We start from the raw sequence: 101,837 nt of genomic DNA, 5'->3' as shown, positions 1-101,837 counted from the left end.
ACTATATCTCTCGTTGACTCGGGGTTGGGTCACTCAATGATATATCTACATTTATCTAGATGTGGCAATAATAGTTGAGTAGGAGGCATTCATGCGTCCTAACGATAGAACCTTCTTCGGTTCCGCTAACGACACCTACATAACAAGGCTGGATCAGACTTGCACACACATTAGAGTCCGGACTTTACTACTTCTGTCTTCAGGACGTCTTCTGCCGCACTTGAGCGATTTCGGGACATAATATACCCTGTTCTGCTCCTCAATAAAGCTAAATTCTCAGAGTGTTCAGAGGTAGAAAGGTGGACGGATATAAATTCAACTGGCTTCGCTTATTGCATGGGCTGCACTGCCCAGGAAGAAGACAGAATCCGTCTCCTCCTTTTCACCATACTATATCTCCTACAGAGTTTTCTGCCTTAGCCGCTACCAAAAGAGGGGATTGACGCCGTCAAGGATAGCTATCGTTTTAGCGCCTTCCATGCTAACCATATCCATCTTTACCATAATTTTCTCGGTCAATCTTGTCGTCCACCTATTCTCCGATAACTCACTACCAAGCAGCCTCCCTCGGGTGGGACGGAAGGGACAAACCGACGTATTAGCACGAGCAAAGGCTAACGTTACCAGTATTTTTCATCTAAGAACTCTACTCGATAAGGGATATAGAAAGATCAGTCTACCAAGACACCAATATTATTCAATCTCGGGACCAACATACTATACTACACTATATTGGTGCTCTAAAAGCAACCAAGCGTATGTGCTGGCGTACTACCTCAACAGACCGCAGGTCGTCTTGCCGAATTCACAGGTTCGATGGCTTATCGAATAGCCGGACTCGGTGCTAAGCTAGGAGATGGTTAACCGCCAGTTCCTCGAAGCGGATTACACATTCTTGCATGCCAGCCTAGTCGAAGACCCCGTCCACCCCGAAGTCACCCGGCACCAGCTTACCAGGGAGATACACACGTTCATTCGAGGAGACGATCCTATGTCTAGATGAGATATGGGGTCAGGACAGCCAAGAGTGGCGCGAGGTCAAGGTCTACGACACGATGTTTCTCCTCGTCACTCGGCTCACGACCCGGATGCTCGTAGGCGTGCCCCTGTGCCGCAATCTCGCTTTCATGAGAGCTTGCGGGGAATTCCTTCGCAACGTTGTCTTGATCGCGGCGGCCATAAGTCTCTTCGCGGCCTTTCTCAAGCCGTACGTGTCGAGACGGCGTGCTAGCCCCGACCCCGCGAATAACGGAGCGCCGATATGCTAATTCACAACTGGGATGGTCGCGCCTATCTCCATACTGTATGACAACCTCCAAACGCCGCCGATGCAGCCGCTTCATCATGCCGCTGATCCGCGAGCGGCTTGCTGAGCAGTCAGCCATGCCCCGCCGTCCAACCCTGAACGCCGCGTATCCCGCTCACCCCCAGATGCGACGGTATCGACGTAGCTAACCCGGAGCACGCCAGAGGAACGACTTCGTGCAGTGGGCCATCGACCACGCCCGCGCCAAGCCGCACGCGGCCGACCGCTTCTTCGCCGCGAACCAGCTCAAGATCGCGCTCGCGCACATCGCGCTGCTTTGCGAGATCGAGCCGATCCCTGCGCGCCCTGCCAACAGGCGGTTCTTCGGCCACATCGGCCCGCCCACGTCTGCGACGCTGCGCGTGCGGCGGAGGAGGCCCCCAGGCGCGCAGGCCTGAGGATGAGGATGCGGAGAGAGGGAGAAGAGGGGTTTGGGGGCCTTTCCTGGGACCGGGGTTGGATGCGGGTGCGGGGGTCGATCACAGGACCAGAGCCAGGGTTCTGAGAACGGGCTGTGCTTTGGGCGCCATCGGGGGGTTTGCGCGATTGTTGGTAATTCTACCTTCTTGTCCTGTGCGAGTGCTGCGGGCAGTGTTGAAGTGCTTGGTTAGTATCGTATCTTGTCATTTATCATAAGAAGGCAGCAAAACTATGAACTAGATTTGCATTCAGGATTGTCATAATGATACCTACCTGGGTATTAGGTAGGTAGGTAGGTATGTATCATTTCCAAGGTGCATCCGTCGATAGCGGGTAGCAGGGGTTACATGTCACAGCCAAGGGTGTTACTCGAAGGGTCTTCAGCGGTGTCCCATGTCAGGGTCCAACCCCACTCGCACTGCCACAAACCTCGAGTTCAGGGTTGCCTGCATCTAACCAGTATTTACATTTAAACGCCGCCTCAGCGGCAACGTCGTTCCACTGAACTCAATGCATTGTATTCGAAGTGCGACGTTAGCAGAAATTTGTAGCCTTTCGAACAAGCCGGCGAAGAAGCTGAATGAAGCTTGTCTTCAGGCACTCCACTTTCTCCACTTTGCCCAAGTGTTTATAACAGGCAACCAACTAGCGAATCTCCTACCTGGCCCTGGCACTGATCCTCGAGTAGGTAGGTCGATTTCTGACGAGGAAGTAAATCCCGTTCGTTCCTACGCCTGTAGTGTCGTAATAGAGTTGGCGACCCGCAAATTTCATCTACTTTGGCCCCGGGTTCTTGAGCAGGGCATGACACCTACCTGGCTGCATTATCGGGTGCGCTTGGTGGCAACGAGAAGGAATATCGGGCTTAAGTCGATGGTTACGACTTTGGCATCTCCTTAACTAATGTTACCTTCCTTCCGAGCAGATGGTACGTTTACGGCGACTTCTTTCGAATGCGTGTGTGGGCTCCCAACTGTAAATACTAGGGTTGTCTGAATACAGACTACGGGGCTATGGAACAGGGGAGTCTGCGCTTGACGGGCCGCAAGATGAACCACCTGTTCGAAAGGAAGATGACCTTGCCACAGAGTCGAACCTGGAAACTCGCGCCCAGGGATGTTTAGTGGATATCATTCAGATGTCCGAGACTTATCGGACAGTATCTCTCGCGGAGCTTCCGTAGATCACGAGTCCACTGGGGCGCCACCGCATCCGTAAACGTACCCCGTATAGCGAAGGGCTGTAGGGGCTCATTCATATTTTTAGCCGAATATAGGTCTGCAGTTGTGACCATATCGGGGCGGGCGTGGGATCTCTTTTTCCTGGAGACGCTCTCTACGCATAGTTAATATGCAGATGTGCTGCCTTCGGACAGCAGTGGCGATTTCGTTTGCCTGGCTACCCAAGCAAGAACTCTGGTAGGATGAGCATCTCGCCCGTGAACCGACTGATAATCTTCTCGAAGCGGATGGTTATTTGGAGCGCCGCGGTGCGGAATTGGAGTATTTGGCGGCGAAAAGGTGTCAGGGCTTCTGACAGGACGACGACATATATTGCCGAATTCGACCATGCCACCAGCGTAATAGCTGTCATAGAGGCAGGCTATTTGCCGGCAGAGGCGGACGGTGACGACTTACACCAACCTGCCCCATAACGGCTGGCCCCGTGGCATCCCGTGGCCTCCCGCACGCTCCACAGCGAATAGAGCCGTGCCAACAGATTCCACATCAAACATGGAATGCTTCATAGGTGATCGCCGGGGCCAACGACGGCCCTGCGGCCGACAGCAAAAAAGGATGACTCAAATTGTCGAGACGCTGCTGAGAAATACCTATCGATACGTACCTACACCTGCCTCGTATGTACCTAATGTACGTAGCCTACGCGGGTGCCTAGGAGGTACCTAACCTGAGAGGTGGAGGTAAGTACCAAGATATGTACCTATATTAAGAGGAGGTAGATTCCTCAGCTGAGTACCAGTATCGTAGGGTGCCCTATCGTCGTCGCTGTCGTCAGTTCGACCTGGCGCTTGATAAGGCAGTATGGAAGGTGACCGCGCTCGCTCAGCCGGGGGTGGGGGGTGAGGGGTACGATGCCGGGGGCTGGTACAGATACATAAGGTAGAGGCAGATTTGAGAGGTACCTCCCTCTAGGTAATCTAAGGTTAGGTTAGGTACCTGGGCCTGCGTTGCTGGGATGCATTTGGCCTGGCATTCCCCTGTGGGAGTACCTGAGTCCTAAGGTAGGTAGGTTATAGGTTATGTATTACCTACCTTTCCATAACCTACCTCCTATGAACCCAGGCTGTAGCGAATATTACCTATACCTGCCTACACCCAGGAGACATACAGACATAGCAATACATAAAACGTACCTACACAAACGTAAGCCGTGACGCGACGGCCCAAGCGTCAAATCACCCAATTATATGCGCAAGCAGCAAGCAGCTCTATCGAGGCGCGGACGCAAGCCTCGATCTCTCTCTATGTACCCTCAACGTCGTGGTTTATCGGGCACACACCCTACTGGCGCCCGCGTTGGGCCTCGTCTTCGTCCACCTCCCATCTCCATAGTCCTACCGACTTACCTACCTGTCACCTACCTACTTACCTGCCTACCTACCTACCTACCTACCGTGGCTCCCGCCCTTCCTTGTCGGCGTGGCCCCCTGTCGTCTCCTGTCGTTTCGTTGTTTTTGTTTTTATTTTTCGATGTGTATTAACCCCCCGGTTTGTGGCCTCCCTCTGTCCCGCTCCCGCTCGTCATCTGGCGCTCAGCTCTCGAAGGGGAAATGCAAACGAATCGACTCGACCTCAGCCGATCCGTCAACATCCTCTCCCCCCCTCTCCCCCCCGGTTACCTGGTTCCCGCGCCTGAGTCGACTTTCGTTGGCCGGTCCTTCTGCTTCCCAATCCTCTCTGCACGCTGCACGCCACCTCGCGGTCAATGCATCCGCGCATACAATAAGCCCCTCTGTATGCTATCATCTTTCCCACACTTCTCCCTCCGCACCATTTTCACCCGTGCGCGTCTGGTCTCATTCCGCGGACCCGTCCATATAGTCTCCAGGACCGCCTCGAGGTTCTCCTCCATCGTTATATCCCTTTGTCCTTGCTCCTCCCCGTGGGCTATCTCCTAGGGTTCATCATAAGGTCGAGTCATCATAGCAAGGTGGTCCGCCGTTCTGCTGTCGGGCCTATCTTTTCCGTGCTGGTTCCTCCTGCCTAAGCAATATTCGTTACTATCCTCCCTCTCGGCCGGGCCCGGTCCTATGGAACGCCCCTCCCCGTGATAAGTTGATTTATGTGCATCGATGGATCGTGGAAATTACGACGTCCCTCGAAATGGGCCCTTAAAGGGCCTATTCTATCATATCGTGCTTCCGACCAAGTTGCCTCACGGTTCCGACTCGAATGTAGCTGAGATCGAGCGTGCGTTGGTAGATCGGTTAATCTCCGCTGCCAACACCATAAGGGACATCCAAGATGACACCTGCTGGCGCGCGTGGGATTCTATCAGACGGTCTCTCGTGCTGTGCAGGACCCTGAACATCGGCGGGAGGGTAGAGCGAAGCCAGCTAGCTTCTCATCTCAAGCTGGTCGTCAATTCCGACCTCGTCATCCTCCGTATAGCCACCCAGAACGCTGGTATCACCATCCACAGATCTGACCGGTATGTCTGCTCACATCATCCTGCGGCGCGAGAGCTAGGGCTTACGAGATACCTGCAGGCCCGAATACAAAGACGGCGTTCTGTTCGAGTTCTTTGAAGCCTCGCCTCTACGTGATGCCGTTCTAGCGTCCCAGACGTTGTCGTGGTCATTCCCCGGGACCGCTGTGTTGGTACCTTCTTCCGTATTTTATGATGATGCCTTCCTAGAAAGCCTTACCGGCTTTCTTGAGCAAGCCTCCGTGGAATCGACCCAAAAGTTCTCCGAATATGTCACCAAAGCCGGGCACGCACTGGTGGAGGATCGAGAAACCCCGGATCCGTCTCTAATCACGTCACTTTTAGCCGCCATTCTCGAAGGCAACGGCAGGCGGGTTTCCCCCGAACTCCTGCAGAAGAGGGTCAGGGATGATGTTTGTTGGTTCGATACCGGCTCGCCCTGGCGGAGGCTGCCGTATTGGCTCGTTCTTCGCGTTGCCATCTCCCGCTACCTAGCGGCAACGCTAGGCGTGTCCCACGGAAGAATCCAATACAAATTCTTCATGTGTATAGTCCATGCTGTCCTGCTCCAGGACATTGGATCTCGCGTCGATATCGAGGAGCAGGATTTCCTGAAAAGGAAATTATGCCGTCGGCTGTACAAGCTTGACCGAGAACACTTGGAACTGCCTCTGTCCGTCCAGGATTCATTTTCCAAGTTGAGCCGCGCCTTGACGCCTCAGTTTAACAAAATCATCCAAGCTATTACCAATAAAATCAGCACAACTTGGAGTAACGAGATGGCAACAGCCACAAAGCTGATACCTATGCTGCCTCGAAAGGCGAGGCAGGAAGACTTGAGACTGCGCTTACTGCTGAGCCGCGAGTACCTACAAAGGGCTCGGGATCGGTTTAAGAGGGCAGAGCTCCGCCGCGTACCGCAAACGCGCACAAACCCCCAGCAACCCAAGGCTCTCGTGGAATCGTTCGGAAACAAGCTTCTTAAAGTTTTCGAGAAGGAAAATCGCATCTACAGTTCCGTAGGTTACCAAAAGACTATAGATCCCACAGCCCAATGTCGGCAGTTACATGATACAATTTTCGATTACATCAACCAGGTCAACGATTGTTACGATGAAAACCCGGAGCAGAAATCTATTATGGCTCTTACGCTGATGGAGATCTGGATGGCTCTCGACAGCGCCGCGTGCACTTTGTTCCCTCTCCTGCGTGAATTTCACCCAGTGTTTACTCCGCGCCTGATGGAAATACTCCGTTTCCCTCAATTCTTCCATGTGTTGCGCGCGAGGAAAGTTCAATCATATATCCAAGAGCGAATCGATAGGTGTCGCGGCACCCGAGCTACGATCTTCGACGATCCGGTCCGAGGCTGCTTTGCAGAAAGATACTTCGACGAGTCTCCCGAGGCGGGTGTTCTCGCACAGCTGCTTGCTAGAATACAAGCCACCGCCATGCAGCAACGAGAGAGAAAAGAAGAGGAATGGAAGGAATTAAGCGCCGAGTACGAACGTCTTACTATGGAGTTCAACTCGGCAACTTGCATGTTCGTCCAAACGGCGGACGGGTTATATCCGATTCACGACAACCGGTCTTGTCGAAAATGCCAGCTTGACAAGAGGAGGTCTAGCATGGTGATCAGAGCCTTTGAGTGGCCATTGCCCGAGTCCCCCTTGATGGCTAAAGCTGTAGTATTTGAGCTGAGGTGCCCTGAGGCCTTCTCCGCATATCGCGATGCTACGTGGGCGATATTGTCGCGCGTTGCGAGAGAAAATCGAGAGTCGGGAATCGAACCTAGGCTATGTCTTCGAGACTACTCGGAGCTCCGCCTGTATTGCGATATTCACGGGACCGTTTCTCTCGCGTCGACGACCAAGTCTTGTAAGAGCTTGAGAGGTTGCAGCCCCCGAGGAGGGGTATTATTGCTGACATGGGTACAGTCCTGATGACGCATTATAAAGAAAGAAAAAGGTTTCCAGTTGATCTTGACCAAGTATGCCTCCCCAATGGGTTGAAACTCGCATACTTCGACCAGTCGACCAGTTCTTGGCCAGGGCGGAAGGAGATACGACCTACCTTTGAGCACTACTGTAAATTAGTGCTCCCGACCGACTCCCCGTTCTCGTCCCTGTTAGAATCGCGGAGTTTTCACGTATACGGAGACGGCCCGTCTTCTTACGAGATCGCTGCATCTTATTCGTCGTGTCCGACGGGCGTCAATCCGCACGAGTATATGGCATTCCAATTTCTCTTGTCCGGGAAGCGTCGCCGGTGGATCTCGGTCCTGACCGAGCTTGGGTCGTCAAATCTCAACCTCTCGACGGAGACAACGGTGTTGTTATTTGACCATATTTCCCACCAGATTGGTCCGTCAGAGGCCCACGAGTATCCTCTAGGATCTATACATTACACTTTTCGGGACATATCATTTTGCAAGTCGTTGTCAGAACAGCTTATAGCGAAGCTGGATGTCATTGCCTCCAACTGGCGCGAAACTCACCTAATGGAAGTCATCCTTATTGTAGCATTGCGGCTCGTCTCGTTTACTTGGCTGTATACGGAAATGAAGGAAGTGACGGCCGGGGCCTTGAATATCCTCTCCCGAGTGAGGCAGATAACCCTGGAATGGGTGCGAATGCTTCGTAAAGAAATGTTCCACGCAAAAGGCCTCAACAATGCTCAGAATTGCCAGGCATATCTGAGATGGGCGGCTCTTCTTTGCAAGAGAACGTATGCACACCAGATGACAACAAATCGAGACCTTACCAGAGCCGAGCTCTCTACATTTATAGAATGTAGCGCCGCTGTGTACGACAACCTACCCGACAATATAGCAGCGCTGGGACGGATAGTGAGGAATTCGTTCGTTCGAGATTTGAGGATGATGTTCGATTTGAAAGATTACATCCGTCAGAAGATTAATCGTGACAGGGGAGACGCCATCCTCGACGCCCTTCGCGAAGTGTGGCCCGCCTCGGAATCCAAGTCTATCGCTTCCATCACTTTCACAGACGAAAGCTGGGTGGAAATCTCTTTAGAGGACTCTGTCGGCGATGTCGAGATCGTAAATTACAACTTTGTCTTCGGGACTTTGCTGATAAACGGTGAACCATTAGATGTAAGTATCTCTAGACCATATAGACGCACTTTATGCGCTCTCTACTAACTCGGCACAGAGACTTCCCACAGATCCTAAGAGCACCATTGTTCTCGAGGAGCTTTTTGGCAGTCAGACAAGCCTCATGAAATATCCGTCGAAGAGTCCAGGAATGACTCATGGTAAGTACCTTTTCTCCGTTCCGCCTCGTCGGTTAGTCGGTCGAGCCGCTCATCTATTCGTGCACCCGTCTCCTGACACAAACTCGCCAATAGTACTGCCATTCCAAAAGGAAGGGTTTCATATTCATATCGGATACGATGCTGAAACAACCATTATTCGAGCTATTAGAGGATCAGTCACTCTAGAGTTCGTCCCGAGAGACATCTTCCGTCGTAATAACTCCTTTGATCTCCCGACAGAGCTAATTGACAACTGCATACATTGGCTGTGAGTAGCTACATGAAAAGACGATGATTTTTCCGTTTTTTTAATAGCTAACCCGGGCTAGTGACTTGAGAACGGGTATCCTTGAAATCCGACCTAAGTCTAAAAATCACTGGCGCTCGCATCCGCACAACTGGAAACTAGATCTTGCGAGGTCAACATGTTGGCGATCTACACCCAGGCACCAAATGGAAACACTGGTGGATCCTTACTGCCCTCTATTCGGGCGGGTATCAAAGATCTTCGACTGGTTCGAGCCTCGACAGCATCTAACTGTTTACCAACCACCCGGGAAGTTCTCACTCACTATCGATCTGCCACGCATGCAGTTGAGGTGGTTTGTAAATCCGAACCAATTTCTGCAGTCATCTCACCTACAGGCTGAGATTGACCCCGACCAACAAATCGGTACATGGTACGGGTTCGATAGCAAGCTAGTGTGCCGAAGCTTGAGAAACCCTCAAGAACGATTTGTCCTCGTTCCAGTAGGTAATATCAAGGCTAGAACACGGGGGTCCCATGTCCAGGTCTGCGTTCATCCGGAAGACTCGCCCTCAGCCATTTACGTGCGCTTTACGGTTAATCAGACACTTGGCCGAATCGACTGTGCCGCCGAACCCGCGCTCGTCTACAGGAAAGCAGAGATCCATGCTTTTACATCTTTTGTCTTACCAGATCCCCTGACCGGTCTCACTGGATTTGAAAGCTCATTGGCCATCTTGACATCCGGGATGGCCCAACCGTGGTCCCCTTTGGGAATGATTCCAATCGGAACCCTAATGTCTATCGCGACACTTGCACCCAGGCGAGAATACTATCCCGAAGACCGCAAAACCATGAAAAAGGAGTTCTGGGAACACGTATACCCGGCCAATATCCAACGGGAAGAGTTGCGTATTCTGGTTGACCAGATCATCTCACGATCTACCAAGTTAGCCAGCTTTCATCCTCAAGTCAACAAGCCGCCTCAGTTTCCTTCGCCTGGCGACGCACACCTCAATCTGCGCGCCATTCGCCGACGTCAGCTTTATCAAAGGTCTAGCGGCTATGAACTGCAGCTCGAAACCCCTAGTGACATGGTATATCAAGCTCGGCACTGCCCCCCTAACAGCAGCCTACGATATTTAAATGTCCTCGAGACAGTTAGTATTATCCGGGATAAGCCAGCCTTCATGTCTACAACCGACAACCTCGCGTCAAGCCTCTCACAGTCACTTGCCATTAAAGGGTACGTGCAGCAACTAGAGAAAACAGCTCTAGGTGATCGCCTAGGAGTGGACGTTCGTCGCGAATGGGGCCCTCTTGTTAAGGAAATCAAGGAGATACGCGGGAAATATAAGCTCATGTTCTTCATGGGCGTAGTTTCGTTCCGATCTGATGCTAATACGCCTCTAATCCGGACCCTGATTGCATTCGCGCAATGGGACCGCCTCCAGTCTCTAGACCTTCCTAGCTTCCCGGAGTACTCCAACTTCCAACCGCGCCAAACACCACAACTCAACGTCCTGATCAAGTTGATACAAGCATTCAAAGCGCCTCCGCCCGAGGATCCACCTCTCTCAGAGTTCTCAAGCGGGAGGGATCAGCGGAAATATATGCAGGCACGATTGACCCACGCGAAGAAGGCCGACGAGGACTGTAGAGACTTTGCACAAGCGTTGCTGCAGGAATGGCCCTGTCCATACCCTATGGCGAAGTATGTAAGCGACTCCTGTATGATGGATGTGCTTGGGGCTCTAGAGATATTACGGCCTGAGTGGGAAAGACTATATCGCAACCACGAATTCTACGTGCACCTTCAGGAAGTTCAAAAGATTCTGAACGAAAGGCATTCCGATGTCAAATATCAAAGACCAGAGTTTGTGCCCTCCGAATCAACATTCCCGGTTCTGAAACCCGAGTGCAGAATCCCCGAACTTGGGAACGACTTGATGAGAATACCTTGTCGTAAAGTCTCAGCAAGCATTGCTAAGGAGAATGCCGACTTGAGACAATGGAAGACACGGCCAAAGGCGCCGTCTCCAAATGTTGCCGCAGAAAGGACTTCGAGAGAATTGGAACATATTATCGGCAGCTTTGTCAGATCTAAGTCAACTGTGAAGCAAAAGTACGCGAACGATCTGAAAGAGAGCCTGGCTGCTTTCAATGCTCGTGGTTCGCAAGATGTACCAGACTCTCCGCCCACCGAGCGGCAAATAGCTCACCTTGAAGAGGATGTCCAGAGATGCTTCAGAGAAATCAAAACTGCCTTGGAGCGGCCAAGCGACTGGTTATCCAAGCACCAGATCGATTGGCTGCAGAAAGGTCAGTTGTGGCCGGCTGTGACCCGAGTGACTGTTCTCGAGCAACTCCGGTCTACCGCAAACCGAGATTTCGGGAGTGGGATGAAAGATGCGATCCTTTCCCTCGCCTTGTCAATTACGAGCCTCCAAAAACAGATTCGAATGGACTCTTATCAGCGCCTGAACGAGATTACTCGCTACGAAGAGGAGCGACTGAACATCGGTCACCGCAATTGGCGCGTGGAGGATTACCCTGAATGGCTCCTGCTGGAGGTTGAGTCGAACCTGCTCATCCGCGAAACCCAAGTTGAAGTTGCGTTAGCAATAGTTTCACCGGAATCCGGGGCATCCAGCGTTCTTCAACTGAATATGGGCCAGGGCAAGACGTCGTGCATCATCCCTATGGTCGCGGTATTGCTTGCGGACGGCAAGAGCCTAGTTAGAGTCTCTGTGCCTAAAGCGCTGCTACAACAAACTGCCCAGTTACTTCACGGACGCCTGGGCGGGCTTGTTGGCCGGGAAATCGGTCACGTACCTTTCTCTCGGAGGACGCCGACACACGAAGACCACATCAAGCTCTTCCAGAGGCTTCATCGGGATATCCAGAAGAAACGCGGGATCATGCTGTGTCTTCCGGAGCACCAAATGTCGTTCATGCTCAGCGGCCTTCAGCGTGTTCTAGATAAGCGAATCCCCGAAGCTAGCATGATGGTGCGGGTTCAGAGGTGGCTTCAATCGTGCGCGCGAGATGTGCTGGACGAGTGTGACCATACTCTGGCCGTGAAAACACAACTCATATATCCTTCTGGGTCGCAAATGGCGGTTGACGGCCACCCGAATCGCTGGCTAATAGCTGAGCAGATTCTAGGCTTAGTGGATATGCATTTGCACAACCTAGCTATTGGCTTTCCGCAGTCCATAGAGGTCGTGAGACGTTTCCACGGAAGATATCCCTTTGTTTTCTTCCTGCGGCCAGATGTCGAAGAGGAGCTGATAAAGCGCCTCAGAATTGACGTTTGTCGAGGTGTTAGAGGTATCCTCCCCGTAGATACCCTCGAGCCGGCAGATCGTATCGCCATTAAAGAGTTCCTCTCTAGTGGCAAGGTTCGCCAGTCCAGCATCGATCGAATCACTCGTCTGTGTCCCGACCGACCGCATATCCGCCAGTCCGTCTATATACTTCGAGGACTACTTGTCCATCGGATTTTGCTCATGGTCTTGAAGAAGCGGTACGGGGTCCAGTACGGGCTCCACCCCCACAGACATCCCGTGGCCGTTCCTTTCCATGCGAAAGGGGTTCCGAGCGAGCAGTCGGAGTTTGGACATGTCGATGTGAGTCATATACACACGGGAAAAGGGACTAGGGACTAATTTTGGATAGGTTGCCATATTATTAACTGCGTTGGCCTTCTATTATCGTGGAATTAGCGTGCCCCAAGCTCGCCAGGCTCTCGAAGCGGTCTTGAAATCCGATGACCCAGCATCAGAATATGATAAGTGGACGGAGGACGAAAATTTCCCCGATTACTTACGTGATTGGCACTCTATTAACGTGGACGATACTCATCAGATGAATCAGATCTGGCATTTCGTACACTTCAAGGTCCCAGTCATCGACTACTACATGAACAACTTCGTCTTCCCAATCCACGCGAAGCAGTTCAAGGTTCGCCTGCAGTCTAACGGCTGGGACATTCCCCTATTCTCCGGGTCACAACCTAATCAGCCAACTAAGTGGTTGAATAAGACCAGGGGAGTTACAACTGGGTTCTCAGGTCAGTTCCTACCTATTATTACTCTCTCCTTTGGGTATTGTCTTCGGAAACACGAGGCGTTATTAGTCTTATGCCCCGGTACTGACGCCCTGTCTACTATAGGTACAAATGATATCAAGCCACTCCTACCATTGACTATAACGCAGGATGACTTGCCGTCACTATCGCATACAAACGCGGAGGTGCTCACCTACCTCCTGCAGCCTCGATCCCGGAAATATGTTGTTATGGCCGACCAATATCGAAAACGTCTCACAGAAAACGAATTCCTATACATGTTGAGGAAGCATAATATCCGCATTTTAATAGATTCTGGGGCCCAGATTTTAGAGCACTCTAACCTTGAGTTAGCCCGAAGTTGGCTCAAAGTCGACCCAAAAGCGAATGCAGCGTTGTTTTTCGACGGAGACAAGCCATACATCATCTCCAAGGTGAACACGAAGACTCCTCTCCTTGCTTCACCTTACGCAGACAATCTCGAAGGAGTCCTAGTGTATCTAGACGAGGTACGTTACTGGATCGGTCCACTATCTGTTCGGGGATCGTAATAACCTCTTTTAGGCTCATACGCGCGGGACAGACCTCAAATTTGGCCCCAACGCTTGTGCTGCCCTCACGCTGGGTCTCGGTCAGACCAAAGACCACACTGTTCAAGGTACATGATTCAACCTATCGAGCAGTCGGATTGACATCACAACTAACGAAGAACTAGCCGCGATGAGGTTACGGCAACTCGGAACGACGCAGTCCGTCGTATTTTTCGCCCCTCCCGAGGTAAACCAAAGTATTCGAGACTTGTGTGCGAAGAAGGATAACGAGTGGATAAGCTCCCGTGATGTGTAAGTCTCTATTAGCCGGGTAGCCGACAAACGAACTGTCGATACCCCCTGATAATATCACACGCATTCATAGGCCAACAAGTCAGACTAACGCGGCGACAGAATCCACTGGCTTATAAACAACACTTGCGACGGGATTGAGCAGTTGCAGCCTCTTTACTACTCGCAGGGCGTGGACTTCTGCAATCGAATGCAGGCGATAGACGAATTTCCCGACTTTCTTACTGACGACGACCAAAGGGCGGGATTTATCGATGCCATCAAGCACACGGAACGGCAAACCCTCCAAAAGCTTTACGGGCCCCAGACGAAAGCAAAGGCAAGCAGTGTCACGAGATGGAACCCCAAGATCGCAGAATTCGTCGAGAAGCTCGAGATGCGGAGGAAAAACTTCCAGGACACCGGCCAAGCGGTACATCCCTCGGCTCTCCAGGAAGTTGAACAGGAGCGGGAGACCGAGTTTGAGGTTGAGACCGTGCGCCAAGTGAAGAAGCCGATGCCGTACACACCGTACAGCTTTCCCGGGCTCCATAGGGATCTCGAGACCTTCGCCAGGACAGGTAGAATCCCCGCTGGGTCGGATATTTTCGTCCACGCCCTCAAGGCCCTCTCAAGGACCTTCCTGGGGAAGAAATACAAGGTCAACCCCGAAGTTGCTTCCTCGCAGCTATTCATCTCGAGAGAGTTTGAACGGACGGTTAAGCTGGTTATCGAATCAGCAAATGACAACTTTCTGGTAACGCTTCTAGACCCTCTCCTTTTGAAGAAACGCGTCTTGCTAACCATCCTAAAGCGCCCTGTACAGTGGATTCTCCACACAGAGTCTCCAGAAACAGCCGTTATTGTAACTCCCGAGGAAGCAGAAGGCTTGATCCGAATTATCCGAGACGAGAATAAGCACAAAGGCGAGAGTCCAACCCGCCTCCTGACCTATGCAGCACCGGTTACCCGCCGTATGATGCATTTTAACAAGCTGGACTTCTATACAATACCCCCCATCTCTTCGGACTGGCGTCCCGCTGGGTGGCTCACCACCGAACTCGGCTTCTTCGCAGGGAGATTGTATTTCGAATGGGCCGAGTATGAGGGGATCTGTAGTCTGCTTGGCATCGACGTATCAGCGCCCAGCAATATGGTGGATGAACTTGACAGTTCGGAAACCGAGACAACGACAGGACAAGAAGAGGCATCTGACTCTCGAGGTCTCGTTATACACCCCGACACCCAGGGGACGCGACAATGCGAGGAGCCCAAGAATACATCGGGCTCGGCTGTCCCAATGCCTGGCACGAAGGCGAAAGGCCTTACTCTTAAGCCGTACACGTTCACGCAAGAGTACCTGGCGGTCCGCCGACGCGGGCAAGACTTTGCTCACACTCCCATGGGATTCATATGCACTGGCAAGCCGCTGACGGCGGACAGCCCGCTATTCCGCCGGGCAGATGAGGCTCGACGGACCCAGGGCTTCGCCCCTGTGATGACGGCCGACGAGGATAACGACGACCGGGTCGTAATAGAGGAGACGATGGACGTGGGGGAATACGATCCATCGGCCGAGGTGAAGGACGACGAGGAGCATGTGGAGATCGAGTACGACGAGTCGGATAAATTTCGTGAAGACGACGACTACTCGGATGACTCGGGCATCGCGACCAAACCGGAAGGGAGGACTCGCAAGGTGCGAACTGCGAAATTCCGGGGTTAGGTGGATTTGGATTCATTTTCTTTCTCTTTAATTTGACGTGCGTTGTGCGGGTTATTATAGCATTCCTCTGGCTTGTGAGCATGTTGGCAGTCATTAGCTAGCGACTTGTATCACGAATGTGGCGTAAATTCATCGGTCTGGATTGTAGAGTAGAGATCTCTGAAATTGAATCTCCGCCCCCATTGTACCCGACACGAGTCTCCTGCCACTATACGAAGCGTGAGTTTTCCTTGGGTTCTATTTTGGATTCTAGGTACATACCTGTGCGGACTAGAAGGAGCTGGGTTTTATGTTCTAGGACCTAGCAAGAAAAGAAAAGGGGGAGTAGGAGAGAATCCTAGCTACTCGGGAGACAACCATAGGTGTTAGAACGAGCATCTTGCTAACTTCTTGTGCCGGACGACTTAAGAAGAGCGGCTAAACTGGAATGTCTCGATTGTGCATGTAATCTACTATTGAGATGATCATACACCCGTGCCCCGCCGTCCGGAGGAGGAGGCTCACAGCTCGTATACCTGCCAGTGCCAGCCCACCCTGTAATGCTTTCCCTCGTTTTTCCTTCCATTCTTCAGGACGCGGCACGTTCCCGGTGACTAGGAGAGAACACGCACTACTTAGGGACGGCCTGGATGATGGAGTCCTGGCGGCGCGGCATGTAGGTGTGGATGTGGAGGATGCGGAGGCCGGCGGCGTCGAGGAGGGCGCGCCACTGGGCGCGGGTGCGCTCGCGGGCGCCGAGGGAGGTCATCATGAGGAGGTCGAGGGTGGCGGCCTCGCGGGAGACGCCGGCGTCGGGGAGGACGGCCTCGTCGAGCAGGACGTGGGAGCGGGGTCCGAGGGCGGGGCGGAGCTGGCGCAGGATGTCGAGGCAGCGCGCGTCGGGCCAGTCGTGCAGCACGTGGCGCAGGTAGTAGAAGCGCGCGCCGGCGACGGGCTGCGGCGCGAAGAAGTCGTGCGGCACGGCGCGCACGCCGTCCAGCGCCGGCGCGGCCGCCAGCGCCTCCGGCAGGTCCTCCAGCACGAGCCGCCCGCGCAGCGCCGGGAACGCGGCCGCGAGCGCCGCGCACTGGTGCCCGAAGCCGCCGCCCACGTCGACCAGGAAGGGCGCGTCGGCGGCGCCGGCGTCGGCGTCGACCTCGGCGGCCAGCGGGAACGCGCGGAACCACGGCGCCGCGGCCGCGGCCGCGCCCTGCACCGTCATCGCGTGCTGGAACGGCGCGAAGCGCTCGGGCCGCGCGGCGAGCCACTTGAAGGGCGGCAGGTCGGTCGCGAAGGCGCGGTTGAAGGCGGTGCCGCCGCCGCCGCCGCCGCCGTCGACGTCGCGGTACCCCCCGCCGGCCAGGAAGTCCGGCAGCGCCTGGATGCTGGGCCCCAGGTTGTCGAAGAAGTGGTACACGGCGCCGCGGTACCCGGGCAGCGCGAGGGTCCGCGTCACGGCCGACGCGGCGAAGAGGTCCGCGCCGGTCTCGCGGACCATGCCCGTCGCCGCGAGGTAGCGGAGGATGCGGCCTGCGCGGGTTAGCAGCGGCGGGGGAGGCGGGGGTAGGAAGAAGGGGTGGGGGAGGGGGGGGGGGGAAGAGAGAAACGGAGGGGGGGAGGCGACGCACCTAGAAACGCGGGCTCGGCCTTGGTCTGGGCCGCCAGGTCGGCGACACTCAGGGGCTCCTCGCTCTTGTCGAGGATCTGGAAGAGGTTGAGATCCTCGCCGATGCGGGCGGCGGCGATCTCGAGGTGCTAGTCCTGCGCGTGAGCGGCGGCGCCTGGAGGGATGAGAGAGAGAGAGACAGCGCTTAGGAGTGAGAAGAGGGGAGGGGGGAGGGGGTAGGGGCCAAATGGGCGTACCATGCCCGACAGCCGCGTCAGCGTGTCGTGCGGCGTCTCGAGCCGCAGTTGGAGGTCGTGCAGGAAGTCGAGCACCTTGTAGCGCCCGGCGCTGTCGGCCTGCGCGGCCAGCGTGCGCAGCTGCTCGAACACGGCGTCCATTGCTGTCTTGCTGCTGGGCGAGCGGAGCTTTCTTTGCGTTTTTTTTTTCCTGCTCGTGGACGGACGAGTCTCTGCTCGGGTCGAGCGCTTCAGCGGCAAGCCGATCCTCCGCGAGGTGCGTCCTCTTTTTTTCAAGTTTTCAGGACGAGAAAGGATGTCTGGCGGCTGTGAGGGGTTTGTAGGTGTGCTCGGTCCTCGGCGGGGTGTGGTGAGTGACGTTCGTCGTATGACGAGGGCGCGGAAGGCGACGGGCGAGAGGGAATGGTTGGGATGGTGTCCGACTCGGTGCGCAGAGCGGGTGGGGACGATAGATATGCCATCGTCCTGGCCTCGTGGCTGGAGCCGGTGCGTAGAAATCTCGATGCCATCTATTGTCCTGCCAGCTCCCAAATTAAGCGTCTCGCGAGGGATGCGTCGTCGCGGTAGCCAGAAGTTTCTTGTGGCAGAGGTCATTCGGTAGGGGGCCCCGCTCCATCGCATGGCTGTGGATGAGGGCCAGAACAACAACTCCGGGACCGAGCGAGTCCCTCTCCCAGCCGCAGTAGCACCGTACAGGTAACATCCCGTCGGTCCCGTGGACTTCTCAGGCAGATATGTGCCTCGCGGCGGATCTGATTGACCGACTGGCATAAATAGAATAGGGGACCGTCACTCCTTCGCATGCTGCACCGTGGTTGCATACGAGGGAGCGCAGTGTTGCTCTCCCCCTTTCTACTCCCCCCCCTCTCCCCCAACGGACGTCGTAAGACGCCAGAAAGCGATGAACCTCGCGCTCCCCTCTCGCCAGTAAGCGGCCTGACAAAGGTCGGATGGCGCCGCCCAACCGGGATCTCGGGGCCATCGTAGGCCGCGGGTCGGTCTCCGTTGGCCGTGATGGATGGCAGGAGGGGTAATTGCGCGCAAGGGGGCCGACGCCTCTTGAGACATATACGAGCTACTGCCTAGGCACTGTTATTGCTTTCCAATATACGGGACGATAAAAAGCCCGGCAGGACGCGCGAGAGCAGGGGAAGCCGAGCGTCCCTCGGCCGACCGGCGTATTGCAGACACGTAAGTGGTGCAGCGTGGCGTGCGGCTTGCAGACAGCGAGAGGGAGGAGAGAGGATCAATCGAGATGCAGTGTTCGGTCGCGCGACCGCTCTCCGCCGGAAGGCGGGTAAGCAGCAACGCCCCGACGGCTGACAATCCCAGATGCATGTTGTGCAGCGCGCTTCGCACACGACGCACGCAGCCGTCGCAGGTTTGACCCATCTACCTACCTACGTTGCGGCTTTAGGCACGGTGACTCGCGAGAGCGGGCGTACGTGTGGGAGCGCATTGCCTGCCGTCCTGCCGCCAGTGCCAGTCAGGTTGGTTCCCGCGCACGACGCCACAGTTAACCAACCCCTGCCCGTATCGATCGTATCGTGGAAAGCCCGCGTGCTCGTGGGTATCAGCCGGAGGAAAAGTCGGCCGGAATGAAGACGATTGGTCTGATACCTATCTACAGGCACGAAGCTAGGGTGGCCTCCATGTTGCAGATGCATTTTAATACCTACGTGCCATACCGTAGCAGGTCTGAAGCCCACCCACGTTACCGCGTAAGCGCCCGCCTACTAATAATTGCCCGGTTGATGTTAATTCTTGCCGAGATTACCTGGCGTTAGTGTGGGTGTACCGGCGTAGGGCTAGCCGTGAGGGTGGAAGTTCTCTACTGACCATCAACCTCTACGGCCTACTACTATTATAGTAGGTAAGATTGAAGTCGTTCGTAACGAAGGCCCAGTCCTGTGTTCAAAACCAGATATCTGCCCGTGTAGTAGGTAGTCATGTTCGTTAGTAAATGGACAGGTAGCTGACGCAAACGCTGGCATCTCGTTTCTTCCTCACACCTGGGACGGATAGGAGGAACCCTTCAATAAACATGTATGAGCCTCACAGCTTCAGTGTTGACGAATACATGTGCCTTGGCAAACAGGAATTCGTTCTTGGGATTATTCAGCGAGGAGACGAGAATTTTCGCATAGGTGTCTGATTGTCCTCTCCGCCCCCCAGTTTTCGTACGGTGCTTAATTTTGGTTCTTTGTTACCGAAGCCCCTGGACGGGAAGTTCGACGCAACACCGCCTCCAGATAACCGCCAGGGATTCCCGCTGCCTAATCACTAATCACCTATTGGTAGGTATATCCAGGCCGATTTCTTCAACCGGGACATTCGTCGCGTTTGTTTGCGATGATCTGCAACCTGGTGGGAGCCCGCCTGGGATATTAGGTAGTGTGTTTATTAGGTAGGTGACAGCTACTTTTATCACAGCACCCTACATCCGCTAAGTGGACGATAACTAACTCCGCCATCGTAGGGGCGACGGCGAGAAAACAGAATCCGTTAGCACGACAAGCGACGCTCTCAGATAGGGATATGTACAGCATCCCAGTCTTGTTTCGCGAGTATATCCCTTCCCGTAATATAGAACCAGCCACCTGGATCCGACAATCCGCCGTCCGGTCTGGTCTTCGTCTGGGATCCGCGCTCCTTCGAGAAGCACACGATTTCGCTTCGTGATAGGGCATCCATCTCCGTCCGAGCGATCCCACGCATCGTGGCGTATCCTCCCCAAGGCCAATCAATTGCTTGTCAAATTCCCCCGTGGACCGAGAGAGCATGTATCTTGGGCAGCCGTACCGAACCACAAATATTGGTGTGCCACCGACGCCTCGACCTGGCGACAATTCTTGGTTTCTACAGGTCCGACACTCCTTGGAGTCGCCGCCCTGGCATAGCACCGACCCTTCGTTTCGCCGCCCCAAGCCCAGGGCTTGACGTCTTATTGATTCTTTCCCCTCCCTCTCCCCCCGCAGATGTCCCTCTTTTAAGAATACCTGCATACTGATTGGCCTATCGCAACCCCAAGTTAAGCATGCCCCCCCTCTAGGATTCTCATTCACAGGCTCCGGCTGTGGTGTTGTAAGGGCCTCATTTAGTTGCTGTATGGGACTCGACTTCAATCATCGTCTAGGATGGTTATGCGTTGTCGCAGTCGTGTGGCTAATAGAATGCGGTACGTTACCTGAAGCTAAAGGACACTTAACTCCTACCGGGAACAGACGGAGGTCGGAGCTCACCCGAGAGGGTTGAGCCACACATAGGGGCAAAGGGTCCGGTGTGTAAATTTGGGCAGATATATGTAGGTATGTCTCGCAATGCTAAATCGGCATCCGATCCGTCGAACCCAAGTTGTGTTGGACGACTACACGGGCAATATACATCCATGCCGATACCCGTCCGACGTAAATACCTGCGTTGCTTGAGCAAGGGGGCGGAGAGCGCAATACTGGCTCGTACGGCGCAACTCTCCCCTCTCCCCACTCGGCCCTTCGCGCACACGTTAGGATAATGGAAGTGTGCCATGAGAATAAAGATGACCTCCTTTACGACGTATCCTAGAGTCTCGTAATCATAACCTTGTGGGACCTACCACCCATCAGGACAAACACGTACACAACAATACCGTTGATGAAGCCGGAGAGGATGGCCACCGACATGACAGAGCTTCACTTCATTGATCAGGATGCTCAGGGAAAACAATCCAGCGACGAGAAAGACGCTGGCGAGGAAGATGGTAAGATAAAAGCGTATCTAAGCGTTGCAGAAGTACTTTAGCTACTTTCCGCCCTCGTGCGGCAACGGCTTGCCGAACCCGGTGACGACCGGCGGGGTGCAGTAGGAGACGGCCTAGTAAATCGACCAGGCCTTTCTCGTCGGGAACGTGCTGGTGTATTCGCGCCCTACGAGGTGCTGTGCAAACTCTGCCCGGGATTGTCCCTTGGTCGGTAGCCGGAGCTGGCCGTTGTAGTATTGCGCGCCGACGAACATGTACTACATGAGCAGAGGAAAGCCGAGGATCAGCGCGGCATTTCCTAGGGAGCCGCCGAACTCGAGGCGATCAGCGGGCATGCCGTCATGGGCCACGGCGGGTTCGGTTACTGACGTTATTGTCACCTTTGCCAGGTAGCCTTCCGTATGATGGTGCTCCCGCTTGGCCACAGCAGCCCGGAGGGCGGTTGTGCTCGCCATCAACTAGTCCACATTTCGAGGTCTCGCTACCGAAGGAGACTAGACTCAAACAACCTAGGTTGGATGCTAATGCAAGTACAAGAACATTGGGAGAAGCAATGCAAATATATGTGTCCCATCGAAGACAGGCTAGAGTGCGAGGAAATCGGCAGACCCGCAGGTAAACCAGTCTTAATAATACATAAAGTTCTAGGCCTTCGGACGCGGCCTGGCGTTCGACTAGTCCTTCGGGCCTTCGGGGCTCCGGTATGCGAACACTAGAGGGCTTGGCCGCAGGAGCCGGAACAGAGGTTGAGCAGGACCGAATAAACCCCTTCCGATCGACGGCAACGAAGAGTTAGGTACACGGGAATGGCGGGAAAGGTGGGCCAGGCCTATGAGGAAATTTAACAACTTTGAACATAGTCGTGCGTGTATGTTGGTTGAACATGGTGAGAGCTGAAGAACGCAGCGGCTGATCACACCTAGTAGTATTAGCAAAAGACGATTTGCGTAACGAAGTTGTGAGTGCCTCTAGCCTAGCACGGCTAATACCAGACTTCATGTGTGCCCCTAGTTGAGTGCTGCTTCGCAGCAGCTCCCCGCTACTAAATACCATCGAATTTCCTACCGAGTCGACGAAATCTAAAGCCCATGGCTGGGACTGACTTAAAGCAGATATCTTCATCTCTCAGCCTGATCATTGCCTTTGCATCAGGGCCGGTGTTGGACGGTTTCTCCTTGGAATTTATCTTTGGGGCCCTCCGCTGTGAGCTTCCACTCAAAGCTTACGAGCAAATACACCAACACAACCGTGGCCTCATTGGCGGCGAAAACCCTTCCGGGGTATAAGTACTTGCCGTGGCCAAAAGAAAGATACCCCGGGGACGTTGTCACGAATTGCCACTTATTTTCTTGCCCGGACTGCTGGCGCATATCTGTAAACCGTCGTTGATGGAAGCCGACGGGATCTCGGAACAGAGAAAGGACCCTCATTTTTCAATTCCTACCATGACGATAGTGCCCTTTGGTATCATGGTGCCGTCAGAGAGTTTGACAGGTTGAGTAGCCGCCCGACGCATTGCTACTAAGTGAAGATGAACTCAGCACAGTAGACCACGAATCTGATGTCATGTGACTTGCTAATATCCCCAAAGTGGTGGCGCTGGGACTCTTTTATCATACTGCCGACTAACTTCCTCTCTTGCAATGCCTTCTCGGTCCAACTTGATGGCAGATATCATTGACTCTTACCGCGAGCGACAGGGCAAGCTGAGAGGTAGCAATGCCGTACTTCCTGCCTTCGGCTGCTTCGGCAACCTTGGAAGGCCTTTTTTTTTTTCAGACTGGGCAGGCCTAGGAATTTTCTTGCCAGCCTTTTCCAACCACGAGCGCGAGGATCTCCCAGGCTCGCGCCAGTTGACCTGACCTCGCAGCTTTTTGGGAGAAACCAATGTACGATATGAGGGCGAAGGGCAGGGTGCCATTACCGCAAAAAGCCAGCAGCGGCGAATGCATGGACAACGTAGTTGATGCTGATATCAACTCAATCCTGGTTCGCCGACAGCTCTGGTCAGATAAAAATGTGAGAGAGAACTCGCGCGACAAGCTGCAGGAGCGGATCTCCGTCTACGCTTTCACGACGCAGTTGGCCTTGTTCCCAAGTACTGTCTCTCGGATCGTCGTCGCCTACCTTGTGGTCGACCGCACGGATTCTTCAAAATAGTCGATGTCTCTCGCGCCAGCTCTTCGGTGATGAAGTCTGTGCCAACAGTTAGCGCGCTCGAGCGAGATCGAGGAGTAGATACCGACTCAGTGATTGAACGAGTCTTCCTCTGATAGTTTCCATAATCTGAATGGCGTTGCTCACGTCAAATGGATCAAAGCCAGGGATGTTGGCCAAAGAAGTCTTGAATTGAGGTCAGTGGCTTCCCACCTTGCAATTCCTCATTGGAGATGGGGATGGTTTCAAATCTCATCCGCAAACTGGGCGTGCAAAACAAGCTTGGGACCCGTCGTGGTGATAACCTGAAAACACTCTGATAACTAGGAATCGTCGGCTGTGAATTCCGAATGGGGCGTATAGAGTTAATTACCTTCCCCAAGCCTTCAATGATCTATTTTCCATTCTCAACCCAATTTTTCCGAGCTTTCTAGATATTCGCAGGGGATGCGGCTCCCTCTAGCCCAGCGACTAGAAACCCTTGGTCCACCTTTGACCATAAGGCTCGAGGCGCTTATTATATAGGTCGTAAATCTGGTCGACAAACTTAAGACCATAGAAGACTGCAGGGGGCCGAAGACGGTGTTGCGTATTGCGGGCATTCGGGTTCACAGAGAACCTTTGGGGACGGGGTGATGCGATGTCTCCGTCGTAGCATTGTATTTGGAGTACTATGTACTTAGCATGCCGATTCACTGAATAAAATCCTAGTATAGTGCTGTTGTTCTCACTTGTATATCGACTGCGGCTCTCTGCGGCTTGAGTCGGCAAGGGACGTAACGCGCAACAGGCGATGACGTTTGCGCAATCCATAATACATGCGACAACGGGCTCGGCATTGTCAGAGAATAAACACGTAAATACAGGCAGCGATTTCAATCAGCGGCGAATTGACTAGATTCGGCGTAGGAAGCTCGCAAGGAAGCGTACAAGCGAGATGGGGACGCCCGCAAAAAGGCCCGTCCGAAACACCGCTGTCGCTCGCACTTTCGGGGTTTCGGAAACGCTCTGCACCCGATCCTCTAAGATAAATATCGTCCCTCTCAACCTCGGACCCCGATCACTTGAACCGCTCACACACCCCGAATCCTCCGCCTAACCACCAGAAGCTGCCATGCAGGAGTCGACCTTCGAATCTCGGGCTTTAGAGACCCCTGCAAGCATGAACAAAGCGGTGCGATACCCACCCTGACACCTACCCTTTGCTTCCGGGCGCTATTAGGGGCTTGAAGCTAATCGACCGTAGTGTGATCGGTGTCGAGACCGAAAGGTTGGCCCCTGGCAATACCAGCCATCATCAAGAGAGGCTGACCGTCGCAGGTACGCTGTGATAAAAAGTCCCCCTGTTCGAATTGCGAACGGGTTGGGATGACATGCACGGTATCGCCTCGTGTACAGAGAACAAAACGGTCACATCCCCCACGAACCCCGGAATAGTATGTCCATACTTTAATCCGCCTACCCGAGTCCATGGCTGAGTAACGCGAATTCCAGCGATGGGAAGCTCGGCCGTATTGACCGACGCCTCGAGCAAATGAAACGTCTGGTCGATACGCTGATCACAGATCACGACAAGGCTTCCGGCTCGCCCTCGCCAGGCTTACCGGGTCGATCGACGCGCGAGTCATGTTCGTCGGAACCACTGCCAAATGGGACCCCCCTACCCCAGCTTCCCCAGCGCCGGCAGTTATCCGCTGCCGTCGATTCCGGCAGGGAGGATCATGACACGGTAGTTGAAGGCTCATCTTCGCTGGCAGCTCATTCTACATTTGCCGTCGAGCTCTGGCACAACGTCGCCTCCTCGGATAAGGAGATGGGCCAGTCCCTTGACATGCAGGAGCTCTCCAAGGCCCTCCACGAAATCGTCAACGCGCTCAAGAAGCAGCAAACGCCGGATTACTCATTCCCCCCAGCCGCCTTTTCAGCTTCCCGAGATTGGGAAAAGCCGCCTATTGAGTCAGCTGTGGCCGCTATTAGAAGAGCACAAGGTACGTCATATCCGGCATAACTAACCCCATCTCTGGATCACTGTGAGTTCCTAACTTCATCGGTTTAGATCAACAGAGCATGATCCTTGCTTTCTTCTGCCAACTCCTCAGCTCCAATAGCTTGTCCGACTTGTGTTTAAAGGTCTACTTCTCTGAAGACTATTCCGAGGCTGAGTTTATTATCTTGAATGTGGCATTGTACTGTAAGTCCTATCTCTGCTAAGCGTTGCCTATCCTATTCACCACCTTGTAGTCTTGTTTAGTGATCCACATCAAAAAACGCCACATCCACACTTGGAGACCAATTATCAGACCTGGTGCGCAGCAAACCTTCAAAAGGCACTTGGGGGACTATCTCTCCACGTAAGGTCGACCCATGACACGGTCCTGTCACTTACTCTTGGGGTATGTTAAGATCATACATGGAATGTATAACTTGACACTTACCTTTGCTCAGGCCCTGTATGCTGTGCACACCTCTCAGCCATCCCTAGCATGGACGCTAGTTGCAGCAGCGCACCAAGCTGCATATTTGCTCGGTTTCCACACACAACAGAAAGGCTCCAACAAAGCCTCGGACGTACCCAACAGATCTGGACTGCTGTTTTGGGTCATTTATTACATCGAAAAGACTCTAAGCCTGAGGATTGGCCGTCTGTCTACGATTCCAGACTTCGACATTACAGTCCCACAACCAGGGGGCAATCGTCCGTCCCTGCCCCCTGCAACACGCTATTGCCGTCTCCAGATCAAGTACGCAAGAGTAGCTTCGAAGACTTATGAACACCTCTATTGTGCGAGAGCTCTGTGCCTTCCCAATGACGTACGAAGACAACGAGTACTAGAATTATCACAAGAGCTGCGTGACATCAATGAGCAGTTTCTCGCAGTCTTTGTGGGTTTCCGTCGGCCACGCTTTGTTGAGATATGCTAACCCCCTGTTCAGGATCAGTGGCTTCAGTTAGAGGAAAATGAATACAGGAAAGAAGTACTCAACTTGATGAAAATCTCTGACAGAGTTGTGCAACTGTCATTGTTAACCCTCATCCACCGGGCCGTCCCGCCGTCCACCGACCCAAACGCCACATTCACAAGCGAGTGCCTTGCTTTTGCTAGAGAGGCTCTAGAACACCACCACTCGTACATACCTACAATCAGTTCAAGAGCGTTCTCCCTATCATCGTATATAAACTGGTAAAGAGTTATACACTACCGCAACCACTTGGATATGAGCTAAAAAAAATCATTCTAGGACTATACTCTTCTCTCCCTTCATACCCTTCATCGTTATATTTTGCCATGCTATCCAAACCGGCAATGAAGAAGACCTGCGGCTCATGGAGAGCTTCGTAAAGTCCATTGAGTCTGTTGGCCATTGCTCCACTACTATTACCAACCATTATCGACTTTTCCTGGTGTTCCACGACGTAGCGCTACGCTACACAGCCCTCAAGTCATCTCTCAGTCCTTCACAACAAGACCAGATGGGAATGAAAGCTCAGATGGATCAGTACCTAAGTTCCATTGGTGCTTTCCCTCTGACATGGAATATAACCGGGCAGAGCATTGGCGGAGAGACACAAGGTTCATCAGAAACTGCTTCGATGCAGCTTGATGAGGCTAGTGTCAACGGGGGCATAAACCAAGCTTCACAACTAGCCACTTGGTTCAATCCGGGTCAGCAGATGGCGGGATGGCTGGATACCGAGAAGTTCCCATTCTAGCATCTCTCTCGGATCTGTAGAATTCCCCGCAGCTCTCGAGAAATCTACCCTGGTTTGCAGCCCTCGTATTTCTATATTCCGCCTTGAACTTGATCGGTTATATATATTCGCGCAAAAACGTAGATGTCTACATCTCCCTCGTGGGTTATGTAGGCTTATAGCGTAAGACGACCAGGCATTTTTATAACTAAGGGGCTAGTTTATGTCTACTTCCTTATGCTAAGTTTAACCAAAGACATAAGTGTTTTAATAATGACCTTGGCTGCCAAGCTTATTCACTTACAATCTTACCATGCAACAAAAGAATAGAGGCAATCCGTCAACCACTTTCTTCATGTAGGCTACGTGTAGATTCATAGGTTGTTGGTCGGTGACACGATTGCGGTTCGCGTACAAAACGCAGGGGGAAATAAAAGATCATAGGCAACTTGCAGACTTCTACAGAGAATAGATCAGGGTAGCCAGCGGAACGACGACATCCGCTAAAAATAAACATGGCTAACCTCTCTCGGGGATATAGTTAGTTTAAGGCAGCCAAGACAGAAAATCCACCCTCATCTCCGCCACTATCCCCACGTCCCCAGTCGTGTATTAAAAGTCGACCGGGATTTCGGACCCCGAACCCCCAGAATCGGGTCTAGAGAAAAAAAGGCGTTTCGGACTCCGGCTCTCTCTACGTTCCGTAGGTGGCCAACCACTGTGCAATTGAATCAGGGAAACGCGGGGAGCTTGCTGAATCCGAGTCCGCAGGAGCTTATAGGTGCCCTCCCCCTTTCCTTTACGAATATTCGTCATCTTTTTTTTTTTCTTCTTCAACGCCGGTTCACGGGTGCGCGTATTAAACCTTCAAAGTTGGCCACAGATCGCAAGCACAGGATCACGCGTCCGGAGGCTATGGGAATTCGGGTCACAGCCACTTCTATCGCTGGAAACGCAGGTCTCACTCGACAGGCTAATCCATGAAGGAAACTAAGGAGCCAGTTGAATCCGGCGCGCCTGCGTCTGATGGCCAACCTGAGAATAAAATCGGAGCCGGCAGCGCGTACCTGGTAAGTGATTAGAGAAATAATCTTGGAGGGAACACAGAGCTAACCGCCTTTCGCTAACACAGAGGATATTTCGATATGGCGCACCCACCGAGTACACGATGCAGGTCGTGGCCGTGTTCTGCGCCGTGGCTTGCGGCGTTGGCATGGGCATGGTGAACTTGGTATTTGGCGAGTTTATCACCGTCATGACCGACTATGTGACGAGCCAATCCACCCCGGAACAGTTTACAAGTGATGCTGCTAAGCTCTCGTAGGCACATCTCAATGCTCGTATCCCCACACTGTGAAGATGGTATTAACTCTGAGGCAGCCTCTACTTCTTCATCATCGGGATCGGACGATTCTTCCTCAGCTACGGGTATGGTGTACTCTTCACCCTCGCGGCCCACCGGATTGCTCGAAACATCCGCCATGCGTACCTTAAGGCGGGCCTTCGTCAGGACATCGCCTACTTCGATTCTGGCGTCGGCGGCTCGATTTCCACGCAGGCGACCTCCAACGGCAAACTGATCCAGGCGTCCATTGCCGAAAAGTTAGGTCTCGTGTTCCAAGGAGTCGCGTGCTTCGTATCGGCGTTTATTTTGGCCTTCATCATACATTGGAAGCTTACTCTAATCTGTTGCTTCATGGCTCCAGCTCTGCTTTTGGTCTTGGGAGTCAGCTCTACCGTGGAGGCCTCGATCGAGACCAAAATCCTCAAAGCCTACGCGCAGGGCGGCGCGTTCGCAGAGAGCGTCTTATCGAGCGCCAGGAACGTCCAGGCCTTTGCCCTCCGAGCTAGGCTGGTGCGCGAGTTCGACAAGCACCTCCAGAAAGCCCATGTACTCGGAAACCGAAAGCATCTTATTTTCGGTTTGTTGTTTTCCACAGAGTTCTTCATTATCTACGCCGGCATTGGGCTATGCTTTTGGCAAGCCGTTCTTATGATTGCCAGGGGCGAGGTGGAGAAGCCTGGAGATATATTCATGTTAGTCCCTTTCCTCCTATGTTAGCCTCGTCGATTGCTAACAAGACACAGCGTTCTTATGTCGGTTATAGTCGGTTGTTCTAGTCTAACCTCAATCGCGCCTTATCTAATCGACTTTACCCGCGGTGCTTCGGCGGCTGCCGAGCTGTTTTTGTTGATAGACAAGCCCTCCTCCATCGATCCGTTCGACGAGTCAGGAGTCCAGCCACCAGAAGTCGAAGGCAGAATCGATATCGAAGACCTCACCTTCGCCTACCCGATGCGGCCTGGAGTTAATGTGCTACAGAACTTTACGCTACACATACCTGCGGGCAAGGTGACCGCCCTTGTCGGAGCCAGCGGATCGGGAAAAAGTACCATTATCGGCCTCATTGAGCGATGGTATAATCCTATCTCTGGCACTGTGAAGCTGGACGGCCGACCCATCGACGAGCTGAACCTCGGATGGCTGAGGAAACATGTGCGGCTTGTCCAACAGGAGCCCACCCTATTCTCTGGTACGGTTTTCGACAACGTCGCGAATGGCCTTATTGGCACGCCTTGGGAGAATGAGTCGCGAGAAGAGAAGCTGGCTAGGGTCCAAGAGGCTTGCAAGACCGCGTTCGCGCACGACTTTATTATTGGCCTCCCAGACGGCTACGATACAGCCATCGGAGAACGAGGTGGTCTCTTATCTGGGGGGCAGAAGCAGAGGGTAGCTATCGCTCGGAGCGTAATTTCTCGACCGCGTATCCTGCTACTCGACGAAGCCACGTCTGCTCTGGACCCGCATGCCGAGGGCATCGTACAGAAGGCCCTTGACAATGTATCCCAGGGTCGGACGACCATTACGATCGCGCATAAGCTGTCTACGATCCGAAATGCCGACAACATCATTGTCATGGAGAAAGGTCGCATTGTGGAACAGGGCACCCACGAATCGCTTCTGGAGCGCGGCGGCACATACGCGCGCTTGGTCAAAGCCCAGGATCTATCCATTTCAGCCAGCGCCGACTCGGATGACAATACATCTGTCGAAGACGACGAGTTTCGAAAGCCCGAGCAAGATGATCTCACACACACGCTGACACGATATTCTACGAGAACTAAAGAGCACCTAGAGTCTGACCAAGATCGAGACGACTATGACAAATGGAAGCGTATCGGGCTTCTTGCGTCCGTATGGCGAATCGTCAAGTCGACTCCTGAACTTCGACTAGTGTATTTCTTGATGGCGGTGGCCTGCATAGGCGCAGGTAAGACTAATTAATAAACGTTAACGCGATGAAGGAAAACCAAGCTAACGCGCTGAAAGCTGCCGGATTCCCTGGCCAGGCCATCCTCATGTCACAGTTCATCAGCGTTTTCGAATTACCCCCCGCGGCCATGGAGACGAGGGGAAGCTTTCTGGCGCTCATGTTCCTTGTGATGGCCTGTGGGTTCCTCGTCGTCTACTTCGTTCTCGGATGGACATCGAATATAGTCGCCCAGGTAAGCGAGCTCCTCCCGTATTCAGACATCGGGTGTTTGGCAACTAACTACGTACTGTGCGCTAGACGTTGAATCACAAGTATCGAAAACAGATCTTCAACGACATCCTCCGTCAAGACTTGCGCTTCTTCGACCGTCTCGAGAATACGACGGGTGCCTTATCGAGCCGCGTGGACTCGTACCCTCACGCTGTCTTCGAGCTTATGGGCTTCAACGTTGCCTTGATATTTGTCTCTGTCGTCAGTGTCGCAGCATGCTCCGTCGTGGCCTTGGTTTACGGATGGAGACTTGGCCTCGTCATCGTCCTGGCTGGGCTTCCGCCCCTCCTCGGCTCAGGCTACGCTCGCATCAGAATTGAGGCGATAATGGACGTCAAGATATCGAAGCGGTTCGCGGCGAGCGCGTCTATCGCATCGGAAGCAATCGCCGCTATTCGAACTGTATCCTCGCTCGCCATCGAAAACTCTGTCCTTACTTCTTACAACCAAGAGCTCCTGCGTGCTATTAACGACTCCTTCCGTCCAATTCTCGTTACTATGCTTCCCTTCGCCTTCACGCAAAGTGTCGAGTATTCTTTCCAGGCGTTGAGCTTTTGGTGCGCTCTCTCCTCGCTCCTTGCATATTTCCAAATCAAGGATAACTAACTAACCTCATCGAATAGGTACGGCTGCCGTCTGGTCGCGTCCGGCGAGTTGACCATGGCCAACTTCTTCGTCGCATTTCTGGGCGTGTTTCTCTCCGGCCAGCAGGCCTCGATTCTCTTTGGATTTTCAAGCAGTACGTGTATATATCAATCCAGCGAGCTCCCGTCGCAGTTCTAACTTGCTGGTAGGCATGACCAAGGCAACCAACGCGGCCAATTACTTGTTCTGGCTCGAGGAGCTTCAGCCGTCTATCCGAGACACCGACGAGAACCATGAAAACGGACCCGATGGATTCAAGTCTCTCGATATCGAGGGCGTTAAATTCTCTTACCCGATGCGGCCAGATACACACGTGCTACGAGGCATTGATCTTAAGGTACATTCCTAAAACCCAGTTCCTGGAGCCACTCGCGCACTTCAACGACTAACCACACCATATTTACAGATTCGGCAAGGCCAGTTCGTCGCATTTGTCGGGGCGTCTGGTTGCGGAAAGAGCACAATGATTGCGATGCTGGAGCGGTTCTACGACCCTGTCAAGGGTCATATTGTTATCGATGGTAAGAAGTTAGACGAGATGAGCCCTTGGCGGTTCCGGGAAGAGGTCGCTCTCGTCCAGCAAGAGCCCAAGCTGTACCCCGGGACCATCCGCGAGAACATCTCGATGGGCATCCCCAAGGACGACTCCGAGACCGTTTCCGAATCGGACATCATCACGGCCTGTCGCCAAGCCAACGCCTGGGACTTCGTCTCCTCGCTTCCCGAAGGTCTCGACACGCCCTGCGGATCGAACGGTCTTCAGCTTTCGGGGGGCCAGCGCCAACGCGTCGCCATCGCCAGGGCGCTCATCCGAAACCCGCGGTTGCTCCTCCTCGACGAGGCCACCAGCGCCCTGGATACCCAGTCGGAACGGGTGGTGCAGGATGCGCTGAACGAGGCGGCGAAGACGGGCGACAGGATCACCATCGCGGTAGCTCATCGCTTGTCCACCGTGCGCCACGCGGACATAATCTGCGTCTTTTACAGAGGCAAGATCCATGCCGCAGGGACTCACGACGTGCTCCTCGCCAAGAGCGAGATGTATAGGGCGATGTGTGAGGCTCAAAATCTCGAATGATCTCAATTATGAAGAATAGCGAATCCACACGGACGATTTTTTTTTTTCTTCGTTGATTAAAACGGCTCCACAACCTAAAACTCAACTGTTATTATTTAATACATAGACGGGACCGCAGTTCTACGGAATCCCACCCCCCCGGAACGAGTCCTTACCTCTTTCCATACGCGTCCAGAATAGACTTAGCCTACGTTGAACTAATAGACTTATCGAAAGTGATGTCTTTAGTAAACATTCGTTTTCGAAAGTACTCGGTGGCGTAATTATCCGCGTAGGTTAGAAAATGCATCACTGAGGAAGTTTAGCTTTAACATAGTCCTTTAAATGGGCTATGAGGTGTGCTCCATATCCTTTTACCTGCTAACCAGATGAGACAGCGCAAAAAAAGTTTTCAGTAAACTCACAGCCTCGGAATTCTTGGAATACTACCCCGCTAACGACCTCCAGATGCATTTTTACGATGGTGATATATTTATGAGTCATGAACGAGACGTGCGACGTAATCCCTAGGCAGTTTTAGAAGTTTCTTTTGAAACAGGTGTTTATGACTTGTAAGGGTAATCCAGCTTCCTCTGGTGCTATCATTATTATTAACAACTCGAAATTCGTTCTTGCCATTTTGTTCTTCTAAAACCACAGGCTTGAGAATAGTCAGAACGTTCCTTGACATGAGAAGGTACATATTAGTACACTCTTTCTGCGGAAGGAATCCTCCGGGTTATCACTGGAAGCCGAACATCCGGTTCTGTTAACACATGATGAAAGGCTTCGATTCTTTTGGGCTCTTCGGAAGCCGTGCGCTATGCGACTACGGGGGTTTTCCCGCGGTGAGTAGGCGATGATTGCGGCTCTGCTTTTCTCATCTGCTTTGGATGTTAGTGCACCTGGGCTTTCGATAGGTAATAATATTGAACAAGTGTAGGTTGGCCTCGAGCTCTCTGGGATGATCGCAGACCTTTTACCCCTTGAATGATGGGGAGGTGGAGTTGAGCTGTTCTGTCTGAGGAAGACCCAACTGTTACGTGACAAGATCCCTCTCTTAACTGGGCATGGGGAATTGCTTAACTGGAGTCTACCTTTTCCGGGCTCACAACAAATTATTTTCTCGTATACGGAAGATGGGTTCGGGGGTCTCAAGGGAAGGGAGAGAAGGAGGAGGATGCAGCTATCCTAAGCACGGCGGTTGAGAGAGTTTAAGGGTGTTTTGGATATTGCTTGGGAGACGGGGTTTTCTTCTTTGTTGGTTAGAATGGCTGTATAATCTGAAGCTTAACTGTGAGTAATTTACCTGATAATACAGCACTAGAGGTACGACGAGATCTATACCCCCTTTCCATACGCATCTGGAATAGGCTGAGCCCAAGTTGAACTACCTGGCCACTGCTAAGTTCACTTATAAACCGTAATAGGCACTGAAAGTTGAGGATGAATTGTATATTGTTAGCTAAGCAGCACTCTCTCCCCGTTCTCTCAAATGACCCTGTAGCCTGTGTCACGTCATTATATCCTTGTAAACAGCGCCATAAATGCGGTGGTCTTCTATATGTTACGGATCCTTACCATGGGGCCGCTCGAGCAGCTACCATTGCGATCTGCTCTCGCATTTAGAATTCAACGATTTGGATGTCCAGCCTCGGAGAGGTCAACGTCACACATCTCGGACTCCTTGTCGAGACTAGCCCGTCGATCTCTCGGTGCACCCTCTCCGAACCTAACTCCGGGGTTGACACTCTGGGCGGCGCGAGGGCCAGCCTGGCCAGTCTCGAGGTCACTGCTACAATCGCTCGGCAAGGAGGGGTGCTCGCGCTTCCGGCCACCCCGGGGGGCCTTGCCGAAGACAACGCCTCGCCGGTTCTTAGCCCGCGCTCGGTTGGCCCTCAACTTAAGATAGAGGAGCATGGCGACCAGGCTGCAGGCTGCCAGGCTGGCAATGACGACAAGTACAACCCCGAAGACGTCTAGTCCCCCTGACGAGGATTCGTGGTCTTCCATCTCCGACATCTTAGAGACGGGCTGCTTATCGTGGATCGTGACGTTTGCCAGCCCGTCAGAGAGAAGCCCTCGCAGCGTTATGAGCGTGATGTTGAAGGGGGGAGGTGTCGGAATGCGCGGCGCCATTTTGTTTCTTTATTCTTCTCGTAGATATTTTTGCCCAGTTAACCATAGACCTTCCATGACAGCTTGATCGGGCCCGGGAGAGGGGTCTATTATACCAGATACGGGACAGCATAGCGTATAGTGTTCTTTGTCCAACGCGTTTTTGTGCATTGACCCCCGAACAATGTCCTGTGTGCGGTCTTTCTTTGGCCTCGAAACAACCACACGGCGAACAAGCACTTGTCTCACAACATCACCCTTTACACTTCATAGTATCATATATGATCATATCAAGTAGCGGTCATGTGATAGCGTGACATTGCTTAGTTGCCAGCTAGCCAGCCCCAGGCCCCTACTGCGATCTACCTACGGGGGGTATGTGAGCGAGAGGGACGCCGAGCCCGAGGCCGATCGGAGATATGACCCTAAAGGGCGCTTTGCTAGGTACGGCCTAATACTGAGACCCGGTCAGCATCCTGGCCACAAAGGAAGCTTTAATAACGCGGTCGCGCAATGCGGCAGGCATCTGACGTCGAACCCCCTCAACTGATACCTACATACCCCCTCTACTACGTAGCTGTATGTACCTAACATAGCTTGGGTACAACGGACGACACCTATACACGCATGTACCCCCGCCGCATAGGCTGATAAAGAGGTTGGGTGTCAAAGGCGACTGAGGTGCTTAACGCGCCTAAGGACAGCCAGGTACCTTGAGGTCATGACCGTCATAGGGCCTCCCTCTAGTACAATTCAAGACTGGCTCACCTGTAGGCAGCGTTCCAGCAGGTACTTACTTGCTCGCCATGGGCTTATGTACACCTGCCTACAGGGGTACTTATACCTACCTCCTACCTACACCACCCACCCCTCCATCCATTTCCCCCATCACCACCACCATCCCTCCCGCTTCAGATACACGCATCCAAGCACCCGACCTGCCATGGACGGGTAGCTTGACTCGCCGTCTTTTCCAGCTGTCGGGATATCTTCTCCGTGTCTAACAGCCGTAGATCCTTCCGAGGGCCCGTCAACATCAATGCGGGTGTTCGTTCGATTTGTCATCCGAGATCCCTTACTTACATCCGTACCCACCGGGCCTTGCGACGACGACGTAGGCCCCAGCCTCCATTGCCTACGACCTCGGCGCAACCCACGATGACCAGTTTACCGTCCTTGTAGCCATGATGCTCAGACTGGTCCCTCGGGCTACCGCGCCCGGCTCGGCCTCTCTCTGCTGTTTGAACAGACCTCAGCTGGCCCCCTCACTCTCGCCGTCGTCGCGTAAGAGCGCCCGAGTCTTCCACACCTCCCAATGCCTCCCGCCGCGAAGGCCCCAGCTCGGCCTTTCGCCTGACCCCGGCCGGCCGCCGAAATGCGACCCGAATCTGGCCCAATTCAGCTCCCAAGCCTCGAAGAAGCCTCCCGGCGCCAGCGTTCCGAAGGACCCCCTGGCCGCGATCGACAAGAGCGCACACGAGCAGCGGAAAGCGGACTGGGCAATCATGAAAGAGATGGCCCACTACCTGTGGCCCAAGGACAGCTTGGGCACCAAGCTACGGGTGTCGTTGGCCGTCGCGCTCCTCGTCGGCGCGAAGGTGCTGAATGTGCAAGTGCCGTTCTACTTTAAGAGCATCGTGGATGCTATGAATATCGATGTGGGCGCGACCGGCGGTACTGCCGTCATGGTCGCCGGAAGTATGATCCTAGCGTACGGTGCGACGAGGATAGGGGCGACCCTCTTCCAGGAATTGCGGAATGCCGTGTTCGCTTCGGTCGCCCAGAAGGCGATCCGCAAGGTTGCCTGCAACGTCTTCGACCACCTCCTGCGCTTGGACCTGAACTTCCACCTCACCAAGCAGACCGGGGGCCTGACGAGGGCTATCGACCGCGGCACCAAGGGTATCAGCTTCCTGCTCACGAGCATGGTCTTCCACATATTCCCGACCGCGCTCGAGATCGGTATGGTCTGTGGCATACTGACCTGGCAGTACGGCGGGCAATATGCTGCCATCACTGCCGTCACCATGACGGGCTACACCGCATTCACCATCTGGACGACGGCCTGGAGAACTAGGTTTCGGAGGCAAGCCAACGCCGCCGATAACAAGGCTTCCACGGTAGCCGTCGATTCTCTGCTCAACTACGAGGCCGTCAAGTACTTCAACAACGAGAAGTTTGAAGTGTCTCGGTATGACAACGCCCTGCATGAGTATGAGAAAAGCTCTATTAAAGTTGCCACATCGTTGGCCTTCCTCAACAGCGGCCAGAACATAATATTCTCGAGCGCTCTCACCGCCATGATGTACCTCGCCGCCAATGGCGTCGCGAGCGGCTCTTTGACGGTCGGCGACCTAGTCATGGTGAACCAGCTGGTCTTTCAGCTTTCTGTCCCGCTCAACTTCCTAGGTTCGGTATATCGAGAGCTGAGGCAGTCCCTTCTTGACATGGAGACGCTCTTCAACTTGCAAAAGGTAAATGTCACGATTAAGGAGCTTCCGGATGCCAAGCAGCTCCTCCTTTCTAAGGGTGGCGAGATCAAGTTCGAGAACGTCAACTTCAGCTATCATGCCGAGCGGCCCATTCTGCGGGACCTCACGATGACCATTCCCGCCGGCAAGAAAGTGGCCGTCGTGGGACCTAGCGGCTGCGGAAAGTCGACGCTGTTAAGGCTTCTCTTCCGATATTACGACGTCGAGCATGGCCGAATTCTGATCGACGACCAAGATATCCGCCATGTCACCTTGGAATCTCTGCGAAAATCGATCGGTGTCGTCCCGCAGGACACCCCTCTGTTCAACGACACCGTCCAGCACAACATCAGATACGGAGACTTATCGGCGCCTGAATCACGAGTCATCGCAGCCACCAAACGTGCTCACATCCACGACACGATATCCAGCTGGCCTTCCGGGTATAATACCAGAGTCGGCGAGAGAGGCATGATGATCAGCGGAGGAGAGAAACAGCGGCTGGCGGTTTCGAGACTGCTCCTTAAAGACCCGCCGCTGCTATTCTTTGACGAAGCGACCAGCGCCTTGGACACGCACACGGAGCAGGCGCTCATGCAGAACATCAACAGCATCCTCCGAGAGAAGGCGAGGACCAGCGTCTTCGTTGCCCACCGGCTGCGGACCATATACGATGCCGATCTGATCATCGTACTGAAGGAGGGACGAGTGTCGGAACAGGGGACACATAAGGAGCTCATCGATCGCGGTGGCCTCTACTCGGAGCTCTGGAGTGGTAAGTCTGCCGATGCACGCACGACATAAATCCCCCTCCCCCCCTTTTCCCACCCTGCTAATAAACGTCCCGTACAGCCCAGGAAACCTTGTTTCATTCGAATGGAGACAAGAACGAAGAAGTTGGCGAAGATATAGACGAGGACGAAGCAGAAGTTGGTGGTCGTAAAACTCGTTCATAGCCGGCGGCGGTATTAGGGGTTGGACAGGGATTGTTGCCGAGGACGACACTGTAACTGGCTCTCGCCCCCCGAGTGACATCGAGAGTGCCTTGTAGGATACGGCGTAGCCTCTAAAAAAAGAAAGGAAGCAGGCGGCCGTGCCCTATCTTTGTGATTGCCTAACGCGAAAACGCTCGCCACAAGTTCTCCCCCGAAGACACAGTAGATTTCTAGCCATAGAACCGCCGTCCAGTTGCATGCCCCATCCTCATACCCCCATCGAGCCCTCGTAATGGCCGTCTGCAGGTATAAATCTGAGCCGGGTTAGTTCGAAACCCGTCGTTTAACCACCGCTCAACCCTACGAAGCTTCAGTCGATTGCCCGAGATAGTAAGCAAGCAGGTCGAAGGGGGAGAGAGATGCCTGCTACATGTCTACCTGCGCACAGCTCACCCCGCATGCAGGGGGCATCCAACAACTGGATACATTCTAGGACCTCGCGCCTCGTACTGAATACGATGAGCACCAGGTAAACAAGGTAGCCAGTGACCCAGACCGGCCGACAATAAAGCGGTCACGTGGCCGCACAACCGCGGCCTCCGGCGGCTTGGCGACTGGGAGTCCAGACGGAGAAGGCGTGACTTGATAGATCGCCTCTCTGGCCGGAACCTGAAATTCGACAACTTCATCCTCCACCTACAACTTTCCTCCCTGACCAAATCCGAACGTTCTAGTTATCTACCTGGAACCCCACCAGTTAAGCACGTCTGCCTACTACCTACCTACTTAGGTACGTGGAAGAAGTGTCCGGCCACGCTCATCGCCCAACCCGCATCCGACGATCCGCAACCTGCGGCTTCTCGCAACTACTCTACGCCGCTTTCCACCAGCTTAAGCCGCTGTCGCGGGCCGACGAGGTCTCGCCATGTCGGAGCTGGGATGGGCCGTGTGGGCCGCGTTGGCGCTTCTACTGCTCTACTTACTCCGCGTGAACCAGCTGCTGAGCCAGACGCCGGACGAGATCCGGAAGCTGTCGGGACCGCGCTGGACCCGGGCCCAGCTCGAGGCGACGTACAAGAGGCTGCAGGACAGTCCCCTCGACTACACGGACAAGATACCGCCGAAGCTGGACCGGCGGTACGTCGTTACGGGGGGCTCAGGTGAGTCTGGCTATGATTTCTCTTTGCCGCTTTCAAGAGGACCAGCCCCCTTTAGGTTGTTAAAAGGCAATTTGTGTGGGGGTAGGTAAGCAGTTCAAAAGCGCCCGTCTAAACAGCCGTCTCGATGCCAGGTCTCGTCGGCGGCTACATCGTGCTGCAGCTCCTCGCACGCGGCACGCCGCCCGAGTGCATCCGCATCGTCGACATCCGGCGCTCGGAGCGCAGCGACATAGGGGCGGGGACGGCGGCGGCGGCCGTCGACTTCGCGCAGGCAGACATCCGGTCCGCGTCGGCGGTGACGGCCGCGTTCGCGCGCCCCTGGCCCGCCGCCGCCGCCCGTCTGCCCCTGACCGTCTTCCACACGGCGGCCGTGATCGAGGCGTCGGAGCGGTCGCCCCGGCGGTACGCCTTCCCTGCGGCCGTCAACATCGACGGCACGCGCCACGTGCTCGCGGCGGCGCGCGCCGCTGGTGCTGACGTGTTCAGCGCGACGTCGTCCGGGTCGATCGGGCTGCGGCCCGTCGGCGCGTTCGCCGCGCCGTGGGCGCGCGCCCCGCGCGGCTTCTGGCAGGTCCTCGACGTCGCCGATTTCCAGGCCCCGCTGCGGCCCCGCGATGGCTACTTCGCCAACTACGCCGCCTCGAAGGCGGTCGCTGAGCGCCTCGTCTGCGGCGCGAGCGGGGAGGCGTTCCGCGCCGGCTGCATACGTCCCGCCAACGGCGTGTACGGGAACCCGACGGATAATACGGTCGGCGACCCGCTGAGCCGCGCTATCTTGCCGACGTGAGTGCCCCTCCCTCCCCCCCCCCCCCCCCCCGCCGCCGGGTCGGACGAGACGGATGGAGGGGCTCGCTGACGCTGCGGCGCCCGGAAACAGCTGGACACCGCACATCGTCCAGAGCTTCGTGCACGGGGCCAACGTGGCGATCGCGCACCTGCACCACGAGGCGGTGCTCGCGCGGCCGTGGGCGGAGAGCGCGCGGCAGGCAGGCCGGCCGTTCGTGGTGACGGACCCGAACCCGCCGATCGCGTACGCGGACGTGTACGCAGCGATCCGGACGCTGTCGGCGCACGCGTTCCGGACGGTGGAGGTGCCGCCGGTCGCGATCCTACTGCTAGCGCACGGGCTCGAGCTGTACGACGAGCTGGCGCTGGCGGCGGGCGGGGGCGTGCTGCCGGCGCTCGCGGGCGACCTGCGCCACCTGAAGCCGCCCATCATGTCCATCTGCACGCACCTCGTGGCGGCGGGCGACGAGGCGCGGCGGCCGCCGGCAGAGGGCGGGCTCGGGTACGCGGGCGTGCTGACGACGCTCGAGGGCGTCGCGCTCGAGGTGCTCGAGTGGAACCGCGAGCACGCGCACGCAAGCGCTAGCGCCGGCGCGAGGAAGAAGTACACGACGTCGGTCGTGCTCGCAGAGCAGATCCAGAGGCTGCCGGTGACGGCACCGCAGGCCGCCGCCCCGTCTCGGGGTGAGACGGATGGGTAGCGTGATCAGCGGATCTCGCAGGGCAGGCGAGATAGCGCATAAATACCCCCTCCTTTATCTTCCCATCTTCGCAATGCTGCTACTATGTACTGCTTATGACTGCCCACTTACCCAAGTTGCTACTACTACTATTACTGGCCACGCGTGCGGTGATGCTATTTTAAGCATGGTTCTGCCGCGTGGACATAGCCCTTGGCGCCGATGATACTCATGATGCGTGCTGATTCAAACACGGCTGCTTTATGCTGCAGACGCGGCGCCCTCCAATCAACAGGAGGAAGAGGGGAGGATGGCAATGATCTCGATCAAAGTTCCGCATCGGGCGTCGTTCCCACCCGTGCGACGGCTTCACACGTATCAGAGTCTCGGTTGCGGGCCGGTACCGCCACAATTTCCGCTGGGGAGGCGAGGGGGGAGGGGGAGATGGCAGTAGTGATTCATGCGTACTTTTGTGCCGGCAGCGATGCTCCAACACACGATAGTCGCGCGCAGCACCTTCGTCAAGGTATCGTGGTAGGGCTAATGTGGTGCGGTGAGATGGGATAGTGTGGTGTAGTGAAGAGTAGAATACACGACGGCAATACCATCGATCAGGGACATCTGGGTATGCTTCGCTCACTCGTTGTTTTCCCCATATCGGCTCTGTACGTAAGGTAGGTATGTAGGCATATTACCTACAGTATGTGGGCGCTATATTCGCGCCACCGACGGCGCAATGCACATGTGTCCCTGTGTGTCTCTCGTTGTGCGCGTGTGGGAGGGATGGTTGGACCGGGCTGGCTGCGTTCATGCTTTCTTCCGTGATTACCTGCCAGCTCATGCCGAGGTGGTGGAGAGAGGGCGGGCCAACAGGTAGGTCGAGAGGGCGGTTCGTCGTATGTTGCCTCCCCAGCGCTGCAATTCCGTGCGGACATTTGGTGGATGGATCCGTACTGACATGCACATGCAGCAGACCAGACGCCCGACGCCATCCTGGCCTGTATGAATTGCCTATTTATCCACTTCGTGCTTCACCTCTTATCTGTCGCCATCTCGAACCCCCCCTCGATCGGGTTGCGCCTCTGTATGTCTCTGTATGTCTCTGTGTGTAGGTGCGTAGGTCGCTGCCCACCTCGACCTAACCTCCTCTCGGATCCTTCTAGACTGCATCTGCTACTACTACGCAGGGTCAGACTACGTGGTAGTGCTACGTAGCATACGCTACTGACCTGCCCGCCCCTGCACGCGGGCATCCTACCAACTCGCCCATGCACGAAGTCCGTACGCGCAGGCCCTCAGCCCGTCTGGCGGTCGGCTTGACTTCGAGATAAGACAATCTGGTCGAGAGCTGAAGCGGGCGAGACAGGAGAGAGACAGAGAGAGCGCACGGATTGCATGACGAGATTCTCGTCCCAACTCGCACCGTCCCATCTCCGATCATGCATTCCCCCCCTCCTCTCCCTTTGATCGGAGGGTCTGGAGAGATGCAGCGTACCGCGTGGCGCCGGTTGTGGTGCTCCACGGTGCCTGTCTATCGCCCAAGGCGGGTAACCGTGGATAGATAAGGTGTGCAGATGGGAAGGGGGATGTCTGGATGAGGAGAAGGGTAGATGACGGATGGGTGGGTGGGAACCCGGGATGGATGCTAACCCCAGATTTCCGGATTGCCTTTTCCCACCTGTTGACCTCGTCACTTATCTTTTTTTTTTCTTGCTTCTCTCATCTCTCTAATTCCCGGTTTCTCCGTTCGCCAATGCCGAGCGGCTGCCACCCTCTTGTTCCAGCGAGTATGAGTAAGTACCTAATATCAGTCCTGCACGTACAGATAGATAGGCAGGTACCTCCTGGTGCGCATACCTGTATGAGTACATGAGATGTCGCACATGCGGCGAGTACCCAAAGTATGTGGGATGCATGCGTTTGTACACATCTCGGTATGTACATCAGTCGGTACGCAGTACGCATTTCTATGCCTGAAACCTGGTCTGCCCCTGCATTAGCTAGGTACTGCGGTCGCCGTCCTCCCAGCCGGTACAGGCCATAGGTAGGTACAATACCTACCACTGCTACACTACTACGCAGCACCTTTTCAGACGGGAACCCTCCTAGAGGCCCGCCCAAGGCCCCCCTGCCGGCCCTCGTGGCTCTTAGTGGTGTCTAGCGGCCAGCAGTGGGTACCAGCAGCGCCTCAGCGACCATCAGTGATCGCAACCGGCTAGGGCGGTTCGCTGGGAGGGCCCAGACGGGCTAAGACAGTGTGCACGGGGCCGCGTCGAGATGAGCCCGCCAAGCCGCTGGAGGCCAGAATCGCCGCCAGCCTGCTGCCAAAATGCTCGCTCCATTCGCTGTCAATTGCGAGCGGCTGCCGGTTCTCTCTTCTCAGCGATATTTGTGTCTAAGATGGAGAAGAAACCTGCGTATAGACGTCAATACATCAGGTGTCTAATGTTGCCGTGTATCTGCCCCGCGTAACTTGCGTGTGTATGTACAGAAATGCATGACGTTGATGTGCCTCCTACTACGTACCCCATGTACTTGGGTGCACAGTACACAGTCCCCCCGGGCGCGTGACCCCAGCCAGTTCCTAGCCGACCTGGCCGCTTTTCCATTTTCCATCCGCTGCCGATGCGCCTAAAGCACACCCAAGCATGCACTAGCCCATGCCTCTCTCTCTCCTCTTTCTTCCCCCTTCTGTCTTTCATCTCTTCCCTCTCCTCAACCACTCGGTACCAATTCGCTCTCTTCCAACCACAGCATACCCGCCTACCCTCCCAGGCTTCCTCTCGTTTTTACCTATCTATGTAAAACCCTCGTTCCCCTGTCACTGACCCCGATCCGCTCGTTCTATCTCTTCTCTTCTTTCCCTCGTTTCTCCCCATTCTAGTCCGCCCTCTCCCAACCTCCGACAGCAGGTTGCTTACCGACCACGCGAGAGTACATAAACCGGAGAACACAGGACTGTTCCCTTGCGTTCGTTTACCACGTGTGTCCTTGGCGTGGACTAGAAGGATTCATCTATCCCGTCGCTGCGGCATAAGGAAAGCGGCCTTTGTCGCTCGTTGTCCCCCTTTGCTGGAGAATACGAGACATCGGTCTTATCCCGTCCGAGACAGTAGAGACAAGTGATTGGCTCGCGCTACTCGACAGCTATTGGTTCCGCAGCGGGACAAGAAGAAAAGAGCACCGGCTGGGAAGCCTAGAGAGAAGGAAACGAGAACATATATCACGATCCACAACACATAATAGTAATTCAAGATGCCGACCCTGTTTGAGAAGATCCAAGCCAAGATCGAGCTGTTCCGGCTCGAGCAGCGGTACACGCGCAACCGCCACCGCCGCTCCGCCTTCATCAGCAACGCCATCTACGTTGACGGCGAGTACATCTACCAGACCCCCAACGCTACCGGCTCGTCGACCAACAGCTCGTCGACCGCCAACTCCTCAGCCGTCTCGTCGCCTGTCGAGGAAGAATCGCCCTACGGTAGCTCGCGGCGCCGCAGTGTCGAGGTCCGGAGCAACACCTACCCGGACCCTCAGACCCCCGCTCAGAAGAAGCGGCTGAACCGCTTCTCCTCCATGCCTGGCTTCGGCAGTGGCTCCTCCACCACGAAGAGACGCGAATGGCGGCCCACCACCTACGACGTCAGGGAGGTGCGGTGAGAGGCGGGCGCAAGAACGGCCTAGAGCCGGCGGTCGGTGGTGGGAGAGGATACAGGCGGGTACTGCGGCGGGCTCTGTACCGGCTACGAATGAGGGATCAAACGGTGAAGAGGCATGAGATGCGTCGACACCGATTGGCGAGGAAATGGGGGGTGGCTCCTGTGTGGATATACCCAAGTTTTGAGGTGGAGGGTGAGGGCGGGAGACGACGAGCAGGTTCAGGAGCTTGGTGAGCTCTGAGAAGCCACCGTGACTCTCTCACGAACGACTTACCATGTTTTAAGCACGTATGTAAATGTGCGTGCGTGTGTGCGTGTGTCAACACGACCACTGCCATCGCCCACCACTACGACGGCGTCATCGGCATCGTTTCCGTACTGGTCCCCGTGTCTGCGCATTTTGTCTCTTCTCTCTTTCCTCTTCCTTTCCTCACCTCTTCTAGACGCCTGTACGAGGAAGAACGAACCTGAGAGAGGAATACATTGAAAGGGAAAAGGGAGGAGAGATGTCTTCAATTGTACATATTGACAACGTATATCTACTATTGTGTCACGCACGACCACAGGAAAGAATCGGATTGCCAATTTTGTTCCTCAAACCCGAGGCCATCTCTTAATCTCCTCGGCCATCTGCTCCCGCTTCGCTTCGCCGTACCCGGTTTCCCGTGCAGGCGTGCTTTCCGGGTGCCACTACACTGGCGCCGATTTTGCGCAGACGTCACGAATGCCCATATACCGCGCTATCGTGCACCACGGCACCTTTTAACAGAGCCGTCGGGGATTTTCGCAAACCGAGGCCCAGACGTCTGTTCCTACGCGAACTGCCGAATATCCTTCAACCCCCTCCGCGCATGTCCTTACCAGGGGCACGTTCTTCTCTCTCCCCAGACGCGCTTCGTCGACTAGAGGGCAGGCGAGCAGCGACGTCCATAGGCGGAGAGGAGGTAGGTAGTCTTGGGACCCAACCCAACTCTCTTCGCGGCCGGACTCTTTCTTCTCCCTTTCTCTCATTGGCGGGGGGGAGGCGAGGAGGCGAGCTGGGCCGACGGCACTGGCGTCAGGGTAGGGCACGCGATAGCGCCTAATAGTCGGCGCTCTAGCGAGCGCGCCTCTGCAGCGGGCTCTCGCTCTGCTCGCCCGCGGCTAAGCCAGCCCCGTCCGAGCGAGACGGCAGCCAGGTCTCGCGATCACCGCCTCAGCGCGCGCGCGCCGTGGCCTGGCTGCCTCTGCCTCGAGTAAGCACCTAGCCGACGGAGCCGACGTACAACTGTACCCGCGCGCTCAGGTGCGCCCGCAGACCCAGGGCCCTGGGAGATAGGTAGATAGGTATGTAGGTGTGTAGGTATGTGGCTACCCGGCCAGCGCGCCGTGGCACACTTCAGGTGCCCACCTCCAACCACACGCTATCAAATGGCGATCTCCATGCTACGCACATAGTTCGTCCGTCCGCCGGGCGCTCGCTGGCTGGCGCGCCGGGTGGGCCTGCTATCTCTTCGTTCCACCCGTCGGCCGCCCCCCCGTTGGCTGGCGGGTCTGGCTGGGGTAGCCCGGGCTCGCGTTAGATTGCGGGCCCAGGGGTTCTGCCCGGGAACGAGAGCGAGAGAGAGATGAGTGGTGTGGTGGGAATCATGATAATAGAGGGACAAAAACGTGGAAGTGCGGTGGCAGTAGGAATAATTACCTTCGCGCGTCCAGCCCCCACACACATATGCCGGCTTTAGGCACGGTACAGTAACATCTTGTGTTATTTGCGTGCTCGGCAGGTAGTGTGCAAGCAAGGCGCCTGTCTAAATGGGGCCGGCGCATATGAGTACGAGCGAACGAATCACTCCGCGTGGAACCCCCCCCCCCCCCTAGGCGACCATGAGACCGTCACGTAGGGCTCAGATATACACGACGACATCGAAAGCGGCGGTCGTGAGTGGGAAAGCATCGTGATTATAACTGTATGCATGGTTAAGGCGCCTCTTAGCCATGCCAACTCCTCGAGAGGCCCCTGGGCATCTCTCTAAATCTATGTATCTAGGGCACGTATCCGTATCCACGGCCGCATCCTGCCGTGCGCACCCGGCCTTGGGGTCCCTCGCAGAGGGAAAAGGGTGAGCTGGCAAGTTGTTGGGCTAGGTAAGGTCAGCGGCACCAAAACAAGGAAAAAGTGATTAAAATCTCCTACGATCCCGAAGCCCAGCTCAAGTCGAAAAAGCCGCGAGCCCGGCGGCGATTCCTTGCTGGTGCTTCCGCCTGCGTCTTTCCGTCCGTTCGTTCATCCCCCTCGCCCGTCTTGAGTGAAGTATGGCAAGGGGGGACAGCTTTTATCTGCCGTCAGTCAGACTGTTTCCCCTGTCGACGCGTCCCCCACCACGTCGTCAGCAGCCGATTCAGGCGGCCTCGGTCTCGTCAAACGCTCCAGACCGCAGTTGCAGGTTGTTCCGCCTGATCCTCGGGACCGAGCGCCTCAGAGTCTCCGTCTCGTTCAGTGTTCCAGACACCACTATTTATATAGGCCTCGTCAGCCGCTGCTATCATTCGCGAATGCCTGCATATCCTGAGTACGAACACCCCGTAACACGTACCTAGCGAGTGTGTGACGTTCTCGAAGTCGGTCTCGGAGCTGTTAAAGACCCCAGGAATCGCTACACAGGTGTTCCGGTTAGCCATTGTTAATTCCGATCTCTCGGGCGTCGTGTATACATACCCGAAGAGAGAGTCTGGCTCTCAGTCTGGGTAGAATTCACTGTTCGCCGATCTATATTAGCGGGCTAGCTATCGGGTCACCCCCGTAGGTCACAGATCATGGAATCCTCGTACCCCGAGCTCGAGCTCGATTATCAGTTTCCGTCAAGTTCGCATTCCTCAGGTCTATTACAAAACATTTAGCTATCGGTCACTTCGCTTGAGCCAGCTAGCTAGTCGAAAGATGCACATACCCTGCGATTGAGACAGGTCCTCGGTCTCATTTGAAGCCCTGCCCCCTAGCCTAACTGGTGGAGCTATGGTATAGGTTAGCCATCGGAGAGACGGGGCGGTGCATAAGTGACCCGGTCGTTTCCATACCTAACGCGAGTGCTCGCGCTGTAATATCGATAGCTAAGGACCTCCAGGTTAGCAGGTTTATTTCGTACGTTTCTGTTATTTCTCCTCTCTAGCAAATCTCACGGCACCGGAAGTAGAAGCATACAATCGGCTAGCAGAGCGCGCTCCCTATCCTCGCGAGCGACCGGGGTCGCCATCGCAAAGGGGCTGGTTGAGACCAGGAGGAAGAAAAGTGCGAAGACCTTCATGGTTGCTAGTGTGGAAGCGATCGAGAAGCTTGGAATTTTAACCTGATATCTAATCAGGGCAGTGACCAAATATCGCCAAACGTCCAGAACACCTTCGAGAAGTGGCGACGTTATATAGGACTCACGTCGAGTTGTTCTATATGGTTGGCTAAGCGGCACGGTGAGGAATATGACTAAGAAAAAGCAGTGACCTGAGAAGTAAGGAGCTGGTTGTAAGAAGCTGAAGGCACAAACCAGATATACGTCCCAACAGCGAGGTTGGGGACTTTTCAGAGCAGATCAAGAACAGGTATTCTGATCACCCCGATTCAACATATGACGTACGACCACTGAAGGAAGGAGAGGTTTCTAGGTTCGCACGGATCAACTACTAAACATAGCATAACATATCAGGTCGCGTGGACTTGGCTTCAACGAGACGTTTCGAAGTCGTTTATCTTGGACCGAACCGAGGGCGGGGGGGCATCGGCCGCTCGTTCATATTACTACTTACATCCAACCTTGCGAATAAAGAGACCGATGGATAATTGTTTTACTGACGGACCTGCTTATCAGTGGGGCTGAGGTCTCGAAAAAAAAAAACCAAGACGGACGAAGAGTCCGCGGCACCCAGTAAACACCCACTCCGCTGGTTGCGGCCAGGGAGACCCGGCGGCGCGTCCGGTCCACTCGCGATAGGCACTCTCGTCCCAACAGGTCGACGGAAGAGATGACTGGTCCGCGATTAGCGAACATCAAACCGGACCGGTTCATAGCACGGTGTTACCAGACTCGCAAGCGCTAAGGATCAGCGGCGCACGGAGATCAAAAGGGGCCGGGGCTACAACGCGATTAGCTAGTCACCGCGGCCGATCGCCTTCACCGATGGGCTATTTTCAGCCTCTCGCTCAGATCCCTGCGGCGGTATTCCTGGTTGTTCTCACGTGCAAGCGGGATTCCTTCGAGAAATAGCTGAGGTTGGTGTTTGAATCAGGAGGGGGCTCCTGCGACGGGAACTGTCGGGCGAATGTTGACGATAAGCATTTACCACGCCGAGGATCGCCACCCAACTAGATGGGCGGCGCGCCATGGTTCGTGGTCGGGGAGCCGCAGCCCTGGTAGGTATATGGAGAGGGCCCAGCGCTTTACCAGCCAGGCCATTCCTGTCTCGCTCCTCGACAACCGGATAGAACGGGGGTCGCTCTGGCGTAGCGAGAATAGTTGAGACTAATTTAAAGAGAGCCGTCCGTCCCTCTTCGCAAATCGACAGCGCCGTTAACGTCGCAAGAATTGCCCTCTTGGGACAGTCTCAGCCCTACACGGTGACGGGCGGCGCTGATACGGCGATAGACGCAGATCGCCGTACTGAGACATCTCGTTTCGCATCGTTTCGACCGCTGAAACAATGTCTGCCCAAGCCCCTAGGCTAGCGGCTGTTCCAAAAGTTAAAAGGTGATAAGTAAGCCAATTCCTCGTATAATCCCGGCTTCTTTAGAAATTCCGCAAGTCTTGTCGCGAAGGGAATCTAGCTGACGAGGATCAGATAGAAGTTGTTGAAGTAGAGAAGGTTGATGGCTCAACACCCGGAAGACTAAACGAGGTGTATAAACAGATATTTCTTCCTTACTGCGTAATGCTACCTCCAATGGCATATCTATGCGGGGTTTTGCTGTGTCGACCACCCTAACGGGGAAATCGGTTTACAGGGTGATCAGAGGCCTCTTCATTCCTTATTGCATTGCACCATATCCTCCTGTCCCATAGATGCATTTCCGTGGGGAGGAATTCGGCCTAATTCCACTCGCATACTCATCACCCACTCGCCTTCATCCCGTCGACGCGACACTACGACGGAAATGCTAGAGCTATAAACTGCGCCGCTGCTTGGAGAAGAGAGCTCGACGAAGGTATTCACAGGCTTGGCTTTTTTATCTCCAAGGTCTAGAGATAACCACGTATTTGCCCTACAATACGGGTTTATACACCGTGATAAGTCAAGTCTCCAGCGCAGTAGACTTCTAAAGGAGAAGGCGGAGATCGTATATATGCCCCCAATAAAGAGAGGAAACAGATAGAGACGGACCAAACAAAACCAATGGCACCCCTCTACGAGAAAGCCCTGATCGTCGGTGCCACTTCAGGCATCGGCGAGGCCCTAGCTGCGAAGCTACTGGCTGAGGGGACCTCGGTAGTGGTGACGGGGCGGCGGCGCGAGCGCCTCGACGCCTTCCTTGCCGCACACCCTCCGCCCTTGTCGCCCTCCCCCTCGGCCGCCACGGCAGCAGCCATGCCCCTCGACGTCACGCAGCTGGGGGCGCTGCCCACGTTCGCCGCCGCCGTGGCGGCCGCGCACCCGGACCTGGACTGCGTGGTGTTCAACGCGGGGATCCAGCGGGCGTTCGACTTCGGGCGGGGGGGCGTCGACCTGGGGGCCTTCGGCGAGGAGCTGACGACGAACTACGTGGCGGTGGTGCACCTCGTGACGGCGCTGCTGCCGCACCTGCGGCGGGTCGCCGGCGCAGCGGGCAAGGCCCACCTCGTCCTCGTCGGCGCGTCGCTGGGCCTGGTGCCGACGCTCGTCCGCACGCCCGGCTACAACGCGAGCAAGGCGGCGCTGCACAGCTGGGCGACGGCGCTGCGGCAGCAGCTGCGCGACGCCGGCGCCCGCGTGCGCGTTGTCGAGGTGTTCCCGCCCGCCGTGCAGACCGAGCTGCACGACGAGCGCCACCAGCCCGACCTGGTCGGCGGCGCCGCCATCGGCATGCCGCTTGCCGCCTTCACCGAGCGCCTGTACGCCGGCCTCGCCGCCGGCGCCGACCAGTTCGCCGTCGGCCCCGCCGAGCCCTGGCTCGCCGACGGCGGCTTCGAGGCCGAGCGCGCCAGGCTCTTCGCCACCGGCCAGGAGGCGCTCAAGGTTGCGCTCGCTCCGTATATAAGGAAGGAAGACGTGAGGAATGGGGAATGGGGAGGCGGTAGCCAGGATGGGACGGAATAAGGGATGTCTAGGTAAATAGACAAGTGCGTGAGTGGGAATGAAGTAGTGGTTGCCTACGAGGGCAGTCCAAGTCGCGTAGCTACTAAGCGCCGCAACACGGCGGAGTAGGTCTGGATCCTCAAATCTATTTGCTCTAAATTTTGTATACGCGCGTTGTATATATGTACGGGAGAAAGAGAGCGAGGAAATGTCGAAAACGACCCCAACGACGACATCAAGGCGGGAAAACGCCACCCTCCTTTAGCTCTCTCCACCATCGTTTCGAGAGAGAGCCTCCCTCCCCGAGTAACGCCGATTCATATACTTAGTTGTAAGCACACGTCTATGTATACCGCCCAACGCCAGTCCTCAAACCCCGAAGGCCCCCTCGCCACACCAGTATACCACACGCATCCCATCCTACCCGGCTGCTCACCCCTCAAAAGCCAGGGGGATCTAGCTTATCAGCCGCGGCGCTGATCTTCCGCGATACGCCCGTGAGCTATGAGAGGGGTACGTTAGCGGACTAGGCACATGCCTCTCTGGTCGAGGAAAGGAGGGGGGCTGAGCGAGTGAGGGAGGAGAGCGAAAACGTACGTGTTCGTCCTTGAAGATGGAGAAGTGATGGCCCTCGACGTCGACGACCTCGCGGATGAAGCCGCCGTTGGCCGCGTTGTACTCGTCCCAGCCGAGGAGGCGGAAGTCGCGCACGTGGTCGACGAAGGCCTTGCTCGAGTCGGGGGCGACGAACTCCTTGGCACGCAGCAGGATGGTGGGCGGCGCGGGGGGGCGCGGCTCGGCGCCCTCCTCGTCGTCCTCCTTGCCGCCGTCGTCGTTGCCGTTGTCGCTGCCGGAGGAGGTCGAGGCGGCGCTGGAGGACGAGGGGGCCCAGCGCGGAATGGCCCACGACCCGACCATCATACGCGCGTGCGTCATGTTGACGTCGACCTTCTCCTTGAGCTTCATCGCCCGCGACGCCTCGGGCGACAGCAGGAGCGGCTGCGTCGGCAGCGGGCCCCGCAGCTCCGCCAGTCGGCGCGGGAAGATCGTGTCAATGAAGATCATGCCCAGCACCCGGAATTTGGGAACCGGAGTTCTCGCGCCGTTACCATCGCCATTGGCGCTGCTACCACCATTGGTGCTGCTACTACTGCTGGTGCTGTCGTCGCGCGCTGCTTTTGCGATCTGGTACGCCATCTCGAGGGAGAGGTGTCCGCCTAGCGACCAGCCTGCGAGGGGTTAGCGTATACGATGCTTATATATCTATATACGATACACTTATAGATTCGCCTACGGCGTGTAGGAAAGGCGGAGATAACTTGTGAGAGGAAACCTACCGCCGAGCAGGATGTCGCCGCCCTGGGGGAGGACCTTGGCGAGGAGACGGATGTAATGAGCGGCCATCTCGGAGATGCCGCCGTCCCACCACCCACCGCGGTGGAGGTTGGCGTTCTGGATGCCCCAAACCGGGCGGCCGATCGGGTCCAGCAGGCAGTAGCTGAACGTGGTGCCGCCGCCGTCGTGGACGAGGACGAGCGGAGCCCGCGGCTTCGCCAGGAGCGAGTTCGCACGCGTCGGCGGACCCTCGTGGACGAGGATTGGGTTCGAGAGCTCGTCGTACATGACGGACAGTCGCTTTCTCTTTTTCTACCCTCTGTAGGCAAGATGCGGGGTCAGCGCTATTTTGTTGGGAATCCCATCGGGGTTGGAATGGCGAAGACGATGGTGATGATAGTGGAAGGATGCTCACACTACGGTCGTAACTCGTGCTTCCCTGACGTAGCGAGCAGGTCAGCAAGAATGGAGGATCACGTGATGCCTCGACGTAGTTAGGCCTTAAATCTCTTCCTTCTTCCTCTCCCTCGGTCTGTGGTATTAGGTGATGAGATCGGTACTGGTGCAGGCAGGGTCCGTCGTCTAGCGAATTCGAGATGTGAGAGCGCGTGCCTCAGGGTGGGTGGTACACGCCCGTGCAACTTTCGAGCTGATCCGACAGGGTAAGCCGGAGCGCGAGGCGAACTAGGTCAGATTAGTTGGCTGTCCCAGACCCGGACACCGGATGGTGAAGGGGATTGTTGCGAGCCAGATCCGGAGGGGAGGGGACCAATGGGAAAATGATGAGACAGGGGGATCGATCCTACCAGTAGGCTGACAGGGCGCGCGACGCGAATACCAGTCGTCACGACGCCTCGGTGGTAGATCGAGGAGAGGAAGGCCTAAATCGATTAATTTGTAGGTATATTATCGCTGAGTTGGGCGAGGATTCGGTTCCGGTGACGGGGGTTCAATTACTATGCATCTCCCCCACCCAACAGACCGCATCCATAGCAACTCCGAACGCTCCCCCCCCCTCCTCCCCAAATACCTTCATTGGATGGATCATTCCTTGCCGCCTTTCCAGTCAAACCACATCACTCTATAGATAGATAGGTATGCCCAATTTTTATAGAGCACCCAACACTTGTCTCTTTTCGGTATTCTACAGCTGCCTACACATTGTGTAAATGTTCGGTCTAACGAGATCCCCTTCTTTCGTCGGGATTCTCAGGCTGGCCGGCAAACTCTGCGGGCAGTACACATTATATCCGAGACATTCTAGAGCCGGCTATGCGAGGATAACTTATACAGGCAAGTACTGGAGTGGGTGTTCGGCAAAAGAGGGAGATGCCTGCGTCTTGTGTAGCTGCGTAGTAACATTACACCTATAAGTTAGGTTACCACTCCAGGAGCCACCCCTTCGCGAGCCACCCTTATATATATGTATTTATATATAAACAATTTTTGCCCGGAAAAATTAGATAATAAAGCCTCCAATTTTTAGCGCCCTTAAACAAAGTTTTCCTCAACAACCTTTTTTCTCTCGCTTCTCAATCTCTACTCCCTCTACTTCGATGGCTTCATATGAAGAGGAGCCGCCGCCGACTATCCGGTTTACAAACATCAAAGAGCTCTGCCAGGCAATTAAGCAGGTTCCTGGAGATTTTCTGATTGTCCAAAGTAAGTATTTACCATTTACTTATACCTTTAGGATATTCTGTACTAATTATTAGGTGTTTCTCTTACCGATTTTGAAGAAATCAGTCGCCAAGAACCTCGTCGATTTCGTTTACGCCGGTACCATGCCGATAGGGAGATTCTGATTATCACAATCCCCAGTGATTTGCACGAAGCACTCCATATCGGGATCTACCGGAGATATGACTATCAGCTTGGGCCAGGAGGGATAGAGAGCTGGAGATCAATTGGCAGCACTACCTTTCGACCACAAGGTCATCCTGGAGGCGATGGCGGTGAAGGTGATTCATGTGGTGGCCCAAAGCCAGCACGTAAAAATAAAGGTGCCTGGCCAACCCTAGTCATCGAGGCTGGGGATTCTGAATCCTTAGGTGACCTACGAGATGATATGAGATGGTGGTTTTCCGCATCAGACCATCAGGTTAATATTGTCATTCTTGCCAAGTTTGATCACCGTAATCAACGGATTATAATCGAGAGATGGGAAGAAGAAATTCAGACTCGCCCTGGCGCTACAACGACTAGAAGGGCAGCTTCTGGCGTCGTTCGGCCTGTATTACGACAGAGTATCACCATCATACGGGATACAGCTACCGATTCATACCGTGTTACTAGAAGTGCATTGGTACTTTCGTTTCGGCTTCTCTTTCTACGAGATCCAGGTCCACATGAAGGAGATTTTATCATAAGCATTGCAGATTTGCAGGCTTACGCACGAGATGTCTGGGAGGTCATTTGAGGATAAATAGATGGGTTAATCGCTAATCAGAAAACGGAACCTCCAACATCGACACAAAGATTACAATACTTTAGACTGCTGAGGCTTATAAACCCGTGGCAAGGCGAGGAGGGACTCGCATACGCTGCGCATCCGGTCTGTACACCGTGCCCCTTTCTATCCAGAGGGAAGAAGTAGATGAAAGTAGCTCTTAAACTACGACTATATCAATAGAGTCGTGGTATGGCAACCCTCACTTCCCATCCACGAATGCTGCCTAATAGGTATAGGTATGTGTAATATCTGCTCCCTAGTCCTCATTGTCACACGGTCGAGCATGTATTCGGCCTTGTAGCTCAGTTCAGAGGTGCGTGTATATACCTACCTGCACCGTGTTCTCTCTAACGGTAACAGAGTAGGTATCCTCAACGCCATCAACGCTGTGTAATCGTGGGATCTTCCTAAAATATCCCGCGGCTGCGACTCGATCGCATCAATTCCGGTTCCTCATAGCGGTCCGTATTTAGGGAACTATGGGCCCAACAGTCGGTTCCATCATGACCATCTAGTGTGCTCGCCAGATCAGGCCCGCTTCCTCCATGAGTGAGCTCTAACTGGGGAGCTATCATTATATATCCTAAGGCGGCTTTTCTGATTAACGTCTGTGTATAAACCTACCTAGGCGGGTAGGTGTATGAGAATATACGTATTTTAGGGAGCGTAGTTACCTAAGCTATCGGAAAGGCCGTTTGATTGGCCAATGGGGATTCTGCACACAGTGTGTGGAGAGCACTGTATGCTACAAAGGTACGCTCTTGTCTTGGTCCCAATTCCGTTCCCGTTCCCATCCATCGTCCTGTCTTGCCCTCCCTTAGCATCTCGACTGTTTTCCCCACTTACGCCTACCGCGCGCCCTGCCACCATTGACGCGCCGACAACTGCCTCTGGTAATTGGTACGGTCATTCGTTCGGGTATCGTCAGCTCTCGATCGTTTTTTTTTCCCTAGTGTGCGGTTCCTGTTGAGACCCTCTGACATCTGGTGGCCTATCACGCATCTTTACCCCTGCCATTGTGTACCTGCCTAATTTGATGCGATGGCCCCATCCGCCGAGGATGTCGAGAGGGACCTCCGCGATGGAATCCGCGCTATCGTTGCTGAGCGCGGATGGGACGACGTCACTGTGAATAATGTTCGTCAGCATGTGGAAGAAAAGAGCGGGTTAGAGGATGGCTTCTTCAAGCAGTCGGAGTGGGAAGCGCGGAGCAAGAAGATCATCAAGGAGTTCGTTGTACGTACTTGCACCTTATCTGGCGGGTTGCCGCTGCGGCAAAGGAGGCCTGTTAACGCGCAACGTCTAGGCCAAGTTACTAGCCGAGGAGAGTGACGGTCCATCATCCCCCCCCAAACCCAAGGGCAAGGCGGGATCTAAGAACGGCGTCAAACGACAATCGAGCGACGAGCCTCCCCCCGCGCCGAAGCGCCAGAAGAAAGTCCCCCGTGCCGCGCCGACCAAGAAAGCGAAGCCAAAGAAGGACGACTCCGAATCGGAGCTAAGCGACCTCGATGACCTAAGCGACTTTGAGGAGACTACCAAAAAGGCCACTACAAATAAGGCTACGAAGAAGCAAGACTCCGATTCCGAGCTAAGCGATCTTGACCTCTCAGACGATGAACCCAAGAAGACCAAGCGTCAGAAGTCGGCACCACGTCAAAAGCCTACCAAAGAAGCGTCCGAGTCCGAGCTGAGCGACTTGGCCGATTCCGAGGAGGAGCCCCAGCAAAAGGGGAAGAAGAAGAAGACCTCGAAGCAACCCACCAAGAAGGCCGCACCTCGCCGCAAGTCTAAGAAGGGGGCTAGACGAGACGCGAGCGACTCGGAGGGCCCCCCCGCAGGCCCGAAGCGCAAACGTGCGACGCCAGCCAAAAAGCAGAATGCAAAGCGTGCCACTGTAGAATCCGACAACGAGGACGAAGTGGTCGAGAAGAAGGATACCGCGAAGGATAAACCCGAGTCGGGCATTGAAGTCGGGACCAAGGATGAAACTAACGAGGACACACAAGCTAAGAAGCCCGATACGACAAAGGCCGAGACAGAGGAGGAGCCAGCCAAGCTGAAGAAGGCGGCCGAGGCAGATGCAAAACCCGCAGAGCCCGACGACTCGGGGTCGGAGTTGTCATCGGTTATAGATGACCCGCCTCCCAAGAAACGCAAATCTAAAGAGCCGAAGGGAGCACCCAAGGCGAAACCTGCCAAGGAGATACCGGGAGACGAGGCGGAGATCAAGAAGCTGCAAGGGCAACTGGTTAAGTGCGGGGTCCGTAAGATATGGGGGTTTGAGCTAAAGAAGTACGGCGATGATGGCAGAGCCAAGATTCGTCATCTAAAGGGCATGCTTCGAGATGTCGGCATAGAGGGTCGATTCTCTGAAGCAAAAGCGCGGGAGATCAAGGAGCGGAGGGAGTTAATGGCCGACCTCGAGGCCGTCACCGAGATGAATCGTGCCTGGGGGAGCGAAGGCCGCGGCGGCCGTGCTTCCAGGAGCAAGACGATCAAGAAGTCTCCGAAGGCGGAGACTGATGAGGAGGCTAGAGAGGGTGAGGATGAAGAAGACACTACCAAGGCTAACCCGCGCGTGTCGAAGCGCATGGCTGACCTAGCCTTCCTCGGGACCGATAGCGAGTCCGATTAATTGGGGATTTAGGTGTTCTATGGACGAATTTGACGACGGAGCAGGGTCTACTTGCCGGCATTCATCCTCTGAGCTATGAGACTGAAGACGGCAACGGAGCCCATGAACAATACGGCGTTGTAAAACTAGGCACGCGTTAGCTAGGAATCGCCGTTGCGATACCTCTTAATAATTGGACTTACTGCCCTTCGCGAAACCTCTCTCTCCTCGTCGTCCGACCTTGCCTCTATGAAGAGCCGGCGCAGGTTCGGGAGGGTAGCCTGGAAGGCTGCATCAGCGTGCCATCTTCGTCTGGGGCTCGTACAGCCTCATATGGCGCCCACTTACCATGACGTCGATGTAGGGGGTTAACGTATGGAGTGAAAGGCCGGGGACGCCAATTGCGAGGTGTGAAGTCGGCGGTGCGAGCCCTTCAGAGACGGATCACCATCTGCGTAGAAGGATATACCTATACCTACGTATCTTTGCGTGGTCCTCTTAGATCCGTCCGCACCTCGCCAGCTTCAGTACATAACTACACAACACAGCCAAAAGTGGTAGGCAAGAGTGACGGAGGGAGGGAGGGAGGTACTTGTGGCTTCTCTTTATCCTAATGGGGATGGTTAGGTAATTACGTCTTATCGGTAATGATTAATCCGATAAGCCTGGTCCTGTGGCTTCAGGTAGATGCGTGCGGGCGGGCAGTGTGGCTGGTGTCTCTTTTAGTCCAGATTGCATTTGCGTGAGAAGCGCAGGTGAACTCTGACAGGGCTGGGCTTGTTTCGCTTGGCCAGAGCAGGGGATGGCTTGAATGGGCGACAACTTGTTTCCTTCATACTCACCTGTCTCCTATCATCAGCACACCTACCGCCTCCCCCCCCCCTCTATCTTAACGCACTAACGGGACAACGACGCGTGGCACGGATGCGCCTTCGCAGCTGCTATCCCGCAAAATAATCCCAGGTCGAATGCACCCGTGACGGCACCATCCAGACACGACACCGACATGTCGGCTGTGAGTCGCATCCGCGGCGCTTTCGCCGCGCCGAGGAAGGGCGAGACATTCGAGCTGCGGGCAGGCTTGGTGTCCCAGTATGCCTGGGAGCGTAAGGAATCCATTCAGAAGACCATCATGGCCATGACCCTGGGCAAAGATGTGTCGCAGCTGTTCCCCGACGTCTTGAAGAACATCGCCACCTCCGATCTCGACCAGAAGAAGCTGGTCTACCTCTACCTAATGTGAGTTGCCGCCGCCGACGGGCCCGACGGCGAGTTTAGGGGGAAGCCGGCTCACAGAATGACTGCCTAGGAATTACGCAAAGTCGCATCCCGATTTGTGCATTCTCGCCGTCAACACCTTCGTCCAAGACTCGGAAGACCCGAACCCCCTTATACGAGCGCTCGCCATCCGGACAATGGGCTGTATTAGGGTGGACAAGATGGTGGACTATATGGAGGAGCCCCTGCGGAAGACGTTACGAGACGAGTCACCCTACGTGCGGAAAACGGCGGCCATCTGCGTCGCGAAACTGTTCGACCTGAACCCGACCATGTGCATAGAGAACGGCTTCCTGGAGACACTCCAGGAGATGATCGGGGACCCCAACCCCATGGTCGTCGCCAACTCGGTGCAGGCACTGGCGGAAATATCCGAGACAGCACCGGAGACGAGAGCGTTGGTGATAACACCGGCAACGCTCAAGAAATTGCTGATGGCGCTTAACGAGTGCACGGAGTGGGGCAGGGTGACGATCCTTTCGACGTTGGCCGATTATCCGCCTCAGGATGTCAAGGAGTCGGAGCATATTTGCGAAAGAGTAACGCCGCAGTTCCAACACGTGAACCCTAGTGTCGTGCTTGCTGCCGTCAAGGTCGTGTTCATTCACATGAAGCTCGTCAATGCTGACCTCGTCCGGCAATATCTTAAGAAGATGGCTCCTCCACTTGGTTAGTTTGCGACTCTGTGCGTTTTCGTCTGGAATAGCCGCTGACTCGTACAGTCACCCTCATCGCATCCGCCCCCGAGGTCCAGTACGTCGCCTTGCGAAACATCGACCTCCTTTTACAAGCCAAGCCCGACATCCTGAGCAAAGAACTGAGGGTGTTCTTCTGCAAGTACAACGATCCGCCCTATGTCAAGCTTCAGAAACTTGAAATTATGGTGAGGATAGCAAACGAGAAGAACTACGAGCAGTTACTGGCCGAACTCAAGGAGTACGCGTTGGAAGTAGACATGGACTTTGTCCGAAGGGCCGTCAAGGCAATTGGCCAGGTCGCGATCAAAATTGAGAGCTCGAGCGAGAAGTGCGTCAACGCGCTGTTGGATCTGATCGCTACCAAGGTCAACTACGTGGTTCAGGAAGTCATCGTGGTGATCAAGGATATCCTCCGAAAATATCCCGGCTACGAGGGGGTAATCCCGACGCTCTGCAACCACATCGACGAGTTGGATGAGCCCAACGCAAGGGGCTCGCTGATATGGATCGTGGGCGAATACGCCGAGAAGATCAATAACGCGGACGAGATATTAGCAAGCTTTGTGGACGGGTTTATGGAGGAATTCACACAGACTCAGCTGCAAATTCTAACAGCCGTGGTCAAGTTATTCTTGAAAAAGCCGAGCAACAACCAAGGGCTCGTGCAGAAGGTTCTACAAGCGGCTACAGCGGAGAACGACAACCCGGATATCCGAGATCGAGCCTATGTCTACTGGCGGCTGTTGTCGGGAGATCTTGATATCGCAAAGGTACCGTATTTTGGGATACCCTTGTCCGCGTCCTAAGGCTGATCAACAACTACTAGAGCATCATCCTCTCGCAAAAGCCGGCGATTACAACCACAATGACGAGCTTGCCCGCAGTTCTGCTGGAGCAGCTGCTCGGGGAACTGTCTACTCTGGCGTCAGTCTATCACAAGCCACCGGAGTCCTTCGTAGGAAAAGGCCGTTTCGGTGCCGACGAGATCCAACGAGCCGCCATTCAAGAACAGAGACAGAACGCGGCCGAAAATCCCATTGCTGCTTCGGTTGCGGCTGCTGCCCAAAATGGCACATCGGCACAGAGCAACATCGAGAACCTCCTCGATATCGACTTCGACGGTGCCGCACCCGCATCACACGAACAGGGCTCGGCAGCAGGTACGCCCGACCGAGTAGGAAGTCCGGCCGCCGGGGCCGGGCCGTCGGGTGGATTGGCGGACATGATGGGTCTCTTCGATGCGCCGCCCGCCCAAAGCAGCTTTGCAGGCGCCAGCGGCGGCGGCGGCGTAAACGATATTATGAATGGATTTGGGGGGCTGGACTTGAGCGGGTCGAGTCAGCCTCCGCCCGCCTCGGTACAACTGGGCCACGGAAGCACAGAGCAGAAGAAGGGTGGGAGCGAAGATTTGCTGGGGCTCTTCTAGGCCTTTAGGCGAGGCCATACTAGCCTCAGACGAACGAACTTGAGGAAGAATCCCTCGGCGATCGACTCGGGGAGTAAAGGTGACTTTATCGAGTCTACGGCTATAGAGCATACTCACAAGCTGTACTCGTGTCTATACACGCGACGGGGAGAGGAAGGGGAGGGGAAATGGGAATCGAGAAACAATCAGACTCCTTACCCCTTACCCCCTTCCATTCAAAAGGGATTGTGTGGACGTGTGCTGAAGAGAGGCACATATCGACAGGGCGACGACGATGTACGGAGAGGAAGCCTTGCTAGCCTACGTAACCTAGTTCAGAAGAGCAGGGGAAATGGGGACGCAAAGATGTGCAATTCGCATTTCCCGGCCCCGCCCCCCTTCCTGACCGTCCGAAGTTCCGCGTCCTATATCCCCTCGCCTGAGCGTGCCCGCCCGCCCGCCTGCCGTAGACGCCCGTTTATACCGTTAAATTGCCTAGTTCCTTTGCTCTGCACCCTTCTCTTAAACGCGCAACCTGCCGCGCCGGCGAATGCGCTTATTCCTTTCCTTCCACCCCTCTTAGCATACTCGTAGGAGGCATCCGCGTCTATCCACGTGCTCGCCCACCCCTTCCCCGACCGTCGCAGGTCCTCGCGCGGCTCCCCTGATCCTGTCTCAGCTCTGGGCCGGGGCCGGGGCCGGGGCCGGGGCGCTCTGCTCGGCGGGCGCCGCGGCGCTGGAGGCGGCGGCGGCCCACTCGGCGGGGGTCTGGCAGCGGGCGCTCCAGGCGTGGATGGCGGCGATCTCGGCGCGCAGCGCGGCGTTGACGGCGCGGTGGCGCTTCAGCGACGGCTGGCCCGCGAACCGCGGCGACACCACGAGCGCGGCGAACGACTGGCCGCAGCCGCCTGGCGCGCGGGTTAGCGGGTGCGCGAGGGAAAAAGGGGGGAAGGGGGGAAGGGGGAGGGAGGGTGCGGCGCGCTTACCAGACGTGTCCGTCACTTCGACGTGCACCGCGTCCAGGCGCTCCGTCAGCGCTGCCGCTAGCGACGCCTCCGTGATGCCGTTCGCGGCCTGCGCCATCGTGGTCGTGTTTGGCTGGGCCGCTGGGTGGGTGGGTGCAGCGGGGAGGTGTGCGCTGCTTGCTGCGTAGGTAGGCAGGTAGGCAGGTAGGTAGGCAGACACTGCGCGAGGGCGGGTCGTGTGTCGGTGGTGGTTGCGGGTGTTCGTCAGGGGTGTTGAGGTGGGAGGGAGGGAGGACGAAAGGTGCTTGTGGTAGGTAGTAGACAAGTAGGCAGATTCACCCGAAGGCAAGACAGATGGGCTGCGAGGCGTACGGGGGAACTGGGATGGAATCAGTTGGTGTCGGAGGCCGTCGGCGATGGTGAGATCGCCTCTCTGGGTTCAGCACAGCGCCAGCGCCGGTCCCGGTGGACTACGTAACGTAGGTAGCTTATCGATAAACTGTGCTTCGTGGTGGGGTTGCGGGGTATTCAAGCTGGGGGTACCTGACTGATCTAGGCGATAATGTCGCTATATTTTGCTTCGGGTACATCACCGCCCTGGGATCTTGGCCTAGTGCGCCTGTGGCGGGCAATTCCTAGGGGCACGATAGCTGCCCGAGCGGCACATACTGGGTATATACAGTGAGGTAGGCATGCTGTACAGCATATGCAATAGGCCTGTCGATGGCGCCTAGATAAGATAAACGGCCAAGCTGCCTCGACTGGCGCCGACCTGCCGTCTCGCCGACCTAAGCGTAAAACGTTCGCGGATGCCACTACCTCAGGCTCTGATCTATCCCAATCCGCCGCGAGATAGCTGGGCTGGATTGGGGTTCGGCTCGCCAGCAGGAATTGCGGGCAGCTCGTATACAGTCGCGAGCTTGCCATGAGTTCCTTGTCCGTGTCAAGACAAACCTACAACCTACTAAAACCGAATCCTAGACTCTCGCTATTTTCTGCTCCGTCCCTCTACCTAACTAGGGGTGCAATTTCTGGCCTGCCTCCTGCCCTTGACCTCAATAGGAAGAGAGCAAGACAGCATAGCAGTTGCAGGAACCTCCTAATTCTACCACGCCAGTCCTACTATATACCGGATCTACGTCGACCACTACTACCGCCACAGCGCCGGCACCGCGCCTTCAGCTCCTCATCGTCTCGCGCCATGGCAGAGCCTCCAACCTCCCTTACCGACGCGGTCATTGCCGCGATGCGGACGCTGTTAGTACCTTACTAGGGCGGACTCGCTCATGGTGATCCTGTATCTTGTCTCCGCGAAATATACTGATGCAAACTCTTAGTTTCCCAGAAGAGCTCGCGGATCGCGCGTGGGACAACACCGGATGTAAGAAGCAAGCGCACGCGAGATATGCACAAGAATGAGTGCAGGAGCTGACGGAAGCCGACGTAGTATTGCTGGGACAAGCACCGCGGCCTTCTACGTCCGAAACTGATGACGATGAGGCCAGCGGCACCGTCCTTCTCACTAACGACTTGACGTCCGCGGTGGTCGACGAGGCACTGGCCGAAGGGGCCAAGATGATTATCTGCTACCGTACGAGCCTCGCCTCCCCCCATCCTATCTAAGCTAAGTAAGGACGATGCCTCTAACGCCCCATGACACAGACCCTGTCATCTTCAGACCGTTGAAATCTCTCACCACGCAAGACCCGATGCAGACCTCCCTCCTGCGCCTCGCGGCTGCGAGGGTCTCCGTATACTGCCCCCACACAGCCGTGGATGCGGCGAGCGGAGGCCTAAATGACTGGCTCTGCGACATACTGCTAGATGGGGAGCCCCAGGTGCAACGCACAGTCGTCCAACCTATTTCTCGACCTCTGCCGCAAGGATGCGAGGGTTGCGGCTATGGACGAGTGGTGGAGCTGGCTCGGCCCGTCTCCTTGCGGGCCCTTCTGAAGCGACTATCCGCCGGCCTGGGTGGCCAACGCTATATGATGATCGCCATTCCGTCTTCGTGTAGGGACGGCACCGGGATGCGCCAGATCTCGAAGGTAGCTGTCTGCGCGGGCTCAGGGTCCGACGTGTTGAAAGATACCGATGCCCAGGTCCTGGTGACGGGGGAGATGGCGCACCACTACGCCCTTCGGCACACGGAGCTGGGCCAGATCGTCGTCACCGTCTTCCACAGCAACTCAGAGCGGAAGTACCTAGAGACGAGGTTGAAGCCCATGCTAGAAGTTGAGCTAGAGACAACGAGGTATGGGAATACTCGCGTGGTTGTGAGCACGGAAGACTGTGACCCATACGAGGTAGTTGACGTCGAAGAGCTTTAGCATAGGGGCCCACATTGTGGTCCCTGGCTTCGTCGACGCTGTAATTGAAACGCGCAGCTTTTCCCTCTCCGGTCTGTGCTGAGTTTGTGTGTGGGCGGGTGTTGGCCATGAGTGAAATCTTGTCCCGATTTAGCCGACAGTTCGCAGAGGATCGGTGGACACATTCAGTCTTTCTTCCCGGCCGTCTCTCGCCAATTACCCTTGCTCGGCTCGCCCCTGAGAGCTGCGTCACCGTCTTCTATGCATGCATCCACGTCGATGCCGCCCTGGCCCTTTTCCTTCCAGATCGTCAGTAGCTTTCGCGGGGTCTTCCATGCCTCCCTTGCGTCTTCCAGGTGTCCGTCGGCAACGAGCGCCCGTACTTTATCGGGAGCATCTAGGGCTGCGATAGCTAGCTGCCTTGTCCGTGCTCTCACTTGGCGTGCGTCCGCTGTTTGGTCTCTCGTCGTGCTGGGATCGGGGATAGATTTTCGTACTGAGTCTCGTATCGCCGAGGCTTGCGAGTAGACCTGGGCGATGGCTGGGTCGAGCGTAGAGGCCATCGGGTTCAACGGGTCCATGCCCGTCCTCATCTGTCGGGCGATTAGCAGCTGGCGATCCCACAGACGGGAAGACAGAACAAACCTTCCGGATGGTCTCGGTGGCGGCGATCAGTTTGCTGAAGTTGTCGTAGACGAGGGCCTTCTTCTCAGCGTCGAGGGCCCGCGTCTCGCCGAGGACGCGCGTATACAGCCGCAACAGTTCCTCCATGCTGTTCTCGGCGAGGGCCTTCTTGACAAAGGCGTCGGCGTCGAAGTCTTCCTTGTCCATCTCGCTCGGGGGAACCTCGGAATACTGCTCGTGGATGCCGCCGGTTTCGCCGAAGGGGTCGGTGACCTCGACTTGTGGGGGGGGCGTGGCCGTGGAGGGCTTCTTGATGTTGTAGTACTCGCGCAGCGCGGCGCGGTTGCGTCTCGTCGTCGTAGCCGCTGTGGTATTGGGATGCGGGTGGGCATTGGGGTTGGGGCTGCCACTATTGGGGTTCGGGGAGCCCATAGGAGACCGCGACCGCGTGGTATCGAGGCTCGGACGCGCGGACGAGGTCGGCGTCGCGAATGGACCCTGTTGCTGTGAGGGCGTTCGTCGCACCAGAGGACCTTGCGGCTCTCGGGGCGAGGCGATAGTGGACATGTTTTTGGTTAATTGGTCTCGAATGCTATGATGAGGCACGCAATTGTTCTCTTAATACGCCGGAGGGGGTGGACTGGGAGATTCTTTGGGGTGAAGTGGATATTTCATGAGAATCGGCTCCTTGATGGCACGTGGAGACTGAGAATGCCAAAATCGGCGACGTACCTAGTTTCTAGTCGAAGGGATCTCGGCACTGGCTGGGTGTACTAATCCTACCTGTACTAATCCTGGGGTACTAATCCTACATGTAGGTATTGGTAGCTTAGGGGACCATTTAGGCCTATAAAAGCCACTGTGGCGCAAGCTCTACGGCAAGTTAGGAAAGTAATCTACTGACTAATTAGGACCTAAGAAAACGGGTCCGGGGCCGGTTTAGTTAGGGTATTTTGACGAGTTACGCCAAGATTACCTGCCCATAACTAGCCTTAATCGATATTTACTGCGTAGCTTCTTCAGTATTCCGGTATGTCGTCGACAACATCTCACCCGGTTCGTTTCCCGTAAGAAGAAAACTTATAATCGAGATGTAATTTCGCTGTAGATTTTTAGAAGCTTCCCCTTTCTGAACGGAAAACCCACTCTCGGGTATGTCTGCCAGCAATGTCCGACGCTACTTGTGATCAAAATCAAAATCGAAGCCGCAAACGATGAGAATTCCTATTCATCAATATCTCACCATCCCAGCTTTCACCATGAGTTTGGGCCTACCGACACAGATACGCTCCAGTCTCCAGGCACAGGCCTTCCCGATCCCGTCGTCGGCCTGGATAGAGAGCGCCCTGCCAAACCGAAACCCGCTTCCCCCCCTGCCAGCGCTAGTGGCTACGATCAAGACGCGTCTGTTGGCCGTCGACCTGACGACCCCGGGTCTGCTCGAGGCGCCCGCGCCCGCGTTTCCCGCGAACCTGGTCAACCCTGAGGTCACAGAGATCAAGCTGGCGGAAGACATCCCCGTCCAGGTCCTCGACGTCGAGAACCTATCCAGGAGCAAGTGGGAGCAGGTCGAGGAGCTCGAGGCCATCGCCCGCGGCGAGCAGACCAAGGGCCGCGAGATCGTCCGCCTACCAATCCGCAACGCCGCCGACGGCGACGACGACGAAGACGGTGCCGGCGAAGATACCGCTGCGGGTAGGAGTAGCGGGAGTGCTGCCGCCTCTGCTGCCGCAGCTGCGCGTGCCAACGCCAACGCGACGCACCGGCTGGTGCTGCAGGACTGCCAGGGTCAGAAGGTGCACGGGGTGGAGCTGAAGCGGATCGAGCGCGTGGGCGTGGGCGTGCTGAACATCGGCGAGAAGATGATGCTGCGGCGGGGCGCGACGGTCGCGCGCGGCGTCGTGCTGCTCGAGCCGGCGACGTGCGCCGTGCTCGGCGGCAAAGTCGAGGCGTGGCAGCGGGCGTGGCTCGACAGCCGGCTCGCGCGGCTCAAGGAGGCTGTGGGCGCGGACGCGGCGTGAAATTGAGCGGGTTTCCCGAGACAGCGGTGCCATAGGGACGCACATGTTTCACGCGCATGAGCGCGTAGGTCAAGGCGATGGGGTTACGAAGGCCTACGCTGGGACAAGAGTGTAGAGTGCTATAGGATGGGCTACGCGTGTCCTAGTCTCTGGCTCCGGATTCCTACACCATAATCGGACGAGAACAAATACATGTATTCGTCAAGACGCCGGAATTCCGACCTCCTACGTCGCCTCCTCCACGTTGGTCTTCTCTACATGGCCCGTTAGGATTTTGTGCAGATTTCCTCGCATTGCGGCCACCTGACCCGGGTATTTACTGAGCATATACAAACGGATACTCGCTTGAGTGGAGGGACCCCGGGGGGGCGGGAAGTAGTGGGTCCGATAGATCCGAAGTCCGACTGTCATCCCTTGTAGGTACCTAAAGCCGGCCCACTAAGTTACCTAGGTAACTCTGACTTACCTCAAGCCCTAAAGGCCCAGCAGGTACCTGGTCTCCCAGCAAGCCGGCGGATTACGTAACTACAGGCCATTTCCCTTCAGACAAGTCCGACGATCCGTCGGTTCCTATCATGAACTCGATCCATTTCAACTTGCTCTCTCTTTACTAACCCCAACACGCCGTCCATCGGAATCTCGTCTCCCTGTGTCGTTACTCTCACCTTAGGAAATATTTCAATGATTGCCCATCTGAAGCTCCTCGCATCTCCGCCACCTCAGTCATCGTCCAGCCACGCAGAGCACTCCTCGAATGGGCTACGCGTAGCTGGCCGCCGCGTTGCATGTGCCGGTACGACCGGGAGCGATAGTCCTTACGTGAGGCCGGATCCTGGGATATCATGTCTGAGGGTCAGTCTTTAAGGCCAGGCCGGCTACCGATCTTAGGCCTTTTCCTCCGATGGGGAGCCAGAAACCGCCCCGTACGCGATGATGGCGATGACGACCAAGCTTTGCTGGAAGATGATCCTCTCAGCATTCCCCTGGAGAGCCGTGGTGTCGCTTCCGGTTCTGCCCAGCTGCCCTCGATCCGTATAGACGGCCAGCCCCTGACGACAGCGAAGAATCGTCGCTTCGGCCGCCTGAGGGGCAATTCGCCTTGTCACTTCGCCATTTTCGTCACTATGTTAGTAGGGTTGCTGCTGGCCGTTATATTACCTCGTCAACGCCCGCGCCCCGCTCCCCTCGTCAGCGACGGCCTGCTACCTTGTGGTAGCTCTAGGTACTCCATCGACAATGTTAGTTTGCGTCGCATCACGCACTGGATCTGATTCGTTTCTAATGCCGAGATAAGCACACCTGTTACCGCGTGAAGTTCCTCTGCCCCGTTCTTGATAGAAAGCGCACCTTGCGATGCGGCGGTGATTGCTATCTACCCCAAAGATACTCGTGAAAGTCGCCGGTCTGTGCGTCTCAGATAGCTCTGCTGACGATCTCAAGGTGTGAGAATGGGCGATTGGTCCCATCCCAAAATCCCGACTCTCCCATCAAACCGCCCTCCGAGGGGGCTGATGGGGCGTCGTGTGCACCTACTTATCTTCACCTGAGTGACCCTCCGTACGAGAATTATTTTGTGTCAGATTGTGGCAGTGCGAGTCAAGTTGTGGTAACCAGTCCGCTCCACGATAGTAATCTGAAAATTACTGGCCCAAGACTTCTCGTAAGAATCAAAATCTCCCCAACCCCTGATAGTTGCGTCGTGGTAACGGAGCTAAGCCTCGTGAAAAGATTGCTTGGCCAGCTGGGAATAGTGGCCTTGTGGCTTACTTCTCGCCATCCAGTGGTGTTGATGGGTCACTCGGCATCTTTCTCGAGAACACCACCGGCACCAACCACACGATAACTCCGCTGGTCAGCGGCGTGACGGGTGTCTTGTCTCTCAATTCATCTGCAGTCTTGGACCTGGCCATTTTGGGGAGTATCAGAACGATACGAGATTTCGCCGAAGGGCCAAGTACTCTCCCGCCAAAAATTCAACGTGCTATCGAGACCCATCAGCTGCCCGATGGGGGAATCCAGCTTAACCGCGTGTGGCTTGATAGGACCACGGAGATGTTCCTAACAATGCACCGCGTCGACAAAACTTCGATACCCATCGAAAATGGCCGTCCGCGTCTGGCGCCGGGTTCTTATCTCTTTAACGCCTGGCACAGCTATCCGCACCTCGACCAACTCAGTGCGACGGATGTCCTCAACCCCACATCTCACTCCCTCATTTCGCAACACCAGGCTGAGGTAGACTCGCTCATTTTCCTTTCCTACAAATCGAAGATCCTGGCTGGTGCTTGGAGGTTCCTGACGTACTTTGGACGTGATAGCCTAATCTCGCTCCTTCTCCTGCGGCCTGTCCTCAGCGAAGGAGAGGGAGGAGCTGTCGAAGCTATCCTCGGTGCGGCTATCGAGCGAATTGACCCAAATGATGGAAGTGTATGTCACGAAGAAACAATTGGCGACTACGCATCCTACCTTAACGGCCAGCGGGGCATCGACAGCGCGGACCCTCTCTGCGATTACAAGATGATCGATACGGATTTCTTTCTGCTCATCGCCATTGACGAGTATCTGACCCGCTCTAGGATCGGACAAGTGCGCCGCGAGGCCTTCCTTGCCACCGCGGCATCTGTCCTCCCGTCGAGCCGCGGGATGAAATATGCGGATCTTTGCCTAGCTACTGCGGAAAAGATCATGAAACTGACAGCTAGTTTCGAAGACTCACCCGTGAAGCAAAACCTAATACACCTCCGCAAAGGCCAGACGGTAGGACAGTGGCGCGACAGTGGTAATGGCTTAGGCGGGGGCCGTGTTCCTTATGATGTTAATACAGCTCTAGTGCCGGCGGCACTCAAGGCGATTGCGTCGCTATCGAGTAGCGGACTCTTCCCCTCGCATCCAGATTGGAGCACTATAGCGAGCAGGCGCTCCACGTTCTGGGAAGACAATACGCTTTCGTTCTTTCAGGTGAATATCACAGCAGACAGGGCCCAAGACCTCGTCGATGGCTACATTAGCCAAACAGGGTTTCCTGGGAAGATTGACATTGGTAGCCTAGACTCGCCAGTCATGTTTCACGGCCTCGCACTCGACGGGGAAGGCGGCCAGCCACTTGTCAAAGTAATGAACACAGACGATTGCTTCCGGCTTTTCCTCCTAAACAGCACCGATCAAGTTCAATTGTCCGCCTTCCTTTCCCAAACGGCATACAACATCATCCGTCCATTCCCTCTAGGCCTTTCCACCCCCGTCGGGCTCGTTATCGCCAACCCCGCTTACGGCGAGGCGACCGTTAAGGTTGAGGAGTTTTCCCAAAGCGCGTACCACGGTGCCGTAGTCTGGAGTTGGCAGCTTGCCATGATGGCGGCAGGGTTGGAGAGACAGCTTGAACGATGCGAGTACGAGCAGCTTGCATTCTGTGCCGATGCCGCCTTGCGCGGGCGCGTTCTCGAAGCGTACAACCATCTATGGGACTTGATCGACGCGAATAGCGAGCATCTCAGCAGCGAAGTCTGGAGTTGGGCGTATAGCGACGGCGACTTCCGATACATGCCGCTGGGTGCCTTAGCACCTCCTGACGGACAGAGCCCAGTTGGTTTGTGAACACACCATCAGAGGTGACGGGGATCGTTAACTAACCAGTGTTGCGTCACAGAAAGCGATATCCGGCAGCTCTGGAGCCTAGCCTTTCTAGCAGTGAAGAGGAGTAAATCGTACGGACGGTCCTAGCCTGCTGGGCGGTTAGCACGGCTCCGGGTCGCGTGCCGCAGCGTTAGGGAGGGTGCGTAACTGGAGCTCTACGAGGTACAGCTTCTCTTCTTCCCCCCTGCCTTCCCCGTCTCGCCTCTCCTCCTCTCCTCCCTTTCTCTCGATGCCACGTCTAGTCTAGGCGAGAGAGATCTTCAGACAATGCCGCCTGTGTAGCCATATCGAGTAGGGTTGGTCTTGGTTTCAGTTCCACAAACGCACCGCGAGAGGCAGAGGCCTCCGCTGGGCGGCTGAGTCGTTGCCATGTAGTCAACGCAACACAGACCTGCCCGGCTGCCCAGCTTGCCCTGCAATTCGTCCTAGGAACAAACTGCGTGAGAAAGCCGAGAAAGACGCGTGCGAGTGAGACACACAGCGGTGACCTTGGCCGTCGGTACCTTCGGGTTGTAATGACGGCTACCTGGTTATCACCCTAGCATTGGGGTACGGACACCCTACAAGCAACTGTATTACCTCGCAAAACCCCCACCATTCCGCGTCAAGCGTCCGTTTCAGTTGAGGGACGGAAGAACGAATGGCATCGTCGGTAGAATAGGCCTTAGAAAGACCTCCCCGGCGCACCTGATGTGTATCTGTCCCGTGCGCGCGAACGATACCAGGCCACCTTTTGTGCTTCCATCTATTTTTACGGAAGCGAGCCCGCGCAATCCCCCAAGATCCTCAAAACTCTTTGCCTCTTGCCAGCGGCCGTTGCTTTTCCGTTCTTTTTCTATTCCTTTCTGTTTTTTTCGTTGGCGCCTTTTTATTTAAATAAAATAAAAAGGCAGAAAAAGAGAACATTCTCTTAGCCGATTCTGCACTCGAGGACCGGCCGCAGCATGGCAGGGCTACCACGAGTCGGTTGACCTAGGAAAACGAGGCAAACCCGTGGGAAATCTTTGGCCGCGGAGAACGTCGACGAGGCCTACAGTCCCAGCCACCCGGATGCGTATACCTGAGTACCCAAGTATTGAGCTCGCACCCCGGCGGGCCAAGAACAGGGGATAGGTAGGGAGTACGTTACGGTCTCAAAGCGAGCTGAATCTCATCTCATCCAAGAGACTGAATCTACATAACGTCCGTTTCTATCTCCAGCCTCTCAATGTACCCCCCTCCCCTCCCAAACCACGCTACACGGCCCTGGCTGTGGCTCTCTCTCGATCCTTGGTAGCCGAGCCTGGGATCAGTATCATTCTCTATGCACTCGATAGGACGATCGACTTGGTGACACCGAAGAGGTCGTGAAGTTATCCGCCTCTTCGGTTTGCGACGACGTTCCCCCCGCTGTATGTTCCCCGCCGGTCGAGTGGACTAGTGCTGCTTTTCTCTTCCTCTTCAACCTGATTTCCGAGGCTTGACCAGGCACGATGTCGCACAACGACTAGCCAGAGGACGTAGCAATGGACGGCCCATATGAGGCTACGTTGGAGAGATATTTCCCTGAACCCTCCCCTAGCTGGTCTACCCGTCTTTCTTCGCTTCCTAATTCGGATATGATAAATCCGCCGTCGGTTCCTTCCCGGTGACCCACTGATATCCAATATTTTATGTTGTCTTTGTATTAGCCAGTCTTCGTATCATCTCCATCTCCAGCTGCGAAGAATTTGGACCCCATAACCTAACGACGGTCCCCCCCCCCCCCCCCCCGGATTGTACCTCATCCGATAGCTACCTATTATAAGACGAGGCAGGCAATTCCAGCACGGCACACTTAGTCAACCTGCACGTCAATTACCCCCCCTGTCTGCCTTATTTTTTTTCCTTTCGTCGACGTAAAAGATCACCCCCAACTCCAGGTACCTTGGGACTTAGTTCGATTCTCTCACCATGTACAAGATGGCTCCTAGAAGATCGAAACATTGTGCCAGGTTGGGGGGGCCACGCCTAGTAATAAGACCGAACTGCTCCATATTAACACCATCCTAACTTTATCGTCCACTGAGGAATGGATGTTATCTCCTCTAGGTCATTGCGTACACCACACAGCAGACCTACGTCTCCCGCACGCACACACCTACACCCACACCCACGCACACTCTCTCCCTCTGTCTTCGTCTCTCTGTCTCTTTCCCAGACCCGTCCCATCATATAAGTATGGCTCGCTGCCGCCAGCGTCTTCCAGTCTTGATCACAGTCTTCACCCCAAACACGAGTCAATCCCAAAAGAACTCCATAAGAAGAACACGTCCGCTTTCCTCCTACACTGCTCCGACTTCTTCTCCCAAGTCTCGAGTTTATATCCTATACCACATCACTCCTCTCACATCTATCTTATTGTTCTTACAACAACCATCACCGCCGCTCCTACTATACTATACTCTCTATCTTATTCGCTCTCTTAGCCGTCTCCAAATGTCTCAGCCATCGTCTACTAATAACAACGCGGGCAGCTGCCCGTCGGGCCCGTCAGTTCCCTCAGCTCGTAGCTGGAAACTTAGCCGCCACTAACGTCTAGTTCCCACAGGTTCTGCCCGTCTCTCACTACTGCCGAAGAGCAGTCTCGGCTGCGAAACGACCGCCTAAACACAGCCAATTCGTCGATAAGCGCTCAGAATGTTACCGATCGCCTCTACGGAGACTTCACTGATTACGACCATATCGAGAACGCCAGGTCACAGCTCTTCACCTTCTCAAGCCGATTCGACGCTGGCACTCAGAATGCCCCCAAGAAGCACATGAACAACTAGCGGCATCCCTTATTCGTCTTTCCTCTGTCAAAGGGAGAGGTCTATTTTATGGCGTCAGCGGGCAGGTCTTTCGGACGGCCTCTTCACAGTACAGACCGACGGCGACAGTCTTTCCATGCGCGGGCTTGCATTCTAAATTTCACCGGATCTTACCACGGTGCGCTATGGCGAGGCGTTCTGTCACTAGTCGTTGGTAGTTGCTTTGGGGGAGAGGGAGTAAATCCTGGGGCGTTATTTCGCATTCGGAACCGTTCTCTGTAACCTCTGTTGTGTATGATTAGACAAATCTTTGAAATGCCTACATTATTTGGCTTGCTGAGTATCAAAGTTCCGAGCCATCTTCCAGGCGATCTCTTCCTAGCGATGTCATGATGAAACGTTGGACAAGGTCCTGTAAGGTAGGCCCAATATGCATGTGTCTCTAGGACCCATGCCTTACATAGTTACAACTCCGGAACGCGCCACAGCCACCGTAACCGCCGATACAATAACTACCCACGCCCCTCTGAAGCTGATAAGCCGGTAGCGAACCCGGATACCAGACCCCCCCCTTCCCACCACTCACACAAGCATGGAAGCCGAACAGAACGGAACAAATCTTGTCTACCACGCGACATAGGTATAAGCCCGTTTTGCCCACCCACCTAGTCTTACACCCTGTGCGTAGCGATATGGGCCGGAGGCGTGTTCAAATTGCAACTGTATTTATGCCGGCACCTAGAAGCCGTAGTTCCACCATCGCCACATTTACATCCAGGATTTCGAACCGACGAAATGCAAGTACAGAAACGGTCACATAGAGATAAATGATAGTTGGCAATACCGTGCTGAATGATCTCCAAAATACACAAGTGGCACGATACGGTGATCTTGTAGGGTTCGACGTACCTACCTGTCTAATTCGAAGCTAAGAAACCGTGCCGCAAATCTGCGCCAGGCAGAAGGCGGCGTGGGTGGAGATGCGCTGTACGTAAAGGCAGGGAAAAAAACATAACTACTACGTATGTTGGTTGGGTGTCGTTACTAGTCACGCCCACAGGGAGCCTGCGCGGTGCCTACAATGGCCTCCTACGTTGACATCTGCGTAGACACACCCAGGGAAGATTGCGATCTACCAACCTACCTCCTAGGAGGGAGATTCTCCGTACATAGTAGCACCTTTCACGTACCTACATACGTTCACCAACCCCTGTTCCCAACCAACCCCCCCCCCGCCTCCTCTACCCCTCCTGTGTATACCTATTATGCGGTGACAAGAGGGACTTGTCTAACGTGCTTCGGCTCGTGCCCGGCGAGCCAGTCAACTCGTCGGCCATGCCGAAAGAATCAGGGTAGATGACGAGGCTAAAAGCCCGTGGCGCCGCATAGCCCTATCGTGATAGGTAGGTAATTAAGACAGAGGCGCGAATAGAGCAACCCCATACCTATCTGGGTGCTGATGCCACTCGTTTATTATAGAAAACACGTGAAGTACGCCCCCAGATCCCTAAAACAGACAGTAACTCAAGTTTCAAATAAACGAGTTGACCTGCACCCCCCTGAGCCTCTCCCCCCCAACTCCTCTCTACCTACTACGTAGGTGTGTGTGTGTGCCTTTTTCTTCTTCAGCAGCAGGGTATATAGGCTGCCCGCCAGGGCAACCTGGCTACCGTTTCATTACGTAGGCGAGCTACTTTCGCCGGGTTAAATCCTGCCATCTCGTAGGTCTCGGTGCGAGGGACGGTCAACGCTCATCGAGCCGATGGGGGGGGGGGGGGGGGGGCTGGAGGGGGTTGGGAGTGCGAACTGCGACCGAGTTGATCTCAGGTGTCGCATGCTCGATGCTGCCCAAGGCCCTTTGACGTCGACCTGAAGGAGAAGAAGCATTAGCTGCTTGGCCTGCGTACCTCACGTAGACGGCCGACCATCCGTGTGGGAGTTTCCTGCTCTTTCCACGCCACTCATCTCCAATCTCGGCGAATACGCCGCAGGGTATAGACCAATATTGTCCGATAATCCCCCACGGTCCTTGTTCCGCACGTGGAAGCCATGTCGGCTCCCGGTAAATGGAATCCCATCAAACGATCCTTCACACCCCCCTCCATAAACCCCTCTGGGAAAACGTGCCTGCTGGCTTACCATGCAAACGGAGAGCGGCCAGGGGCGTCGATCGACTCTTATTACGACGTGGGGGACCTCTACCGATATGTCTGGACCTGGCCAAATCCTCTCCCTTCTTCCTCCTTCCGCTCGTATCCTACCTGCCTATCTACGACCTAGGTTGCGACTTGTAACATACCACTGAGCTGATCGGAAGAGAGAGAAAGAAAGGATCTGGGGCCCGGCCGGCGGATAGGTCTCGAGGCAAATCACTACCTATTGCCGGCTTACGTTACAGTAAGATGGCATTGTTAGGCACGCAATCCGATTTGCGTGGCCCATCCGGACCTTTGGTCGTCCCTGTCGGCGCTAAGAACACGAGCGTGATCGTGCATACGGGCTCTGAGGCGAAGTATTGGCAGACTCATTCCACGATCCTGCTGCCAAGGCCTTTCTGTAGGTATGTAGTCACTTGCACGCGTGCCTTGGAACATAACGTGTGCCTCGACACCTGTATGCGTACAGTGTGCTTCCCTCATCACGGGCTCAGTGTCGAGGAACAAGAAGTAGGGACTAGATGTAGCCACTTACCGCGCTTATGCCTGGAAACCGGACACTTCTCGTAGGACGTCGGTGGGTGGTCGCCTGCCATCCCAGCGTCCGCCACACCACCAGGGGGGGAACACCCCTGATCTGGCCGATCGCTAACCATCCCTACCACACACGTGGGAGGCCTTGCCTACTACTTGCTTAGCCACTCTCTATTCGCCCACGAGGGAACGCTCTTCACCGTGGTGGTCTCATTCGTCCGACGTCCTACGAGGCCTGAGATGTTGCCGGGTTCGAGAATCCCCTTGCTACGCGTGTTTCCCCTCCGTGTGGCAGACGCTGCGTGTGATGCTTGATGCTAAATACGGAAATTATCGTCCCGATAAAAAAGAGACGAGAGATAAATCCTTTTTCTCGACTCAGCCTCCCCCACTTCTCACATCTCACATCTCACATCTCACACCCACACCTACTCCCACTCCCGCTCCCACTCCTGCTCCCGCTTCTCCTGATGCTTCTTCTCCTCTTTCTCTACCGATCCCGTCCACCCCACCCCAACTCCCAGCCAAGACACTAATACGCGTAGCCCTCCTCCTCCTTCGTAACCGACAGCAAGACCCAAACAAGCTCAACACTGCCGCGCGCGCCGCACTTAAACCACGAGGTGGGCACCTATGTAGTCATGATCGGTCTAGGGCTAGGCACCCTTTCTCCGGCCACCATCGCTGTCGCCGCCACCCAGCCCCGTTCATTCCGTCCCACGCCCCGTCCTATGCCCCGTCGTCGGGACACCGCCTCGAGGGTTCTACGCTACTCCGCAGGCAGGATCGCGGAACGCTCACGGCCACCCCACCCCAATCCTGCGCGTCCCGCTCGCTGGTTTCCTCCTACCTGTGTAGGTAGAACCGCCGCTCACAGCGCCAGCGGAAGGATGTGGCGCGCACCGACCTGGTAGTGTCGTCGCTCGCGGGCTCTACTCGTATATTGTGCGCTGGCCTGCCAGATCCGGCCTACTTGGCCTACCGTGCATAGCGCATTGCGCGCGTGCGTGCGTGTGTGTGCGAGACCCTGCCCGAGCGAGGACGGCGGCCCGATCCCATCCCATCCCACCCAAGCCTGCGGCCTTGGCGTCACGTAGCGTAGTCCGGCGCGTCGGCCAAGGGTCCCTCGATGCTGGATCCCAGCCAGGTGAGACGGGAGGAGAGGGTTCTACGCGTCCCCAAGAGCTACTCGGTATCTGTTTCCAGCAGTCGCCAACACCGCCGTCGCATACACACGCACACGACAGAGCCGGCGTGGTTGGCACTCGCACACGTGCGCATATTCCCCTGACGGGGCGGCCCAACGCGACGGCCGCCCCGGTCCCCATCGTGTTCCTACCCTGGCGCGAGCCCTGCTTCCCACGTCGCTGTCCTGGCTGCGCTAACGCGCGAGGCAGTCACAGGAGATCGTGCAAACGGTAGTATAATAATGACTCAGATTCTGGACAGGGTGCGACGAGTGCGTAGGTAGGTATGTAGGCAGGGGCGGGACTTGACAAGGGCAGGACTCGACAGGGGCCAGTTAGGTTACCTATGCCGGCGCACCGGTAATGGAGCTTCCCCTCCCCCCCCCTCCCTCTCTCCTTACCCTTGCGCTCACCCGTCTCCCTGTCTGTCTTCCTCCCTAGCTTCGCTTCGCTAATGCCAGTTCCCGCTGTCTCCGCCTCCATCTCCGCCGTCCGCGTGCCGCGCTCTACCTACCTACTTCCACCCCCTACACAATCTAGCCCTGAGTCAGCTTGCCAAGGCTTGTCCATTTTTCCCTCATAGTTTCCTCGACATCTGCCCATCCCTTTCCTTGCGTCTCCTCGCTAGGCGATTCGCAACATTGTCGTGACACATTAGGTGGTATTCCCCTTGGCCGAAATCAGGTTCGATGGGGGAGCATCTCTCCTCCTGCTGCTTCTTACTCTCGGTTAGTGGGGGGCCATACGCGTGGATGCGCGACCGATGAACCGGTAGGCGGGGGGATTCAGTCGTGACAACTGCCTTGCCACTTACGTTCGCGGCCCACGCGAGCAGCAATGAGACGAGAGATTAAAGTAGTGACTATGAAAATCGACCTTGTACTCTTCTTCAGTCAGCTGCGGGAACCTCCTGGGGGCGCCGGGGAACGAGGCAAAAAGTCTTCGCGCCGGCTGACGACATCCCAGTGGGCCAAGCCCTCGTAGGCCCCGGGACACGGCAAGAAATGTCTGCTCGGAGATGCCCTCGTTCGAGGAACGCGGTGTTATTCTAACAAGCTCCACATATCAAAAGTCCCCCTTCTCTATCGGCGAGGTTCTCGCATCGAATCTTATACATGAAACCCCAGCTACTAAAAATTCAGCCGTAGCCTCTAGGCCTCGCCACCATCACCGCCCTTTTATACCTCCACGTGCGTATATGCTCGTTGCTATACCCGCAGACAGCTGCTCCGATGCAACCTCTGCGGCGTGGCCTCCATGGAGGCGGACCAAGGAAGACCGCCGTATAGGTCTGCTCGCCTGCGATGGTCGTGTAGGCCGAGCCGAACCGGCAGCTATAGTATCCCCCCAGAGGCTGACTCGGATACCACGAGCAGAGTGGCGTGTGGGGGTCAGCCTGGTCAATCTCCGTTCTCATCGTCTGTTTCGAGTAGAGCACGGCTCGGGCAGCCCGCGAAACGTCCGCGGGGAACCGGGACTGATCAAGAGGGGCCACTCGCGTAGCTGCCAGCACTCTGACGCGATCTGCTGTATAACCTCTCCAAGGACGATTTCTATAATTGTTACCGTTATCAAGCGTCCGCTGTCTCTGTCAGCAGAGATGGCCCCCTACCTATACGCCGTATCGGGCGCCATTGGTCTGCCGGAGCCCCGTTTCTGGCCACGGCGATCCAGCCGGCGGTCGTCCTGCCCGTTGAGGTGCGTCGCTCCGGTAGGAGCGGCCGACCACCGGAGACCGCAGTATTATATTAGATACCCAGAGATGCAGACTGACTATAGGCGAGAAGGACGGATGGCATCATACCCTGCGCTCGCCTCCAACCCCCAAAAGCTTGTGAGATCCTACCCATCAGGTCCAGGTTCAGCTCCGGCTGGCGTCAGTACTGCTGGAGAGGGTTTAATATACGTTCGTGCGTATCGCTCCCCGGCTGCGTACGCGTCCTCATATATCGGTGTCCGCCTACGTGTCCATCGAATTACACCAACGTCGGATATCTAGCCATCGCGTCACCCGCCCTGCCGCTCCTCGCGGTGGTGGAAGGCAGCAGTGCGACGTCCCCAATTACCCCCGATTACGTATACGCGGACCAGACTCGTCCATGCTAGCCCCCAAGGCCCCGTCGACTTAGGGATGCAGGCAGATTTGGGCCGGCTGGCACCCTCCTCTCGCGTAGATATAGGTAAGCAAGCCCTACAGATACGATGTGTACGTCGCCGTGCACATACACGACAGACGGCCACCTCCACGACGGCACGGAAACACGCATGCCACCTTCACCCCGCTGCCAGTAGCTGTCGTGTACGTGCCCTCGTCCTCAGTCGCCCAGCAGTACCTTGCATACGGCGCCCGTCGATACGTCCAGGGGGCGAAGCCATGCATGTGTATAAACACACGCACACACACTCCTTGCCCAGCTTATTTGCCCCTCGACGGCGCTCGTCTATATATACCCCCGGTGCACTACACCGTAATATGGTAGTAACATTACACCACATCGCACTCCAGGAAGCCTACGGGCGGATTTGGACACACGTCCGTGCAAGGAGCAGCTAGGATAGCTTCGATCTTCTATTCTTGAATTTTCCTCCTCGGCTCATGAACCCCCCTTTCCCCCTCTCCCTCTCTTCACCCCATCCCGCTCCTCATTCGGGGGCTCGGCTCCCGCAGTCTCGTAGGCAACCTCCAAGGCATACAGAGAATACCATGGTAGCATTGCTTCCTCCCCCCATCCTTCGCCGGTCGGCCGTCGCCCTCAGCACGTAATTACCTACACGATGTTTCCGTGGACGCAGGAGCCGGCCTTACCCAGCTTACCTACCCACGGGCATGCATATACACGTACAATTCATGTCGTGCCGTGCCTCGCCGTCCAATGCTTACTTACACACGCGTATGTACGACACACGTACGCTTACCTGCTTACCTGCGCGCACCCCCTCTTATTTGGCATTATATATATCTTCGAGAACACCTGCGCCCTCGCCCTACACGCCCCCTTACACGGCGTCGATCGACCGCACCGCGAGGCCACGCTGCCACTCGCCATCGTCGGACTGCGCTGCTGCTGCTGCTGCTGCCTCTTCTGGCAGACCCTCGCGTCCTGCCGTCGAGTCTCAGCTCCACAGGTGCTCGCAGATTGCCCGCGCGCGCACTCTTACCCACCTACCTACCTACCGCAGGCCGCCTGCCCAGGCGTCCAGGCCGTGGCACGCCCTGCGTGCTAGGTAGGTATGTACTATAGGCATGTCTCACACCCCTGGCGCCGTCTCGGAACGGGCGCCCGGCTAAGCGAGGCACCGCCGCCGACTCTCGGTTGGCGAGGGCGAGGTGAGACGATAAGGTGAGAAGCTTATCTTCGGTCCCGCACACGCCTACCCTTCCCTCGCCCTCGTCTCTTCTAATATTCCAAACCTCGGCTCGTCCCGTCTCTCTCTCTCTCTCTCGTCCTGCCTCGTCCCCCGTCTCACCTTCGCCGCGCCCCTCCACGCCTCGCCCCGCGCCCCATTCGCGCGCACAAACACACGACTATCCCGCGCGGGCTACCCCAACCAAAAAAAAACGCCTCTCGTATCTCTCTCGCCTGCCCCTGCCGTCCTCGGAGCGAAACCTCGTTCCACCCGGGCGCGGCGCGGGCGCGCGGGGGCTAACGGCGCAGCGCGAGACCGGAGGTGGGAAAAATGAAGCAGCAGCAGCAGCAGCAGCAGCAGCAGAGGGGGGGAGCAGGCAGACGTCTGAATGAAAAAGAATTAAAACTTAAGAAAAAAAAGACCCGGGGCCGGGATGGAGAGGAGCTGAACGGGGGGGAGGGAGGGAACGGAGAAAGAACCGAAAGGGGGGGAAGGGAAGGGGGGGGGGTGTGGATGTTCCAGAAACAGAAACCAGCGTCAGCCAGAGAGCAACCGCAGCCAAGTTCCCGAAAGGGGAAAAGAAGAAGAAGAAGGAAAAAAAGAAGAGCCGAAATGCAGACGTGCCGGGATTTGCGGCGGACGGAGAGTAGTATATCTCCACCGCGCCGTACGTACGGACGTGCATGCATATCTGGCTGCCTGCCCGCCCTAGACACCTGCCTGCCTAACGAACGTCCCGTGCCGTCTGCGGGCGTAGGTGCGTTGCGGGAGGGAAAAAGAAAAAAGAAAAGGGAGGGGGGGGTAGGGCTGACGGTCTGGGATCGGACGAGGAAGCACTGGGTGTACGAGAACCCCCGATCCCCAATCGTTGGGAAGGAGAGGAGAGGAGAGGAGAAAAGGAACGACGAGGGGAGTAGGAGAGAACGCCCCCAACGTCTACGTTTCAGAGTCGGGCGGTGCCATTTTTGTCCCGTCTGCCATTTGGGGGTGGAGTGAACCGCTATACTTACCTGTATGTCGTGCGTTTACGCATGTAGGTAGGTGGATAGGCAGGTAGGCTTATGTGCTCATGTGCTTGTGTGTGTATGTGTGTAAGAGTATTGTGTGTGTGTGTGTGTGTGTGTGCTAGTCTTATCCGCCCACACACCCACACACACACACACTTACACCTATACTTCCCCCTAATCCCCCCCGCGCGCTTATATATGCGAAACGCGCTGGCCCCCAAGCGCGCTTCCTCTAAGCGATAGACTCGGAAAGACGAGAGAGAGAGAGAGAGAGAGAGAGAGAGAGAGAGAGAGATACAGAGGGGGATGACAGCAGAGAGAAAGAGAACCTCCTATGACTTTACCACCGGCGCTTAGCTCTGTGCAACCGTCTACCTGCCTAGGTAACCTGCCCTGACTTACCTACCAGCCTAAACCTACTATTCCCACTGCCTCTGCACAGGCCATTTACTTCTATATTAAACCATTCTCTATCACACACACACACACACACACACACACACACACACACACACACACACACACACCACGCACACATACACACCTAAATATTCCTTCTTGCGCACGCGTGGGTGTGGTCTTCAACTCGAATCGCAGGTCCGCGCGCGCTGACGGCGCAGACCACTTCAGCGTTCCATTAGTTTGCCTTCTCCAACGGAATCTAAAAAAGCACTGCGCACCCACATGCACAGGAGGAAAAGAAAGAAGAAGAAGAAGAAAAAAGCAACCCACCCCTAGAAGAGTGCCGATACGATGTAGGATGAGATGCAGCAGCAGCAGCATAGCTAGTTACCAATACGTCGTATAGAGTCTATGTATAATACTTATACGCTTGAGGTGGGCGATGGGGCTAGCCCCTCTACCGACAACATGCCGACTAAAAAATAAAAAAAGGAAAAGAAAAACGAGCGAGGGATAGCATCGTCAACAGCCCCTTAATAAACCCCGTCTAGATGGGTTTCTAATAGGTCGAACGTGAGAGCGGCTCTTCCACCCGACGCCATGCTCGTCGACTTGGCGACCGTTCCGGACGCCCTGCTCGTCCCTTTCGACGCTCGCCTGCCTCTTGGCAGCGGGAAGATGCTGGCCCCCGTGTCGTTGAACGAGCCGTCTAATCCCGAGCTCTACCCTAGCGCCGCGCTTGTCTATCGTGCATTTGTATAGCCTTCGCCCCTCTAGTCCCGCTCACAGCTTCGGCCTCGCGAGTCATTGCGGCACGTGGCCTTCGAGTCCGGCAACGGTGGCCAGATTGACCTGGCTCAGCTGCTCGCCCACCTCGCCGCTCGACCCCGCTCCGGCGAGGAGCGCCACAGCTTCTATCACGTCCCCTGGCTCCAGCATGTGCCATTTGGCTAGCGTCACCTTCGTGCTGGCCCCGATCGTGACCGTAAAGACGCGGTCGGCCTCGATCTGCGTGCCGCTGAGCCCGTTCAAGGCTCGGAACATGTCCTCGTCGGTAAAGTCGTCGCCCATGCACAGGACGAATTCCAGCTTTCCTTCCTCGACTAGTCCATTTGGTGAACCAGGCTGGCCGGACCCGGCTAGTTGCGCAATGTCGGAATTGTAATCGTTAGCCAGCCGTTTGGCGATCTCTCCTTTGTTAATGAAGGTCGGCCGGACCTCGAGATTGGCCTTGCCCTTCATCACGTCCACATCCCACTTCTTCGCCACCGTCGCTTCCAGTTCCTTATGCAGTCCTTGTGATGAGTGTATGCCCTGTTCGGGATCGGCCTGCCGGTAGTGCCAAGTAAGCGCGCAGCGCTTCCGCTCGATGAACGAACCTAGCCTTCAAGTTAGACAATTGGCGTCTTCGGTGGGCGGGCAAAACTTACCAGGTACCCGATCAGTGTATTTTTGGAACAGGTTCATCACGTCCGCCTGCCAGCTCATGTCCAGCTTCTCCGCCAGGTTCTCCCAATTGCTTTGGCCTGGATGTCTGATAAAGCTTCCATGCTCGGCACTGAATCCCAACTCGGAGATGTGGCCGAGGTGGTGCTGGAGGAAATCTTGATCTCTGCCCGATATGATCCATACCGCATTCCGGTGGTCGGCCGCTAACGCCTTCAGCGTGTGGATGACGCGCTCGGACGGAATAGCCGCCTGAGGGTCTCTCACGATCGGGGTAAGCGTACCGTCGTAATCGAACATCAAGAGGCGCTTCGTAGCCTCGCGGTAGTGCTTCAGCATGAGAGTTCGGTCTAGCAAGGGCGTGACATTGTTGTTCTTGGTCGACGCTAGCGTGCTGACGAGCTTGCGGAGAAATTTCGCGATCCAGCTCTGTACATTCTGCGTGGTAACATGCCGGTAGAGACCATTGTGCATCGCTGAGCGCCTTTCGCTCGACATGGTGAGTGCGTTGTGGATTTGGTGTGCGACGTCTGTGAGATCCCAAGGATTGATGTGAATGGCATCCCTCAGGCTGCCGGCTGTACCGCTGAACTCCGACAGGATTAGCGGGCCGTGTGTATCACGCTGGCAGACGACGTATTCGAGACTGGTCGTATTCATGCCGTCTCGCACCGAGGTGATCAGGCCGATGTCTGCGGCCCTCAAGAGCGCGAAGTACTCCTCCGGCGATAGATACTGAGGGTAGTGCTGCACCGGCGAAAAGCCTAGGCTGCCGTACGTGCCATTGATCCTCATCACGAGCTCGTTGACCCTACTGGCTACCTTGTTCTCCACTTCCTCGCCTTCTTCCTCGATGGAGCCCGGCGAGGTGACCTGGATCAAGACGACCTTCTCCCGCCAATCAGGGTACAGTTCCAAAAACCTCTCGAACGCCATGAGCTTCTGGGCGACACCGCGGACGCTATCTAGTCGATCGCGTCCCACGATGATCTGCTTGTCCTTGTATAGAAGCTTTAGAGCGTCGTACATCTCCGAGACCTCCTTTGTCCATGCTATATGCTCGACCTTGGCAACATCAATGCCGATGGGGAAGACACCGACCTCTACCCTGGACCCGTACGCGTCAACGCCGAGGGAATCCGAGGGGAAATCCAGGATGCGGGTACAGCAGCTCGCAAAGTGGCGCGAGTAGCTGTACGACTGGAAGCCAACTAGGTTCGCACCGAGCATGCCCTCGAGAACCTCCTTTCGCCGGGGTAGGCACCTCAGGAACTCGCTACTGGGGAACGGGCAGTGCAGGAAGAAGGAGATGTACATGTTAGGCATTCTCTGCCGCAGCATGGTGGGGAGCAGCAAGAGATAGTAATCATGTATGACCACGATATCGCCCGGCTTGTAGACCTCGATGATCTTGTTGGCAAATTTCAAGTTGGCCCGGAAATAGTCGGCCCATTCCACACGCTCCGCCCGACCGTCGTTAGGCTCATGTTGCTTGTAATGGAACAGGGGATATATCGTGTGTTCGGCATACCGCTTCCATCGCGCCTGATCGTTCAGCGTAATACCCTCATCTCCGGCCTCGTTATCGTCCGTCAGCCATACGGGAATGGTCTTGATGCGCTTATTATGAGCTAGCAGATTCTCCAGGCGCAATTGGTGCTCCCTCGGAATCCACAAACCATCAACTTCCGGTGGTGTTGGTGGCGCCTCGCCATCCAATGGTATTGGTGCAGATAGGTGGCTCAAGGCTGGAATTTTGGAGGTCGTATCGGAGAGAACGTTCGAAGCGGAAACAGATTGCGTGGATGACTCTATTTCGCCGGTCCACGCGACAACAGAATGGTTCCAGGGTGTATCGTCGGAGGAGAGGTAGGAAAAGGAGTCGAAAAGAGCAGATTGGCCACGTCGATAGCCCAGTTCCTATCCTTTTGTCAGTTCTCCAACTCACTAGTCGCCAGCATTAGACCAGACTAACCCAATTGCCGCTCTTATGATATTTGAGGGAGTGCGGAGTTGTAGATGTAACCGAGATAATGTTACCGCTCAGAGCCAGATCCGGGGCAGCCGCCCTGATATCCTCGATGGACTCTCTCCTTCCCTTAGTTGATATGCTCATTCTACGTAGCACCTCGTGGTGCGACGTGGCACCCTTGACCAGATTTGTAGGCGATGACATCTCGGACGGGGACTGCGACGGAAGACCATCCGACACCGGGTTTTCGTGGGAGCCAGGCTTCCGTGTAAAGTAGCTCGGGCTGGCAGCTTTCTCAGACTCGGAACCCGGTCTCGACGAATATGTTGAGGCTTGGATCCCTGGGGTGACAGGAACTTTGGTAACGGACGCTCGTAGGTGCGGTGGGAGGTCGGGCGAATCTTGGGAATGTGCACTCTCAGCCAGGGTCGTCAGAGGAGAGGAGGACGTTAATGTAGGCTCGTCTGCAGCGACGCTGGCAGGGGTGCTACCAGCCTGGTTTCTCTCTGCCATCTGTGCTTAGCTTTGCTTTTGTTAGGGGATTGCGTGAATCGCGGGGTGGCGCTGCAGTACTGCGGTATAAGATAACGGCATAAAAACTTGGGTGTGAGGGGATTTCTCATAAGCGGAGATACGAAGAGGGGGTGACACAGGCAAACGATGAGGAGGAATTCAAGTAGCAGTCTAGTGACGCTGTGACAGCCTAGATGAGCAGACGGGACAGGACAGCGTCAACGAGCCGTCAAGGCAGTAGACGATATTTAGGTAGACGTAGGGTAGTTCAAATACAGACTAGGAGGTAGCTTAGGAGATAGGTAGGTAGACAAGTATTACAGCCTGGTAGGTGGGTAGGGAGACACAACGCATGGGGGGGGGATGGGCCAGAACGACATGGGCTCACAGCGGGGTCATCATCGCCGTTGATGCAATTGGCTCCGTGCTATATCTAGGGAACGAGGGTGGGGCATGGGAATCCAAACAATAACCCGGCGGGGGGGAAAGCAGCGCATGGGTGGGTGTGACCTGGAGAATTCGCTCCTGGGGAAGAAGGGAGAACGGAGAGACATGGGTTTACCTGGGATACAGGCGATCACCACAACCAGTCCAATGGCAGGAGTTGATAATAGGCAGTGGTTGGCGGTGGCAGTGGCGGTGATACTGCCTGCGGGTAGGTAGGCGTCGCGTATAGCTGATTCTCAACCTGTTATGGTGCCAGAGATCTGCAGCGGTTCCAACACTGAGCCCAAGTGAATAGTTCGATGCTTAACGAAATTCGCAATTATATATACGGCTGCAGCCGGGCAGGTCGCCACGGAAGCCAGTCGGCCTGCGGGCCAGCCAGCCTTACGAACAACGTACGGATTCAATCGAATATAGACGCCACAATGGAACCAAGCAAAGGGACATGCGTTGTCTCGGGCCTATCGGGTTCCAGGGGTGTTCGAGTCAAGCTAACTTGGCGATTGGACAGTATATGGGAGAGGGGTGCAGTAAGTTAATGATAGTGGTGAAGCTTGGTGATGGTGGTGAGGATGGACCGAGATGGGGAGATGAGGTTGGACTTAGGAAATATCCAGGGATGTGTGGCCCGGGGGGTACCGTGGGTTGTGAGCCTGTGACGTTGGCACATGTTTGAAGGGCCAGGCCGGGGAGGCTCGACACGGATCCGTATAGTGTACTTGCCTCCCAGACAGCTCCAAGCACATACTCTAGGTACCTAGGTACCGGTTATAGGTAAATGGAGAGATGGAACACATCCAGGGAAGGGCACGGAAAAATGCCGGCCAAGCTGACGGAGACTGGTACATTTTGAGGTACCTGCTCAGGTACCTAAGGTATTTGCCACGTCTGCCTTAGCTACTAGGTACCTCTTCTGCGCCTACGTAAGTATCTAACCTACCTGGTGTAGGTAGACAGGTACATCGCACTTTTGCTCAATGTGCTCGAATTCGAGGGTACATCAACGTTATCTGTGCGCGATGACGTTGCTGGGCGTCACATCGCAGGAAGAGGGGAAAAGGGGGAGGGAACGGCACAGACTAAATATGGAATGGCTTTCGGATGCCTCATGTTTGATACAAAGGCAGAGGAGGCCTTATATAGGTATTTAATTTACATCCAGTAAGGTATCTACTTACTTTATAGAGAGGTGGTGGCAAGTGAGGCAGCTCCTAAGGGAATCCATCTATGAGTAGAGGGCAAGACAGGTGCGGAAACTAATAGGTCGCCGCATCTGCTAGGTACCTCCTATGATGTATAGATGTGCCGATTGCGCCGATGTCCATCCGTACGTCCAGGCTACATCACCGCCCAAAGTACACGCACAACCTCTGAGGCATCTTGACGTAGGTATATTAGCTACATCTGTGGTGCGGGCTAGAGGTGGGCAGACGGATGGGAGATCCGCATGATGCTGTTGTATCGGCAGCATAGCAATCGGCGTCATCGATGCGGCCTGCTCACAGTGCTGCCTACAGTACTACCTACGGTATACACATGCGTCATGCGCGTACATGCGTACATACCTGGTAGGTATAGCTTCTAATCCGTGAACTTTTGATCTATTATGTAATGGGCAGCCGAAAGTGTCTGGGTATCTAATATCTAGCATTATATCTGACAGGTATAGACGACAATGCCGTACCCGTTATCGGACGTACGTCAGCCACCCATCTCTCTCTCTCGCTGGCTCATCTCACAAGACGTACCCGGTGGGATAATAACGCGCACCTACGGCTAGCTGCCAAGGTACCCAACCAAAGACGTCTCCATATCCCTGTAGGGTTGTCCATCGGCCTCAACCGTAGACGGCTATCCATGGGATGCATGCAATGCTGCCCTTCCCACACGGAATCGAGGCCCTGGGAACTGCCGTTTCGCGGTCGAGGTCGGCCCAGGCTTGGTGTGCGCAAAAACGGCCCGTTTTAGGCCTACGTCGACCTGACCTGAGGGCCGGAGGATATAAATGCGTATTGATTCCAGCCCGATGTACTCACACCGCGCCATCGCCTCGCTCTCGTTCCCGTCGATACCGCCAGTAACACCGAGTCTACTTCAAGCGTAGGCGAATCCCTTGCCTTAGCTACCGCGTGCATAGCCCAGCCAAGGAGTGAGAGGGGAATGTGTGGTTCGAGATGGGGGGATCAGAGCCGGGTTTTCACGAGGACGTCGGTTCTCGGGGAGGAGGGTGTCTAAATGAGGCATAAAACTTTCGGATTTTACGTGCCTCGAACTAGGTTGGGTTTACTGAACGTTCTAGGTCTAGCGAGTCATAAAAGTCGCTTGTTATTTGAGGAGGGCGTATACAACTTGGCACACTTGCAATGCGACAGATGCGGTAAAGGTGTGCTGCTGAAGCTCGGCTTAGTTGCTGAGGCTTCCGTGGTAAGGAGCTCTGCGACGAAATCGCCGAGATGCTTACGTATGCAAGTTCGAGGCTGCTAAATAGTAGACTACCCAGAGTTACGATCCATACTCTGGTCTCAATGTATCACAGCTTAAACCTGTGTTCATGAAGGGCGAGAGACATGGTAGCTCCGCTGGCAGATCTCTCATCTGCCGAGGTTTCCAACGACGCTCCCCACCATCACAGCCACCTCGCGATCCCATCCCTCGCCCTTTTCTGCGTCTGCTTTCGGGGCCTTCCCCTTGGAACCAGCGATGGTACTCGGGGGTTGACTGCCTCGGATGACGCACTCTCTAATTGCCTCTCCGACGCTGTTACGGTTCGTCTTCAACGTGCGAGCCGAAACACCCCCACGATTTACGATGTCCTGGACTCGGGTTGCCAAACTACTCGCCATGCTCCTCCAGAAGTACGACGCGAGCGAGCCGGTCTCGAGATACGCTAGCAACGGCTGTAAGAGGTTGAACCTATCCGGAGCATGCTTCTGCGCCGTCGGTAGGAGTGGGTGCACCGGGGCCTTCGTCGTGGAGAGGATCGTCTCGAGAGCGATGATGCTCTGGCACCGCGCCGAGACTTCTGCGAGGGTCCGGTCTAGGGACGGCAATGTCGCAAGGGACCTCGCAACGGACGCGATAGAGCTGTTCAGCGCATTGCGCAGATACACCTCTAGCGGTTGGAGAAGGAGTTGGGGTGCCCATTTGTCGGGCTTCGTACGGGATACGGGTGACATCAGGTAGAGAGTAATGGCGGCAGATACCGTTCGGGCCTTGGCCTCTTCGCTCTGCGCGTAGGTAGAAGCGGAGCCGATGTTGAACTCGCGTATGATCTGTTCCGACGCACTGCTGACCGACCTCTCGATCGACCCTACGATTCCATCTTGCAGGCTTCTAATCACGTTGACCTTGTCGAGTCCGTGCCCTTCTTCCCCCGGTGCCCTCTTGTCGAGTATTTCTCGCAGGGATAGAATCGTATGCGCACAGCGCACAAGTGCTCTGTGATCCTCTTTCTTGCCGCCCCCCGCGGTGGAGCCTGGCCCTGAGCTGGCGGTTATCTCCGCGTATTGGATCTCGAGCTGGCGACCCAGCTGAAGACAGCGACCGACAGACCTGCCTAGCTTCAGGGCCTCCCATAGTCGCGCGGCAACTTGGCGTACCTCGTCTGCTTCGGCATGCTTCTGGATTACCTCCTTCTCCAGCTGTTTGTAGCTCTCGTTTAGGCTCTTGATCTGTGCGTCTATCTCGGTGATAATCTTACGACTCGCTTCGGTCTGCTCCTTGGTGTGTGTGAGAAGCGGGATGGCGGAGCGGGTGGTCAGATCGTCGATACGGGAATCGACCTCCTGGGCGTCGAATAAGACCTTAGACAAGGGCGTCGAAAGGTCTAGCGGCGCATCGTTCGGATTGTTGGTGGCGAGCACGAGAGTGTTGGCGAAGGAGGATGGGCTAAAGGCCGGGTCGAGGAAGGCATCGTAGTCGACATACGACGTATCTTCGTCATCGTTAGCTGCCATCTACGCGATCCGTAGAGTTGAGGCGCATCGGTAGCCCGACTGTTGGTGGTTCTCGAGCTTTTGGAGATACGAAGCACAAGCTGGTTCAATAGGTAGGTAATTCGAGGTTCTGGGGTTGAGCGTCTGGGCCATGGCCCGATAGGTACATAGGAAGATGTACACACATCTGCACCCCATGCACAGAGGTACCTACTCCATGCCTAGTACATGCATTCTTTCGGCTATTCCATTATCGATTTTTTATACCTATTACTGTGGCACCTAAGGAATCAGGCATTAAGAAAGGAGCCCTGTGATTAGTAGAATTAAAGAAAAACACGTAATAGCTAACTATTCGTAAAACGCTATATTTAAGCCCTTTTAGTAGTTTAGTTTTTATACCTTTAATTAATTAATTAGGTTTACCTTTTAACTCGTTTTACGTACCTTAAGATTAAGGTAGCGAGGCTACGAAAGGAACCGCTATTAAAACGTATAAATAGCTATTTACTATAGGTAGAACGCTAATAGTATAGCTATTAATCGATTAATTATAATTAAAGCTATTCTTAATCTTTCTACGGCTTTACGAGCCGTTCCTAATATTCTACGATGTCCTTACCGCTTATCCTAGAGTCCTTTCCGTTAGGAGAAACGAGCGCCGAGCCCGCTACCGACTTAAAAGCCCTTATAGGTAATCGAATTACTTACGGTAGAACTATAAACGGTACTTATAAGCGAATGGAACTATTAGTTCGTAATTTCCATATAGAAACGACTTCCCGTATAAAGGAGCTTCGAGCTAGCCTCGAGTAAAGTTTCGAATAACGCTTTAACGAGCGTTTCGAATTATAATAATAAGGCTTATAATAAGTATAAAACGAGCTATAATAGTTAATAAGACTCCTATTAAAGCGTAAGGATCGTAAGATTAGTTAATCCATAAGCTAGTTACCCGATAGGATAGCCTTAAGCCTTCCTATACGAGCCGGGGCTACCTAGTTTATTTTACCGCCGATAGGTAAGGTTTTAAGAGATACGAGATAATAATAACCTAAATAACCTAGGTCTAAGGTTATTTTATAGTATGGTTTTTAAGGCTTAGCTCTTATTTAAGCCTTATCTTTAATAATAGGCATGGCTTCTTTTATAACCCTTTCCGTCGCTTCTTCCATAGTACCTCTTGCTACCTTTTCCGTAGTATCTCCTATTATCTATCCCGCCGTACCTTTAGCGGCTCCTTACGCCGTTCCGCCGGTTAGGCCGCCGCTAATAGCGGTAGCTACGTATCCGGTACCGTTTCTATCCGTATAAGAAGCCGAACCTAACTTACGATATACGTCGGAAAGAATTAATTTTTACGGATATACGGCGCTAGGCGTAGCGTTTACGCGGTAGGAGGTAAGAGTTAAGGCCTTATAACCGGGAGTAATCCTTTCTAGCGAAATAATATACCTTTACTTATCGGATAATAAGAATAAAGTCGTAATACCCTTAAGCTATCGATTAATATAAGCCGATAATATAACCCTCTAGAAATTAAACGATATTTAGAACCGTTTTTAAGGCGTATAGGTCCTATATAACTACTAAACGTAACAAGTAAGGATCGAATTAATAAGCGACTTTTAATAAGTCGCTATCTTCGCTCGAAACTACCTACCTTTATAAGTAACCTTCGTAAAAGGTATCCTTTAAGTATTCGTAGATAACTACGTATTACATAGCCTAGTAACGTCGCTTACGACGTTATTACCTTTCTAAAACGAAAGTATTATTAACTTCGTACGCCGCTTACGTAAGGTATTTTATAAATTACCTTACTAGGGATAGTAGATAATATAGATCCGCGAGGTAGTCCTCGATTTAATCCGAAATTACTTATCTAATATCTAAATAATTATAAAAGACGGCCTTTCCATATAGAATACGTACGATATTATCGAACGTATACTCCGCTACGTAGGATCTCTTACGCGTAAGGCGATTAAAGCCAAAGTTTACGGTACGCTAGTAGTTATAATATAGCTATATAGCGGCTCCGCTTCGTTTTATTAACTAGATATATCGGTAGTTACGTCGTCGAAACTAAGTATAGTTTAGATTCGGTAGCTAAATACCCGAAATACCTTCTTAAAGGTAATTAAGGTATCCTAGATTTCCGACCTAAGAACCGACGATCGTAAGGTTTACGTAACTAACGAAGAAAACGGTTTTATAATTAAGGTATCCGAAAGCGAGTATTTTAATTACGGAAAGAAGGGATACTAAGCTTACGATTATAAGTAATTACTAAAACTCCTACGTTAATAGCTAGTTAAAGGTAAAAAGGTTACGTTTAAAGGTATCTTATATAACGTAATAACCGCCGGACGTAATAATTTCGCTAAAAAGATTAATAATATATATAATAAATAAAAGAATAAAAGTAAAGGTAAAGGTAAAGAAAAGCGAAGCTACGTCGCCGCTAACTACGAGCCCGACGAAAATAACGAAGACGACCGTAGTCCTAAGGATATCCTCGATAACTTAAAAGTCGAGGAATAGTTAGAGGATATCTTCGAAGACCTTAAGGCTTAGGATAGCCGCGTTTACTAGGTCGAAGTAAACGCCGGCGATAAATTACTATTATATAGAGATAAACCGCTACGAAAAAGCGCTAGAAAGCCTTATAACTTATTCTATATTAAAACGATAACGGATTAAACGATTATAATATTCTTCGACTACGGCTACGCTATTTATTATATTTTAAAGGTAGTTATAGTAAGCCTAAAGCTATACGCGTCGAAACGACGATCCGTTATACGAGGTATTAACGGTATAGGACCTACGGTAATATATAATGCTATCGTAACGGCTCGATTTAAAATACCCGACGGATAATTTAATCCTTTTACGTTATCCGCCGGGATCGTACCTAACGGTACTTTCTTAGGAGACCTTACGATCGGTAAGGATATATTTTATAAGTAAGGTATTAACTATAGATATAATACTATAAGGAATAAATTAATTATCCTAGATCGATACGATAATTATCCGATGCTTTAATTTATTAATTTATTAGTTACCTATATCGTCGGAGACCTAGCCTTTACGTCGAGCGAGCCTATATCCGGCATTAAATAATATAAGGATACCTTAGTCTCTAATCCTATCGTTAATAAGTACCTAAAACGTTATACTAAGGACTTCTTAAGCTTATTTAATCCCGATAAGAGGCGAATAAATATCGGCGCGAAGATACGGTATTATATTAATACTAGCGATTACGCTCCCGTAAAACTACCGCTAAAAAGATATAGCTTATTATAGGAGTAGGCCTTACGAGATTTCGTTAAGAAGTACGAAGATACGATTATACGTAAGAGTAAGAACCCGTAGGTATCTTTATTACTACTTACGCTTAAGAAGGCTTTTAGTTAAACGGTAATACTAAAGAAAACCGATTAAAACGTTATTTAGCGCTTTTATTATAACTATCGTAAATTAAATAAGCGTATTAAAAAGTACTGTAGTGGTGCGGTAAGACATGCCCTCTTGATGTATTACGTGACACGCTACGATAGGCCTTATGCCTATATAGAGTAACCATAGCTCCCGTAAGTGCGGGACATACTATGCTTATTATCCAGATTATTACCTAGCTAGATTGCTATCTTTACTATTTTTGCCTTAATTAAAGATTCGTTTTTACCATTAGATTCGTCGTTTTCCGATTAGTATATTTATTTTAGTTATAGGCGCTTAAGTTACTTCGTCGTACCGCTATAGCCGAATAAGTAACTTTTGCGTTTTGCCCCTTTTCTCCCCTTACCTCTTATACCTCCGGGCTAGCGACTATTATATCTCTACGACTAAGGGGTATAGCTAAGATACGATAACTACATTAGATTCCTTATCTCTCGATTAATATAGCGATACTAGTTTTATCTATCTTAGACCATCGTACGTACTATAGTCTTCGATAGAGTATACCTTCGAGTGAACCTATCCGGGTCTCTAGTATCGCGTACGCTCTGCTCCTCCTCAGTACGCTTATCCTTTACTTAACGTTATAAACTAGGTCTATAAAGTAATAGGCTATCGATGGTATACGTTTATCGACTTATTTAACGGCTTTTAATATATTTATATCGCCGACGAGTACTACGAGAAAATAGCTTTTATAATATCTTTCGGTATTTACGAATAAATTATAATGCTTATGGGGTTAATTAACGCTCTAATTACCTTTTAAGCCTTTATAGAAGAAATTTTCGAGCTACTTTAAGAGTTCGTAGCTAGCCTTTTAAACGACGTAGCTATTTAAGGCGATATCTTAGAATAGCTCGACGAAAGAGTAAGATTATTATTCGCTTAGTTCGCCTTATACGGTATAATGATTAACTTTAGAAAATTATAGTTATTCGTTAGGAAAGGCGTATTCCTAAGCTTCCTTATCTCTAAGGATAATATTTAAATTAATTTAGCGAAGGTCGCTACTATTAGAGATCGACCTTAGCTAATAATAACTACGGAAATTAAAGCTTTTATTTACATAGTAGGTTACCTTCGGTACCTTATTAAGAACTTCGCTAGGTATTCCTTATCCCTTACGGACGTAATGAAAGGACTTAAAAACGCTTCCGTAAAGCTAAACGACGAGGCTATAATAGCATAGAAGTTAATCCGCGATAAGATTATAACGGCGTCCGTAGTAAAAGATTACGATTAAAAGCGCTTATTTATTATCGATATTAATTCTAATTAAAAGGATATCGGCGCGGTATTATAATAACCTTATTTCTACGGCGATTAATAAGTACTTTATCTAGTAGCGTACTTTTCGTAAAAGCTTACGGAAACGTAGTCTCGTTATTCCGCTTAGGAACGAAAGCTTTTATATATCTTATTAACGCTTTAATACTAACGCTACTAGGTAAAAGAAGGAAACGTTACGGTAATTACGGATTATAAGTTATTAAAGATTATTAATATTAAAGTTAAATAACCTATCCGAATTATACGTTTTCTAGATATTATTAAGTATTATAGCGTTAGAATCGTTTATAGAGTTAGAAAAGCTAACGTTTTAGCTAATTACTTATTAAGGTTACTTAATAACTCGGAGATATTAATAAACGGAATATTACCGTTTACGGAAGAAGCGATACCCGGAAAAGTTATTAAGCATTCCTACGAATTTACGCGTCTCGATATTTAAGCGATCTACGAATACCTTTAGCTTCGGTAGCCGCCGCCGAGCGCTTTTAACGAGGATTAAATTAAGAAATACTTCGTAATATATTAAGGAAAACTATATAAGGTTAATTAATATATTAAAGCTTAAGAAGAGTTACTATACGTTACCGGAATAACTAACGAGGCGGTAGGTCTTTAAAGCGTTATCGAATACGATAAATTATTAGTAAAGTTACGAGGCGTATATTACGATCGAAGGTATATTATAATAAAAGTTATCTTTAGGGAGACTCTAAGGCTATATTAGTATCCCGAAATTACGCTCGCGGTATAGTAGATTATTATGAAATACCCGACCTATTAGCTTATAAAGAAGCCGGATTTAACGCTACCGGACTTATAAACTATCCTATTACCTACGCCGCTTACGAGATAGGCGATTAATTATACGTTTATTAGTTAATCGACGTTATTTATTACCGTCGAATACGCTACCGGATAAGTCGAAGGCGAGGTCGTACCGTTAACCGCGTTTAAAGACTATATCCCGTTATTAACTCGTATCGGCGAAACCTTCGGATATTCCTACGAATAAATAAGTAATAATAACGTAGCGTTTACGAGCGACGAAGCTATTTAATAACATCGTTAATATAATTCCGTCGTAAAACTTATTATACCGTTACGCCCTAAAGGTAACGGTAAGGTCGAGAAAGCTAACGGTAACGTTAAACGTATAATACTACGAAAATATTAAGCGAACCTAATAATACGAAGCCTTTTTAATTTCTTACGTCGAGCCCTTACGATATATAATAAAACGCTAAAGCTAAGCGGCTATAATAATTTCTTCCTTATATTCGGTACGTAGCCTTTATAAGAATAATAGTAAGTAGAATTCGCCGAATACGTTCGCGAAACGACGAAAAAGGAGGAGCTATAATTCGTATAATAACTAACGAAGTAATACGAGGCGCCGATAGCTCGAAGTTACTATAATAACCTAAAGGTATCGCGAGATTAAATACGAGCCTACCTATAGGAAAAGAAAGAACTTATTAGGACTTACGCTCCGGAAGACTAGGTACTAAAAGTTCGTTAAAGGTTAGGTAAATACGAGCCCTATTACGACGGCCCGTAGGCGATCGTAAGCTACTACGCCGGTAATACGTATAAGATAAGGAGCCCCGGAGATATCGAAATACCGAGTAAATATAACGGAACTAACCTATTTCCGGCGTACGTTAACGATAGATATCCCGTACGTAATTTATAATATACTAATAAACGCCTACTAAAATAGGATCGTTAGCGGTTAAGAAATTAGCTTAGGATTACGTAAAAATAATATTAATAAGGCTTAATACTAAAAATTATCGTAAGACGCGCCCGTTAAAGATTAAGGACGATCCTTTCGTAAAAAGAGGAGTAATATGGCACCTAAGGAATTAAGCATTAAAAAAGGAGCCCTATAATTAATAGAATTAAAGAAAAATACGTAATAATTAACTATTCGTAAAACGCTATATTTAAGCCCTTTTAGTAGTTTAGTTTTTATACCTTTAATTAATTAACTAGGTTTACTTTTTAACTCGTTTTACGTGCCTTAAGATTAAGGTAGCGAGGCCACGAAAGGAACCGCTACCAAAACGCACATCACGTACCTAATGCCATGCGCCTACTCGCCAACTACTAGGCTTAGCTATAACGATATCGGCACTGCGTTATAACGGTGAAGCACAATGCCCTCTCTTCATGAAGTTCGTTGATAACCGTATAGCGACGGAAAGCGGTGTCTCAAAAGGTGCCATCACTATAAACAGTGTCTTCCGTAGTAGGCATCCCCTTCTCCCTTCAGATCTCAACCAAGACAAGATTCATCATGCGCAAAGCCTTCACAATTCCTCGCATCCTCCCACAAGCCTCTATCCGAATACCAGATGTCCACCCTAAGGTGACGACATCTTCTGGGTTATCACGACCCGTTCATTAGAATGCGGTAGTCGATACTGCTGTTAGATGCCATAACTCTTGAACGGCGTCTCTTCATTGCTCTTGTTCCCCGCGCCGGTCACTCCGCCGACAGTGCTTCCCACTGAGCTTGTCACGCCGCCAACGGTCTTCCCGAGGCCCTCGGTTGTCTGGCCCACGGCCTTTCCCACTCCTTTAGTCGTGGAATTGAGGCCTTTTCCAAGACCCTCCGTTGTGCTGCCGACCGCACCGCTAACCCCTCCGAGTAGGCCTCCCTGCCCATTCGCCTTCTCTCCTCCGGTGAGGACGTTGTCGACTCCGCCAACTAGGCCGCCGAGGAGACCACCGTTCTGCTGGTTGGACATTGTGAATCGGTTTGCTGCGTAAGTGCTGCCGGTTTGCTTTAAGTTGTCGTAAGACGAATATGTTTGAATTTCTTGAGAGTAAGCTGCGTACGGAACCCAAAGTTTGCCGTTGGTTCATAAACCGCGATACCAGAGGACTTGTTGGACCTTTTTTATATGTGATCGGAGGATCACGTCCTATGTAGCGTGTGGTCCGCAAGCCACAATTTGTGATGTAATAGTTGCTCGTGCAAAAGAAAAGAATTGTCCCGTCAAGAAACAGTACCGCCCTACGAACGCATCCATCTTCTGGATTGCGTCAGATAAGGGGTCCGGTGTAGCTGGAAACCTGTTTCCTCCACCTTGCCAGACGCATATTGTCAGGATGTGGCTTCATACACGCCATCCTAAGATTCCATGATCGACTCCCGCGGAACTGAGAGACTCGTTTTGGAGTAGTTGATTCGCTGGCCTGGACCTGCAGGGTTATATAACGATCCTAGGGCTCATCAAGTTCGTGTTACCCCTGGCGTCATCGACGGAGAAATCATCGGTGATCTGTGTTGATCACATAGGTAGTCAGGTCGACAAACGCAAGTGAGAATGGCGTGTCTAATACATGGCCGGTAACCGACTTTTTGGTTAGATCTCTAAGTAGTCGATAAATCCGGGAAAGCGGTTTAACACCGCTGACTATCATCGCTGCTAAAACCATCCTCGACATTGCACCGTTAACTTTAGAAATACCCACCTAATAACCCATTATCTGAGTATTCTGGGTTGCCTTAGGGCATGGGTAATGGTAAGGCATATTATAATAAGGTATTAAGGGATGCGTCCAGCCTCCCCTCAATCCCCTCTATACCCGGAGTACAGCAGAGAGGAATTCGTAGAGGCCGTTGTAAACTAATGGACCCTTCTCCATCCTTCGCCGAATGAATTTCAGCGACATCTTCTTCCGAGACCGGGAATCTGTAAGGACCCCACCTTCATCCGGCTGACCCCCCTCTCACTCGCGATCAACCAGACTCGCTGGGGGTTATATGTGAGAGCGCATCTATCCCCGAAACGTGTAAATGATGCAGTTGTTGAATTGTCGAGAAATTAATGTCGAGTTGTATTATTCGTTCTCCTAACTCCTCTTGTAGGCTTGATTCTTGACTTATATTATTCATACTAAAGGTTACGTTCCCACGTTTGACCATCAAAACCAAGTCACTCACTCTAACTAGAAACAGAAGTTAAGGTTATCTTCTAGCACATTACATCAGAATCAAATAGTCCCATGATAGTGGCAGTTAGCGAGGCGTACTGTCTAGCTCGTAGCATGCAGAGTATAAGATCCGTCTACTATTGGGTCTAGATCTCTTATAAACATCTTTTATAGATATACGGCCTTATATTAATTGCCACGGAATCAGGAGGTAATGAGCATAAAGCCAGCAACCACATAAACTCCCCGCTAAACGAACCGTTTACAGCCTTCTATTCTATGTTATCCGGGTATACTCAACACCCCACCGATTTTCAGAGGCTCTATACATAGACTACTTGCAGCATTTTATGCCGTAGTCTCATGTGTAGCATTGCTGCGACAACACCAGAATCGGCCAAATCTGAGCACAGTATGAGGTGTGGTCGCGGGGGAGGGGAACTCGAACGGGATGGCCTGATCTTCCGCCAAGGAATGGAACGAAGCGAGGGAAAGCTGGATCACTAGCTAGCCCTATGTCGCCATGTTTCCTGCCCGACCTGGCTCATGGAGGGATGACGTTGAGTTGGGCAGCGAAAGAGCCACCATCTCTGCTTCCGACGCGGCTCCGTCTAGGTAATATGTTGTCGCATCTGCGCCACCTCGGTCCCTGATTATTTCGATTCTCGCCACCGACTGATCTCTTCACTTGACCGTTGTGTGATATAATATTATGGCTCTTTCCGTTCAACCTATCCTTCAAGTGTGTGTGCACACATAACCTCTTTCTAGAAGGTTGGAAAGACCAATATCAAAGGCAGGGAAAGAGGCAAGAGAAAAACCGGGTGGAATGCAACAAGGTTCGGCCCTCTTTGACCTCGGCATTTACGAAGTCCCCTCTGAAGTGTTTACCCACCATCAAGCCATGTTTCCAGGTTTACAATCCCCGCAGTTTATCCTTATCGATCATTTCTACGTAGCTTCGAAACTCCGTCACCAAAGATGAACGAGGGTACTAGTATAGTATGGTATTATGGTCTTTGAGCTACATTGAACCCCGAAGCGACCTTGGTATATGTCGTGCTCAACGCTTTCCCTCCATGAGAAGCAGGCTAGACATACATGCGTGCTAACGGTAGACATTCGTTTATGAACCAACACCCGCCATAAGGGGGGTTGGATGGGCAAAACAGACCGGATTGTCCGCGCCTGGAGGCGCGTAGTATTACCTACATGGAGCCGGGGATGTTCCCTAGCGCATCGCGAACCACGGCCCGTAAACCTAAAAAGAGCTGCGAGTCCTTGAAGCGAAGGAGGTCAGAGGACGAACACGAACTCTTCGTTCTCGAGGTCGGTTAGGTCCTCGAAGGCGCGGTCGCCGGTCTGCACGGTGGGGGCGTCCTCGACGCCGGCGGTCTTGTTCTCGGCCTCGAGAGCGGCGGCGGCCTCCTTCTCAGAGTCGAGGCTGGTGTCGATGATGACGGCGCTCTTCCCCATGGCGACGCGGCGCGCGGCGTGACGCCTGTTGAGCAGCCGCAGGTACAGCGTCGTGAGCCCGACGAGCACGATGATAGCCACGTACAGTGCCAAGTTCGAGCGCAGCCCCCGCGCGTACCCCGGTGCCTCCGTCTGCGTGTACAGAAGCGGCCCGATCACGTTGCCGATCGACTGCCCAACCAGCAGAATTGCGTTCGTCGACTTGCGCTTCGTGTCGCCGGCTGTGTTCTGCGACGACCACGAGTAGATGAGCGGCGCTGCGGAGGCCCAGCGTTAGCGTTGACGTGTCGTAAAGCTTCGGCCAAGAAAGGCGAAGAGGGTTGAACGGCGAATGGTGGTGATAATAACGATTCCAACTTACTTATACCAGGGTATACGGAGATGAGGTAGTACCCGGCGAGGAGCGAGGCTCGGTGGCCAGCGTCGCGGGGGAGCACAATGAGCATGACACAACCGGCGATCGGGGGCAGGCAGAGGAGGGCGATGACGGGGCCCTTCATCTTGATCCTCTGGGCGAGGAAGGCCCCACCGACTGTGGCGACAAGCTGGACGAAGCCGAAGGGGATGTTGAAGAGAATGGTCTGGAACTGGTCGTAACCGAAGGTCTTGATGATGAGGGGGCCGAAGGTCGAGATGCCGCCGGATGGGATGCTGATGGAGAACAGCAGCGCAAACCAGAACCAGGACTTGGGGTCGAGCAGAGCCTCCTTGAGGTGGTCATTACGCCATTTGCGCGAGATGAGACCCATCTGGTTCATGCGCAGACGCTCGACCGCGATGATCTTGTCCTCCTCGCTCAGGAACTTGGCCTCGATAGGCGAATCGGGCATGAAGTAGAACATGACGAAGCTAAACACGACGGTAATCACCCCGAAGAATATGAAGATGATCTAGGCTTGGGTGTGAGTTGAATTCCGAGAGCCGTCCCAAGTGAAAACTGAATTATCTTGCCCGACTTACTTGATAGGCGTGTAGGGTGGAGGATATGTGTCCTAGGCCGTACGTGATTAAGCTGCCGAACTGCATGCATCTCGTTGGTCAAAGGCTCAAGACTCGTTAGCTGTCGAACGATGGAATCGACCTACCATGTTTGTGATTCCATTCATGGCGCTATAGACACAGCGATTAGCAGTTATCATTCCCGATTTGCTTGCATTGCCAACAGCTATCCCCATCCATCCTAAAAGTCTCCCCGCACGCTCAGAAGTAGACGAGAAGGGAGGAATGAATTCTAAGTAAACTTGTGAAGATGATTACTTACTACCAGTAGCTTGTCCTTACGGTCTGTTCGCGGCGTCTCCACCACATCTGAGTGATGGCGACGAAGCTAGGCGCGACACTGGCCTCGAAGACGCCGAGGAGGAAGCGGGTAGCGAGTAGGCCGCCGAAGTTGTGCGAGGCGGCCATGCAGGAGAGCGAGATACCCCAGCTGAGCACCATGGCGGCGGTGAACTTGCCGATGGGCAGACGCACGAGGAGCCAGGCCAGCGGCGGCTGCATCACGAGCTGCGCCAGGTAGACGATGCTTCCCAGCCAGCCGTACTGGTCGCCGTGGAGCCCGGTGTCCTCGATGAGACCGAACACGGACGCGTACGCGAGCGTCGCCTTGTCGAGCCCCTGCAGGAAGTACACGACCAGCATGAGGGGCAAGATCACGGTGTCGATGCGCCGCAGCACGCGCGCCGAGTCCGCCGCCGTGATGACGATCCTCTGTCCCAAGCCATTCTTGGCCAGGAACTCGGCCGCCTTGTCCTTCTTGCCACCAGTGTCGTCTTGCGCCAGCTGCTGGGGCGTAGGTCCCGACGGGGACGGGGCGAGCTCAATCTCGCCCGCCGGTACGGGGTCCTTTTGTTCAGCCATTTTCATGTGAGCTTCGACGGCCTGAGGCACGACACAAAGAACAGATTTCGGCGACTACGCCATATAAATATAAAATACGACGGAGAAATTTGTACCGAGGAGTTGGTAAGTCCGGGGGAGAAGGGTATCTTGACATCCCCTTTGCGTATTATTATTGGCGCTCCCCCACGTTTCTTGCCCACTGGGGATGGACCTAGCCCCTCCTCCCCAGGCTGGGGAACGTATCATCCCCAGTCATACCTTTGGTGATAACTAATTAGTGGTACCGCTCTCAGTGACATCGGGCGTCAGGTGGACTGCTAGACTCGGAATGGCCTGCTCCAGGGCCGCAGAACTGCGCATGAAAGCCTGCGGCGGCTCGGAACAGGATAGCCAGTAGCTTAGGCAGACCCAGCAATTACCCACATACAAATTGTATAGAATTTAAATCCTCAACGACGAAACACAGTAGTGTCGACAGCCGAATGCTGAGCCT

The 101,837-nt window shown here is 54.1% G+C and overlaps 28 protein-coding genes across 28 annotated transcripts; 16 read left to right on the top strand and 12 right to left on the bottom strand.

Annotated features, from left to right (window-relative positions):
- Nucleotides 1–856: 856 nt before the first annotated feature.
- Nucleotides 857–1,704, top strand: GGS23DRAFT_596330 (uncharacterized protein; the record flags this gene model as incomplete). Its single annotated transcript, XM_051518465.1, has 4 exons — nt 857–922; nt 981–1,207; nt 1,335–1,412; nt 1,473–1,704. The coding sequence occupies 4 exons, from the start codon at nt 857–859 to the stop codon at nt 1,702–1,704; spliced, it is 603 nt and encodes a 200-aa protein (XP_051372545.1).
- Nucleotides 1,705–4,914: 3,210 nt separating this feature from the next.
- Nucleotides 4,915–15,767, top strand: GGS23DRAFT_516098 (uncharacterized protein). Its single transcript, XM_051514599.1, has 12 exons — nt 4,915–5,398; nt 5,457–7,273; nt 7,333–8,510; nt 8,569–8,671; nt 8,765–8,939; nt 9,001–12,550; nt 12,600–12,993; nt 13,096–13,499; nt 13,555–13,648; nt 13,706–13,832; nt 13,935–14,568; nt 14,626–15,767. Exons 1-12 carry the CDS (start codon nt 5,040–5,042, stop codon nt 15,535–15,537), a joined length of 9,747 nt encoding a protein of 3,248 aa, XP_051372544.1. The 5' UTR covers nt 4,915–5,039; the 3' UTR covers nt 15,538–15,767.
- Nucleotides 15,768–16,147: 380 nt separating this feature from the next.
- Nucleotides 16,148–17,520, bottom strand: GGS23DRAFT_596328 (S-adenosyl-L-methionine-dependent methyltransferase; the record flags this gene model as incomplete). The annotated part of the gene is made up of 3 exons (XM_051518464.1): nt 16,148–17,046; nt 17,145–17,271; nt 17,380–17,520. The coding sequence occupies 3 exons, from the start codon at nt 17,518–17,520 to the stop codon at nt 16,148–16,150; spliced, it is 1,167 nt and encodes a 388-aa protein (XP_051372543.1).
- Nucleotides 17,521–22,181: 4,661 nt separating this feature from the next.
- Nucleotides 22,182–22,686, bottom strand: GGS23DRAFT_565614 (cytochrome P450). Its single transcript, XM_051516227.1, has one exon. It carries the CDS (start codon nt 22,546–22,548, stop codon nt 22,267–22,269), a length of 282 nt encoding a protein of 93 aa, XP_051372542.1. The 5' UTR covers nt 22,549–22,686; the 3' UTR covers nt 22,182–22,266.
- A 1,439-nt stretch (nt 22,687–24,125) lies between these two features.
- Nucleotides 24,126–27,252, top strand: GGS23DRAFT_565608 (uncharacterized protein). The gene is made up of 9 exons (XM_051516226.1): nt 24,126–24,449; nt 24,522–24,545; nt 24,596–24,711; nt 24,770–25,263; nt 25,332–25,466; nt 25,517–25,668; nt 25,721–26,158; nt 26,210–26,457; nt 26,516–27,252. Exons 1-9 carry the CDS (start codon nt 24,390–24,392, stop codon nt 26,985–26,987), a joined length of 2,139 nt encoding a protein of 712 aa, XP_051372541.1. The 5' UTR covers nt 24,126–24,389; the 3' UTR covers nt 26,988–27,252.
- Nucleotides 27,253–27,589: 337 nt separating this feature from the next.
- On the top strand, nt 27,590–32,563 carry GGS23DRAFT_565604 (multidrug resistance protein). The gene is made up of 10 exons (XM_051516225.1): nt 27,590–27,747; nt 27,840–28,036; nt 28,099–28,286; nt 28,347–29,003; nt 29,055–30,238; nt 30,298–30,473; nt 30,539–31,068; nt 31,135–31,250; nt 31,306–31,493; nt 31,563–32,563. Exons 2-10 carry the CDS (start codon nt 27,947–27,949, stop codon nt 32,232–32,234), a joined length of 3,801 nt encoding a protein of 1,266 aa, XP_051372540.1. The 5' UTR covers nt 27,590–27,747; nt 27,840–27,946; the 3' UTR covers nt 32,235–32,563.
- A 1,105-nt stretch (nt 32,564–33,668) lies between these two features.
- On the bottom strand, nt 33,669–34,352 carry GGS23DRAFT_620667 (uncharacterized protein; the record flags this gene model as incomplete). The annotated part of the gene is made up of 1 exon (XM_051521118.1): nt 33,669–34,352. One exon carries the CDS (start codon nt 34,350–34,352, stop codon nt 33,846–33,848), a length of 507 nt encoding a protein of 168 aa, XP_051372539.1. The 3' UTR covers nt 33,669–33,845.
- Nucleotides 34,353–35,056: 704 nt separating this feature from the next.
- On the top strand, nt 35,057–37,987 carry GGS23DRAFT_565602 (P-loop containing nucleoside triphosphate hydrolase protein). Its single transcript, XM_051516224.1, has 2 exons — nt 35,057–37,577; nt 37,655–37,987. The coding sequence occupies exons 1-2, from the start codon at nt 35,516–35,518 to the stop codon at nt 37,756–37,758; spliced, it is 2,166 nt and encodes a 721-aa protein (XP_051372538.1). The 5' UTR covers nt 35,057–35,515; the 3' UTR covers nt 37,759–37,987.
- Nucleotides 37,988–38,662: 675 nt separating this feature from the next.
- Nucleotides 38,663–40,485, top strand: GGS23DRAFT_620663 (NAD(P)-binding protein; the record flags this gene model as incomplete). Its single annotated transcript, XM_051521117.1, has 3 exons — nt 38,663–38,897; nt 39,014–39,680; nt 39,775–40,485. The coding sequence occupies 3 exons, from the start codon at nt 38,663–38,665 to the stop codon at nt 40,382–40,384; spliced, it is 1,512 nt and encodes a 503-aa protein (XP_051372537.1). The 3' UTR covers nt 40,385–40,485.
- Nucleotides 40,486–43,341: 2,856 nt separating this feature from the next.
- On the top strand, nt 43,342–44,288 carry GGS23DRAFT_515934 (uncharacterized protein). The gene has a single exon (XM_051514598.1). It carries the CDS (start codon nt 43,619–43,621, stop codon nt 44,021–44,023), a length of 405 nt encoding a protein of 134 aa, XP_051372536.1. The 5' UTR covers nt 43,342–43,618; the 3' UTR covers nt 44,024–44,288.
- Nucleotides 44,289–46,400: 2,112 nt separating this feature from the next.
- GGS23DRAFT_596321 (uncharacterized protein) lies at nt 46,401–47,303 on the bottom strand (the record flags this gene model as incomplete). The annotated part of the gene is made up of 6 exons (XM_051518463.1): nt 46,401–46,513; nt 46,596–46,655; nt 46,718–46,756; nt 46,831–46,881; nt 46,950–47,012; nt 47,201–47,303. The coding sequence occupies 6 exons, from the start codon at nt 47,301–47,303 to the stop codon at nt 46,401–46,403; spliced, it is 429 nt and encodes a 142-aa protein (XP_051372535.1).
- A 1,681-nt stretch (nt 47,304–48,984) lies between these two features.
- On the top strand, nt 48,985–50,304 carry GGS23DRAFT_515892 (uncharacterized protein). Its single transcript, XM_051514597.1, has one exon. It carries the CDS (start codon nt 49,378–49,380, stop codon nt 50,275–50,277), a length of 900 nt encoding a protein of 299 aa, XP_051372534.1. The 5' UTR covers nt 48,985–49,377; the 3' UTR covers nt 50,278–50,304.
- On the bottom strand, nt 50,085–52,532 carry GGS23DRAFT_565578 (alpha/beta-hydrolase). Its single transcript, XM_051516223.1, has 4 exons — nt 52,007–52,532; nt 51,594–51,910; nt 50,854–51,485; nt 50,085–50,758 (listed from the first exon to the last, which is right to left on the bottom strand). The coding sequence occupies exons 2-4, from the start codon at nt 51,877–51,879 to the stop codon at nt 50,696–50,698; spliced, it is 981 nt and encodes a 326-aa protein (XP_051372533.1). The 5' UTR covers nt 51,880–51,910; nt 52,007–52,532; the 3' UTR covers nt 50,085–50,695.
- Nucleotides 52,533–53,003: 471 nt separating this feature from the next.
- GGS23DRAFT_515647 (uncharacterized protein) lies at nt 53,004–54,230 on the top strand. The gene is made up of 2 exons (XM_051514596.1): nt 53,004–53,253; nt 53,307–54,230. Exons 1-2 carry the CDS (start codon nt 53,148–53,150, stop codon nt 54,008–54,010), a joined length of 810 nt encoding a protein of 269 aa, XP_051372532.1. The 5' UTR covers nt 53,004–53,147; the 3' UTR covers nt 54,011–54,230.
- A 402-nt stretch (nt 54,231–54,632) lies between these two features.
- Nucleotides 54,633–57,289, top strand: GGS23DRAFT_565571 (uncharacterized protein). The gene is made up of 2 exons (XM_051516222.1): nt 54,633–55,279; nt 55,350–57,289. Exons 1-2 carry the CDS (start codon nt 55,085–55,087, stop codon nt 56,679–56,681), a joined length of 1,527 nt encoding a protein of 508 aa, XP_051372530.1. The 5' UTR covers nt 54,633–55,084; the 3' UTR covers nt 56,682–57,289.
- GGS23DRAFT_596317 (uncharacterized protein) lies at nt 56,729–57,011 on the bottom strand (the record flags this gene model as incomplete). Its single annotated transcript, XM_051518462.1, has 3 exons — nt 56,729–56,806; nt 56,864–56,949; nt 57,005–57,011. 3 exons carry the CDS (start codon nt 57,009–57,011, stop codon nt 56,729–56,731), a joined length of 171 nt encoding a protein of 56 aa, XP_051372531.1.
- Nucleotides 57,290–57,625: 336 nt separating the features above from the next.
- Nucleotides 57,626–60,780, top strand: GGS23DRAFT_565552 (Adaptor protein complex beta subunit). Its single transcript, XM_051516221.1, has 4 exons — nt 57,626–57,899; nt 57,970–58,607; nt 58,661–59,406; nt 59,463–60,780. The coding sequence occupies exons 1-4, from the start codon at nt 57,667–57,669 to the stop codon at nt 60,060–60,062; spliced, it is 2,217 nt and encodes a 738-aa protein (XP_051372529.1). The 5' UTR covers nt 57,626–57,666; the 3' UTR covers nt 60,063–60,780.
- On the bottom strand, nt 60,676–61,273 carry GGS23DRAFT_515624 (bola protein). Its single transcript, XM_051514595.1, has 2 exons — nt 61,028–61,273; nt 60,676–60,949 (listed from the first exon to the last, which is right to left on the bottom strand). The coding sequence occupies exons 1-2, from the start codon at nt 61,122–61,124 to the stop codon at nt 60,717–60,719; spliced, it is 330 nt and encodes a 109-aa protein (XP_051372528.1). The 5' UTR covers nt 61,125–61,273; the 3' UTR covers nt 60,676–60,716.
- A 523-nt stretch (nt 61,274–61,796) lies between these two features.
- Nucleotides 61,797–63,518, top strand: GGS23DRAFT_515609 (NGG1p interacting factor 3). Its single transcript, XM_051514593.1, has 4 exons — nt 61,797–62,263; nt 62,344–62,387; nt 62,454–62,597; nt 62,669–63,518. Exons 1-4 carry the CDS (start codon nt 61,932–61,934, stop codon nt 63,334–63,336), a joined length of 1,188 nt encoding a protein of 395 aa, XP_051372527.1. The 5' UTR covers nt 61,797–61,931; the 3' UTR covers nt 63,337–63,518.
- On the bottom strand, nt 63,419–64,698 carry GGS23DRAFT_515612 (Vps51/Vps67-domain-containing protein). Its single transcript, XM_051514594.1, has 2 exons — nt 63,961–64,698; nt 63,419–63,908 (listed from the first exon to the last, which is right to left on the bottom strand). The coding sequence occupies exons 1-2, from the start codon at nt 64,504–64,506 to the stop codon at nt 63,501–63,503; spliced, it is 954 nt and encodes a 317-aa protein (XP_051372526.1). The 5' UTR covers nt 64,507–64,698; the 3' UTR covers nt 63,419–63,500.
- A 500-nt stretch (nt 64,699–65,198) lies between these two features.
- On the top strand, nt 65,199–65,960 carry GGS23DRAFT_596312 (uncharacterized protein; the record flags this gene model as incomplete). The annotated part of the gene is made up of 1 exon (XM_051518461.1): nt 65,199–65,960. The coding sequence occupies one exon, from the start codon at nt 65,199–65,201 to the stop codon at nt 65,958–65,960; it is 762 nt and encodes a 253-aa protein (XP_051372525.1).
- A 385-nt stretch (nt 65,961–66,345) lies between these two features.
- Nucleotides 66,346–69,982, top strand: GGS23DRAFT_515454 (carbohydrate-binding module family 52 protein). Its single transcript, XM_051514592.1, has 6 exons — nt 66,346–66,376; nt 66,450–67,198; nt 67,255–67,349; nt 67,401–67,620; nt 67,677–69,546; nt 69,607–69,982. The coding sequence occupies exons 2-6, from the start codon at nt 66,803–66,805 to the stop codon at nt 69,678–69,680; spliced, it is 2,655 nt and encodes an 884-aa protein (XP_051372524.1). The 5' UTR covers nt 66,346–66,376; nt 66,450–66,802; the 3' UTR covers nt 69,681–69,982.
- Nucleotides 69,983–71,323: 1,341 nt separating this feature from the next.
- Nucleotides 71,324–72,882, top strand: GGS23DRAFT_565535 (uncharacterized protein). The gene is made up of 2 exons (XM_051516220.1): nt 71,324–72,103; nt 72,163–72,882. The coding sequence occupies exons 1-2, from the start codon at nt 71,793–71,795 to the stop codon at nt 72,383–72,385; spliced, it is 534 nt and encodes a 177-aa protein (XP_051372523.1). The 5' UTR covers nt 71,324–71,792; the 3' UTR covers nt 72,386–72,882.
- Nucleotides 72,883–80,076: 7,194 nt separating this feature from the next.
- On the top strand, nt 80,077–80,762 carry GGS23DRAFT_565527 (uncharacterized protein). Its single transcript, XM_051516219.1, has one exon. It carries the CDS (start codon nt 80,103–80,105, stop codon nt 80,583–80,585), a length of 483 nt encoding a protein of 160 aa, XP_051372522.1. The 5' UTR covers nt 80,077–80,102; the 3' UTR covers nt 80,586–80,762.
- Nucleotides 80,763–81,802: 1,040 nt separating this feature from the next.
- On the bottom strand, nt 81,803–84,929 carry GGS23DRAFT_604798 (glycosyltransferase family 20 protein; the record flags this gene model as incomplete). Its single annotated transcript, XM_051519659.1, has 3 exons — nt 81,803–82,377; nt 82,429–84,364; nt 84,420–84,929. The coding sequence occupies 3 exons, from the start codon at nt 84,927–84,929 to the stop codon at nt 81,803–81,805; spliced, it is 3,021 nt and encodes a 1,006-aa protein (XP_051372521.1).
- A 2,984-nt stretch (nt 84,930–87,913) lies between these two features.
- Nucleotides 87,914–89,528, bottom strand: GGS23DRAFT_515333 (oligomeric Golgi complex subunit 5). The gene has a single exon (XM_051514591.1). The coding sequence runs from the start codon at nt 89,330–89,332 to the stop codon at nt 87,968–87,970; it is 1,365 nt and encodes a 454-aa protein (XP_051372520.1). The 5' UTR covers nt 89,333–89,528; the 3' UTR covers nt 87,914–87,967.
- A 6,985-nt stretch (nt 89,529–96,513) lies between these two features.
- On the bottom strand, nt 96,514–96,834 carry GGS23DRAFT_596307 (uncharacterized protein; the record flags this gene model as incomplete). Its single annotated transcript, XM_051518460.1, has 1 exon — nt 96,514–96,834. The coding sequence occupies one exon, from the start codon at nt 96,832–96,834 to the stop codon at nt 96,514–96,516; it is 321 nt and encodes a 106-aa protein (XP_051372519.1).
- Nucleotides 96,835–99,322: 2,488 nt separating this feature from the next.
- GGS23DRAFT_596306 (MFS general substrate transporter) lies at nt 99,323–101,362 on the bottom strand (the record flags this gene model as incomplete). The annotated part of the gene is made up of 5 exons (XM_051518459.1): nt 99,323–99,759; nt 99,864–100,392; nt 100,463–100,522; nt 100,588–100,612; nt 100,764–101,362. 5 exons carry the CDS (start codon nt 101,360–101,362, stop codon nt 99,323–99,325), a joined length of 1,650 nt encoding a protein of 549 aa, XP_051372518.1.
- Nucleotides 101,363–101,837: the final 475 nt, after the last annotated feature.

This window comes from Durotheca rogersii (genome assembly GCF_024521655.1).
Source record: "Durotheca rogersii strain YMJ 92031201 chromosome Unknown GGS23scaffold_8, whole genome shotgun sequence".
In the NCBI taxonomy this organism is placed as follows: Eukaryota; Fungi; Ascomycota; class Sordariomycetes; order Xylariales; family Xylariaceae; genus Durotheca; species Durotheca rogersii.
This window is presented reverse-complemented; position numbering and strand designations above follow the sequence as displayed.

What these genes read in the sequence shown, in the direction of transcription:
- GGS23DRAFT_516098 (XM_051514599.1), top strand. Translation starts at nt 5,040, where the DNA reads ATGGATCGTGGAAATTACGACGTCCCTCGAAATGGGCCCTTAAAGGGC. An exon ending in CGCGTCGACGACCAAGTCTT is followed by an intron (nt 7,274 to 7,332) that starts GTAAGAGCTTGA and finishes ACATGGGTACAG; the next exon opens with TCCTGATGACGCATTATAAA. An exon ending in TAAACGGTGAACCATTAGAT is followed by an intron (nt 8,511 to 8,568) that starts GTAAGTATCTCT and finishes AACTCGGCACAG; the next exon opens with AGACTTCCCACAGATCCTAA.
- GGS23DRAFT_565614 (XM_051516227.1), bottom strand. Translation starts at nt 22,548, where the DNA reads ATGAGGGTCCTTTCTCTGTTCCGAGATCCCGTCGGCTTCCATCAACGA.
- GGS23DRAFT_565608 (XM_051516226.1), top strand. Translation starts at nt 24,390, where the DNA reads ATGCAGGAGTCGACCTTCGAATCTCGGGCTTTAGAGACCCCTGCAAGC. An exon ending in CCCCCACGAACCCCGGAATA is followed by an intron (nt 24,712 to 24,769) that starts GTATGTCCATAC and finishes CGCGAATTCCAG; the next exon opens with CGATGGGAAGCTCGGCCGTA. An exon ending in AGCAGTTTCTCGCAGTCTTT is followed by an intron (nt 26,159 to 26,209) that starts GTGGGTTTCCGT and finishes CCCCCTGTTCAG; the next exon opens with GATCAGTGGCTTCAGTTAGA.
- GGS23DRAFT_565604 (XM_051516225.1), top strand. Translation starts at nt 27,947, where the DNA reads ATGAAGGAAACTAAGGAGCCAGTTGAATCCGGCGCGCCTGCGTCTGAT. An exon ending in AAGCCTGGAGATATATTCAT is followed by an intron (nt 29,004 to 29,054) that starts GTTAGTCCCTTT and finishes AACAAGACACAG; the next exon opens with CGTTCTTATGTCGGTTATAG. An exon ending in GGTGGCCTGCATAGGCGCAG is followed by an intron (nt 30,239 to 30,297) that starts GTAAGACTAATT and finishes ACGCGCTGAAAG; the next exon opens with CTGCCGGATTCCCTGGCCAG.
- GGS23DRAFT_565602 (XM_051516224.1), top strand. Translation starts at nt 35,516, where the DNA reads ATGATGCTCAGACTGGTCCCTCGGGCTACCGCGCCCGGCTCGGCCTCT. An exon ending in CTACTCGGAGCTCTGGAGTG is followed by an intron (nt 37,578 to 37,654) that starts GTAAGTCTGCCG and finishes CGTCCCGTACAG; the next exon opens with CCCAGGAAACCTTGTTTCAT.
- GGS23DRAFT_515934 (XM_051514598.1), top strand. Translation starts at nt 43,619, where the DNA reads ATGCCGACCCTGTTTGAGAAGATCCAAGCCAAGATCGAGCTGTTCCGG.
- GGS23DRAFT_515892 (XM_051514597.1), top strand. Translation starts at nt 49,378, where the DNA reads ATGGCACCCCTCTACGAGAAAGCCCTGATCGTCGGTGCCACTTCAGGC.
- GGS23DRAFT_565578 (XM_051516223.1), bottom strand. Translation starts at nt 51,879, where the DNA reads ATGTACGACGAGCTCTCGAACCCAATCCTCGTCCACGAGGGTCCGCCG. An exon ending in CGGCGACATCCTGCTCGGCG is followed by an intron (nt 51,486 to 51,593) that starts GTAGGTTTCCTC and finishes AACCCCTCGCAG; the next exon opens with GCTGGTCGCTAGGCGGACAC. An exon ending in CCATCTTCAAGGACGAACAC is followed by an intron (nt 50,759 to 50,853) that starts GTACGTTTTCGC and finishes CCCCTCTCATAG; the next exon opens with CTCACGGGCGTATCGCGGAA.
- GGS23DRAFT_515647 (XM_051514596.1), top strand. Translation starts at nt 53,148, where the DNA reads ATGGCTTCATATGAAGAGGAGCCGCCGCCGACTATCCGGTTTACAAAC. An exon ending in AGATTTTCTGATTGTCCAAA is followed by an intron (nt 53,254 to 53,306) that starts GTAAGTATTTAC and finishes ACTAATTATTAG; the next exon opens with GTGTTTCTCTTACCGATTTT.
- GGS23DRAFT_565571 (XM_051516222.1), top strand. Translation starts at nt 55,085, where the DNA reads ATGGCCCCATCCGCCGAGGATGTCGAGAGGGACCTCCGCGATGGAATC. An exon ending in AGATCATCAAGGAGTTCGTT is followed by an intron (nt 55,280 to 55,349) that starts GTACGTACTTGC and finishes CGCAACGTCTAG; the next exon opens with GCCAAGTTACTAGCCGAGGA.
- GGS23DRAFT_565552 (XM_051516221.1), top strand. Translation starts at nt 57,667, where the DNA reads ATGTCGGCTGTGAGTCGCATCCGCGGCGCTTTCGCCGCGCCGAGGAAG. An exon ending in GAAGATGGCTCCTCCACTTG is followed by an intron (nt 58,608 to 58,660) that starts GTTAGTTTGCGA and finishes TGACTCGTACAG; the next exon opens with TCACCCTCATCGCATCCGCC. An exon ending in GAGATCTTGATATCGCAAAG is followed by an intron (nt 59,407 to 59,462) that starts GTACCGTATTTT and finishes AACAACTACTAG; the next exon opens with AGCATCATCCTCTCGCAAAA.
- GGS23DRAFT_515624 (XM_051514595.1), bottom strand. Translation starts at nt 61,124, where the DNA reads ATGGCGCAGGCCGCGAACGGCATCACGGAGGCGTCGCTAGCGGCAGCG. An exon ending in CGAAGTGACGGACACGTCTG is followed by an intron (nt 60,950 to 61,027) that starts GTAAGCGCGCCG and finishes CCCGCGCGCCAG; the next exon opens with GCGGCTGCGGCCAGTCGTTC.
- GGS23DRAFT_515609 (XM_051514593.1), top strand. Translation starts at nt 61,932, where the DNA reads ATGAGTTCCTTGTCCGTGTCAAGACAAACCTACAACCTACTAAAACCG. An exon ending in ATTGCCGCGATGCGGACGCT is followed by an intron (nt 62,264 to 62,343) that starts GTTAGTACCTTA and finishes GCAAACTCTTAG; the next exon opens with TTTCCCAGAAGAGCTCGCGG. An exon ending in CGCGTGGGACAACACCGGAT is followed by an intron (nt 62,388 to 62,453) that starts GTAAGAAGCAAG and finishes AAGCCGACGTAG; the next exon opens with TATTGCTGGGACAAGCACCG.
- GGS23DRAFT_515612 (XM_051514594.1), bottom strand. Translation starts at nt 64,506, where the DNA reads ATGTCCACTATCGCCTCGCCCCGAGAGCCGCAAGGTCCTCTGGTGCGA. An exon ending in CCACCGAGACCATCCGGAAG is followed by an intron (nt 63,909 to 63,960) that starts GTTTGTTCTGTC and finishes ATCGCCCGACAG; the next exon opens with ATGAGGACGGGCATGGACCC.
- GGS23DRAFT_515454 (XM_051514592.1), top strand. Translation starts at nt 66,803, where the DNA reads ATGTCTGAGGGTCAGTCTTTAAGGCCAGGCCGGCTACCGATCTTAGGC. An exon ending in CTAGGTACTCCATCGACAAT is followed by an intron (nt 67,199 to 67,254) that starts GTTAGTTTGCGT and finishes TGCCGAGATAAG; the next exon opens with CACACCTGTTACCGCGTGAA. An exon ending in TTACTGGCCCAAGACTTCTC is followed by an intron (nt 67,621 to 67,676) that starts GTAAGAATCAAA and finishes AACGGAGCTAAG; the next exon opens with CCTCGTGAAAAGATTGCTTG.
- GGS23DRAFT_565535 (XM_051516220.1), top strand. Translation starts at nt 71,793, where the DNA reads ATGGCTCGCTGCCGCCAGCGTCTTCCAGTCTTGATCACAGTCTTCACC. An exon ending in GGCAGCTGCCCGTCGGGCCC is followed by an intron (nt 72,104 to 72,162) that starts GTCAGTTCCCTC and finishes TAGTTCCCACAG; the next exon opens with GTTCTGCCCGTCTCTCACTA.
- GGS23DRAFT_565527 (XM_051516219.1), top strand. Translation starts at nt 80,103, where the DNA reads ATGTTCCAGAAACAGAAACCAGCGTCAGCCAGAGAGCAACCGCAGCCA.
- GGS23DRAFT_515333 (XM_051514591.1), bottom strand. Translation starts at nt 89,332, where the DNA reads ATGGCAGCTAACGATGACGAAGATACGTCGTATGTCGACTACGATGCC.